Source organism: Denticeps clupeoides, chromosome 11, assembly GCF_900700375.1.
Source record: "Denticeps clupeoides chromosome 11, fDenClu1.1, whole genome shotgun sequence".
Taxonomy (NCBI): Eukaryota; Metazoa; Chordata; class Actinopteri; order Clupeiformes; family Denticipitidae; genus Denticeps; species Denticeps clupeoides.
In genome coordinates, this window is record NC_041717.1 from 15,792,081 (window position 1) to 15,913,976 (window position 121,896).

At 42.6% G+C, this 121,896-nt stretch overlaps 11 protein-coding genes and 1 long non-coding RNA gene across 28 annotated transcripts; 3 read left to right on the forward strand and 9 right to left on the reverse strand.

The window, feature by feature from the left end:
* Positions 1–9,152: 9,152 nt before the first annotated feature.
* fhip2b (FHF complex subunit HOOK interacting protein 2B) lies at positions 9,153–19,027 on the reverse strand. Its single transcript, XM_028995874.1, has 17 exons — positions 18,774–19,027; positions 18,206–18,284; positions 17,931–18,106; positions 17,658–17,762; positions 17,105–17,224; positions 16,878–16,964; positions 16,304–16,500; positions 15,547–15,664; positions 13,509–13,585; positions 12,736–12,928; positions 12,063–12,244; positions 11,834–11,959; positions 11,023–11,113; positions 10,701–10,841; positions 10,485–10,625; positions 10,118–10,218; positions 9,153–9,971 (listed from the first exon to the last, which is right to left on the reverse strand). The coding sequence occupies exons 1-17, from the start codon at positions 18,822–18,824 to the stop codon at positions 9,869–9,871; spliced, it is 2,088 nt and encodes a 695-aa protein (XP_028851707.1). The 5' UTR covers positions 18,825–19,027; the 3' UTR covers positions 9,153–9,868.
* Positions 19,028–20,136: 1,109 nt separating this feature from the next.
* Positions 20,137–32,314, reverse strand: LOC114799500 (actin filament-associated protein 1-like 2). 3 transcript variants are annotated; one of them, XM_028996204.1, is made up of 16 exons: positions 32,205–32,314; positions 28,672–28,806; positions 28,342–28,419; positions 28,003–28,073; positions 26,712–26,817; positions 26,395–26,609; positions 25,403–25,579; positions 24,981–25,070; positions 24,725–24,797; positions 24,100–24,314; positions 23,905–23,993; positions 22,811–22,928; positions 22,102–22,174; positions 21,840–22,006; positions 21,328–21,438; positions 20,137–20,953 (listed from the first exon to the last, which is right to left on the reverse strand). In XM_028996204.1, the coding sequence occupies exons 1-16, from the start codon at positions 32,218–32,220 to the stop codon at positions 20,927–20,929; spliced, it is 1,761 nt and encodes a 586-aa protein (XP_028852037.1). In that variant the 5' UTR covers positions 32,221–32,314; the 3' UTR covers positions 20,137–20,926. The 3 variants fall into 3 exon arrangements, with proteins under 3 accessions (XP_028852037.1, XP_028852036.1, XP_028852038.1); XM_028996203.1 differs by having other exon boundaries at positions 21,840–22,015; XM_028996205.1 differs by lacking the exon at positions 32,205–32,314 and adding an exon at positions 29,631–29,795 and having other exon boundaries at positions 21,840–22,015.
* A 1,080-nt stretch (positions 32,315–33,394) lies between these two features.
* Positions 33,395–35,067, forward strand: LOC114799861 (uncharacterized). The gene is made up of 3 exons (XR_003751283.1): positions 33,395–34,204; positions 34,369–34,474; positions 34,566–35,067. It is a non-coding gene; the product is annotated as an uncharacterized LOC114799861 (long non-coding RNA).
* Positions 35,068–35,076: 9 nt separating this feature from the next.
* On the reverse strand, positions 35,077–36,706 carry mymk (myomaker, myoblast fusion factor). The gene is made up of 5 exons (XM_028996765.1): positions 36,572–36,706; positions 36,277–36,391; positions 36,008–36,156; positions 35,302–35,418; positions 35,077–35,223 (listed from the first exon to the last, which is right to left on the reverse strand). Exons 1-5 carry the CDS (start codon positions 36,704–36,706, stop codon positions 35,077–35,079), a joined length of 663 nt encoding a protein of 220 aa, XP_028852598.1.
* A 5,692-nt stretch (positions 36,707–42,398) lies between these two features.
* LOC114799538 (dematin-like) lies at positions 42,399–60,639 on the reverse strand. Of its 8 annotated transcripts, none has more exons than XM_028996276.1 (16): positions 60,398–60,639; positions 50,879–50,930; positions 50,546–50,626; positions 50,049–50,195; positions 49,675–49,719; positions 49,455–49,596; positions 49,316–49,360; positions 49,060–49,209; positions 48,726–48,862; positions 47,834–47,939; positions 47,628–47,677; positions 47,164–47,212; positions 46,658–46,665; positions 46,489–46,554; positions 46,034–46,114; positions 42,399–44,216 (listed from the first exon to the last, which is right to left on the reverse strand). In XM_028996276.1, the coding sequence occupies exons 2-16, from the start codon at positions 50,891–50,893 to the stop codon at positions 44,103–44,105; spliced, it is 1,236 nt and encodes a 411-aa protein (XP_028852109.1). In that variant the 5' UTR covers positions 50,894–50,930; positions 60,398–60,639; the 3' UTR covers positions 42,399–44,102. The 8 variants fall into 8 exon arrangements, with proteins under 8 accessions (XP_028852109.1, XP_028852112.1, XP_028852105.1 ...); XM_028996279.1 differs by having other exon boundaries at positions 42,399–44,083; positions 50,546–50,629; positions 60,398–60,622; XM_028996272.1 differs by having other exon boundaries at positions 50,546–50,629; positions 60,398–60,621.
* Positions 60,640–61,927: 1,288 nt separating this feature from the next.
* On the reverse strand, positions 61,928–65,467 carry rsph14 (radial spoke head 14 homolog). 2 transcript variants are annotated; one of them, XM_028996808.1, is made up of 7 exons: positions 65,416–65,467; positions 64,591–64,802; positions 64,413–64,515; positions 64,151–64,269; positions 63,843–64,068; positions 63,111–63,247; positions 61,928–62,184 (listed from the first exon to the last, which is right to left on the reverse strand). In XM_028996808.1, exons 2-7 carry the CDS (start codon positions 64,787–64,789, stop codon positions 61,946–61,948), a joined length of 1,023 nt encoding a protein of 340 aa, XP_028852641.1. In that variant the 5' UTR covers positions 64,790–64,802; positions 65,416–65,467; the 3' UTR covers positions 61,928–61,945. The 2 variants fall into 2 exon arrangements, with proteins under 2 accessions (XP_028852641.1, XP_028852640.1); XM_028996807.1 differs by lacking the exon at positions 65,416–65,467 and having other exon boundaries at positions 64,591–64,979.
* A 146-nt stretch (positions 65,468–65,613) lies between these two features.
* LOC114799803 (dual specificity protein phosphatase 26-like) lies at positions 65,614–68,013 on the reverse strand. The gene is made up of 3 exons (XM_028996679.1): positions 67,758–68,013; positions 67,016–67,227; positions 65,614–66,049 (listed from the first exon to the last, which is right to left on the reverse strand). The coding sequence occupies exons 1-3, from the start codon at positions 67,928–67,930 to the stop codon at positions 65,835–65,837; spliced, it is 600 nt and encodes a 199-aa protein (XP_028852512.1). The 5' UTR covers positions 67,931–68,013; the 3' UTR covers positions 65,614–65,834.
* A 1,793-nt stretch (positions 68,014–69,806) lies between these two features.
* On the reverse strand, positions 69,807–76,114 carry bag4 (BCL2 associated athanogene 4). Of its 2 annotated transcripts, none has more exons than XM_028996667.1 (5): positions 75,704–76,114; positions 74,919–75,044; positions 74,594–74,776; positions 70,525–70,776; positions 69,807–70,436 (listed from the first exon to the last, which is right to left on the reverse strand). In XM_028996667.1, exons 1-5 carry the CDS (start codon positions 75,794–75,796, stop codon positions 70,005–70,007), a joined length of 1,086 nt encoding a protein of 361 aa, XP_028852500.1. In that variant the 5' UTR covers positions 75,797–76,114; the 3' UTR covers positions 69,807–70,004. The 2 variants fall into 2 exon arrangements, with proteins under 2 accessions (XP_028852500.1, XP_028852499.1); XM_028996666.1 differs by having other exon boundaries at positions 74,594–74,785; positions 75,704–76,112.
* A 208-nt stretch (positions 76,115–76,322) lies between these two features.
* On the forward strand, positions 76,323–78,639 carry lsm1 (LSM1, U6 small nuclear RNA associated). Its single transcript, XM_028996770.1, has 4 exons — positions 76,323–76,431; positions 77,370–77,438; positions 77,873–77,988; positions 78,082–78,639. Exons 1-4 carry the CDS (start codon positions 76,386–76,388, stop codon positions 78,250–78,252), a joined length of 402 nt encoding a protein of 133 aa, XP_028852603.1. The 5' UTR covers positions 76,323–76,385; the 3' UTR covers positions 78,253–78,639.
* Positions 78,640–79,561: 922 nt separating this feature from the next.
* Positions 79,562–82,394, forward strand: star (steroidogenic acute regulatory protein). Its single transcript, XM_028996025.1, has 7 exons — positions 79,562–79,679; positions 80,093–80,200; positions 80,512–80,639; positions 81,343–81,501; positions 81,612–81,796; positions 81,888–81,981; positions 82,113–82,394. The coding sequence occupies exons 1-7, from the start codon at positions 79,616–79,618 to the stop codon at positions 82,230–82,232; spliced, it is 858 nt and encodes a 285-aa protein (XP_028851858.1). The 5' UTR covers positions 79,562–79,615; the 3' UTR covers positions 82,233–82,394.
* A 752-nt stretch (positions 82,395–83,146) lies between these two features.
* pold2 (polymerase (DNA directed), delta 2, regulatory subunit) lies at positions 83,147–87,793 on the reverse strand. Its single transcript, XM_028996239.1, has 11 exons — positions 87,686–87,793; positions 86,851–87,073; positions 86,636–86,757; positions 85,844–85,967; positions 85,536–85,650; positions 85,188–85,383; positions 84,428–84,508; positions 84,166–84,323; positions 83,801–83,928; positions 83,589–83,690; positions 83,147–83,469 (listed from the first exon to the last, which is right to left on the reverse strand). The coding sequence occupies exons 2-11, from the start codon at positions 87,065–87,067 to the stop codon at positions 83,309–83,311; spliced, it is 1,404 nt and encodes a 467-aa protein (XP_028852072.1). The 5' UTR covers positions 87,068–87,073; positions 87,686–87,793; the 3' UTR covers positions 83,147–83,308.
* Positions 87,794–88,447: 654 nt separating this feature from the next.
* Positions 88,448–118,128, reverse strand: kank1a (KN motif and ankyrin repeat domains 1a). Of its 6 annotated transcripts, none has more exons than XM_028996523.1 (12): positions 117,896–118,128; positions 102,697–102,816; positions 94,855–97,464; positions 93,358–93,477; positions 92,249–92,357; positions 91,954–92,169; positions 91,772–91,859; positions 90,465–90,684; positions 90,181–90,323; positions 89,885–90,085; positions 89,611–89,709; positions 88,448–89,374 (listed from the first exon to the last, which is right to left on the reverse strand). In XM_028996523.1, the coding sequence occupies exons 2-12, from the start codon at positions 102,731–102,733 to the stop codon at positions 89,312–89,314; spliced, it is 3,906 nt and encodes a 1,301-aa protein (XP_028852356.1). In that variant the 5' UTR covers positions 102,734–102,816; positions 117,896–118,128; the 3' UTR covers positions 88,448–89,311. The 6 variants fall into 6 exon arrangements, with proteins under 6 accessions (XP_028852356.1, XP_028852354.1, XP_028852353.1 ...); XM_028996521.1 differs by lacking the exons at positions 102,697–102,816; positions 117,896–118,128 and adding exons at positions 104,119–104,175; positions 104,711–104,826 and having other exon boundaries at positions 94,870–97,464; XM_028996520.1 differs by lacking the exons at positions 102,697–102,816; positions 117,896–118,128 and adding exons at positions 104,119–104,175; positions 104,711–104,826.
* Positions 118,129–121,896: the final 3,768 nt, after the last annotated feature.

The window sequence follows — 121,896 nt, forward strand, 5'->3', positions numbered from 1 at the left end:
GGGTCTTTTCTTTTTTTGCCTCTATCATGGCATCCTTACAACCTATTACTGTGCACTTCGAGTTGATATTGCAGCGTTTCTAGTTCCTTGGTCGTGTCATGTCCACTTTCAATAAAAATAAGATTTTGATTGAAAACAAATTAATGTGAAGAAATGAAAGTTATGCATAGCAAATGGGTTGCAGAGATTTTTCCTGAAGTTTTCGTGCTAACCAGACAGCAGCTGCCATCGTACAAACCTTATAACTACATAAGCATGGATTGTATGTATTAAGATGTATTAAGTTGTTAATTCATTTCCATGATGATTCTCTGTTAAGATAATCTAACAGGCTTAGGAAGAGGGTGCAAATATGTTTAAAAAAGGATCATCAATGTCTTTTACTTGCTAAACGAATAATAAGTAGCCCGATTCATATTGTGCTGTCTGTGTAACCTTTGTTACATGCAGACATTTCCAGGCATTTGGAGAAAAAAATTCTAATTATCAGACCATGCCTAATCCACCTGGCAGAAAAAAAGGGAATTCATATTAATGTGATAAACTGGCAAAATGACAATATCTCTGTTAAACGACTTTCTTATTTTGGCACTGTTTGTCATTTTGGGTGAAAGCTTTTATTTTGAAAGTGTGTTTCCTAGAGAGAGCAGAGCCTCGTTCTGGTTGGATCTCCGTCTGTTCTGCTATGGTCAGGCTAGTCTTGACCTACATTTCAGCTCCCACTTGGCCCAGTGGAGTCAGATCAGATTGTTTATGTTTCCTCTCTCTGCTCTGGTGACTGATCCCTTCGTCTTTCCACTCATCTCACCACTTTCTGCAGCAACCAGCTCCACCACAGTGTCTCCTTTTGCATTGTGTTCATTTAATGGTGCTTCCTCTGCCCTGACGTGGCAGATATTTTTATCCCTTGCTTGGTTTGAGAGCTTTTATAATAAAAAATCAATTTTATAATCAATAATGTATATTATCTATCTTTTTACAATCATCTGCTGGCAGAGCATGGAATAAAGAAAAAGTCAAAAACAAAGAGCAAGGTGCTGACAGATGAGGCGTTTGATTTTTAAATTGTGTTTATTGTTTAAATTTACAAGATCTGCTTTTGACAGCCTGGTCCCAAAAGACCACAGTGTATGTCGAAAAAAAAGTGACAATCTCTTCACTTTAACTTTAACTTTAACTTCATGGCTGCCCACTGCTCACCAAGGGTGATGGTTAAAAGCTGAGGACACATTTAATTTTGACACCGTGTACTGAGCTTGCTGTACTTCACAATGACAATCACTTCACTTTCAAAGTGGGGATTGAACCTGTGATTTTGGGGTAGTCTGGTTCACAGTGTTACCCACTAGGCCACTACCACCCCAAAATTATACATGCATAACATAACAGGAAATAAATTCAGACCCAGTTACAAATCGTGGTCTCTCTGCAGATGCCTACTCTGTAGTGCATGTGGATTGGAAGAATGTACATGAAGTATTTGTCTGCTCCAAAATGGATTTCTCAGTTCTGCTGGCAGCTGCATCGATGGACCCGCTGACTGCCTGCATGTTTGAGATTCCAGCCCAGCCTCCTCCGTCAGCCTGCAGCTGGATTTCAGCCACTTCGCCCCTTCGCAAAGTCTGTCTCTTCTACCTCTGTGTTCTTTAATCAGAACCACGTGTCCCCCGCAGCAGAAACACTCAGGAATTTGTGTGGACAAACCTGATGGTCATACAGAAAGGAGCTTTATATGGCGCATAAGTCTGATGACGCCATGCAGTACACTGTGTTCTAATCTGTTTAATCCTTTCCTTCACCATCTTTTATTACAACATCTTTAAATGTTCAGATTGTTGGTTAGATATTCTACTTTCATCATCCATAAATAACAAGTTTAACATCTCTGCATCTATTTCTTACATCTCGTTCCACTATGATGATGCATGGTGCACATTTGTGTAATGAGCCAAATGTATTCTGTTTCTGCCCAGTAGTTATCCTTGTGTATTTCTGTATCTATGTAGATGTTTGCTCACATTGGCTTGTCTGTTGTGCATTGTTGAAGTCAAGTTGTCCGATTGAGTCCTCTTCCTTGGCATGCAACGATCTATGACAGTGACACACTCACTTATGAACCAGAAGAACACAGTCATTGTGTCCCTGAGCAAGTCACTCAACCCTCCATCCAGGTAACTACTGATTGCAAGTCACCCTTGGTTAAGGGCAACTGCTTAATGCCATAAATGTAAAAAAAAAAAAAAAACTGCCCGTGTGAAAACAAGTCCAAACATGGACGCAAGCGTGGTAGTAGCCCAGTGGGTAACACACTCGCCTATGAACCAGAAGACCCGGGTTCGAATCCCACTTACTACCATTGTGTCCCTGAGCAAGACACTTAACCCTAAGTTGCTCCAGGGGGGACTGTCCTTGTAACTACTGATTGTAAGTCGCTCTGAATAAGGGCGTCTGATAAATGCTGTAAATGTAAATGTAAATGTGTTGCACCAACACCTTGGTCTACAAGCAAACCTTGTGTGGTGTATGCTCTTTTCTAAAGGATTTTGAAACATGCTCATCCATTCTCATCCCTTGTTGTGCCAGTCTTTTCACAATGCCATCTGTCAGCTGAGCTGGATGGTCTGGCAACAAACCAGAGAACCAGGTGCCACATGCTCCACGACTGTCTCTTTGGGTGTCATTTGTCATGTGCTATTTTGTCATTTGTTATTTTTGAGATCTTGATGGATATTACATTACATTGCAAGGTTTAAAGGAGATCTTAATGAATGAGGCATCTCAAATTTGAATTTAGATTCAAATTCACTCTGAATTTGAATCTAAATCTGAAAATATTCTGGCAGTCAAAATTCACCTTATAAACCAAATGGTTTTATGTTTGAAAACAGAACTGCTCCAATCATGTTCCAAGCTGAACAAAATTGAAGAAATGGTAGAAAGCACTGCAGAATACAACCCAGAGAAAAACCAGCCCACCACGTCCTCCTCACCTCACACACCAGCATTCGCCAAGAATCCAGCCCCCGCAACACCCCCACTCAGGCCAGCCAACACAAACCGGGATTGGGAAGACAGAGAAAAATCCCAGGAGAGAGGCGGGAGATGGACGGTTATGATGGGCACAAAGCCCATGGTTCCACCCAATTAAAAACAATCATACTTTTTAGTATAGTCAAGTTTTGGCTATTGGCTATTAAATCCAAAGCCATCAGTGAACAGTGATGTTCTAATTCTAGAATTCAGCTGCTGGGGCTGCTGAACATTAAACATCAGATGGAAGTTGGTTCCAAAGCGGCATCTCATGTCATATAAATTCCATTATTAAAGGCATTTAAAATTATATGAACCGATGAGACTAAATATGATATGATCCTAAAATATAAAAAATAAATAAATAAAAGAAATTAGAAAAGAAAATTCATCAATGAATTGAAGGTAAAGCAGCATTGTGCAATGATTCTTTACTACCTCCTAAAATCTGAGCTGGGGAGAACATACAGAACACAGAGAGAATAATACAGCTTTTCACAACGGAACTCCCAGCCATGTCATTCATCCATCCTATTACCGATGACTCAGATCTGGGTCTCTTTACAAAAAAAAAAAAAAAAAGACACAGCTATTAATAAACCCTGCTGTTGCTGGACAGATTGAACACACAAAACATGGTACAGGATGATGTGAGAGTGTAATTATCTTGTATTGCAAGTTTAGGTTTATGTTTGCATTTATACTAAATGACTATACTACTAATGCTAAAATGCAGCACTGGACTGTTCTATACACACACACACAACACTTTCCTGGTTTTTGCCTACCTTGAGGTCAATATTCACATGTAGGGACTCATCCACTCATAACACACACTCACATAACATGGACTCTGTGCCCGCGGGGGATGGGAGAGCTTGTCGAGTAACGGGTGTGTGTGTGTACTGTGCAGGCCTATGTTTGAAACAGTGTCGTGAGTTTGGGTGGTTTTGAATTTCAACTGACCTTAAATCAAGGCAAAAAGAGAAAGCATGACTTTTTATTTGATATCCAATCAATGAGCATAATTCTAGTAATTTCTGATTAACTAACATTAACTTACAGTGCTTTAAGTGCTGGATGGGCAGATGCAAGGTTTTACTGTCACCGCTGTGAATGCTACCCTGTGTAGGTTGCTGTCTGGAGTTTCTTACCAAGGGTCATAGGTCAGCAGTGATTAACATCCAGCCGAGTTTTTTGCCCCATCAGTCATTAGGCTACATTAATCTCTGTCTCAGTTTTTATGGGGCCCTAAGCAGAATTTGATTTGGATCCCCCTGCCTCCAGCTAAACCCAATACACACCACCCACAATATTAACTACAAATTGTCCCATCTGGATGGTTTTTACATTGTACTAGCACTGACCGATTATGGGAAAAAAACATAATCACTATTATTGGGGTCAGTTTTAAAAATCTGGATATTTAACAATTACCCTATGATTGTGGAATATGCATTTACTGCACTAGAAATTCAAATCAAACAATAATAATAAACAATAAGTTGTGTAGAATTTGAGTAAGGTTGGTCAAAATGAATGATGGCTGAATACTGAATTCATTGTAATGAATCTGTTCAGAAACTTGTTGAAAATGCCTATAAAATGTTTGCTTATATGTTGGGCCAACTCTAACCACATCTAGCCTGATAACAGTTCAAGCAGTTCATCTGGTTGGCTGACACAACTTTGCTAGTCTAGATTCAAATTCAAATTTTATTTGTCACATACACAGTCATACACCGTATGATATGTAGTGAAATGCTTTAGCGACTGCTATAGACCACAGTATTGCAAATATTGCAAGTATACAGTGAACAATGTGTAGATCAGATGATTGAGTCCCAGTGAACCAGAACTGACTACTTCATTGATGTTAACATGAATGCACATTCTTAGTCACACTGTATAAGGGCATCTGCAAATGCCATAATTGAAATGAAAATGTAAGTAAGTAAAGTGAAGTGTGTATCTGTGTTGCCCAACCAACTGTGTTTCACCACATTATTCCCCTTCCTCTTCTCCTGCCTCAGCCACAGCTTCTCTGAGTAACTGAGATCACATCCTGGATATTGAATGAATAAATCATCCAACCCACCCCCACCATTCCTCCCCACAGGCGCTGCTCTGTGTCATGAAGAGGGGGTGGGCTCTCAGTGTGCGTTTCGGTCTCTAAGTGACTCTTCATTGAAGAATGTGTCTCAAGTTGTGTCTCGAGCACAACAATAAAGATCAACTGAAGCAATGAGGCATGATAAGAATTATAAATGCAACCACTGTTGTTATACCAAATGAAGTAGATGAGGTAGGCTCTGGTTACCCCTTTAACATATCAGTATAATAAGTCACAAAAAAATCCTTAAAAATTTAAATATGTTCTTCATGCAACCTGGTAGTCTTTTGCTGCCTAAATTATTGAATTAGTTAGTGTAAGTATTCTCTAAAGAGGAAAGACTTAAGATGTCGTTTGAAAATACTCAGCGAAGTTAATTCCACCACCTAGAGGCTAAGATAGAGAAGAGTCTAGACGAGCGTCTTCCTCGTGGCTTCAGCGGTGGAGGGACCAGGAGAGCAGTACTGGAGGGTCGGAGAGTGCGAGGTGCAGTGCGAGGTGTAATAAGGGCTGTGAGGTAGGATGGTGAAACCCCATGTTTGGCTCTGTAGACCAGCATCAGTATTTTGAATCTGATGCGGGCAGCTACTGGCTACGTAGCAGTGGGGTGGTGTGGGAGAATTTGGGAAGGTTGAAGGTTGCTGCTGCATTTTGTATTAGTTGTAGAGGCCGGACCTGTTAGAAGGGAGCTACAGTAATCCAGTTGTGAGAACTGAACAAGTATCTGGGTGGCCTGTGTTGATAGATATAGACGGATATGTCTGATATTGTAGAGAAGGAATCTACATGAACATGAAAGATTGGCGATGTGATTCGAGAAGGAGAGTTGGTTGTCTATAGTTACTCCAAGGTTAGATCTGTGAGTTGTCCAGGTAGATGGCAAAATTCTGATAAGGTTAAGAATCTGCTGGAATGAATATTAGTTCGGTTTTCTTGGGATTGAGATTTAGATGAAGGGCTGCCATGCTGCCATCCAAGATGAAATGTCAGTTAGACCTGCAGAGATCTTGGAGGAAACATCTTTTAGGAAAAGAGAAGATGAGTTGTGTGTTGTCAGCATAGCAGTTGTAGGATAACCCATGTGAGGAAATGACCTCACCAAGGGATCTTGTGTAGAGGGAGAAAAGGAGAGAATCTGTATCTGTAAGATTCATACTCTATCCAATGAGGGTTAGAATATCACTAAAAGGCTGAGGAGCTCACCTCATCATATCCAGTTTATGAATAGTCATAGGGAAGATATTGTCGTGGGTATGGGAGAAGGAGAGTAACACAATGCATTGAGAACTTCTGTTATTTCTTCACATTCTGCTTTTTTTAAGGCATTAACAAGATATTTTACTCCTTGTAAACGCAATAAGTGTAACTAGAGATTCAGTTTATAAATGATGTCATACATTTACATTTACAGCATTTATCAGACGCCCTTATCCAGAGCGACTTACAATCAGTAGTTACAGGGACAGTCTCCCTGGAGCAATTTAGGGTTAAGTGTCTTGCTCAGGGACACAATGGTAGTAAGTGGGATTTGAACCTGGGTCTTCTGGTTCATAGGCGAGTATGTTACCCTCTAGGCTACTACCGCCATTTCTTTCATTCATTTGTTTAAGGAATACTACAATTAGACCAAACAATAAGTATAAAAAATTGTCTATAAAATGAAATAGAATAACCCTAAAGGACGCACTTGGTGCCGTCTTAGGCCTGTGTAAATTGTATTGTAGTCAAGCTGTAGTTGTGAAAGTGAAGTGATTGTCATTGTGAAACACTGCAGCACAGCACATGTTGACACAACGAAATGTGTCCTCTGCTTTTAACCATCAACTTTGGTGAGCAGTGGGCAGCCATGACAGGTGCCCGGGGAGCAGTGTGTGGGGACGGTGCTTTGCACAGTGGCACCTCAGTGGCACCTAGGCAGATCTGTATTCCAACCAGCAACCTTCTGATTACGGGGTTCCTCAACCGCTAGGCCACCACTGCCCCAGTAGCTATGTATATTACTTTTCATGGTGCTTCATGGTCTTGAGAACTACAACACTACGGGTAAATGGGGAGGTTTGTGTCCTTAAGGGCATCCTATGTCTACAAAATGATGGGTATGAGCGAAACCTAAGGTCTTGTGACGCTGCAGCACACATTGACAGATTGTAAGGTTATGCACCTAAATCGTACCTGGAACACCTGGATGGGAGTGAGTGGCACAGTTGGGATTGGTCAAAATGTATATACAAGAATAGACCATGTACCTTAAAAAAACAATAAAGGACAAAACCTTGTGAATATCAAACATGTAAATAACAGCATTGTGTCATATATGGAAATACACAATAATCAAATGGTTTGTCACAGGACGTCCAGCAGGAGAAGCACAGGAATATGTAAGGAAACCGACTGAACCACTGACCGCTTCCTAAAAACTGGTCCATCACAGTTGGACTCAACAGCAGTAGTTTGGGATAGAGCAGGACGGTTAAGCCTCAAAATTGTTCTCAGGGTGAATCCCAGCACTAACATTTAACATCTGGTGGTAATATGCTGGAAAAATTCCAGGTGTTTACTCCAGTTCTCCACAGACAGAGTGTGTGCTGCAGAGAACATACAGCTGGTACCGATGTGTGTGTGTGTGAATGAGATTAAAAAAAAAAAAAAAACACTGTTTAAAAGAGAGTGAAGACATATACTATTTAATGTCTGTATCTATGGTGACTGAGCTGGGAAGCCAAAGCTGCTGGAGTGTTTCTCATAACAGTGGTGATAAGTGGTGTGTGTGTGTGTGTGTGTGTGCATGTGCACAAAGGCTAATTTGCTGAAGTGGAGCAGTAAATCTTCTTCTGTCTTCCCCAGTAGTGCTGGAATAAAGTCAAATAACCAGTGCTGTCAGAAGGGGTGTATCTGCATAAGATCAATGGGAGTGACACACACACACACACACACACTCAGGGAAGCCATAAAGCCGGGGGGATGTGCAGGCGAGAGGCATCCTCACCTTACCCCACAGGGGCAATGTCTAATGGTTTCCAAATCTCTCCATATCTTCCACTCCAAGGAATTCAGAACACACCCACGCCCACACAAATGAGAGAAGAATTCACAGCATTAGTATCCAGTGCGAAATGTTTCCCAACCATCAGATTAGAGATTATTCCCCCCCAACAGACAATAGTGTATACATTCTGTATATTGAAACATTCTCATGCACAGCACCTTCTGAAGAGATGGTGAACACCATATGGACGCTACCATATTTCTATGAATCGTGAAGCAGAGCGAAGCTAGTCAGAGGCTGAGATTTCCAACACGTCTTTGCAGCGTGAACTGCAGACAGGAAGTTGATTGTGCATGTTTGATTTGTTCATGCATGAATACACTTGTTATATGTACATATTATAGATTTGCGCATATGTATGTTTATACATATGAATTCATAAAGCTGCTTATTACAGATAGGTGGACAACGTTCATGTAAACTACATTTGGAATTCAGTGTCCCCATTCTACCGAATCCATGAAATCTTGCATCATTTATACCTCTCTACCTGCAAACCACTTCATATCAGTAGCACATATTTCAAATGCAAACTCATTTATTGTAAGAGAATTCAAGAATTTCAGAGTAATGTCTGCCTGTGAAAACTGGGTACTGCTATGATTAGGAGTTTTTATGACTAGATCAGCTTCTTGTGATAAAGTTTATATTCATATTGTGGGTGGTAGTCGCCTAGTGGGTAACACACTCACCAATGAAGCAGAACACCCAAATCCCAATTACTATCAGTGCGTATCTGAGCAAGACACTTAACCCCAAGTGTCTCCAGGGGTACTGTACCTGTAACTACAGATTGTAAGGGGTCTGAGAAATGCCATAAATGGAAATATTATTTGGTATCAGTATAATGTAGTGTATGTGATTAATTAAAACATAAATTATATTTTGTTATCCAAATTATAACCAAAAGATCATGCCTCATATGGCACTCCTCAGGAGAAGAGATTACAAGGACAATCAAAGGTCAGTTCTCTGTAGCAATGTAGAATTTAATGTGCAAAAAGCCAAGATGATCAGCATGAGTGACAAAATATCCCAAACTCGTTGATACAATCACATCACATGTGCACACACACCTCTTAACACACCAGCAGTTACAACTGCATGAGATCACAATGATTTCCTGTCATAATACATTCATTATAAATAACCATGAGCTTTTATACATACTAAAATAAATACAACAGAGACTCCATTCAAACAAATGTATACATACATGTATGCAAACACACCATATATGACACAGTGATTATATAGAATATGTGAGTAGATAAAATGACCATTGGTGGGCTTTAATAACTAGTCACAAACTACGATGACTTCTCTAGTCTTTAAGTTCATCAAGCCCTCAGCAGCAATTAAAATATTTAACAATAGAAAGTTCTGATTGAATAAAAGCAGGATTAAAAAAAAAAAAAAAAAAAAAAAGGAATAATAAAAATACATTTCGATATATTGTATCTTAAGGCTTTAGGTGGTCATCAGTTTATTACTTAAGAAGGCGTGTGCCTTTAACCTGAGTATCACTGGGCTGGGACCAGCATCTATCGGTTTTTATTCCTAAGAATCTGATCAATGGTCTATTTATGAAATCTGGAAAAGGTAACGTTTAAAACCACTAGATTGCACCGGCAAACATGGCGAAACTTTTAAAGCCATAACACGCATAAACAACGCTGTCACTGCGCCTCCGTGGGAAGCTTGATGAAAGCAATGGCTGCCAGCTCCTTACAGAACTCCTCCAGAACAATCACACCTCTTAACAAGGTCACATGATCCACCCTGACAAACAAAACAGACAATAAAAAAAATCAGGTTTTCTCTTTTTCAATTTTCTATAGCAAGCATTTTTGTCTGTAAAGAATACAAATCAAGTGATGGCAATAACCAGCACTACATTCTGTCAGTGGAATCAAAGTATTTCTTACAAAGTCTCATCCTCCTGCCCCATCAGCTGCTTTCTGATGTGGACAAGTTTGTTAGAGATGTTTGGTATATGCTCAATTCTCTGCATCAGCTCCCCTATTACCTACAAGAAGAGAACACACACATTTACAGTAACTAAATGCTTCTGAGTACAAAGATTCTTTTATAGAGATTTCTACATACAACTACACTCAAACATCAAATGAAGAGAAAGTAATTAGACAAATGATTGGTTCTCATGCACATCCTCTAAACAGGCTCATGCCACATCTAGCTCTAAAGGAAAAGTATGCGAGTGCAGCACCTGGTCTTATATTTCACTGTATTAGGAACTGTGCATGACATGTAAGAGTAAGAGCGACCTCTTACCCGCACCAGGGCGGAGAATAGGGAACGCCCTCCGGGTGACAGGCTAAGGAACGGGTCCAGCAGGTACTCATGCAGGTGAGGATGGGGGAACAGCGATATCCTGGACAGCACCGAGGTCACCTGCAGGTTCAGCTCATATGGCTGAGAGAGTAGAGAAGAGCATAACCATCAGAGAAAACATGTGATGTTTGTGAATGTGAAAAGAAGCCAGTCTACCTGCTCCAGGATTCGGCCTAGCCTGTTGAAGAGTACATGCAGGAAGTGACCTTCGTAGAATTCTGCTGAAGGCTGCATGTCGGAGTGGAGGATGTTTTCTGGCCAGCCCCAGTCGATACACAGAGCAGATGTCTCTTTAAACTGAACAGAGATCAGCAAAGAAACTTTCATCCGTACTACATACATGCTTCACACATCAAAAATCTAAAAAAAAAAAAAAAAAAAAAAAAAAAAAAAAATGAAACAATGAGATTTGACATTCAATTAAAAGCACATTAGATGAATAAAAAGAAACATTTATATATTAAAAACTGGTGCTTACCATTTTGTATGCATCATGGACATAAGTGTCATATCCTGTACCAGGGACATGCTGTGATGTTTTGGCTTCTTGAGGAACCAAACACAGGAAACTGCTCAAACAAAAACAAAACAAAAATGACCGTTCAACCATCAGTGACCTTGTCCTCTGGTAACTGAAACCTAATCAGTTCATTCATGAACGTTTGTACCAAAGCTGTAGAAATTTCCTCAAGGCCTTTTGGGATCACTTGAATGCAGGGCTCTGCAGGTTTCAATAAATAAAACTTTTGACCTTTTAAAGACCAACTCCAAAACCCTTGGACAGCATGTTAGCTCATTTTAAACCAGGGGTGTCAAACTCACAGCAGCAGGCCAAATCCCGCAAGGCCACTTTATATAGATCTATTATTAAGGCTCGGCAATATGAAGTGATGACACAAACTACAGATGCCATAATGCAGTGCTGTGGCGAACGCGATCTTTAAAGTGCAGCTGAATCTGTACAGAATCAGTTTCCACGTGGATGGAAATCACCGTGCAAACTCAGTGCGTAGGGTGTTCAGTTTGTCAGTAATATGAACAGTGCATTATGGGATCTGTAGTTTGTGTCAGCACTTCATATTGCCGAGGCTTAATAATAGATCTATATAGTGCTTCCAATCGCCAGACCATAATAATAGATCTATATAAAGTGATTTTGTGGGATGTGGCCCGAGGCAGTACTCACTAAACTTGCACTTAAAGGAACATGATTGAAGTGTTCAAGAACATTTAAGGCTTTTTTTTTGAGACTCAGGCAAGGGGTGGGGTCAGGACTGGGATCAGGTTACCTGTTTACAGATTCAGCTTGTGGCATATTTACAGGAGGGCAGGGCCTAGAGGAAAGTGGCTCTACACCTCCAAATTCGCTTTCAGAGAACAATGCATCTGAAAAAAATGGATCTTCCTCCAATTCTCTGTAAAACCAAAAAAATTAAATAAGTTCAGCACATTCTATATCTTTTGTGTCCTGTTTATAACAAGTCTATGAATAAAGTGATAGAGAAAAAAATGACTCACTCTGACTCCTCTGGAACATCAGATTCTGCAGCCCCGCCTTGCCTCTCTTCCATTGAAACACCAGAAGACATGGGTGTGGCATAGCAGCGCCTCTCAAGGTTTCGGAGGGCCAGATTTGACAAGATTCTCTTATCAGGCTTTTGCAAGAGCTCCTCAAATAAGCGTAAGGTTGCAATGCTGATCTGAAACAGAGACAGAATAAAAAGCATCATCAACTGGCTGATTCTATTTGAACCTGGTTACAAGTAGTAATGTGTGCTACATATGTAGAGATGTATACAATTTACATAATGACAATATATGCTATTGACACTGTTCCATTCTTAAATTTACACCATATACCTCAACAGAGGTGTGTACTTCCAAGTCCGTTGTAACACATTTTCCCATCCAGGATACATTTACATTTACAGCATTTATCAGACGCCCTTATCCAGAGCAACTTACAGTCAGTAGTTACAGGGACAGTCTCCCTGGAGCAACTTAAGGTTAAGTGTCTTGCTCAGGGACACGATGGTAGTAAGTGGGATTTGAACCCGGGTCTTCTGGTTCACAGGCGAGTGTCTTACCCACTAGGCTACTACCACCTTGTACACTTATGCATAACTATTTTGCCATACAAACATACAAGGAGTTCAAATAATACAAATGCAGCCAAGCAGGCATTCATTACCTCATCTGATATGTGGTCACAATTCTGTATGAGGCTGTAGCGCAGTGTGTGAGTGTGATTGTCTGAGCGCTGCTCAGGCTCTGTGTCATCTCCTAACAGGAACAGAATCAGCTCTCCCAGCAGCGCTGAAGAGTGTGTATGACGGGCAATGCAGCTTAATAATGTAGTGTGAACCAGAACCCCAGCCTCTGACCTGCCAAAAGACATCATACAGACATTTACATTTACAGCATTTATCAGACTCCCTTATCCAGAGTGACTTACAATCAGTAGTTACAGGGACAGTCCCCCTGGAGCAACTTAAGGTTAAGTGTCTTGCTCAGGGACACAATGGTAGTAAGTGGGATTTGAACCTGGGTCTTCTGGTTCACAGGCGAGTGTGTTACCCACTAGGCTTCTACCACCCTACAGACACGTAAAAAGTGTGCATCTGTTCATAAGGCTGAAAATGTACAGTTGAGCTTCAGCATACATTGGAAACCTATACATTCAGGAAGATGGACATATGAAAATTACTAAGCAATTTTCAAAAAGGACTTAGATAGACTAAAATATGCATACTGTTATATACTATGATGCTGCAACAGTCACTGCATACTGTATAATTAGATGGTGAAGGGGAAAATATAAATGCACTTATCTAAAATGCGACTACACAGAATATTTGCATATTTTCATGGAGATGCATGACATCCACATAAGCACATAGGAAAACATATCTAGACACATTTTAATTAACACTTCTTACACACTGAGCAGCCTACTGAACTCACATCTGCAGCAGCTGTGGCTGCACGACCCCAGTGAGCCACTGATTATGTAAACTCCTGGCCATCTGTGCAGAAAGGACCTGTATATTTAAAATAGTTTAAAGTTAACAAGGAATAAATGATATTATAATTTGTATAATAAAAATAACAACACAAACAGTTCATGTTATACTCTGCTCAAAACAATAAAGGGAACACAATGAATGAAATATTCTTATTGAATACTTTGTTCTTTACATAGTTGAATGTGCCAAGATTAAAATCCCACAAACTCCTGGACAGTCTGTGGTGCAACATGGTGTTGATGGATGGAACAAGACATGATGTCCCAGATGTGCTCAAATGGACTCAGGTCTGGGGAACGGGCGGGCCAGTCCACCTGCTTTCATCTGTTAAGAGCACAGGGTGCCAGTGGAGAACTCGCAAATTTTGTCCTCTGGCAAATGCCAAATGACAACCACCAACTTCACAGGTTTGATTAATCCAGAATGCAGTCTTCATCATCGGCTGTAGACACCCCCACTTAACACCTCATCCACACACCCTACTCACTGCTACCCATCCCAAACCACAACATCCAGTACGGGCTCCAGCCAGTCCCTCTCAACCACCCAGGTCAGGAGGGAACGGAGGATTAAAGCCAAAAAGGCAGCAGGTCCAGATCAACTGTGTGGGGTGATGGAACAATTTTCAACCTGAGCCTGAAGCTGGGGAGAGTTTCACAGCTCTGGAAAACCTCTTGTGTGGTATCAATAGCAAAGATTCCACAACCCAAGGACCTCAACAACTACAGATTGGTGGCTGACATCCCACCTAATGAAGACCCTAGAGCGGCAGGTCCTGGCTCAGGTTCGGCCCCTGGTCAGCTCATAACTAGGCCCACTTCAGTTTACCTAGCAGCCTGGCACTGGTGTGGTTTGTTCCCTCTCTCACCTGAAGACCACTGGGTGCACTGTGAGAATCATGTTCTTTTATTTCTCCAGTGACTTCAAAACCTTCTTTCCAGCATTCCTGTGGGACAAGCTGGAGTACACAGGAGTGAATAATCACCTGAACTACCTCACCAACCTTCACAATCCACAGTGCAGACTTCACTCACAACTCCACCAAACTGCTTCCTGCATCCTTTAGCTCTCTAAAGACTCAGCAATTGTCGACCTCATCACAGGAGCTGGTGGCACAAACATCCCCCACTAAAACCACTGAAAATCCAGGGTATGGACATTGAGGCTGTGTGCTACAGGTACCTTGGTATTCATCTATAATATAACTGGGACTCACAACTCTCTCTACAGAAAAGGGCAGAGCAGGGTGTTTCTGTACCAGGTCTTTTGAAGTGAAGGGCTCACTCTTGAAGACCTTTTATGACTGTGGTGGCCTCAGCCATTTGATGTGGTCTACTGGGGAGGTGGCATGTCTGCTGGGGACAGAAGGAGACTGAACAGGCTGATCTGGAGGGCCAGCTCTGTTCTAGGATGCCCTCTGGACCCAGTGTGAGTGACAAGAGAATGGAGGCTAAGCTGACATCCTTGCTGGACAACGTCTCCCAACCCATGCAGGACACCATGACAGCACTGAGCAGCTTCTTCAGTGGCAGGCTGTGGCACCCACAATCTTTCCTGCCAAACGCTGTCAACAGCCTTTACAACAGCTGAGCACACATACATAGACTAACACACACACACATCCAATACATCACTTCTGTTTTTCTTATGTGTGGTATGTGCATATCTATCCACTCTGTACACTAACTTATATTCACCAATATGTTTTTATGAATATACTGACATTTTTAAAACTCACATCCACTGTTTTTTGTATATTGAACTTTTTATATTGCACAGTCTGCACAGTCTTTTTTTTTGCTGCCCTTACCTTGTACTGACTGTGACAATCATTTCACCTAAAAAAAATTAAATATCCCACTTGTGGGACTAATAAAGGATAATCTTATCTTATCTCTTAAAAGGTATGCAGTTGTACAGAACATAACTTCACATGTTAGTGTGAATTTTATCCAGTCGATACAGAGCTGACTTACGATAGGTGCGTGTGTAATCAAGTGATCACAGAAATCCAGCCAGCAGAAGAAGCGGGTCACATGACCACTATCAGGTGAAGAAGGGCTCTCTTCTGTCCTCTGGTGGTTGAACAGATCCCTGAAAAATCAGAGAGAACAACAGACCTAAAGTGTAAAGTGATTGTGCTGCATTTTACCCGAGGAGGTACCTTGGCATTCGGGATTTGAATCCGCTAGAGATGTGTCAGTCATGAACAAAACGGCTCTTGGAGCCGGCTCTCCAAAGTCAACGTTAAGATCCAGCCTCTGCCCGTGTGCTGATGTCAGAGAGCAGTTTTTTTTCCCCAAATTGCATGGGATTGGTCAACTATGCAATGCATGTCTGTACATCAGTGCAGGGAGAAGAAAAATAAAAATATTGGATCTTTTGAGATGGTTTTGTTTTTGTACCTTAAAATGTAGTATTCTTTACCATGTTATACGCTATATAATTAACACAAATTTGATAATGTAATATTTGTATGTTAGTCATTCATTTCAATTAGAATTTTACATTATTTAAGCACCAAAAAAAATCTGAAGAGCCGGAATTGGGAGCCAAAGGAGTCAGCTCTTTTAACTGAGCCGAGCTATGAGAGCTGGGATTCTTAAAAGAGGCGGAATTCCAATCACTAGGACCCGCTTCCCTTTTGAGACCGTTTCCTCACCCCTGCTTTGGTTCTCGCAACACGCCCTGGCCCACCCGCTCAGACTCCCACATCCTCGCATATCCACACACCTCCACTGCACAGCCTGCTGCATCTGTAAGTCTGAAGGGTCCAGTGTGCAGGGGATGAGTTTGTAGAGGTCACACAGTCTCTGAGACAACAGCTGGCATAGTGGAGATGTTTCCAACAGCAGCCGTCCAGTGTCCTCCGGAGCTCCTGAAACCAACAGCACCAGGCTCTCCATAGCATGCTGCACCACGCGACTTTTCTAGGAGTCAATCATAAATAAATACGTCTATCAGTGGTGGACAGTAATGAAGTAAAGCTAATTCCTTACTTCACTTTAACCACTTTTATTGAAAAATCCATCATTTCAAATATTTTGCTTCATCTTCACTATGGGTCAATATTTTGCTGCAATACACTATGCAAAATCTTTTTAATTATGATCGAATTTTGCAGCAAGAAATATAAAATGCAGGAATATAGACACATATACAGCAGTGTGTGTTAAAGCAGGCTAGGTTGAGGGCACTCTCTCTCGCTCTCTCTCGCTTCCAGTAACCCTGCCCTTGTCCTCCCTCTCTCACTACCACATCTGCATATTAAGAAGAGGCACACAGCACACAGCAGATCTCATCTCACCGTGCTTTGAGTGAGCTTCGTAAGTGTTTGAATAAAGCCACGTTCCCCTTCACAGTTGGGGCCGGGTGTTGCAGCCCTGGGTTCTTTCTGAGAAAACAGGGACAGAAAAATAATACATTATTATACAGTATTATTCCTACTTGAATGCAGACCAGGTGACAAGCTTAACAGTATGTGACCTATGACCTTCCTCATGATTGTGCAAGTTTAATGAGAGTTCTCATCACCTCCAAAATGAAGCTCAAAATATTTGGGTCCTTCTTCACTCTGGAGCAGACGACAAACATGAAGTGAGCCTCCTCCTTCTCTGTCTGAGAACTGGGGAGTCCACATAGAGCGATCAGCTTCTGCAGAGGAGAAAAACAGCCTGCTATCACGAATGCGTGAATGTGACAAAGAGGGCAAATGGCATAGGGCACTGGGTGGGAGATGGGTGACACGCTGTTTTGACCACTCCCTTGTTTTTACACAATTTTAAATTCTAGTTTATGACCTTAGAGGGGAGAAACTTTTGCTTTTATGGTAGTTTTGGACTATAAATTTAGGTGCGTAAATTCGACCCAGCTCTCCATTGTCTCAGTTTTGTGTCATTGTCTCGAAAAAAAAAAAAAAACCCTGTACATAACATATTCCTCACAAAACCACACACAGTCTTCATTCACACTGGTCCCACTGGTCCAACACCAGTTCCTCAACTTCCTGTGTTGAGTGACACAGTGACAAAAAAAAAAAAAAAAAAATATATATATATATATATATATAATTCCCACTAAAACTCACCTGCACTGGTCGATATACATTGATGATGTGGAGAAGGGGTTTCTGCACCTGAGACAGGACTTTAGTGAAGAAAACCAGCACCTGCTGTATCATGCCGGGTGGATACTGCACAGAATACAACAAACAGGTGAGATTTTTGCCTGAGGGCACTGCATCTCGAGCAAAAGGTCTGCATTTACACTGCCTGGTCCTGCCCGTCGCCACATATTATCACACCGTTAGGCCTCCGCAAGACGCGGTGCTACAGTAATCATAGGCAAAAGCAAGCGTTACCTCGGCTTTACCCAGGGTGCACAGCGTCTCCATCACTTTGTGCTGCAGCAGGTACTCCATGCATGGTCCCGTGTCCTCCTGCTGCAGCTGCTGCTGCTGCTCCTCATACACCAGGATGTCCAGCATCTGTTTCAGCCTCCAGGGGATGTCGGTGTCCTTCACCGGCCGGTACTCATCTGCACATAGTCACATGGAACAATCGTCACATGGAACGCGCCGCCACCGTGACGTAGGTGTGAGGCGTGCGCTCGTTGCCACCGCACGAGTTGCCTTACCTGTAGTCTCTATGTAGTAGTTGGTTATCCCCTTCCAGTGGTCGACAAAGGAGTCCAATAAATTTATTTCCGGCTCTCTCTGAGATAGAATGAGACACGTCAAAAACGATTTTAAAGTCCTTTTTCTAATTAAAACCTTGCTTCAGACTATAGCTACTTTTGCAGCTCAGCAGAATAAAAGAGCTGGACTTTTAAAAATCAACAGGCAGAGGAATTTGAGGTGTTTTTATAGGTGTTTTTATGGGCGGCTCGGTTATCGGATCTGCCTCAGGAATGCTGCAGGAAGTCAACAACCGAGCCACAGGTCCTGCAGAACCGTGGCCATTTACGAAACAAATGCCATTATAGGAACACGGTCGCGGATCGAAGGCCGTGACGAAGTTTCGACAGATATAATATATTTGTCGGCGTGCATGCGGACAAACTCGACCGCGTTGGCACCGGAAACAAAATTCGTCAGGTCTCACGTTCCCAAGTCTCGTATGTTCGGAAAACAGCGGCCGCCTCGGGCAGAAAGCGTCCAGAAAGGCCGCAAAACAAACTTCAGCCGGCGACCAGTCGCACCCACCGTCTCCAGCGCCTGCTGCAGCAGGGCCGTCAGCTTCCCCAGCACCTCCATGTCCGCCGCCGCCGCCGTCCTACAGCGCCGCTTTTCGGACCGAGCCCATGGTTTATTCCAGAATTCCCGGGGGATTGACCGGCTACGCGCTCAAGACACGAAATTGTCACGAAGCGAACCGAACTGCGCTGTTTCGCGTGTCAAATTGAGGCGAATCGCGAACCCCGCGCATGCGCGGAACTCTTCCTTCGGCCCAGAGCAGGGATAGGTGAAGGAACTATGGGACGCCTTTTGGGTCATTAGGCCCCGACGCTCTGGATAAACATTCCCTGTTCAAATCTACTTTCGCATGTCTTAATATATTCGCTAATAACTCACATTTTGCATGAAACCGCTAAATTAGTTACAGTACAGGCCAAAAACACATTTGATGTTTTTTCTTTATTTTCATGACCATTTACGTTGGTAGATTCTCACTGAAGGCATCAAAACTATGAATGAACACATGTGGAGTTATGTACTTAACAAAAAATTGGAGACCTGGTCTCCACAGTCACCGGACCTGAACCCAGTCCAGATGGTTTGGGGTGAGCTGGACCGCAGAGTGAAGGCAAAGGGGCCAACAAGTGCTAAACACCTCTGGGAACTCCTTCAAGACTGTTGGAAAAGCATTTCAGGTGACGACCTCTTGAAGCTCATCGAGAGAATGCCAAGAGTGTGCAAAGCAGTAATCAGAGCAAAGAAACTAGAATATAAAACATGTTTTCAGTTATTTCACCTTTTTTATTAAGTACATAACTCCACATGTGTAAATCTACAAATGTAAATGGTCATGAAAATAAAGAAAACACACTGAATGAGAAGGTGTATCCAAACTTTTGGCCTGTACTGTATGTGTATTAATGTTTTTCATCAAAGTAAAAAACTTCCATAAGAGCTACAGACCACGAACGGATTAAAAACCTTGAAAAAGTATTTCATGTTACAGACTAGGCTTACCAGGTAAACTCATAAATGCAGCCCAATGAATTTACTGCATGTATCCTTATTTATTATCCTTCCACCAAATTAGCATGTATTTTATCATCTTTTTACTGCTTTTGACATCTTTGACTGTAGAAATAGGTGGTGCCTGGTCGATAATCTAGGTCTATTCAATACTAATACATAAAAGAAAAGGTAAATACACTGCCCTGCCAAAACAAAGGTCATGAATTCTAATATTTAAATGTTTTATTGTTGAATAAGAACAGATGATCCTTTATCAGTGGAAAATTGACTATGTGTATTTGGATGTTAAGAATTCTCACTGTACTCCGCAGGCTCAAAATGGTCAAAATTGGTCCTAATGGGAAAAAAATGAGAAAACACATTTACATTTATGGCGTTTTATCAGATGCCGTTATCCAGAGTGTAGTTACAGTAGTCTCAGTAGTCTCCAGTCCCCCCCTGGAGACACTCAGGGTTAAGTGTCTTAATCAGGGACACAATGGTAGTAAGTGGGGTTTGAACCTGGGTGTTTTGGTTTGTATTTTGTAGGCTAATACAACACAATGACATTGGAATTGTTTTAATGTACCAAAAACAACTTTCACCACAGACATTTACAGCATTATACTTTGTATTAGCCAAACCAAATAATATATTCATATATTTTTTTTCCTTTAGGATGCAGCAAATATGCTGCTCAAACCACAGTAGCATAGCATCTCAATGGCATACCACACAGGAGTTAACAAATAAAAATAGATAAAATTAACAGTATGTGCATGGTGTTGTTAAAAATATAAAAAAGTGAAATAATCAGAGCAGAACTAAAGAATGTTTAACAATTACCTGAATTGCATAAAAGAGTTCATATTTGGTGTAAAGTCCAATTTCATTTGTAAATTGTGACAAAATTATGGTCTTTAGGAATAAACTGGAATATTTGGTTAACCTTTGAAATATGTGAAAATATGTGAAAAAATGCTATGTCAAAACAACACGTTTTGACATTTTCCAGCTAAAACAAGATGTGTCAAAAATGCAAAATAAAAGAGAAAACTATAGAAAGTACCAACATAAAAAGACATACAAATCAACACTCATGCCAAAAACAAGCCTGCGTTCCAGTACAGTGTTGCTGCTGGGAAGGCTGTGATGATCTGTGGTCAAACTGGTTAAACTGTGGCTTTGGCTTCCCACTCCTACAGACAAAGTAAATGTGGTGTATATTATACTGGAATTATCTTACACACATCGACCATCAATTATACAACGTACAAAATATGGCTTACAAATACAATATGAAAATTCAGATGAATTCATATAGCACAATATTGTGATAAACCATATACAGTGCATTGCTTATCAAATTCCATTTGGTTAGTCTGTATTCGTTGACTGAAAGGATGCACGTGTGTATGTGTACATACACTAGAAAATGTGGACCCAATGAAAAAATATACTACTGGCCCCCTCCCCAAGCAAAACCACCAAGTAACCTTGTCAATAGCACATTGGATCAAAACATCTCTTTAAAATCAATGTGTGTGTGTGTTTGCCTTCTGGGGTCCAGTACCTTTCTCCTCTGGAAAACATTGCCATTTTGAATGAAGAGAAAAGAATGGCCACGCTTCAGACTGTTTTTAGCAGATGCTGTTCTCCTTAGCAGTGGGCTGAGGAAACTTCCCTGTGTGAACGACAAAGACCACATTACATTTTACAGATTGTGTGTGTGTGTTTGTGTATGTCTGCATGCATCAAAACACTTATTATGCATGTGAAAATATTATGTTCATTATATCTCATATTTATATTTCTGCAGCTGTATTTAGTAGAATCCCAGCAATCTGCATTTTTAATTAATTATAGTTCTCCAAGGCGCAGAACATTATCTCTGCTCTCTAAAGCCTTACTGGAGAATTGCAACTGCTCAGAAAAAAGTGCCACTCAGATTAGTCTTTATCATTGAGTTACACAATTAACCAAAGCAGAAGTCATAAATGGCATATGTGTAACTTTAAGCTTAACAGTTTGCTCCACTCAGATATGGAGCATGTAAATTCACCCCATGTTTTTGTGCAAGCAGACCTGTGCTCTCTCTGTGCAGAAGGACAGTGATTGTCTGAAGGATGTGCGTTTGGACTGCTTCCCAGCAGTGATGAGGTTGACCTCTGACCCGGCACGAAATGGAATGTGTCTCTTGCCTGTCAGATTCAGCTTCTGCACCCCGCGCTCCAGCTCATGCTCTCTCTGCCCTGCCAGACCAAAAAAAAAACACAGAAAGTTGGATGTACTAATATACTCCTTCCTTCACATCCATCTTCACATGCACATCCAGCTCAAGACTCACTGTGACTCCTGAAGATCTCGGTATTGCTGTAGCTGGTCAAGTCCCCATTCTCAATGCCATGTGATTTCTGAAACTGAAAACACACCTGACCTCAGCCAACTAAAGATAAATACAACCAGTTTGGGTATGTGTGTGTATGCATGTGGTATGCAAGGGTGATAGTAGCCTAGTGGGTAACACACTTGCCTATGAACCAGAAGACCCAGGTTCAAATCCCACTTACTACCATTGTGTCCCTGAGCAAGACACTTAACCCTAAATTGCTCCAGGGGGGGGACTGTCCATGTAACTACTAATTATAAGTCGTGTCCTCTGCTTATAACCCATCACCCTTGGTGAGCAGTGGGCAGCCATGACAGGCGCCCGGGGAGCAGTGTGTGGGGATGGTGCTTTGCTCAGTGGTACCTTGGCAGACCGGGATTCGAACCGGCAACTTTAGGATTACGGGGCCGATTAATGAATAATCTGTTACATTATCTGTTACATTATGTTACATATATGAATATGTTACATTATTCATATCAGCATCAACATTAATGAAATTTATGTAAATACTGTCTTGTAAAATGTAATGTGGACAATAGAGATTTTTTGTATTCTGTCACATGTATTCCACATATATCTACTCCTCAGCTGCTAGAAACAATAATAGTAGTGGGATAACAATGAGCATCCACGTCTTCCATACCATTGTACCATGTGATCTTACCATGTTCTCCAGCATTGAAGAGTTACAGTAGATGGGCTGAGCCTGGACCGGTCTGAGCTGCTGGAAGGGGTCGTCCATGTACATGTTGGCGGTGGGAAACTGGCGGATATTAAGTCCACTACAGGAAAATTGAAAAAGAGGCTAAATAAATGGCTGTGTGTGCACCACCTCTGTTTAAAAACAAAACACCTTTTGGTAAAGTGACTTCTTCTCACTCTTTATTCAGAGAAAAACAATTTAGCAAAGAGGCACGCCAAAATTATTGGCAACCTTGTCACAGAATCGCAACTGGGTTCCACGCTGTGGACAAGGAGCAAGCAAAGGAACAAAAAAGCATGCCCCTGAACATGCTGCACCAGCCCAAAACCACGCTGACTGGTCCTTGAGTGTCCCCTTGTCCAGCCAGGAGAAGTATGGGTTAGCAGGCTAATCGCCGAGCAGAGCCGTACGGGCCTTGTGTCTGAGGTCCTCACACAGAGGCTAGATAAGATGATCCTTTATTAGTCCCACAAGTGGGAAATTTACATTGTCACGGCAGGAAGTGGACAAAAGACAATAGCACAGACACATGTCGACTGTAAAAATAAAAAAAATGTCAGTATACACAAGATGTATTTGTAAGATTTTACATATGTACAGATTGGGTAGATATAGACATATTGCACTTAACAGAAAGAGACAAGACGGGAGACGGAGAAAAAAGCTGGAGCCCCACCCTGCTGTCTAGGTGGGCTGCTGTCTTGCTGTGTCCAGATCCGACCTCCCTGCACGAAGCATAGAGGCACCTGCTCTACTACCTCCCCTGACTTACAGTTGCAAGCCATCCATCATGACTTCCAGGCATGGACTGGTAGGCTTGAGATAATGTGGACCCTTTATATGTGTTTTTTTCCCTCACTCCTCTGTCTTCTTTGGCCAATGTTACACTAACTTTTTAGTTCTTGTGTTCCCTGTTTGTCTGCCCATAAAGAACATCATGTTTCACAAATGTCATGCTCCTGTGCCTGCTCCTTCATCAAAAGTTCTTGTCACTTATTGAATTTGGTCACCTTCAAAAGGTATGTCTGAATTTATGCGTGTGTGTGCATGTGTACCTGAGCTTGTAAAGGTCTGTTGACTGATGCTGATGACTCCCATCCAGCAGGAGCTGCATCCAGTCTTCTTTATCATCAGGGCTACTCGCCTTTATGCACAAAACACACGCAAACACACATTCGTATTTAGAGCTCCACTTCCTGCAGGGAGGAGTCACCAGTAGCAAACCTGCAGCCCTGGAGCTGCCTCCTCACCTCCAGAACCGCCACCTGGTTTCCGTGCTGTAGCAGACAGATGCGGTGGCAGGATGCAGAGTCAGGCGCAGACTGCACGTCACAGCCTTGCAACTGGACGCTGTACTGGGGGGCATCAGCACACCCCTCCTCCCGGAACATCTGCAGAACTCCGTCCTCAACCTGGCACCAGAGACTCTGCCACTGGCAGTTCATCATGACGTCAAGAAAGCCAGCTGGTAACACACACAGCAAACTGCCTCTGTTTGTTTCATGGTAAACAGTTCATGAAAAAGTTGCGCTAGTACTCAACCCCAATAGCTAAAACTGACACCATAAGTAGTTCCTCAATGGTAATTCAGGAAAGTTTTCTTGTTCCCTGAATTTTGGTAAACTACTCAATTTGAAGAAAGTCCTACAAATCTAGGTGCTGATAATCTAACAAATCCAGATTTTTACAAACAAAAACACAATATATTATGTAACTCAATTTATGTAACTAAAATTACTTCACTAAAAAATGTATGTAAACACAAATTTCTTAATGTTGATGATGAATAGCAATAGATATTCTTGTTTTTTTCTATTTTAAAATTGGCCTGGTAAAAATGGTACATTATTGACTCGTGTGTGTGTGTTCATTCACCTTTATTCTTTCTCTCCTCAGTAGACGGTGAACACAGCTGCTCATCTGAGTGAGAGAACAAGTCTGAACTGGACTACGTGATGAAGAGAGAAAGATGCAGAATTTGAATTGCAGAATTTAAAATATGTACAGTACAGTACCAAATTATTAAAGGTTTTACATATTGCATATTTCCAACATTAACTTAGCTAAATTCTTTCTATTAACCCAATTCTGCGACCAGCAGTTTAATAAGTCTGTACAGAATATCAGTTACCCTGCAAGAGTCCTGTCTCTCTGACTTCGGTACAAAAGAGCTGTGAGAATCTGGCTCAGTGTAGCTCAGTCCACTCACTTCTTCTATTGCCTACACACAACAAAGACACACACATAACACACAGCAGCTTGTCAGACTTTAATGTATGCCAGGTATACCACACTTAAATACGTTTTAACGTTGGTAACAAATGATTTCACCATACTGTAATGAAAGTCATCAAGGTTGGTGCATAATCAGATCTCAGGGTCTCTCGATATATGACACCGAGCAACAGCAATGTCCACCTTTTCCATAATGGTTCAGTGCATAAAGTTAGATTATAAAACTATTATGTTCATGCCCATATTCCTGCCTGTATTTTGACTAACATGCACTGCTCATGCAGTTTAATATGGCATAAAGAAAAAAAAACTTCAAACCTTCCTCCACTCCTCTGCTTGCTGGCAGCTCTGAAAGCCCATGGTGATGGAGTCAGACCAGGTCACTACCTTCAGCTCATGCTGCATCTTGTTGTTGGCTTTGGACCGGTAGACCAGCTGGCAGGCTCTCAAATCCAGTTCCAACAGGGGCCGCAGGTCCTTAGCACACTTATAGCACTGAATCATGAGAGCAATTACAATTGAAGCATGAAAACATGGAAGGGTTACAGTAGAAATTGTTATATTAATGTTATATATAAATGTTTAGGCATCAGATCTGACTGGTGAAATCTGATTGTCAATGGTCATCACTGTGAGTGCAGTGATAACTCTCTCTATTCATCTGGATAATTGAAACCTGGTCTACTTATCTTAACCTTACCTGCAGGCTTTCAGCATTATTTGAGATACAGACCACTACAACTTGTACGGGGTCACGGAAAAAAATAGTGATGTCTGGCAAGACAGGAAAAAGTCATGGTTTCTTAATAAGAAACCAAGTCATGGTTTCTTAATAAGAAACCAAGTCATGGTTTCTTAATATAGAAGCGGCTGAGGGAGCTCATATAACCAGAAGAATAAAATATCAAATATCATCATTATTTATCATATTATTTATTATTGACTGTCATCCACATCTCAGCAGAGGAGAAATCTGCCCTTCTAAGCAGTCACATCACATTTATGTAGTCAAAAAGGGAAGGGAAGGGAAGTCCTGGCTAATCTGGTACATCAGCATCAACATGAATATAATTTTTCTGAAAGTATTCATGTATAATAATAATTATTATTTTAATTATAATATAGTAATAATCATTTTTGTATTCTTTGGATATATTCCTTTACATGTAACATCTGGAGGTAAACCCCTACACTTGGCTGTTTATTAGTCCAGTCAGTATCATGGAATATCTTTCATCCACAGTGTCAACCATCATTTCAGGCAACTGATTTTTTGGTCACAATGAAACTTTAAGAAGCTATCTACTCACCAGCAGGAGGTTGTGTCTGATTATGAATAGCTGTCGCGTCCATTGGCCAAGCCACTTCTTCCTCCACAGGTAGGCTGTGATCCTTGACTCGGGGGTGTGGCGTAGGCAGGGCTGGGAGGAGCTCCACTGAATGTAGTGAGCTCTGTCCTTCACCAGGTCACCCTCTTCATCCTCACCATATGACTCGTAATGGCTGCTGTCTGAGTCTAACTTTTCTACATGTACACATACGCACACTTTGTTCTTAATTAGAGAAAAAAATTTGCAAACTTCTTCTTAATCAGTTACATAAGACACATCAATTAATTAATATGCACCTGTGCTCTGACTGGCTGGAACAAAGGGTTCAGCTTCTTCATAGCAGTCCTCCTCATCTTCCTCCACACCCACAGGAGGGAGAGCTGGCACTACTGGGCTTACGATCTGAGGAGAAAGAGAAGGGGCAGAGAAGGTGCTGACAACTGCAGGCCTGATTGTTCATCGGTGATACTGACGTGAGCACCTCTTCAAAATACATTAAGTATCACAAGGTGAGTACTTAAGCTTTTGAGACATCAGTGAATGTGGTACAGAGATCATAGTGTACCTATCGTTATGTATTGAAAGTCCAGTTTATGTCATGAAGTGAAGATTAGAAGAGTGCATTTCTCACTCAGTCAGCTGTGGACTTCCAATTTAGACTTTCAATCTGGCAACAAAATATGTAAATTTATGTATGTTGACATAACATGACAGCTGTGTCAACATATCTGCCAGTGCAAGTGCTCAGGCGGTTGAATTATGAATCACTTATTCAATGAGGTCGCAGCAGAACCAGAAGACAACGAACAATCTTGTCTAGAATTAATGTACTATTAATGTCTCTGAATCATCTAACAATATTTATTCGATGGAAACTGTCCAGGAAAACAAAAGTTTTCAAACAAGAGTCATGGGAAGGTAGCCTCCCATGATGATGGACTGTAGTGGCCTTAGTAAAGTCCTTGTGTTGTTAACTTTCTAGAAACAAAATGGCCTTGGGCATTTGGAGGTCTGCCTGTAAATTACCACTCAGGCTCAGAGTGAGTGGTCTTCCATAAAGACCAGATTTTAGTGGTGGGGCTGATGAGGGTTGTATTATTTTGTTTCATGACATTCTGTTATTTCAAATATTTCATTCATTACAGATAATCACTAATCAATCACTTCACTTTGACTTTTTAAAGGATCTCTGCTTAAAAAAAAAAAGAAAAAGCTGAAAAATCTCTCTTTTTGGCAGGGGTTTGCCAGTGACCTCACCTTCCCAAGGGGCCTTTACTCTTGCTGCCCCACATCCTGCCTTCTGAGTGAATGCTCTATCTCTGGCATCACGCTGCCTCCATCACGTACACATCCGTAATTATCCTATCAACGTCCAGAGCCCAACATGTGGGTGCCCCCTCACATAAACAGAGTGCTTCCTCTAACACACCGCCCCCTCACTCCCACCATGCACTGTGGCAATTGACCCTAAGGGTCAAATTTTACAATAAGTCAGTTAACATAACTTTTTTTTTTTTAGCTTTGGTAATCATGATTCCATAAGTAGCTTTATGAGTTGCATCATAGGGAATGAAAATAAACACTCACCCCCTCCACCAAATCCATACAGGACAGAAAGTCCTCAAATGATTCCACTTTAGCTCCAGACTGCAGAAGATCTTCAAATAAATGAACAATTTGATGTTAGCACACTGATATTTTAAAATAAACATTAATACATGTTTATTTGAGTGGTAATAGCCTAGTTACTACCATTGTGTTACTGAGCAAGACACTGCTCCAGGGTGACTTTCCCTGTAACTGCGGATTGTAAGTCACTCCGGATATATGCCATAAATGTAAATGTAAATGCACAAAAGTGTTACACAGTTCGAGTGTGGCTTTAAGGATACTTCTGTCCAGTAAACAGCAGCTATGCATTTTTACCTGCATCCTCATTTTCCCTGAGATCTGCACCAGGAGCTCCAGATGGACAGTTCATGATCATGTACTCAGCATCTTCAACTACGAGGGGAAGAATACATTTAAATCAAGGCTTCTACAAAACAGAATACTTATATGACCATTATAGCAGTGGCTATAAACTGAGCTCATTTTACGACACAGAGGAAAACTCATCTACTGGCTTGGAACATCTTGCTACTACAACTGTGTCCCTGATCAACGCCCTGCTGCAGGGTCCGAAATTTTCATGTCAAGGGAGCTTTAAGAACATAACAGGCTGCCTGTGATTGGCTCTTGAGCTGCTGCATTCACCTGAGGACTCCCTGTCCTGCAGTCTGGACAGCAGCTCTGAGATGGACTTTTTCTGCGCCTGCGCAATGTAGCTGAGGTTCTCGCTGTCCAGAACCAACAGGAACCCACGCAGATCCAAGATGAGGCGAGTCAGCACTGCACACAAAAACAAGTGGTCAAGGAAGAGCGACAGAACTGTGACTCAAATGCTGGGAATGTTCTTGTAATAACATGAACTGTTACGGACAGAATTGATTTGGTAGTGGTGCGAGGAGATAAGATAAGTGTTGTCCAACTCAGCTAACACAAACGAGCCAGAAAACATTCAACATACTGTACGAGAATAGAAATATGTGCTTTAAAACGATCATTTCCTGGACTGAAACAAAATGTATGAAGATTATAAGCTGTATTTTTAATACACATTCAACCACATTATTTAACCTATTACAATGTACAGCTCACTGTGCAAAAAATGTGAATATCACTCATTGTTTAGGAACATAAACTATATTTACTTACTGAGAGCAGAAAATCTGGCGTTTATAATTCTATTTGTACACTGATAAAAAATGTACACATTAACAAGTCAATGTCGGCCACTTTTTATGAGGGGCAAAATGCCTGCTTATATGGTTGAGGCAGATCCCTAAGACAGTCACAATAGCCTGAAGTCTGAGCTTATTTTTTTATTCAGAAGACCATACCAGCTTGGGAGAGTGAAAGTTGACCTAATATGTTGGGCACAAGTGGTGGAACCACCTAAACAGAGGCCCACTGTCCCACCTGTACCGAATCCCCATTAAAACTCTGACAGTGGGTCAAGCACCTCTTTCCACGCACATTTGACCCTCTGTGTGTGGTGCCCTCTCAGATCCCACACGGCCCGATCCATAATTCATACAGCCAGAACACAGAAACAACAACGGCTGGTATGTCCTGACATTTCTGCCAAATTCCTTTATATCTCCCACACCCACCTCGGCTTCTCTCTCCCGTTCTTCCGCTTGTACGATCCACAGACCTGTACACCAGCAGGGCATTTGGTAAATCTACAGCATGGCCAAGGTGAATAATCTGTAATCAGCTCTAATCTAATAATAAGATCTGAATACAAAGCCTCTCTGAAATTTGGACAGAAGGTACATCAGAGGTATCATGTTCAGGGTTCAGAAGGAACGGACACTACTGAAATTTTGAAATGTAGGAAGTGCTAATGAACAATGAACAGAGGGTAGGCTGGTGTGACTTTTTAAACAGGGACCTTCAGCTCGGATAACAGATCATTAAATAAACACCCTCCTGACAAGCAGATCAATGACTGAGGCTAAAACCTCATGCAGTGAGCTTTCATCCCAAAACAAAAGTTTTTTTATTATCATAAAATACGAAAAAACACAATTTCCTTTCTCCCCTTGGAACTGAAAATTACTGAATAACTTGGATACGCATTTGTGGTTACACTGCAATAGATCCTGTGTCACAAATTTAAGAGATTTAATGCAGCTGTAAATATGAAACATTACAGGTGTCTACGTAGCTGCTTAGTTTGAATCGTATGTTTTCTGGCTGCATAGCATAGTATTAAATGATTCAATTCAAGATTCAAGGTCAGAATTTATGTCGATTAAATAACATGTTACCAGCTCTGTATTAATTACATGCAACTGGTGGTTTTTTTGGTTAAATGAAGATGCACATGTGGTTAAAAACCCTTTAGGGAAAAGTTGCAATATACTTGATATGTGGCATGGGACCATCACCTGACATCTTTAAATAAGGTCACATTAAAGGCCAGCTCCACCCACATAATCTCCAAGAGGACATCATCTCCGCCTGCTCATTTCCTCTCTCCTGGGAAAACTCATTTTTGATGCATCTTCCTGCGAAGACCTCTACCATTAGGTAGGAGTTCAGAAGATCTCAGTCATGATGCTCTGCGTATCTTTATCGCGCCATCTCTCCGTCAACTGTGAAAGTCCAGTTATTACTGGAACTTCTTCAAGGACCTGATTAGAGCGGCATTTCCTTGGCCTGTGACAAACACCCCTCTGATCTGCCCTTCGTTTGTGGCTCTCCGATGCAGATAGATCAGGAATGTCTGAACACGGCCTCGCTGGCCGGCCTCACGAGGATTCTTCAATTTCTCATTTCCTTCTGAAAGTCCAAGACTGCAGAAGTCTGGTGACGGCGAGACCACCAGCGCACGCTCCATCCGGGAAAATAATTTACCAGCCCAAAGCACAAGGAGACCAGGCTCCACTGATCCTGCAATCACGCGGAGAAATCAAACACCCGAATGAGATTCAGATCGACTCTCGGGATCGTTTCAAAGCAAACCACAGAAGGACCATTCATGCGAGCGCAAAGAGCCTCTCCTGTCTGATGCATTATGCAGCTTTCAGACCCTCCGCGCCACGCTCAGCACCGAAACCAATGCATATGCAACATTTCACGAATGCTTCTGACACCCACCGCCCTGTTTTCCTGAAGCGGGATGCACACAAATCCTGCTGTGAACGAAGGCCACAGCCGCTCACGCCGAGGATCATGGGAAGGCCCATAAAAGTGCTTTAAGTTTCGGGTAACGTCCTGGCCCACCAGATGATCCTCATTATGCTGAATTAGTGTTATTACATAGACCCTCTCTCCATCGTCTCATGTAAATTCCTGTACGCATGTCACTAAAGTTGCGGCCCCTGCACCCTTTCCATTTCATCTATCAACAAAATATGATAAAAACGCAAACGTGAGCAACTAAATTACAAATGCACACATGTTCACTTAAAAAAAAAGATCTTTAGAATATTGACCCGTCCTCCACACTGGATTCGAAAGGTAGTTGTGAAAGTCATTACGCCGCATACGAATGATCGTTACCATTACAGAGACGGAGCAGCACAGGAAGACCAGGGAGCCAGAAGGAAAGAGGGAGCTGCTGGGTCAGAAGATGGAAGGATTTTTCTGTCCCGCCATTTAGATTTACATTCACGTTATTTACCAGACGCCCTTATCCAGAGTGACTTACAGTCAGTAGTGACAGGGACAGTCCCCCCCCCTGGAGACGCTCAGGGTTAAGCTTCTTGCTCAGGGACACGATGGTAGTAAGTGGGGTTCGAACCTGGGTCTTCTGGTTCGTTACCCCACTGGGTTACTACCCACCCCACTGTGCCACCGACACCGACGTTTGGGTTTCGGCGAGAGGTAAAAGCGCCACAATTCCACGCTGGACGTGCGAACTCTTCGAATTGCGTCGAGGACTTAAGTTCAAGCCCTCGCAGGAACGTAAAGTTCTCGCCGCTTTAGTCCGCCAGCATGTTTTCAATGAAAACGACTCTACGCGCAACATCTGCAAACATCTGCTTACGTATGGAGCTAATATTATGACAAAACTATTTGAATGTGACCGGAAAAAGAGCCAAGGAACAAACAAAAGATCAAGTCTTTTTTTTTTCTTTTTTTTTTTTTACCGCGTGAAGACTACAGGAACGACAGGAACGGTGACGGGGACGTCACCTGCGCGATGAAGCGGAGCGGCCGCGGCAGCAACTCACCTCTCTGTCTGTCCATCGGGGTCCGAGCTCAGAGCCTCATCGCCGCCTGGCTGCTGCCTGCGTGCCGCCGCGTCTCCGGTGAACGCCAAGTCGGGCTCTCCGGCTCGTCTCCGGCTCTGGCCGCCAGGTGGCGCTGCGGCGCTTCACGCCCCGTTCGCCCCGTCAAGGCCTCTGAGTCGCAGAGATGTGACATGTCGTCGTAAATGTCTTACAAACTGTCATCAGCTCCTCGGCCTGGCGGTTAAGAAAGCGAGCCCGTAATCAGAAGGTTGCCGGTTCGAATCCTGATCCGCCAAGGTGACACCGAGGTGCCACCGAGGCCCCACACCCTGCTCCCCGGGCGCCTGTCACGGCTGCCCACGGCTCACCAAGGGTGATGGTTAAAAGCAGAGGGCGCATTTCGTTGTGTCACCGTGTGCTGCGCTGCAGTGTCTCACAATGACAATCACTTCACTTTCAATGTCCCCCCAAAATTTACACTTACAAAAAAAAAAAGTGAAGTGATTGTCACATGTGATACACAGCAGCACAGCACACGATGCACACAGTGAAATTTGTCCTCTGCATTTAACCCATCACCCTGAGTGAGCAGTGGGCAGCCATGACAGGCACCCGGGGAGCAGTGTGTGGAGACGGTGCTTTGCTCAGTGGCACCTCAGTGGCACCTTGGCGGATTGGGAATCGAACCTGCAACCTTCTGATTACAGGACCGCTTCCTTAACCGCTAGGCCACCACTGCCCCATTTACAGCATTTATCAGATGCCCTTGTTCGAAGCGACTTACAATCAGTAGTTACAGGGACAGTCCCCCCCCCCTGGAGCAACATAGGGTTAAGTGTCTTGCTCATAATAGCAAAATAGCTACAGGCGGTGCTTTTGACGCAAAAACGCGGCAACTATTTCTTTTCCACTGTCCTTTAGCGTGCCCTTAAAAATATTTTAGGCTGTCAGCAGTGGGAAACAGTAAAAAAAAAAACAATGTTATTGCCATTTCATTTAAAAGTATTGAGTATTCATCTTCTGATGCAGGTGCCTGTGTTGTGGAGGCAACAAGTCCACTAATGCTGCGTATTCAATGAATTTTTACGAACGTGTAGCCTGTATCAATATGCCATGAGGCTTTTCCGATGCCTCATGGTTTTGGCATGCCAGGGATTAAAACTGGTTATTTTCAGTGTTCCATTCTTCCCATTTAATTAATAATTACCAGGGTGGTAGTAGCCCGGTGGGTAAGATCGCCAATGAACCAGAAGACCCTGGTTCAAACCTAGTTAAGACACTTAATCACAATTGCTAATAACATCCAAAATTTTGGTTTGTTTTTTGGTTACAATTTTTTTAAATCATTGTTTTAATACACACCTTACTTACTAATCCTAAAGCAGAGAATCATATGAGTGCAAGAGTTAATAATATGGAAATATTTACTATGAAATGTGTTTTAAAGCTAAATGAAATTAATATAATTTTTTATTTTTTGGATACACCCGTATGGTTCTCACTCGTTGATGTATAAATCCACCAGACCATGAAATTAAATATTTATTGGAGGCTTGTCAATTCCGTGCTTGTGGTCAGTTGATATCATTTTGGGAATCATTTTTGTGATAGGCAGCTTTACAACAAGTCCAACGTTGATTTTCATGCTCAGTCAGTGAGCAGGTTAGAGTGAATTTCAGCCTTTTTCCTGCTGTGTCCAGCGTTGCTTCAGGTTGAACCCAGCGGTGATGTGTGTGATGTGGACAGACGGAGGGAGTCCAGAAGTGCTCTACGCCGCTTTAATAAATGTGTCCGGGTACCGTTTTCAGCGGCGATGGGGAGAGGAGCCAGGAGAGGCCGCGGCCACCAGATTCCTCCCCAGACAAAAGCACCTTTCTCTGGGTGCAGAACTTGCTGCCCTGGCCTCCAGTCAAGAGGTCCTTTGTGGACTCGTGGAGTTAAGTTAAGAACCACTGGACTCTGGTATGCAGGCAACGAGGAAATGTTCCTGAGATGACAAGGTAGGCTACACACAGATGGCCTTCACAGACAATGCTTTTATGTATCGATTCCATAAAAAAAAAAGACACACACGATGGATATTAAATATTAGACACGTTGCAATAAATACATTTACATAAGAGTCTTGACAGTTGTGCTTTTTAAAACATTTTGAACACGACAGACGTTCTGGACACAGCTCGACTGCAGCACTCTAATGTCTGATGGAGCGGATGACATATTCTGCACCCTGTGCCACATTGGTCCATGTGTCTCCCAGCAGTCTCTGGGTAAGGATCTAAGCTTGACCAGACCACACAGATGCATATTAGGGTTCTTCGACCTCGAATCCAAATCCAGGCCTTGTTTTTGTCCTCCCAGGTCGTTACCGATTCTGATTGGCCCCCAAGACTTTAGGAACGCTGGAAATTCAGCAGTGCCCAGACCTCTGGGGCCTTGTGGGTTGAAGAACCCTGTTTTATACCGTAGTAGACTGAGGTTGGTGCAAAGGAAGCCCAGGTTTGCCCATCCACGTCCAGGCCTTTTTGGAGGGGGATTTCCAGAAGGTCTTCTTAACTTTGTCTTTTTGGTTGGTCTCTCCCGATTTTGCAGCTGCTGGCTGAGGGACCTTTGTGGGGGGAAAAGAAACATTTAACAGAATGAAGACAGCTATTAATATAGGTCTGTTTGAATATTTCTGGACAATTTTGTCCCATGCCACCCCCGAACAACTGTCTACCCCAAGCAACTGTCCTCTAGGTGGACCTCTGTGGACCCCAGATGGTGTTGGAGTGAGCTGCATTGCCTTGTTTAGGCATACGGGATCTTGGCTCTGTTGGAACCAGATTTTGAGGATCACCTCTACAATCTTGACTAAATATGAAGGGGGTCGTCATACACAGCAACAGAGGGTGTAGCAGTTGAGCTTGGCAGCGTTGCGGCCCGTCCCCGAATAGCGATTCTTCTTGGGCAGCAGCAGCACAAAGGACACCGCCAGCGACAGGTGGTAGAAACTGTGCACGTAGGCATAGTCCCACTCCTGGGAAAGCACGGGGAGATTCAGCAGATAAAGGACAGCTTCAGGAAAAATGCTTGAGGGAAACGCGTGAAGGAATACCTCAAAGTAGAAGCGCAGCATCAGAGCCAGCGCCCCGAAGCAGCATCCTGGCCCCACTTGTTGAGTGTAGACACTCTTTTCTGGATAAAGTCCCTTCTTTTCTTTCATCTTCTGCAGCTGGGCACATTGGTCACACATATTCATGGAATAGTTATGGATGCACTGAAGTTAGTACATTTAATACACATTTTAAACACAAACATTTGTAATTTATACCCCAATTATTTTGGGGTATAAACTGACCTGTTTAGTGTCTTTAGTATCAATAAATTATCTATTATTATGCTAATATTTGTGCCATTGTGCACAATCGTAGGGTATGGTTAGGGGTAGTAGTGGCCACCGTTGAACCAGAAGACCACAAAGTCACAGGTTCAAACCCCACTTACTACTGAGCAAGACTCTTAACCCTGAGTGTCTCCAGGGGGGGACTGTCCCTGTAACTACTTGATAAGGGTGACTGATAAATCCACATAAGATGGTGGATCAATCTTTACACACAATGTACAACACAACTGTTTAAGGGTCACCATGTACAATGGAGACAATGGCCTTGATGTAACACTTTGTTTTTCTCTACTTGCGCCCTTCAGAATTTTATTCATGTTTATATTTGTTTACAGTTGCATCAATATAGCATGAGGTTTGGTGAGCTTTTGCCCAAAATGTTTTCTTATCCTTCACAGTGTCATGTGACGGTACTCACCCATTTCACAGTGATCATCAACACCGCTGTTCCTATAGGTCCTGAGTAAATGCCGTACCCCCAGCGGTCCTGGTAGATCCTCACCGCGGTGGTTAGCACACCAAACATGTTTAACGTCGAGCGCTTAGGCTCATCAAAGTCCCCAAGGGCTGCCAAACAGACATAAAATGTCAAAAATGTCTCCATTTACAATGTTACGGACGTTGAATATTTTCTTGTAGACGTCATCAGTGACGTTGTGAACGTTGTGAACAGTGTCATACACTCACCTAATAACGTGACCCACATGGAGATTGCTGTGCCGTAGATGCTGAAGTACTCTAGAATCTCATACTTCATGAAGCAAATAATGGAGAGTCCTGGTCCATCACATGCATGATAGATCTATAGAAAATGATCAAATAAATGTAACAAATGGAATACATCGTTTTCAACGTTTTATGTGTGTGATGAGCATGAAGTGTTAATTGTTGTGGGTTTTATTATATAGACAAGAGATAGAATACATAAATAGAATACACAACATTTGTAAAGGATGACGGATAGCAGAGGAAAAACGCTTACCACCGTGAAGAACATGGTGAAGAAGTAGACCATGGCCTCCATGTGAAATCCCCTTTTGGTGGCCACGCTGGCCGCAGGAAGGAAGACCAGGCTGCTGATCGTGGGCAGGAGCATCTTGGCGATAAAAGCCCCCATTTTGACCTCTGCGGGACAGGAGAAGTTGTTGCTCGGATCTGGGCGGTCTGAGTACTGAGGACCGTGGGTAGAGGAGAGCGATGGTGCAAGTTTGTTCCTTTGGTGCACAGCTGTTCCTCAAGGGTCTTTAAAGTTTAAATGTCCACCAGCAGCAGCAGTGGAGCCCACATTTGCTGTGTCAACAAGACAGCTGGTGGCAGCGCAGGAGGGGGACACTTTCAACATTCTACCTCCACAACATGGCAACCATTTATGGTGAATTGCAAATGACGTTTTGCACATTCAACTGCAAGAGCATGATCTTTGTAAGAGCTCCTTCTAACCGTAGAATTTTATATTTGATTTAAACATGTGGCCCGCTGAAGTTCTGCAGGCTTTTTTTCTGCAGGCACGTTAAACAAGGGTTTGAAATCGTTCCCAAAAAGACTAATAAAGCCCACTTAGGGGTTTGCTAAATGTATGTTTTGCCATGACGTATGTGTGCTTTGACAGGGAAGGGATACTAAAATCCCCATGCTGGGGGGGGGGGTTCATAAGTGGATGTCGGGCTGCAGTTGCCCCCTCTTCCCAGCTGTTGCACCTGCCTCAGGGCCACTCCAAAAAACACAAAGGCCCCAGTGTGGTGCGAGCCAGTCTGCCACACGCCTGGCATTCCCGGCGTGGCTCTGTAACACGATCACTTAAGACAGCATGCAAAACGCTCCTAGACTCGGGTTTTAGCTATTTTACTTTTGCTTTCGAAAAAACACCCCCTCCCTGGCCCAACTCCCTATGCTGGGAGACGCTGAAATGCATTTCTGTCTGAGACGAAAAATGCCAAATAATTTCACTGCTGACCAGCAGGGATGTAGCGTTAAGGTCACAATGCAAAAATGTCATACAAAGTCACGTAACAATTTCTTTCGGATTGTCCTTCATCCAAATCAATAAACATAATGGCTATTAAATATACATCTCCTACAGGCCTGCTAATTTGACCATATATGTTACAATTAATTGAGCTACAATTATATGAATTTTTCATAAAGTTTTATACAGAGTAGATAATTTAATAAAATGCTGAGTGACATCTGGAGAGCTGTGAATAGCATGGGAGTGGGTGAGGGTGTGGCTGCATCAGGGGTGGTGCCTTGCAATGTGACTCTGACTGTACATCTGTTGCCAGTTTTGCATTTGCAAGGCTCTGCTCATCATTCAGACGTATTTGAGTAATGTGAGGATCAGTTATAGTTAGTTAGTCATTTATAAAGTATAAACTGTAATATCCACTTATTTGTTCTGAATATATTAATATTCTTCTGAATATTATTTTGTGGAAGCTACGTCTGATCACAAGTGTACTTTCTATAGTAAAGTGAAAGTGTATTTAAAATATCTAGAATAAAGTAAAAAAATAGCTGAATGAAATTTTCTGATTTACTAATATAGTTTCACAGCCATGTAAACTTTTAGTTTTCAGTTTCCACATGCATTTCAACATTTTTTTTTTCTTAATATATTGCTTTTTTACAGTTGTGAACTGTATTGGAACTAATGCGGTGTCATGTAATAAACTGCTGTTTATATTTATAGCAATGTGTGTAGTATTCAGTATCACTTGAATAGTAAATATTGAATATTAACGCAAAAATCTGTTTAATTTGTATACATTTGGAAATTTCACAGAGAAATTAGTTTATGACACAGGCTCTCTCGCACCCAAACGGGACGTCATCAACAGGAAGCCGGTAGCTGAACGTTATCAGCAATAACGCAACTTCGCTCCCCTGGCACAACTTTATGATAAAAGGCTGCTTAAAAGAGAGTTTCCAGAGAAAAAAAAATCGCGGAAGATTAGAGATTGTTTTGTAAGGAAGTGGTAAGTTATGCAGTGTCAGGCCTTACCCCCCCCCCCCCCCATTTCTTCATTGTTCCACAAAATGTGAAATCCATATGATTAATTTGTACACAATTCTTATTCCAGGACATTTGTATTCACTCATTGTGCCTTCATTGAACTATTTCCTGGTAGCTTTCTTGCGTACATGTGAGCATAATCATAAATAAAACACAGGCGCATTAATGCTGTTAATTTACTTTAATTCCTTGCATATTCAATCAATTGCAGTAATTTATGTGCTAATATTGACAAACTTGTTTCTTTTTTACATGAACACAATAATTTTCTAAATTTGTGCTCTGTGTTTGAGCCATCACCAGCCATGAAAAAATTCAAACCTGCAACCTTCCATTTAAGAGTCTGCTTCTGATTGTCATAGTGAAACACAGCACAGCACATGGTGCACACAATGAAATGTGTCCCCTGCTTTTTGGAGCTTGGTGAGCAGTGGGCAACCATGAAAGGTGCTCGGGAAGCAGTGTGTGGGGATGAATCTCAGTGGCACCGTGGCGGTCCGGGATTCGAACCCACAACCTTCTGATTACTTCCTTACCCACAAAGCCACCACTGGCACCACCTGCAGGGGCATCTGAAAAGGTTCACTGCATGTTTGGCCTCGCCCTAACCCTGTGTATTGTCCTACAGACGACTACGTGCACATATCCAGCAATCCCCGTGACCTGCACTGCACCACATCTGATGGTCTGTTGATGGTGCACCACATCTTGTGATGAGACATCGTGCAAGTACAGCAACTACAGAGGGGTGTGTGTTGACGGCAAATGTGAGGTATGATCAAATACACACACGTAATGCTTAAAAGCTTCTTCCATTTTTACTGTTTGAAGGGATTTGTGGACGTGAGTGTGAAATTAATCATTTTTTGTGGAATTACAACAGATTTGAAATAATTGAAATGATCTTAAGTAGTGAAGATCAACCACATGCACTTGTTTGATCCATGCTTGTGCTCCTTTTCTGGTTTAAGTGTTTGTTTGTTATCACTGTGCAGCCAATTGGAATGCGACAGAGTCATATTTTCACCCAACATATTGGATAAGTGTGGAGTTTGCCAGGGGGATGGCAGCAGCTGCAGCAGACATTACCATCGCGGTGGTCCCACCCTGGGTATGGTCCCACCCTGGGCAAGGGCTAACAGAGCATCTTGGGCACAATGAAGTCATCCCAATGTAGAAGTAGATCTATCCTATGCCCTAGCTCTAATTTAAGTATTTAAACGTTTAAACTCTGTTTAATTGCTTTTATTAAGGTTATTCCTTTATCACCCAAATCCCTGAGGGTTCGTGGGACATTCAGATTATCGAAAGAAAAAAGTCTACAGATATGCTTAGTGAATGACCATCCAATGCAACTATAAGTATCTTTCAACCATTCAAGCAATACATTTGGCTATTAACCAATGATTCAGTTGGTTGCATGGCGATTAGCAATGTGGCCTCACACCTCCAAGGTTGTCAGTTTGAATCCTGACTCGGATCATGTGCTTTCACCATGTAGCGTGGGTTTCATGTCTTTCGGTTTCCACCAGCCTCCCAAAGACATGAGCAGTAGGTGAATTGTCCGTAGGTGTGAGTGAATAGTGTTTGTGCAACACCCTGTGCCCAATTTTCCAGAATGGACTCTGGCAGGTCTAAGAAGTGCTGGAAAGTCAGTGAGTGAGTGAGCAATTATAATTGTAAATGTAAATGTACTTGCTACATATGATAATTATCATATGTAGCAAGTACATTTACATTTACATTTACATTTACGGCATTTATCAGATGCCCTTATCCAGAGCGACTTACAATCAGTAGTTACAGGGACAGTCCCCCCCCTGGAGCACCTTAGGGTTAAGTTTTTGCACAGGGACACAATGGTAGTAAGCGAGATTTGAACCTGGGTCTTCTGGTTCATAGGTGAGTGTGTTACCCACTAGGCTGCTACCACCAGATCCACGTAACTCTATGAGTTACCTTGAAGAATGCAGGTACTACTACTGAAAAAGCACCACATTAGTCAAGCCAGGAGATTATCACAGACTGAACCACAAACTCAGAAGCATATCATTGTTATTGTTATTGTTACATGACAAGCACACATTTACGTCTGCTCTTGTTTGTCACATCATAAAGGTTAATTGATGAAGATATTCCATCAAAAGTTTTGTTGACGAAAGCAACACTATCATGGTCAGCATATAACAAATTGTTCAAGCTTCAGTGGTTCATGAGAGGTCATTTTTATTGTGTTTAATAATTTTGCACCCTGAAGTGCATCCAGTTTCATTTAGATTCTGCTTACCAAGGAGGTTTATCTGGTTACAGTAGTCAAACACCTGATTTTGTGGTGTTGGGCCCATTTACCCATAAAGCTGCTGCTGTGAGGACAATTAAAGCAAAACAGAATGGGTTTTGTTGCTTGGTCCCCATCAGGGAATTTTTTTCATTCTGGAAATGCCTAGCACACTGCATATGAAGTCTTTTTTTCAGTAGTGGTAAATGCTGGTCCCGTCTACCTCAAATAATAGTGGAAGTGTCTCCATTTCTCTTTTATTGTGTTTACAGTTTGGAAACTTACAGTATGATGTACAGTACGTGTATGGTTAATTTGTGAAAAGTTTCAGTACAAAAATACACACCCAAGCATGAAGTATTAACAACAAGGTGAAAAAAAGAATACATTTATTAATACATTTTAAATAAAGTGAATCAATTAGATAACAATAAATAAATAAGGTAGACAATGACACATGTAATACTGATTCTTAATTTATCTGTAGGCATGTACATGTAAACCTAATAAAATATTGTGTATTTATTCTGCCAGCATGAAATTATAGCTGGTCGCTTTGCCATTAGTAACAGTGACAAGATGAATGGACGACATGACCCACAAAGAGAGCATTTAATTATGAGGAAGATTTTCTAATCTGACATTCTGAATGATACTGTACAATGGAGAATGGAACGTGACTCACAGTTCCCCTTACAGAACCGAGCTGAGCCCCCACATGGTTGCTTGGGTGGTCGCTGTGCATAAAAAAACATCCCCAAGGATGCCTCAATGTGCAAATTTGAATGTTATTGTGTGGCAGTTTACATAAAATTCTGAGTCACACATATATATTAGTTATATATTATATATAACTAATGTGCTTCAAGCATGCAACCAAGTCAGAAAATAATAAAATAAAAGGGTGTTGTGTGTACTGAGATTCAATTTTCTGATGCTGTCACCTATTTTGGGCTTGTTTTTTGTCTTCGGCGAGATCTGGTAACACAGAGACTTGCTAGACTGCTCCATTGTTTATATCTCAATGCTGATCACCTGGAGGCCACAGCCTGCTCTTCGTGGAATTTTGAAGGCAGCAGGCTCCACACATGGTTAAATGACAGCTAATTACAGCCAAAAGCAGATGCAGGGCCTATCTGTGATAGCCTCTTCATTTGATTTGCTTCATCCCTTATATTTCTACCAGAGCACATTAGAAACAATTTTTAAAAACATAAAATGATTATTTCCATTGGGTTATACACAAACAAATCCACAACGTGGACTATAACACCACATCCTTGCACATTGTTGTTGTTGATTTTTCCTACATCGTACTTGAGAGACACCATCTACTGGAATCAAATTCCTTGTATGTGCTTGCACTTACTTGGCCAATGAATATGATTCTGATTCTGATTTTAGCTGCTATTTAAAAGTGTTTTCCTCCTTTGTGAAAAAAATGGATAGGTTGGACCGTGAAGGTTGAATCGCTCTTACAGAAAGCCACAGAAAAGGATTGCGACAACAAACATATAATTAGCTAAATCAATATTCTTTATTTCTTTTTCGCCAACAGTCACAAAAAAAAAAGAATATGTTGATGTGATACTGAATATGATGAAGAGATCCCATATTGAAAAGTATAAAATCATTAACAACAACAAAAAAGATTTGCACAATTGCTGTCTCATGATAAGGTTAAATTAAATGCAAAAAACAACATGATTGAGACATGATTGTTCAGTGGGACAGCAGGAGGTCACATGTGTTATGTGTTTCCTTACTGTTCCAAAATTCTTTAATCATTTGCATGAAACATTTTTTCGTCCGGGATGCTCAGCATGGTGCTTGGCATTAGGAGTGCATTTTAAAGTGTGCATTTGTGTACTGCCATTGTATCTCTGCCATGGATATAATCCAGAATCAATAACCAGGGAACCCTGTTCTGACACCAGTACAGTAAGTGCAGCAGTCATTCATTCATACCAAATGTGACCATCTTTGATAACAGTGTTTTGTGAGTAGTGTTTGTGCAAGTAGTGTTTTGTGCAAGTCTCTGTGTGTTTGTGTGTTTATCTGTAGCTTTTCTAGGGCCATGAAATCCAGCTCATTGGGTGTATGATGGTACCATTACATTCAGGTGACCCTACATAGTTGCCTTGGAAGGGCTCTGCTTTAATGGCAATAACACCGGCTAAATTAAAACACATTCACAAACATTTCACCAAGTTTATCAAAAAATTAATATAATTTAGAAGAAAGTGCTGCTGCAAACATGCCCAAGTGTCATTAATTTAGGCTCTACCTGCCACTCATCTGTTAATCATCTGTTAAAAAAATACAATCTAAAACCATATATATATAATATATATATATATATATGTTGCTATTGTTGTTTTTTTATTTGAAATTAATAAATGATGCCACAGTCTAAATAAAGATTAAAACTTAAAATATAAAACATCAGCTGCACATCATTTGGTCACAGGAAGAACACAAGCAGTATGTCTATAAGAAAACATTGCCAGGGTCATATCTATTCAATACGTCTTTGGGAGAAAAACAATTCAAATCAGCTAATGAATGAAGTGTTTAGATTCTGTCTTTATATACAGGAAGCAGTGACCAGGGTTTTAAATTGAAACCAAGGGAAATATGCATTAGCACCTCAATGGGATTGTCAGTCAGCATCATCAGTGCCACAGCATCACTATAACCTTCACTTCATAAAATGTTATCTAAGGCCGTTGTGGCAACAGCCGCTATGGCATTCGCATCTTGCGTGTAATCTGTGCAGGAAGCTATACTTATTAAGACCAAACCACTTCAGGATCTCCTCACTGTGGAACTTCTCGGGGTAGGCAGTGATCAGTGAGCTCAGTTGCTGGTTTGGCCTTCACATTGTAATGTGTGCTAATCAGAGCAGCTCTTCACTCCAACACCTTATCCTGTGGTCGCTACCAAACCTGAGCCTGTACATCATCTCATTTAGCTCATAGCATAACTGATGCAAAGTGAGCAAAATGGACAATTTCAAGACTGACAAAAGTGTTAAGTGCCTGATTTCTCCCCCCCGAATTGGATCAGATAAAGGACTTGTAAAGGGCTTCTTCTTTTGTTGGACACGAGGTGGTGCCACACATTCACCCTAAAGCGTGACTGCTCTGGTTGCTCTGTCCATCTGATTTTCCGTGAAGGTAGTGCCAAGGCATCTCTTGCTCCTGTGAAGGTGGGAATGCATTAGAACAGGCAAGCTTTCTTCTTGAGTTCATTTCGCTTCCACAGCGTAAGCCGATTAAATTCCGCAACGGTCATTCCAAACAGGTTCTGGAAATCCTCTGGTGCCAGGTGCCTCTGTGGAAAGTCAATCAAAATCACATTCAGAACCCAGTTAACATAACTGCATTGTCATGGCCACAGACGGACTTAAAAAAATCTCAGATAATTCAGCCTGTAAGGTAGCCAACTGTTATCACATCGTGAATCCTTGTCACCCATTGGGTTCTGAACCCACCCAGCCTATGATGTATTGTACAGTCAGGTCACGATTTATACTCTTAATACAAACAAACGTTGATCATGAACAAAAAACTTTTCACAAAGTTTTATTATGGCATATACTCCTTCTTTGCCATAAAAATGAACTTGATCCCCAAAAACCCATTTCCACTGCATTTCAGTCCTGCCTCCAAAGGTTCTGCTGAGATCATTTCAGTGATCCTCTCGTTAACACAAGTGAAAGTGTTGAGGAGCACAAGGCTGTAGATCATTCTGTCATGCTGATTGAGTTAGAATAGCAGACTGGATGCTTTAAAAGGAGGGTGATGCTTGGAATCTCTGTTAACCATGGGTACCTTCAAGGAAACACGTGCAGTCATCATTGGGTTGCATAAAAAAAACTCTACCATGAGTCCTGCCTTGTGCAAACAGTAAAGCATCCTGAGACCATTTATGTGTGGGGCTGCTTCTCATCCAAGGGAGTGGGCTCACTCACAATTTTGCCTAAAACACAGCCATGAATAAAGAATGGTACCAAAACATCCTCCGACATCAACTTCGCCCAACCATCCAAGAACAGTTTGGAGAAGTACATTACCTTTTTCACTATGATGGAGCACTGTGCGATAAGGTCAAAGTGAGAAATAAGTGGCTCGGGGACCAAAACATTGAAATTTTGGGTCCATGTCAAGGAAACTCCCCGGACCTCAATAGAATTGAGAGCTTATGGTCAATCCTCAAGAGGCGGGTGGACAAACAAAACCCCTCAAATTCTGAGCACTGATTATGAAGGAATGGGTTGCCATCAGTCAGGATTTGGCTCAGAAGTTGATGGTTAGCATGCCACTGAGTGCCACTGAGCAAAGCACTTCTGCCTGGGCACCTGTCAAGGCTGCCCACTGCTCACTAAAGGTGATGGTTAAATGCAGAGGACACATTTCATTTGGTGCACTGTGTGCTGTGCCGCAGTGTTTCACAATGACAATGACTTCACTTTCAGAATTTTCAGAATTCAGAATTGTATTTAAAAATAAATACGATTCTGAATTCTGAATGGTTAAATGCAGAGGACATATTTCGTTATGTGCACTGTGTGCTGTGCTTTCACAATGACAATGTCAGGATTGCCTGCAGCTGGGCTCCACACCGGAAGCCAATCCTGACGCCCCATAAATGCCGGAAGTTTCTGCCCGTTCGGGGTCGCTGGCATTTTCGTGAACTCGCTGCACGAACTTGACCTAGTTTTGTTTTATGTGTTTTGAGTTCTGGCAATCGCCACACGCCTACGGGTTTGTTTCAGTTCGTTATTTAAGTTAAATCGTTTTCGGCCACCGCGCCGCTGATTATTTGTATTTCTTTATTGTTTATTTGTTAATAAAAACCCCTTCCCAACATGTCAGACCTCTGCGCTTCCTTCCCCCGTAAGTCCGTAGTCGTGACAGACAATGACTTCACTTTCACTTAATTATACTTCAATACACCACAGAAACAACTGACAAAAAGATCTAAAACCTCGAAGCAGCAAACTTTGTGAAAAACAGTATTTGTGTCATTCTTAAAACTTTTCGCCACGACTATGAATGAGTTCAAAGCACATTAATGTGTGTAAGGTATGAGGTTTTAGTCTAAATTCAATGTATAAGCAGATTAAAGTCATATAAACAAATCTTCACCTCCAGCCTGGTTCTGTCAACTCCTGGAGGCAGTTGGCTTTTTCCTCGGTGTGTCACCATCAGCATTTCATATGGATAAATCTCAAAGGATGAAAACATACATATTTATTACATTGAGATTGAGTGCTACCTTCTAAGTGCCATGGTTGCAGTGACTTCAATTGGAAAATGGCTGACAAATGCATTGCTTAAAAAACGCAGGTTCCAGAGACTCCTGGACTCCTGAATTGAGTGACACTCATGCCTGACACTCACTGACAAGCTCTTTCAGCACCAACGGTATGTGATGTACAGATACTGCAGGTCTGTCATTCTAGCTGAGGTCAGACTCATGATGAAAAGCATCATGTAGCTACACACACACATGCACACTCATTCACACACTTAGGGGCAATCTACTTTGATGAAGCAATGCAAATTTCCCAACTGTGGGATCTTATCTTTTCTTGTCTAACCTTCTGTTCCAGCATGCTGGGCAGGGAGGTTCCTCGATCCATCCTGCCTTGCTCTGCCTCGCCATTCTGCAGTCACACACAAACCATCAGGGACACTGACAGCACAAGGGCCTGCATCTGCAGCCAGAGCCAGCGAGATAGGAAACAATTCACAAGGAAGCAATCTTACCTGAATCCCTACCCAACAGAGACAAAGGGAGAAACAAAAGACAACAAATGAATTACTAGTTTGTAATAAATAACAAGTGGCAAATCAATGTACCACGACACTTCACACAGCTGAACTACTTTCTAACTGCAAAAGAATGGTTCCGTCTTGACCTCAACCCCATTAAAACTAAGAACTCTCCCCTGGAATTTAACATTCCTTGATATTCTATGAACAGTGGAGAAGACGAATGCAGGTCAAACTCGGCCGATCACTTTGTATAGATCTGTTGTTTGAAAAAACTATTTCGATCTGCTTCACAACCCATTTGCCGTCGACGTGGGAACTGCTCCTGAATTCAGCTGCGGTTTAAAGATCGTTTTCGGCAAGGCAACTGAAGATATGTAGCTTGTGTGTTGTCAGCGCTTCGCGTCGCTGGGCCATAATTGTGAATCTGTATTCAGCGATCTCACGGGATGTGGCCTATGGACCACGAGTTTGACACTCCTGTGATATGATATACTTACCCTGGCCACTCTTATCACTGCAGACCAAGGAGAACTCTGCAGACTGGAGCTGGGAGGAGAAAGCAGCCAATCAAAACTTCAGTCCTATGCCAGTTATATAAACATGATTAAAAGAAAACACCATAGGACAGAATCAGATCAATAATCAGAGGTTACACACTCACTGGTGAACCAGAAGACCGCAAAGTCACAGGTTCAAACCCCTCTTACTACCATTGTGTCCCTGAACAAGACACTTAACCCTGAGTGTCTCCAGAGGGGGACTGTCCCTGTAACTACTGACTGTATAAGGGCGTCTGATAAATGCTGTAAAATGTAAATGAAAACAGAGATCCATATATTGTCTTGTGTTTCTAGCTATACGGGTATGAAGATCATATATTGATTACATAGCACTGAAGTATGTGCCTCTGGACAGGAGCATCTGCTAAATGCTCTAATTGTAAATGTGTTCCTTCTCTCACCCGAGTGAGGCCTGTTCTGTTTGCCATGAAGGAGCTGGATTTCGATGATACTATAAAACAGACAAAAAAATAATTTACAGTCCTGTCAGAAATGCATGCCAAAGCCATCCTTAAAACAGCATACAAACTCAAATATACAATTCTAACTCAATTATCAATCGATTATTAATTTCCAAACATTCTCTCTCTCTCACACACACACACACCGAAATGCACTGGAGTTCTGTCGGGAAGAGAGCGTGTTTTCTTGCGCCCTGGCACTGGCTTCTCGGTTTCTTCCCTCAGGATTAACTTCCCCAGATTAGACTGAACCTGACAGACCGAGACAATAAACTCTTAATGGAAATTGACCAGATCTGCTCATGTTGATGAGCTTTTTTTCATTTGCATTGCCATGTAACTGTAGATATCAATGCCATCAAGGTGTAATTCAACATAGTACAACTTGGTAAAGTGGGGTTTAAAATGAGTTTGGCAAAAACAAGGTATTAATAGCACTGTCATAAGCATATTCAGTCATGCATTACGGTATAAAACATATAGTTATTTGTTCAGAATAATTTTAAAATATTTTTTACAGCATAAGTAGAACCCATGTATAATTTCGCAACAGGCATGTCATTTAAGTATTCACTTTCCATATTTTGTTATGATACAGCCTTATTCCAAAATGGATAAAATTATTTTCCCCTTCAGAATTCTACACACAACACCCCATAATGACAACGTGAAAACTTTTTATTTTTTAAAAACTTTTTTCACAATGACATTATGGGGGAATTTTGAGAAAATATTTTTTTATCCATTTTGTAATATAGCTGTAACATAACAAAATGTGGAAAAAGTGATGCGCTGTGAATACATTCTGGATGCAATGTGTGCATTTGAGTGTGATAAGCAAATTATTATTTTTTTTTATCACAGCACAAGAATTGTCTTATTAAACAATGGTCTGAATACTAACCTGTTATTTTTTTACAAAAACGTTTTTTTGTATTCTGAATGCGTATATGTTAAACCATTGCATGTATTTAATTACATCTCCAGCCGGTGTGAGATGGTGGTATCATGCAGAGTGACTGTGCAATGGCGAGTTACTTTATTGAGCTGCTCCTTTTGCATCTGCCTCAACCTCCACATGTCAGCTGACACATCACAGTCGTAATCCTCATCTTCCTCATCCTCCTCTTCTTCTGTCTGTTTCTGAGAAAGTGCCTTCCTCCGCCATTCAGCCTCTGTGAGAAAGTGTATGTTACAACTAAAAGTAATAATTAAAACCATGTACAGTACTGTTCAAAAGTTTCAAGCTGTAGTGTTGCTTCCCCAACGGCAATGGAAATGTCAATAAATCAATCTGATTTGATATCTAGATATCTGCTACAAGAATTGGGGGTTGTGCTGATTATAGGAAAACAGAACTGCAGACTCATACCCATGACAGCAAGTGAAGGTGGGCAGGGCCAGTGGTCCGTTTCAATCTTCGATGGCTGGCTGGGGTCAGGAGGCTGAGCGGCAGGGAACTTTGAAGATTCAATAATCATGTCCTCTATGTGCTTGCCATGTGGGATATGTGCGGATGAATCTAAACATCGACAGGAGACAGGCGTCTGGACAATGATTCCACTCTTAAATGAACAAAGTACACAAACACCTCTACCTTCGAACATGAAAGAGGCATCAGGTCCTACCTTGTTTGTAAATGGGGGGCTTTTTATACAGATTGGTGCCGTTGTCTGTGGTGAAAAAAAGAAAAATGTTAAAAATGGTTGAGGTCAAGCTGACATCCAGTGTAAGTGAGAGATGGATGAGCCGTGTATGCTTTCTCACTTGGCCTGTGGAAGTGCTGCTGGTGGAGGGGTCGTGGACATGTTCCACTCTTGCTGGTTTTACTGGTTTGGATGGTGGACGCAGGGGATGACGTGCCCGAGGATCGCTGCTCCAGCCAGTCCCTGGTCTCCTGGGACAGATTCTAGGCAGAGTGGCACATTCAAGATCAGATCAAGATCAGGAAAAATGCGTGCTGAGACACAACATACCACAAACTGACCTCAGGGGATGGAGGAGGAGAGACTAAGCGAGGAGACATGGACCGCTGGATAAAGAAAGGAGAGAAAGTTTTCAGGAAAAATTTTCTGGAATGAAAAAAGTCATGTTTTTTCTGACAGAGAGGTGTGAACGCCTGTTTTTTCACAGTAGGATAATGTGCCACACTGCTAAAATGGTACATGAATGGTTTGAGGAACACAACTTGGAGTTCAGTTGTTAACTTGGCCTCCAAATTGTCCAGGTCTATAAACATATATATCTGTGTGTGTGTATGTGTGTATAGGGCAGACATGCCATATGAAAGATATGTTAGCTGTAAGGTAAGTAATATGGTACTCTGTGTATATATGAGTGTGAAGTAGTTTAACTACTTACCTCCTGGCTCTGCAGCAGCTCCAGTGGTGTGTAGCTAAAATGAGGTTCATAAATCATCAGGTCTGGTCGCTCAATGTCCAGGATGGCTTTATCTCTGGGAATGGCAGCCAGGTCCTTATAGCCAATGACCTGATTGTCCATTTTAGCCTAAAGAAAGATTGTGATTGTGATTGTCATCATATTTTCCTCAGACTCAAGCGTGCTGAAGACAATAAAATAAGCAAGCCTTTGATCAAATGTTGAAGTAACCAATCATATCAACTTTTTTGCCAGCGAATGAATCTCGTACAGTGCTGTCAGACTGCAAATGTTTTTACATTTTAATCCAAGACCTACTGACCTACTGATAAAAAATAAGATTCTATAATGTAAATAAAATTGTTTCCAAAACTGTCACCGCTGTCTCATAGATATCTGAAGAAATATATATCTGAATGCAGCTAATAGTGAAGTAAATGAGGTTTCTGATCGACACCTGCTGTGTATTTTTTACTCACCATGATGGTAACAGCAGGTGCTCCTTTAACACCAGGACCCTGAAGGGAGCAAACGCTGCCGGGGGACGTGAGGGCTGGCTGCTGCTAGTCAAAAACAGAGAGGTTAAGCACACATGGGTGATCAGGTGCTTCCACTAAGGGGAATCTATAGGGCTGTAAACAGAAGTAAGTAGAAGTCAGGATTGTAATGCTTCATCGGGAGAACTTGGGAGGAATATTTTCTAACTTTGTCAACTGCCCTACAATATTTCAAGCAATAAAGAACTCACAAATAGATAAACAGGCCACCTGTTTTACTGATTGTTTTTTTGATTGGTTGACTGATTGACTTACCTTTGACATCATCATGGCTAGTTTGCAATGATGCCCCGTCAGAGACGTCACACTGAAAGATAATAATAAAGAATTAGTAAAATGTAAGCATTTCATTTAAAAGTGTGGTTGGTACATGGGTGGGGGGAAGGGGGTTGTGGGACAAGGTTGCAATTAACATGCTGACATTAAATCATTATTTTAAAATTTTAAAACTGGTTCCATGTAATATGCATTAATGACTCCTTTGGTGGTGGTGTGTGGATTTTTTATTCTCAATTGTTGCATTAATACGGGCAAGTAGCTCAAAGGGCAGTGGTGGCATAGTGGGTAAGGAAGTGGACCAATAATCAGATGGTTGCCGCCAAGGTGCCACTGAGGTGCCATTGAGCAAAGCACCGTCCCCACACACTGCTCCCCGGGCGCCTGTCATGGCTGCCCACTGCCATATTTTATTATCTTGCCTAAGATCAGATCAATCTGCCAAGCTGTGCTGCCAAATCTTCAACTTCTGGTCTTTATGCCAACTATAGTATATTTTTTGGAACTACTGCAAATCAGAAACCAAAAACAAAAGAGAATCTGGATCACAAGCACATATGCTTTGCAGGGTCGGATAAATAAGCATGGATTTGTACTTGATCATTAAAGGCAAATACACAATAAATTTACAATGAAATCTATATTTTTCTTTCAGCTGAGACATTTCAGAAGATGACTGTGAATGTGTAGAGTAACGTCACTGGAAAACAGCCACAGCATTGCTCAGATAGTCATGAACTGCCAGTCATGAGACTGCCAATAGTGACAGTAAACAGTGTAAGAGAATGCAATGTCATCCTGGCTTTCTGTCCAATCTCCTCTCACTCGGAACTGAAATTGAAGCTGCCATCTTGGAGATTCCAGGTGAGCAAATCAGAAAATCTGAAGTGAAGCATATTTAATGTGTTGCAGTCTAGAATAAATGTTTCCAATCTATTTCACCCTGCAGTTGCCCCTGGTGTATTGATCCTTCTATTGGTTCTTTATCACACCTTTGACCCAAACTTTGTGGTTCCTAACAGCAAACGTTTCATAAACCGGAATGTTGTTGATAAGGTAAGGTAAGGTATATTTCCATATTTGGAACTAATATATTTATTTTCAATATATTTCCATATATGGAAAATAATCTTCAAATAGCTGTCCACCGATGAGAATGCTTCAACCTTATTAAAGAGCATGAACTACTTAAACTAATCTCGCCGTCAAATCAATGTACTTGCACTTTGGATCCGATTCCAACAAGGTTCCTTAAACAAGTAGCACCCAATATTATAAATTCTATCCTCAAAATTATTCAATTATTAACATAGCACCAGCCATGTACCACGTTTGTTCAAGGTAGCAGTCATTAGACCCTTGATTAAAAAGCTTGATCTTGATCGCAGTCAGCTTTCAAATTATAGACCGATATCCAAAATCATAGTAATCATAGTAATTTTTTATATCAAAAATCATAGTAAAGTACAGTTTGGTGTTCCACAAGGTTCTGTCCTAGGTCCATTACTTTTTTCCCTATACATGTTACCTTTAGGTGATGTCATCCGCTAACACAGTATTAGCTTTCATTGCTACGCTGGCGAAACACAGCTGTATCTGTCAGCAATGCCAGATCAGAGGCAGCAGCTGAACAAAATAGAGAATTGTCTAAAGGACATTAGACAGTGGATGCTCACCAACTTTCTCCTGTTAAACCCTGACAAGACAGAAGCTCTCGTACTTGGGCCTCAAGCAGCCAGGCATAAGTTGTCTGACTACACCATTACCCTGGATTGCCTTTCTATTTCACCAAGTATTGAAGTAAAGGATCTAGGTGTCATCAGTTTATCACACAGTCTTCCTGTTAAACACAGACAGTGTTAAATTCACCCTAGTTAGGCTGTCCTAGTTAGGGTACCGGGTTACTGTAGCACCAATATACCACTATTACCACATATTTCAGTATCGGTCGTACAGTGCAACCGTCTGTCGCTGCTTCTGTTTGTTTTCTCAGAGACACGGAATCAAGCGCCCAGACTACTGGCAGACCCCAGTGAGGAGACCAGCAAATAAATCCTGGTTCCTGACAACTGCTAAACGAGGACTTAGCATGAAACGAACCAGAGGGTCACCACAGCCACCGTAACAACTACAGCTTCAGGGATCTTCAAATGGACCAGTAACACCATAATGGACATGTAATATAGACCATGACACTGGACTACACTCTGGACTTCTCCAACCCTACTTATTAGACAAATCATCACAAACCCTGCACTGACACCATTTGCAGGTTCACTCTACCCTGGAAGGGGGTCCCTCTCTGTATCACTCCTTCCCAACATTTCTTCCTTTCTTTTTTCTCTCTCCTAGAGTTTTTCCTTGTGTGCAGAATGATCAAGTGTGCGGGTGTCAACTGTAGGGCTTGTCAAAGACATACTGTATGTGATTTTGGGTTAAAGGTAATGTTCAGTTATTTACAGCAGGATTAATATGTGAATTTGCATCCTGGTACCATTTATTGTTACTATGTCAATGCTTGTAATTTACCAGCTTTTACCGCCACCTACTGGCAGGATGTATTAACGCTGGCACCTGTAGCATAATTTGTTTATGTATTAGTTGATATAGTGCGTTAAGTTTTACTTACTACTGTTAATGCTAATACACATTGTTAGTCTGCACAAACACACCCACACCCTTGCTAGATCACACACAGTTGTCCTGCTGTATCGAGTGACGTGGGATCTGTTAGCACAATAAAACCACTGAACTTTGAATCCTGGTCTGAATGGAGTTCTGGCCGACACTCCAGCAAGTGAGAGTGGTAACATAGCTACCAGTGGCATATTCTCAGCGGTCCCCCCACTGGAAATTGAATCAATTATGTTAATCAAAGTATAAATGACTCAATCCTGACATAAAGCAAAATAGCTGTGTGCATGCGCACATTTGAATAGGGTGATAGCAGCCTAGTGGGCAACAGAACATTACTGTCCCTGTACATTACTCTCCTTCTGATTCTACGTCGTTCTGGATAAGGGCGTCTGATAAATTCCATGAATGTTAATGTTCATGAATAATGTAGCGGGCTTTTGCTGAACCAGGAGGTAGAAACACACGGCCCTCATCCTGGTTGGAATAAGAGCTTTTTATTTGTACAAGCTGGCAGGCAGAGTCAACAGTACAACACACCCACCTTTACTTATTGACTAATGAGAATGTGTAACTGTGTACCCCCAAATAACACACATTCAACAATTTACATCCAACCCTCTCGTTTCCCTGCACATTTCCTTTCCCTCTTAGTCTAGCGCTTGTAACGTGTGCAAAGCACGCTCGTACAGTCAGTTGTAAATGAGATCATGCTTGATCATGGCTCGGGTTTTGTCACGCCTCACTCTTAAGGACCATTTACAGCTCAAATTTTAAGACATGCACAAAATATGCTAATTATTGCTATTTCTATCATGATGTGAATAATGTGCAAAGCTGATCACCGAGATTGAGCTGACTGAGCTGTGGACTAGAGTGAGACAATGTCTGTTAACTGAACTTACAATCACTCTGTTACACAAGCTAGACCTCTGGTTACATGCCACTTGTATGTGTGTATTCGTGTGTGTATGTGTGTGTGTGTGAATGTGTGGGAAGACTATTGTGGTCAGTGGGGACACTTCTTTCTGTCTAGAACATACACATTGTGTATTTATATCAACCACAAGTTTCTGAATTACTTTGTGTGTGTGTGTGTGTGTTTGTAGAGTACTGATTTACTGGCTGCATTCAGATGGTGGGTGTGTGTGCCTGTGTTTGTTGCATTCTGCTGACACTGTTGGCCCCTCCTGAATCGGGAGGCTCTGTTGTTTACGGGGCCATTTATTCTCCTCCTGCTCTCTGCTCTATTGTGTGTGGAGGTAGGGGGCTGCAAATGTTGAACCATCACCCTGCTGCCCCAATGCGGCTTCCGTAGTGAGGCCGTAATCCGTAAAAGCTCGTCCACGATAAAACAGCTCCTGCCTGCTGCCTGTGTGCGGGCTGTGTACAGGGGGTACAACACACATCTGTTACAAAACACAGCATGTTACCATGACAACAATGGCTCCCTGAGATCTTGTGAGAGGACAGAAAGTGAATCAATCACTCGCGTGTACAGTCAGATGCCCAAGGTTAGCAATCCCGATGACTTTAGCCCATTGTGATCAGGACAACACATGATATAGTATACACCCATCCATCCACAGGCTAATGGGGAGGTGACACCCCTTCATTAGCACAGAGCTCAGTGCATTTCCTTCAAAAGTTTAACTATTAAGGTATTAAGGTGTCATTTCAACTCAGTGATTATTTGATTGTTTTGCTCAAAGTGTTTTAATGCATTGATGCATAAAATCTTCTCTGTTATGTGGTGTGGAATAATCAATAATGTTCATTCCACCACCTAGAAGCCACGTAGAAGAGTCTCTCGCTTTGGGAAATGGCGGGATTGGATGAGCAGTGCCGGAGGATCTGAAGGAGGCATGAAGCATAGATGCTCGGTGGTGGGTGGGCGCCGGTCCATTTTTGGCTCTGTGAGAAAGCATCTGTATTTTGAGTGTGATGCAGGAAGCTAGTGGAGGGAGAGTAGCAGGGTTGGGGTAACAACGTTACATAATACAATTACAGCTAAAATATATTTGTAATTTGTTATGTTAATGTTGGAAAATTTAGTTACATATTGTGTGCAAAACCTTGCCGATATGTTCAGATTTTGACTGTCAGCACACAGCCTTTTCTTTCCTGATATTCAAAGTCCATATGTCTTACTGTATATTCAATGCGAGGCTTTACTGAAGAAGGAGCGTCATTTCCAAATGATGCACAAACGCTACGAGACCCAAGGGAATGGCAGATGACATTGACACCTGTGAGTGTTTCTCTCCAGTGTTTATGCATTGAATGATCTGATGGACGTGGTACAGTTTTGTCTGTTTTTCAGAATGGTTTTTGGAGATAAGAGTGCCAAAGAAGAGCTGCTGACCATTTTACAATTTAAAAAATGCACCAGAGGTGGAGATATTTTCCACACTTTAATGGAGTTTGTTAATCAGAGCCAGTTGTTGCCCTGTAAGATAATTAGTTGCACAAGTTGCTGCCTAATGTCACGACTACGGACTTACGAGGGAAGGAAGCGCAGAGGTCTGACATGCTGGGAAGGGGATTTATTATAACAAACAATAAATACAAAGAAACAATGGCGCGGTGGCCAAAAACGGGAAATAAAAGGGAACAACACAAACGAACGTAAACAAGCCCGTAGGCGTGTGGCGATTGCCAGAACTGAAATTACGAACACCTACACGGTTACAATGTCAAGTTCACAAAAATGCCGGAGATCTAGAAGGGGCGGAAACATCCGGCATTTATGGGGCGTCAGGATTGGAGTCAGGTGTGGAGCCCAGCTGCAGGCAATCCTGACAGCTAACATGAAAGATCGCCTGAAACGTGAACATGAACAGCTACAGAACAACCTTTTGGGATGCAATGTTTTTAAATCCCTTGTCAAATTCTGAGAAGGTGTTCCGATTTTCCTTATAACGTAAATAGTTGAGCTGCCCTGATGCTGAAGTTCTGCCTGCACGTGAGGAAAGTTCCAGCGCTCCGGGTCACAGCGTTGCAGCCTCCAAACTTGACAGTAGTTGTAGTTGCTTTTAAATGCCTTCACAAAATTGGCCGTGATGATTATACGCTTATTCTTACCCTGCAGCTCCAAATTAAACACAGTGAGAAGTTTAGAAGATCTATCATGAAAGCATCAAGCCTATTGCCAGCTACCTGTGATTTTCCACTCCGCTGAGAATGAGATTGTCACACTGCAAAATGACACTGAAATGTTCTCCAGGGCAACAACTGGCATGAATGCAGATTTCTGGAGCCTACTGCTGAAACAAAAGTATCCCAACCTCAGAAAGTGTGCCGTGTGCCGTGAACTGAGCATCGGGCCAATATAAAGAAAAGAGATGGCAGAAAGAGAAAAAAATATTATAAAGATACATTGAACTTTGACCTTTGTGTGCTGAGATGCATTGTTGCACCACCAATAGAAACAAAGCATTGAAACATTGACGCATTGTAATTGAAATAGTTACAATATTATTGAATTTGAAATAAGGTAACTTGTAATTGTAAGGATTACATTTCCAGTAACACTGGAGAGTAGGCAGGAGAATGTGGACCTTTGTTCTCTGGTCTTAAGATGACAAATGGACTGTGTGGTGAGAAATGGGTGGACTTTTCTAATTCTTACAAAGATAAATAGACATGAATGAGAAAAATGTACAATATAGGAAGAAAGGGAGAGCTGAGAGTTCACGGTTGCCCCAAGGCTGCTATCAGCGATCGAAGGAGAGCACAGAAGTGAAGCCGAATATTAACATGTACAGTGGTTTCAGCTGTTAAAGACACTGTATAGTTTTGGAGTGTGTAGATACTTATTTATGATTCAAAAAGAGCTTCTTCAGCCTTCCCTCTTCTAGACAACATACATTACACTGCCTACATGTTACACGCAACTTACGTAGCACAACTGTGTTCTGAGCATCAATCAACAAGGCCACCGAGGGTCTTCTAGAAGCTTCGTGTTTATGAAAGAGGACTGAGACGTGAGCCCCCTGACCTCTATCTCTTGCTGCAGAGAGCCATCAGAAACACGCTTATCTCCCCACAGACGTGTGTGCGCGTGCACACAAGCCACACCCCCGAAGAGCGCTGTCACTATCAACGAGGCTACTCACATCAAGCCAAACACAAAAGCAGCATTTAATACGCCACATATACACATGCAAACACACACACACACACACAATGACACGCACATACGTACACAGCCAGGATAACACACACAGACAGATAAATGTCACGCTCAGCAGAATGAATGTTTGTGAACACAGCTCTGATGTTTCCAGAAGCGCTTCGCTCCACCAGTGCTGTTTGACCTGTGATGCTGGTTAAAGCTTCTGAGCTCATGCTTTACCCTCCCATTTCTCTGTTTCTCTCTCTCTCTCTCTCTCTCTCTCTGGCATTTGATCATTCACTAGTGGCTATTTAAATCCCACCAGCCTCTCGATTCTCTTTCTATGCGCTCAATCACCGCTTCTCTCTACGGCATGAGGAACTTGGTGACTGCTTTTTTTTTAAAATACAGTGAAATGTAGTCATGTTACAGTGGCACCTGGCAGTGGGCGGGATAAATTAGTCAGAAGGGGAACGTTTCCACCTCCAAGCTGATGCATTTGGGAGCAGAAATATGATCAAGCGTATGGACCGGAGTGTCTGGCAAAGGCTAAATTGTGATCAAAGCATCTCCAAAACTGCAGCTCTTGTGGGATGTTCCCAGCCTTCTTGTGGCAGGATCTACCAAAAGTGGCAAGAACACTTTTGAAAGGGCCAAGGCTCAATTTTGCCACCTACAACTGGTATGGAAGCATCAGAACTGGACCACCTAGAATGTTTTCTTTGACATCATGTGGATGGCCAGGTGTGTGTCTCTCCCTAACCTGAGGAATATTCATTTGGTTATTTGGTTAAAAACCTAAACTAAGGCAAACAGTACCTAGTGGGTTCACCGAGTTACTTGGTTAAAAGCCCAAAAGCACATATGAAGGAGCCACAAATTCTTAAAAGACGGACACAAACAGAGCAATGGTACAAGCAGGCGTTCTCCTCAGGCCTTGAGAACACAATAAATCACAATATATTTTCAATAAGCAACATGAAAGCCCTGTTCAACTCTGATCAACTACTAGACAGATAATGAATGACATGTCTAATAATAAACCAGTGTCAGAAACTCTTCGCAATAACGTTTAGCACCGTTATTTTGGCAAATCATGTCCAAAACTGGCTTGGAAAATAAAAGTAAATTGTAGAGGTAACGTAGAGGAGTGGTTTTTAATAGCAGAAAGTACATAATTGAATGAAACCTTCTTTTCACACCAGCATGAGTCACTGGCAGCAGAAGGTTTGAGAGCTCCAGCCATAGAGAACATGATTGTTGGGCTCCAATCCTCAGCGATAAACTTGTTAAATTCAGGCTGGATTAATGCCATCATTCAAGCACGGCAGGTTCTAGAAATGACTAAATATTATGTAAAGGCAGTGAAAAACTGGCGGCCTGAAACAGAACCCTCAATCTCATTACCATGACAACTGCAAGAAAAAAAACCATGTTCGTCTGCAGCCAGTGTGTGTGGCCGGTTACACAGTTACATGCTTTTGAATTTAGACAAATTTCAGTACCGAAACAAAACGGGGCTCACGTTTGACCAGTGAGAAAGAAGATTGCTTGATTTTTCCAACACAGGGGACATTTTAATTTGTGTGCCACAAAAAAACAATATAGGCCGACGGAACCATCAACAATGAACTATTTTATCTATAGGGTGTAACAATTTCATTGTTTCATTTTTCTAGTCATTACAGCTCTACAATCAAAACAAGCAAATAAGTAATATGTCAATCGGAACACATATTATGCATGATGCATGAAGTTTAATAATGGCCATATTGTTTGGTGGTACATTGTTTGGATTTAAATTTCTTTTAAATGTTCACATTAGCAAAGATTTTTATTGTGGCCGATTGTAGGATGGATTATCGTTATTCCTTAGGCTAGCAAGACAGCGAATTTTAATACTGATAAAAAAAAAAACAATAATAAATGGATATATAAGCATATATAAGTTATGAAGGAGGCAAGTGGTGGATCATGAAGGAGCTGCTGCTCAACAGATGGCCGACCGCTTTAAAGCAGCTTCGCACATCTGACATGTCAGCACAACAGCAGGATGATGCCCGGATCAGAGATCCGACGCGTCTCCCGGAGATTCGGAACCGCGCTCCACACCGCAGGGGGCCGGACAGGCCAGGCAGGCCGGGCAGGCCGGGCCGGCTGGGGATAAACCATCCAGAGCATGTCCATCACCAGCAGGTCCAGAGACCAAGATACCCACCCACCCCCCAACCCCGGTTAATCCCAGCAGCACGTCAGATTACAGCATGGCAATTTGAGATTAAGCTCCCAACATCCCTGGCTGGTGGCACCAGTGACAGCGGCTTGGTGGCGGGGAAGAGGGGTGAAGTACCGCAGCGTGCGGTAAAGAGCTAAAAATAACCTCCACACGTCCATCCTGCACTATGAGCACACACGATCACGCACAGACACGCACAGCACGATGCCGTTGCGTTACATGCAGGAGGATGCGGGAAAAGAGGCGTCAAAATGGATCGCATCCTCCATCATCATCATCATCATCATCCCAAATTCTCTCAACACGGAGCCGAAATTGCGCACAAACGGGACAGGGCGGAGGAACACGCGGCTTGAAACGATGTCATTAATATTTTTTATAACGAAAGACTTTTGACGCGCCGAAAATCACGAATAACGTGATCTGTCGGTTTCGGGGGAAAAAACACCCGAGAGGCAGCGAGAAAATACCAGAGTACCAACCAAACGGAGCGGCGTGAAAAACGTCCCACCTTCCACCTGAACCGGTCCGCCCTGCTGCGCCTGTCGCATCCCTCGGCACCAAAGTCCGGTCTCGTTTCGGGCTGTTGACGCGCCGCGCGTCCCCGCCGCTCCGCTTATCTGCGCCTCCGAGCGGCTGCGGGAGCCGATAAGCGTCCCGAGGCTCAGGCCGCTGCAGGCAGGAGGCAGGAGGCTCTTCCTCCGGAACTGTGACATCAAATCTGGGCCGCACCGTGTCACCAGGAGCGGAATATTCCCTCTCTCTCTCTCTCTCTCTCTCTCTCTCTCTTCATAATAATCATAATAATAAGAAATAAATAAACAATTATAATGATCACCATCGGCGCCCTTTAATCTGAAATTCAATTTCGAGGACACCTGATAATCGCATATATACAGTTTGACCAACCAAGCCAATCTTGTCCCTTAAATATCTAACTACAACCGCAACCACAACAGTTCAGTTAATTATAATCATAACAACAATTATAACTAGAAGCCAAAATTCCAGGGGAAATTTTGATGGGTCTGTCCGGGCATTGGTCACAGCTGTCGGCATGGAATTTGTAAAATGGGGCTTCTTTACTGTGGTACTGCAGTATCACTTCAAAGAAGTTTTATTTTACAAATCCGCTGTTTCTTTACGTTTGACGGTCTTCGCGTGGCGGTCTTTAACGTAAGACATGTTCTTTTTTGCCATTCATAGCACAATAATAAATGGTCTGTCTTTCTGACAGACCCAATTATTGAAGAAACTGTGAAAATGCAAAAATATGCATTAAGGTAACCGGGTTGGCCAGATATTGATATCCTTATTTTCATGAAACACTGACATGATGTGTATAGAGAAGGAGACTCCTTTTATCCAGCTGTTCTCTGAGCAGCAATACATCTTTTTTTAAAGTGAAGTGATTGTCATTGTGAAACACTACTCCGTGACACAACTAAACGTGTCCTCTGCATTTAACCCATCACCCTTGGTGAGCAGTGGGCAGCCATGACAGTGTGTGGGGACGGTGCTTTGCTCAGTGGCACCTCAGTGGCACATTGGCGGATCGGGATTCAAACCAGCAACCTTCTGATTACGGGGCTGTTCCTTAACCGCTAGCCCACCACTGGCCACCACAAAGGTCTACATCTGTAACCTCCAGTTCTTCTAGAACATCTCGAGTATGAAGCTTTTTACTAAAAACCAAAAGAATTTGTTGCCACTTTCATCTAAAATATTTCCACTTATTAGTGTATTTTACACTTTTATATTGTCCCTGTGTGGTTTCTGTTGGTAAGATGAAAAAACTTTAATTAGTTTTACTTCTGCCAAGAACTTTTGCGCAGTACTGAATATTTTTATTGAGTATACACACACCTAGGGCTATGGCCTTGCTTTTATTGTAGGTAGGGCTCATAAAGAAAGTTAATTTGTGAAAATATAGTTTTGGAATAGTTCTTCATTTATTTTTTTATTCGTTTCAATAAATAGATAAACTTATAGCACTATTGGAACACACTTAAAAAACTGAATTATTTTTCTTTTGGTAATATCTGAATCTGAATGTCCATCAGGGAGTCCATGAGATGACGCTGATGGCGGTGGCTGCAGCGCGCTGTATGACCGAATGCGGGTGTCCAAGGCACGATTCCAGCAGGGGGATGTGCTCGAGCAGCCGCTGCCGCCCGCTGGGCACCTCTGCCAGGGCGGTGAGGGCACGCAGAGCGTTGCCACACAAAGCCCAGTCCTCGCTCTGCACCAGCCTCAGCAGTGGGCATATGGCGCCGGCCTGCAGGACCTGGTGTTTTCCTGGATGTGAATGAGAACATGAAAAACAAACTACTCACATGACAGGTTCACGTAAAAAAAATTTTGGTTGACTTTTGGGTGAAATCTTTACAATAGGTAAAAAGACTGAGGATTGTAGAGACTACTCCTGCCTTTTGTTTTAACCAATGAAATACGAGAAGCACCGAACACGTCAATACATGCTGTAGAGACACACCAGCTTCCCATCAAGGTTACATTCGCTCTCGCTCTTACACAAAACTTCATCATCATGAGCACGGCATTTAGAAAAGGGATCTACTACTACACTACTACTATACTGCAATAAGTATAATCACAAGCAGTGATTTAATGTAACCCTCTTCTTCTTTGAGGTGAGGTGTTTCACTACCTCCAAATATGTAAGCTCCAACGACACCATATTTGACTGTCTAATCATGCAGCGGTGGGCCACGCCTCCAAACTCCGGTCCACAGCAAAGCACTATGGGAGCCCTGTTTATGCACTAAACCATATGTGGTGTGTTGCACCTCAGGACAGCCAGTGATCCATGACAACACTGCTCCTGGTGAAAGGGTTTTCTCGCAACCAAAATGTATTTTCACCCGGCTCATGCCCTCACACCCCTCAATTTATAATATAATATAATAATATATAATAATTATAATAATAATAAAAAATAATCTGAGATTATCTTCCAGCAGACAGGAAACACTGGAGTGAAGTCTGAGTGATATCCCAAGGTAGGACCTAGTGGGTAACACACTCGCCTATGAACCAGAAGACCCAGGTTCAAATCCCACTTACTACCATTCTGTCCCTGAGCAAGACACTTAACCCTAAATTGCTCCAGGGGGGGACTGTCCCTGTAACTACTGATTGTAAGTCGCTTTGAATAAGGGCATCTGATAAATGCCATAAATGTAAATGTAATGTAAATGTAGGACCTTTAGTGGTGACAGCAGTGTACGTAATGGCCGCTGTGGCGTTGGAAATGACCCCAGGGTCGCTGTCGGAAAGTGAGGAGACCAGGAGAGGTACAACGTTCTCCTCACACATGTAAACCTTGCCCTGTAGGGGAACACTGCAGAGGGGAGAGGAGAAGGTTCGTCAGGGCTGTGACAGGAGAGGAGACCAACTTAATCCACATTCAAAAACAGTTGAGCAGAACAACAGTTCATACAAAATACCATGACAACGACGGCAGGTCAAGCTAACAAAACGACGACCGCCTGTCAAACGTGCAGGAAATACATCCGCAGAAAAGAAATGCTGATCTTGTACTCGTCGTGTGGAGATAATTCAATGGATTTTTCAAAATACCGATTTGTTTGTGTATTTAGTGTTTCCACTTTAATCGAGAGACCCGCTTGGATATTCTTGGTAATGGTTACAGGCTGGGATTAAGTTTGGGTCAGGTATTACTAACCACACAGTAAAAAGTGAACACCGGTTAAACTTAAGAAAAAAAATGGAGGTAATTTCAGCATTGAAGTATTGTAAATAAAACCAATCAAACCTGCTGTAACCGGGTCTATTTACGTCAATGTTAAAATATTACATGTGAAAGATTATGTACATTTTTTTTATTTAGGCAGTGTTCACTTTTTACAGTATAAAACCACGTACTAATAATGTATCTCTGACCTTTAGAGCAAATCATTTTAATGTCACCTGACCTCATGCCAACCATGGCGGCCGTGGCAGCACGACGAATGTCAGGGGAGGGGTCCGACAGTTGCTGGCACAGGACAGGCAGTCCTCCACTGAGCAGGCCAGGCAGCGCGTCCACCCACACGCAGCTAGTCAACGTGTTCAACATGAGGACACGGATGTCCTCGCGCTCTCCCACCACCTGCTGGACCAACCGGGGGACGACACCCTGAGCCACCAAATAAGCTGCGCCTGCAGAGAGAAAGGAGAGAAGGCTGGTGAGTAGGGAGGGAATTCCACCCGGACAGTTCATGTCACAACGTTCCGAGCTCACCGGTGGGAAACTCGGCGATTGTCTTCAGCACCCGGTGTGTGTTTTTACGACAGGCGTCCACTGGGTGGTCCAGCAGAGCAACCAGAGGGCCCAAAACATTGCTGCTCAGGAACGCCTCTCTGTGCACCCACCACGTCACGCCATATACAGTTAAATACCCCACATGTCCCAGATACCGTCACAATGAATCAAACACTCATACAAGACATAAAACAGAACAAAGTAATATATAAAGTAAAAAAAAAAAAAAAAAACAGCTCACCTGCCCACATTTTGTGAAGCCAACAGGTAAAAAACCTCTGTGGTCTTGACTCTCACTACAGAATCTGTGTCCTTTAGCAAGTCCTTTAATACGTCCACGAAGCCTGAATACAAGAAAAGTGAGCGTTCGGGCACCGCATACACTGATGCTAGAGTCTATGTAATCGACAGTCGTTCACCGGTCTGAACGGCTTCGTAGACGCGCCCTGGTTCGTGAACCAGGTCGCAGAGGGTTGCCAGTGCCTGCTGGCGGATCAGCAGCTGCGGGCCCTGCAGCTCCATCTTCAGCTGCGGGAGGGCGCGGTTCCCGTACGCCACCGGGGCCTTGGCGGGGTCGATCACCGGCGATGACCCCTCAGGCGTCCGTGTGCCGGCCATCCTCACTGGGACACTGGGCATTTTTTATTTTTTTTATTCAGGGATTCTCACTTGAAGCAATCGTCCTACTGTTTATCACGGACAAATACTAAAATGCATTTACATTTACATTTACAGCATTTATCAGACGCCCTTATCCAGAGCGACTTACAATCAGTAGTTACAGGGACAGTCTCCCTTGAGCAATTTAGGGTTACGTGTCTTGCTCAGGGACACAATGGTAGTAAGTAGGATTCGAACCCGGGTCTTCTGGTTCACAGGCGAGTGTGTTACCCACTAGGCTACTACCACCCTACAAAAAGCAGTATTGTAGTCGATATCTGCATCAAATACCACATCATTTACTGCGTTTAGAAGACACCCTCACACAGAGCGTCTTGCAGAGAGACACTCAGGGTTTGAACCTGTGACCTTGTGGTCTTCTGGTCACCCACTGGGCTGCGATCACCCAAACATGCCCGGCCCAACATTTTACAGACTGGTCCCGGAACATCTCACTACTCCCATCATGGCGTCATTTCCACCTAATCTCCGTTTTTTATTTATTTTTTTTTTTTAATTTTATATCAACCTTAACACACGACAGCAAAGTAAACGTATCGTTTAAAAACATCTTGCACACGGACCGTAAAACTGCGGATCTGGGAATCCAGGTCGGGATCGTCGCATCGGTCGGTTTCGGCGCGTTTCGATAAACTGGCGCAAACTCCGCGGCAACAGCGTCAGGATCGGGGGCGGATACGCAATTTGCGTGAGTCGTTTTTAAAACGGCTCAATCAAACCCGGCGAGCATGTGTATCAGCATATAATTTATGATTCAGGTGTTTCAAGGTGCATCGCATTTAATTAGGAACTTTTCAGACACTAAAACACTAAAACACTGAATTACCAGGGTAAAAAAAAATGACAGGCACATTTAACATGTCACTTCATGTGCAGCGGCCTTTGACATTTTCTAGTGCAGGTTTCATCAACTCCGCATCTCACATCACAATCCAGGCCTTGTTTTCAGCTGATACTGGTTCAGCAGGACCCGGGTCCTGCTCTAGGGTCTGCTTGCCCCAGGACTGTGCTTGCCATGAAGCCGGACGTGAAGATCAATCAGCTGACGCAGGAAGCCACGATTAGGGATGATGCCCCTGCCCTCCTTGACTGTGGTGATGGCCTCCACCAGGTTCATGTGCTGTTTGAGCATCAGGTACGCCAGCACCACGGTGGCCGAGCGGCTCACACCCACGTGGCAGTGCACCAGCACCTTACCTAAACCAAACACAGAAATACTGGGCCACCTGGCTACAACAAATGCAACCACGCGGACAGTTCTCAGTCCAGCTCTATGTATATACAATACAGGCCAAAAGTTTGGACACCTTCTCATTCAACATGTTTTCTTTATTTTCATGACCATTTACATTGGTAGATTCTCACTGAAGGCATCAAAACTACGAATGAACACATGTGGAGTTATGTACTTAACAAAAAGTGGAGACCTGGCCTCCACAGTCACCGGACCTGAACCCAATCCAGATGGTTTGGGGTGAGCTGGACCGCAGAGTGAAGGCAAAGGGGCCAACAAGTGCTAAACACCTCTGGGAACTCCTTCAAGACTGTTGGAAACCCATTTCAGGTGACGACCTCTTGAAGCTCATCGAGAGAATGCCAAGAGTGTGCAAAGCAGTAATCAGAGCAAAGAAACTAGAATATAAAACATGTTTTCAGTTATTTCACGTTTTTTCGTTAAGGACATATCTACCAATAGACAAAAGGTAGACAGAATCTATCAATGTAAATGGTCATGAAAATAAAGAAAACACATTGAATGAGAAGGTGTGTCCAAACTTTTGGCCTGTACTGTATGTGATGCCAGCATATGAAAGTCTCAAACGGGAAGGCAAATCTGCTAAGTCAGGTCCAGGAGCCCATCCACAGCTCATTTTCATACAGATAAAGAACCAGCAGAGGTTTAATGATTTGGGATGAATTCGCTTAACAAGAGGTCAACAAAACCGTGAACACACCAAATGTTCAATTTAATGAAATACTTTTCTTTTGGGGTATAATTTCCAGTGGAGTCTGCTGATCATGTACATTTGCTTCTGGGTACTTACTCAAAGTATCTGTAAGTATTTATTCAATGTTTCTAAATATAAGTAGATATTTTAGGGCTAATACATTTATTAACAGAGAGCAGATAGAGTAACAATATGGCCTAATAATCCCCTTTACCTCCACTGGCCAAGGCTTTGTGTATGAAGTCTGCTGCGCTGGTGAAGTTGGCGCTCATGTCGTAAGTGGGCGAGTCATGGGCTGCGATGCCCAGGTAGGTGATGTTCATGCCCTTGTAGAAATCGGCCCCACCGCGGAGCGAGCTGTGAGCGCAGTTTACAATGTGTGTGAATCCGTGGGTCGACAGCTGGCTACGATTCTCTGCACTGTCACTGAAACAGAAGGAAAGAGGTGGACGTAATGATCTTTTAATGCTCACCCGGTTTTCTTTTCAGGTGCTACTTTGTTTTGGGGCAGTGGTGGCCTAGCGGGGCTGGAAATGGACCCGTAATCAGAAGGTTGCCGGTTCGAATCCCGATCCGCCAAGGTGCCCCTGAGGTTCCACTGAGCAAAGCACCGTCCCCACACACTGCTCCCCGGGCGCCTGTCATGGCTGCCCACTGCTCACTCAGGGTGATGGGTTAAATGCAGTGGACACATTTCGTTGTGTCACCGTGTGCTGTGCTGCAGTGTATCGAAAACACTTCACTTAAAGAACCAGTAAATGTAATTATTTGTCCTCCTTTCCATGGCAGATTGAGATGAAGTTTTATATTACAGTATATAAATATAGACATTACTCCAATGCTGCAACAGCAAAAAAATGCATGGATTGAGAACAGGAATTTTTTGTGACATTGTGTGACATGTTTAAGATATGTGATCCCAGTTCTCTCTGTTTATCTATAAATCAGGCACTTACTAGTCTCCTATGTATAGCCTTGGCCAGACCTCATCAGCATGACTGACGATCACTTTCCCTGTGTAGAGCAGACGCTCCAATTCCATCACAGCCAGGCCAGGGGAGCTGAAGTCAATCTCGGGAGGGCAGGAATGCAGTCTGTCACTTTGCCAAAGAAAATGTCTCAAAGCCATGAGCACAAGAAGCCTGTCGGCCAGCAATGCTTTCACGCGTGGCACTGAAATGATTCAAGTGACAGGAGCTGTGCTGCCGAGACCGTCAGAGGGTCACAGTTATTTTCAGATTTGGGGCGTGGCAGGAACCAGACTGTGGATCAGTTACTAAATCTCCTGGCTAAATGCAGTGTGCATTCATGCATTTCCCCATTTAATCTGAACAAATCTCTCATTGGTCATTGGTATCAGGGTGGTCGTAGCCTAGTGGGTAACACACTCGCCTATGAACCAGAAGACCCAGGTTCAAATCCCACTTACTACCATTGTGTCCCTGAGCAAGTCACTTAACCCTAAGTTGCTCCAGGGGGACTGTCCCCTGAAACTACTGATTGTAAGTCACTCTGGATAAGGGCGTCTGATGAATTCTGTAAATGTAAATGGTATTAATGTGTTCTTTCATTCCAGCATTTTTAAAAATTGGTTTGCTTTTTAATTTAACCTGCCTAATTTATTCTCATGGGTAAATGTAGTTTTTTTGCTTTACTGTAATGCTACAGAAGGTTTATTTACATTACATAAATACTAAAATACTAGGTATGACAGATTAAAATTTGAGACAGTGTTTTCTTTTTTCAGTGTGTGGATGACCATCAGTACATGAGGTCTAACTTCAAGTTTGAGTCTGGGTTGAGGAGCATGAGGTTAGAAAAGCAGTCTCACAAAGGCAATAAAAATGACCACAATGAGGTTCCAGAAATTCCCTCAAGTTCAGTACTTTGACTGTGCTTAGTTGTGTCATTCAAAAGTGGAAAAGTGAAGTGATTGTGAAACACTGCAGCACAGCACACGATGACACAACAAAATGTGTCCTTTGCTTTTAACCACCAGTGGGCAGCCATGACAGGCGCCCGGGGTGCAGTGTGTGGGGACGGTGCTTTGCTCTGTGCACCTTGGGATTCCAACCGGCAACCTTCTGATTAAAGGGCCGCTTCCCTAACCGCTAGGCCACCACTGTCCCCGGTCAGCAGTCAGAAAGGAAACAGATGTTATTAAGCTAAAAAATTATTAAGCTAATAAATTGAGTTCTGCTACTGGGATAAACCCACGCATACAACGTCTCTCCACACAGCACTGAAGTGAAAGAGCTCCCTCGTGTGCTCAGAACATGCACTGTAACTCAAAACAAGCATGGGCGAGGGTGTGTGAGCCTTCACACCTTTATTGTACACCTTTCAATAACCCAAGTATATTGGTGGACGCAGCATACTTTTGATATGCCTTTACAAAAGATGACAGAAGATAGATAATATGAGGTTACACCAAATAGAACATTAACGCATTAAATATGAAAGAGCACCTCTTGACCTTATTTCACAAACCTATGAAAAATTTATTCCACAAATAATTAATGAAAGGTGTGCTTGAGACTTGAAACCAGCCTGTTAGGTAACACTTACCTTGTGAGCAATATTAAAAGATGTCTGTGGGACAGCTGACACGTGATTTAAAGATAGAAATGATTGTCGTGAGAATGCATTGTGTACCTCGGATGGTTTCTGTCAGGCCCTGGTGACCCCGCGCAATAAATTCGAAATCACATTAATCCAGTGGTGGTCCGAATCCCCACACACTGCTCCTTGGGCACCTTTCATGGCTGCCCACCGCTCAGCAAGGGTGATGGTTAAAACAATGACAATCACTTCAGCGTAGATAACCGTGCACTTCAGACTGGAAACCAGATGAATATCTAACAAAGCAAAACATTCATAGTGGGAGAAATAAATGCAGTTGCTCAGTAGTTGGATGTGGCTTTGTGACCTGTCAGTTCAGCCTATAACTCTTCAGTCGGTTCTAGTTCAAGACAAGCAATTTCAGTAGTGAAGATGTCTCTGCACACAATTGTAAACATTTTTTATTCAGTCATTTCATATTTAGAATGCAGGCATAGATTATAATAGAATTAAGCAGATTTTTTTGGTGAATGGATCAGTCAGACATAGGGGGTGATTGGAACAATTCATTATGTGAACAGTTTAAACAAATTTTAGGAAAAAAACAAACAAAAAAAAAAAAGTGTCCATTGGCCCCTTGATCAGAATGCTTTCCTTTCTAGACTGTCCAAGATGCCTTGGATCCTCTGCACTGCCTCCTTACGGGCCTGTCGGACCTCTTCCTGCCCATTGGTCTCCACAGAGTCCAGTTCCAGGAGCTCTTTGGTCAGAAGTTCCTCCAGGCATCGGTAGCTTTTGTCTGTTTTTTTGCCCACAAATTCATCCACGTCTTCCTGCAGCAGCTCCACACGGGTCAGGACCTGATATACCCGTGCCAGGCCACTCAGCTGAGTTGAGGCCAATGGGGTAGGGGCTGTAGCACTTGGGCCTTCTCCTTTCGCCCCACCTGCCTTGTAAATCTGAGGAGGTGCGCTGAAGTCTGCCCCCTTCATGGTGGCGCTGTTAGAGGTGCCTGTTTGCGGTTTGGGCCCTGTTGGAAGTGGGCGTGGGTGAGATTGTCCTGGTTGATGATCCTAAGGGACAGAAACAAAAAGAACGATCAGGACAAAAACCAACCTACAAGTCACTGATCTGGCAATGGAGGTCTGTCAAAAGACTCACCTTGGGCTCATAAGGGGGTGGTGCAGGACCCTGCCAGGGTGGAGGATGGGGAGGTCTCACATGGTTGCCATATTGAGTGTGCGATGACTGGCTACTCGGTTGCCATTGCTGGTGAGGAGGACCATAACCAGGGTGGGGCCAGGCCTCAGTTGGATGTCGTGAGGACTGCTGTGTTGGGTAGGGAGCATTGGGGGGCAGTGTGGGACCCCCCTCTCCATAATGCTGGTAAGAAGGTGGAGGGTAGCCTGGACCCTGTACAGATAAAATGACCAAGAATAATCAGACCGCCAACCCCCATTCTCGCAAGAGCACATTGCCGTATATGGCAAGCCATGAGGAGCTCCTTCATTCAAATAGCATAAAATGCTACTACATTCTATTTCATTATTTTTAGGGCTGCAACAACAAATCGATAAAAATCGATTACTAAAAGAGTTGGCAACAAATTTCCTAATCGATTCGTTGTGTCGCGAGATGCGGAGACATTTGATTATTAAAAAAAAAACAAAAAAAAAAACAATAATTTATTTGAGCGCAGAGTGGAGTGAACACACTCAGTCTCTCTCGCACACAGATGCTAGCTGAATTTGGCACCTCAGACAGCACGGACAAAAAAAAAAAAAAAAAACGAGCGGAGGTAGAGGAAAGATACATGACTGAGGCAGAGAAATCTGTGCGAAAATATGCAAAAGCGACATGGCACGGGAGCAGCACGGCAATGATCCAGCACCTGAAACGCAAACATGTTGGAGTGTTTGAGGAGGAAGAAGGGAATTCAGCAGCAAGGGAAGTCACTGCAGATTCCAACTTTTGTTCCCATTTGAAGTGAGGAACGTAATGTCCCAGGTGCTGGTGTTTAACTCACCGTGGAGGAGAACTATATGGGGACTTACAGCACCACCTACAGGTGTGGAGGGGGGATGAAACAGCGTTCGGACTGTTCTCTGCGTCTCCGCGTGGACGATGGAGGGTGGTAGTAGCCTAGTGGGTAACACACTCGCCTATTGTGTCCCTGAGCAAGACACTTAACCCTTAGTTGCTCCAGGGGGACTGTCCCTGTAACTACTGATTGTAAGTCGCTCTGGATAAGGGCGTCTGATAAATGCTGTAAATGTAAATGTCACCCAGCTTGACAAGTTAGCGTTAGCTCGTTAATAACAGTAGTAAAGCAGGGGTGCTATAGTTACTTTGCATTAAAAGACTAAAGACATGTTTTTATTCACTAGCTTTTTTTGGACCATTCATTTTTCAATCTGTTGTCATGTATAGCTACACTGCAAAAAAAGCTTTTCTTACCTAGTAATTTTGTCTCGTTTCCAGTCCATATATCTAAAAAATCTTAAATCAAGATTACTAGACAAGAAAAATGGCATGAGAAAATTAAGTGATGCTTAAAACTTCTGTTTGAGATTATATCTCATTAAGATTAGTTTTCTTACCCCATTGGCAGATAATTTTGCTTGTTTTAAGCAATCACTTAATTTTGAGATGTTTTTTCAGAAAACAAGACAATTTCTTTTGCTATTTCATGTGTCTAGTAAATGTATCTTGATTTAAGATTTAGATATTTGGACTGAAAACAGGACAAAACTACTAAGTTTGCAGTGTGTGTGTGTGTGTGTGTCAGTATGAGAGTTTGTGAGTGTGTGCTTCAGCGAGTGTGTGCATCTGCAGTGTAGTGTAGAGAACAAGTTCTGACATTCAAACAAATCCTGTTAAATTTTCTGATTTGTATTTTTTTTTTTATAAATTATTTATCGTTCTGGCAACTCAGGTGGCACTTTATTAAAAAAAAAAAAAAAAAGTATATTTGGCAGATGTAAAGCATACATGTTTATGTTTTTTGTGTTAGTCCATTTTTATTTTATTCTATTATTATTATAACAGCTCAAGGAGCAACATGTTTGTGCACTTTCTAAAGATTTTGGTTCTGTTTTTGAATAAAGGGTTGGAAATTAATGCTTGTTTTTTTGTTTATCCGATTCTACGATTACTAAAAAAAAAAATACAAATAAAAATAAAATTAATTGATTGATTATTAAAATAATTGTTAGTTGCAGCCCTAATTATTTTATTCATTTAATTCATTCAAACCAGCATTAGGGGAAAACTGCAGGCTGACTGATTTTCCCTCAGTTGAGGAATGCAATATAAAAATAAAAAAATAGCAGTTTTGTCTAAAAATTATTGCATAAAATGGCAGTTTTTTTCCCCCCAACATGTAGTAATTGTATATTAAATGACAAAATTATTAGCTTTTATCATCCAAGCAAGTTAATTCATTTACATGTTCATAGTCCTCTGAAGTGTTCTGAAAAATTTTGCTACCGTGTATAATAGTAGATGATATAGAAATGTACATGCTGTTAAATTTCTTTAATCTTAATCCCACTTCTGGGATTAATAAAGGATCATCTAATTTTATCAGATAATACACCAATGCAGTATTATCTGCAGAACATTCGGCAAATGAGACTTGATTTGGACATCTGTCCCAAACATAAATCTAAAAATGGTTACATGTCTTCTTTCACATAAAGATACAGATAACTAGTAAGCAGCAATTTTTGTTATCTGTTTATTTCCGCAAATGTAAAATACTTTATGTGACATTAGCAAACACTTCCTATGTGCTATGTTACTGTGGTAAGTATTAGGGCCTGAATCACATACATTGGAGGCGAATGTGTTGAAATTAGTGGTGGGCCGTTATCTGCGTTAACGTGAGACTCTTATTGGGCGCTAAAAAAAATATTGCCGTTAATCTATTCACAAAGTTGGGTTGGGAGCTGGGTCTATACTACGCAAGCTATTGTGCCGGAGTTAAATGGTTAAGCTAGATTTATAAGTATATTTCTTCTTTCTTGTGTCTTTTAGTTTCTTATTTCCTAAAGACTTTCATTTTGTTTTTGAGACCCGGTTCAGGTCTCTTGGACACATGGCGTGAGTTGTTAGAGGTGCGTGGGGTTTGTGAGCAAAAGGTTATTTCTTTCATTTTAATTTATGTACATATTAGGAATATTTTGCATGTGTGTTATTTTGTGAATATTTTTTTTTATGTTCTTTTAATACTGTATATTGTAGAGAGAGGTGCAGAAAGACGCGATGTGTGACGCGATGTTCTGATGCGACCTTGCTTTTTGTACAGGTATGCAGTATTGTAAATTGTGAATGCTTTATGTTAATGTTCAGTTCTCTTGGACACATGGCGTGAGTAGAGAGGTGTAGAAAGAGGCGATGTTCTGACGCGACCTTGCTTTTTGTACAGAATACACTTTGCACAGAAAATCTCTTGGGTGTCAGCTTATCATTTGTGGTTCAAGAAACGAAATCAAAAAGTTACACAACGCAGAAGAAGAACCGCTACACTATGATGACTTTCACCTTGATATTTTAGCGCGGATGTATACCTAGCTGAATTGCACTGTAGGGGGCGAGAACGAGTCTTCGAACTGTGAAATTACCACATCAAACCTGACGTGGTAACATGGATGCAGCTACTTAACTGAATAAACAGTTGGTAAACACAAGTACATCTTATTGAACATCATTTATTTTCATCACCAATTATCATAGTAGAACAGCTTTCTCAAGCAGTTTGTGATGCATTTTGGAAACAGGAGATGAGCCCCTGATCTAATGCACCACCTGGCTTGAGAAACCCGTTCTCAAAGACTTACTTTTAGTCATTATTTGGGTAGCACACATATTCTGAATGCCTTCGGCAGAATTCAAATGAGCCAAGATTAAAATCTAGATTAATTCCAAGATTACAGTGATATTAATCTAGATTAAGAAAATTAATCTATGACCACCTCTAGTTGAAATATATATATATATATATATATATATATATATATATATATATATATATATTCTCGTGTTTTTTTTCCAATCGTGTACTTTATTGAAACCCCCAACTGACAAGCATCATCAGAATGCTAGGTCTTGAATGAGGTGGCTCATAAATGGTAAAAAATACTGATCAATTGTAGACATTTGTAGATCATCATATGAATTTTACTCCCCAGCCTTACGCAAGAATAAATACACAGAAAGGGTCACTCACCCCTTGGCAAGACTGTGCAGGATAGGGTGGTGGGTTTGTTGCCCCTGTGCTGTGCTCAGGACAGCCTTGATTGTGGTACTGGGGTTGCCTGGGCGTCATCTGATCAGTGCAGTAATAAGGACTGGATGGATGCACCATGCCTGCTGCATACTGTGCTGGGCTGTAGACACCGTTGGGAAATGCCTGCATGGGCTGAGGAAAGTACAATGAACAAAGATCCACGAGTGCAGCAAGAAAAAGCCAGAAATCAAGATTCAAATGTGCTTTATTGCCGGTTAAGATCATGTTCTCCAACCAGACAAGACATGAGAGGTAGACAGGCTACCTGCGGACTGTATGGCAGCTGTCCGTTGACCTCCGTTGCCGGGGGGTACATGTTCCCATAAGGCCCTGTTGCAGGAGACTGGGGATACCAATAATTTGATGCATATCCAGGATACTGCACAGAGTCCTGATCAACCAAAAGGAAATAAATCTTGTGGGTTCCAGCTCCACTATTATGTACAATACAGGCAAAAAGTTTGGACACACCTTCTCATTCAATGTGTTTTCTTTATTTTCATGGCCATTTACATTGGTAGATTCTCACTGAAGGCATCAAAACTCCACATGTGTTCATTCATAGTTATGTACTTAACAAAAAGTGAAGACCTGACCTCCACAGTCACCGGACCTGAACCCAATCGAGATGGTTTGGGGTGAGCTGGACCGCAGAGTGAAGGCAAAGGGGCCAACAAGTGCTAAACACCTCTGGGAACTCCTTCAAGACTGTTGGAGAAGCATTTCAGGTGACGACCTCTTGAAGCTCATCGAGAGAATGCCAAGAGTGTGCAAAGCAGAAATCAGAGCAAAGAAACTAGAATATAAAACATGTTTTCAGTTATTTCACCTTTTTTGTTAAGTACAGTATTAAGAACATTCATAGTTTTGATGCCTTCAGTGAGAATCTACCAACGTAAATTGTCATGAAAGTGTGTCCAACCTTTTGGCCTGTACTGTACGTAATTACCATAAAAATAAAATGTCACCGTTATGTTAATCTGGCATCTAGAACGCAGACATAATCTACACCGAGAGAACGTGTTCAGCTGCGGCTGCTTGTCTAGTTACCATTGCGCCGTTCCAGTTGTTGTTTTCCGGGCTGTAGGTGGAGGGCCAGGCCTGGTGCTGGGCCGGCTTGCTGTTGGGCTGCGTTTGGTTCATGACCCGAGCGGCGTCTCCTCCACTGGCGCAGGAATGGCTTCAGTCAGGCTGCCGTGCGACTGCGGGGTTTCGGTCTCCTTTTTCGTCCGCTTTCAGGCTCTTTCATCACTTGACGGCGACGAGGTCGGTAAAAATATACATGCTTTCAACTCTCCATCACTTCTTTCCGACGACGACTTTACATAACCGACCCCATGCGCGCCATTTCCTCAGCCGTAGCGACGAAAAGCCGATCAGCTGAGGTCCTGCACCCGGATACGTGACCTCACCACACCACCGCCAGCGAGGCTCCCGGCACCGGATGGAAACGGGCGGCCAAATCTCGCGAGAGCAAGCATAGGATTATTTATCGACGTACCAATTATTTTTTTTTGCCCAAAGGACAAGCGAGCGGAACACTCAGACAATGTGTCCTCTATTCGGTGTATTCGGAGAAATTATTGCAAAGCAAAAAAAGAAAAAAGTCGCGTGTAATCAGCAGGCCAATCAGCCGGCAGGACGTTGCGACGCTCTTTTCGACGTCACTTCCTCTTTCGACGTAGCGCCACAATGCTCGATACGTTGCTGGAAGGCTGCAGATGTTGCGAGAATGAATTATATGCCGGGAACTGCTAGTTTGTTGGAGGACATCGACAGTAAGTGGTCCTAATTTATCACTGAAGTCAGAAGTGGAAGCACTATAGCCACAACAACAACAAAAAATAACTAAAACCCAAACGCTACATCTAAAACGTGTTGTGCTTTCGGGTCAGACTCACACCCCTCTGAAGGGCGAAAAATATCTACTGGTTTTATTTCTTTTTTTGTTAATTTTGCAAATTTATAGTACGAGTACTATTATGTATTAATAATTCAAATTTATATAATCATAGGCATTGCCACGTATTCTTCGTCTTTATGAGTGTTGATAGTCAGGTTTTTATGTTGTAAACGTACATAAATCTACATGTTTAAATAGCTTATCTGTTGGATGATACTGAGACGTGTGTTGATGATGAATTTTGTGTGTGTATATACAGTACCAAAAGTTTGGACACATTCTTATTCAATGTGTTTTCTTTATTTTCATGGCCATTTACATTGGTAGATAATCACTGAAGGCATAAAATGAACACGTGGAGTTATGTACTTAGCAAAAAAACGTGAAATAACTGAAAACATGTTTTATACTCTAGTTTCTTTGTTCTGATTACTGCTTTGCACACTCTTGGCATTCTCTTGATGAGCTTCAAGAGGTCGTCACCTAAAATGATTTTCCAACAGTCTTGAAGGAGTTCCCAGAGGTTTTTAGCACTTTTTGGCCCCTTTGCCTTCACTCTGCGGTCCAGCTCACCCCAAACCATCTGGATTGGGTTCAGGTCCAGTGACTGTGGAGACCAGGTCTCCAATTTTTGTTAAGTACATAACTCCACATGTGTTCATTCATAGTTTTGATGCCTTCAGTGAGAATTGACCAACGTAAATGGTCATGAAAATAAAGACAACACATTGAATGAGAAGGTGTCCAAACTTTTGACCTGTACTGAATATATATATTAAACAAAACTTAAAACATATGTTCTCTAATCTCCAGAGAAACACCTTGTTCTGCTCCGTGATGGAAGAACACTAATCGGGATACTCAGAAGTATAGACCAGTTTGGTATGTTGTCCACATCTGTGAATCCATTCACATTTAAAAGAAAGGGCATGAGCTCTTTAACATGCAATTTAAACACTTGTGCCACCTTGCATATCAATTAATAGCATAATCTATTGAAAGACCCAATGATAATAATTACATCTGCAGTCATAAAAAGATGCCACGAGTTTAAGAACTGGAAGAATTTATCTACGGTCGGGCAAGTCTGTAATCTGTTGTGTTCTCAGATTTCATAAAAAAAATAGGCAGCATTTGAGATTAAGGGCTCCTGTGTAAACTTCAATTATCTTAGACTACCTTTTCCCCCCTTAGAGCGAAATATTTTTGGAGGTGGTACTCAACAAAACCTCTTAGAAGCACTGCTTTAAGATAATGTGACCAGATTGCATGGATAAGTGTAGTACATAACCGTATTTTTTTTTTTTTACTCCCAGCCAATTTAGTTTTGCATCAAACTGTTGAACGGATTCACGTTGGAAAGAAGTTTGGGGACATTCCCAGAGGAATCTTCATCGTCAGAGGAGAGAATGTTGTTTTGCTTGGGGAAGTGGTGAGTGCATTTAGCTGTAAACCCGTGCTCACATTTCCATACATTGCAGTCAAAGCATAATTAGACTCAGACGGTTTCATTGATGTTCACCAGGATCTGGATAAGGAATATGATCAGATATTGCAGCGTGTGTCCATAGAGCAGATCCTGGAAGAGCAGCGACTGGAGCAACAGGCGAAGCAAGAGTCTGAAAGGCTCAAACTCCAGGCTGTCAAGGAGCGGGGCCTGTCCATGCCCAAAGCAGACGCCCTGGATGATTTCTAAGGCCACCTCAGTCCTGCTTTAAAATCCTGAATTGTTGAATTTAAGGACTATCTTCTTTTGTATGAAATGGTCGTGTTTAAAGCGCATGTGAACCTGTGACTGATTGCTCAACCAACCTAAGGCCTGTGTTCTGAAATGGATTTTACCGGGTGCATCTACTTCCCCTCACCCATTTTTGGTTGGAAGCAATCAAGTATTATACTGTATTATAGACTTTAGTTTTGTATTTTATTGGGAGAATTATGTAATATGGAGAGCGGACAAAAAAATTGTCCTTGTGCATATATGCTTTTAATGAATCAACCGAAAGGAATTCCTTTTCATATGAATGAAACATTGACTGTATCTGAAAATGTCCTGTTTGATTAAAACAGTTTTATACAAGTAGATTTTATAATGTTTCGTTTGTGTCTTATTTTTGGACAATTGACAATGTTCAAAATTAATGTTCCAGTGAAACTGACACTGTTTGAAATGGAACATATACTATCTGGATTAATTTTACTATTTAGTGAGCTCTGGGAATACCACAATTCATAAACATTCCTCTGGTATCAGTAAATGTTTTATGGATCAATTATTCTTATCAGGTACATACTGATGAATCTTGCTGATTATTGCTTTTAAACTAATTTACTGAAAATGTATGCAAGAACAACGCACATTTTCCACTGCAGCGTACTGTGCCAACTCTTACTGGTAATAAATTGCTGACAGTTACTTGAAATTATACCCTGTCACCTTGGAACGGTGCAGACCAGCAGTGACCCGGAGAGTTCTGGAATAACTGAGCGCTGGCGTGAGGACCACACAGTGTCGGGGAAGGACATGGCCGCACAGGGACACACTGCCTTGGCAACTTGTCATTTAAGTGTTCTTGAAAACACTGCGCCCCGGTGACCACAGCCACTAAATCAACATTTTCCCAAGATTAGTGATGATGCTGTAGCCAGAGGCAGCAAGGTTGTACAAATCTGCGCTTTAGCAGTCCGCCGTTTTCCCGCTCTCTTAATCCTGCCGTACGTTTGCGTGAGAATATCCTCACCGTCACACCGATGAGCTCAGTGGGTCGGCACCAGCGGACCGTTGACTGGCTGTGCAGGGAGCCCGTACTGGCACTGGACGTTATCTGCACTGTGTTTGCGAGAGACAGCTCGCTGTGTACGTGGTACAGCCTTGATCCCCCTGCAGGAGGAGGTGGCTGGATGATGAGAGTTGCGTTGCCTTATCTGCAAGGTGACAGCGATGCGGCCTTGCCCCAGGCTTATAAAGCTTCAAGCGTCTGGCACCCGCAGCAGGATCCAGCGACGTACCGCCGAGTGTTACATCACAGTCACTATCAAAAGCTTCAGCGTGCTCTAAAATGTTGCCTGCCACGTTCAAACTGTGTGCTGGAATTTCGTACCGGCATATGCGGAACATGACAGGTGAGTCTGGGCCATCGAGGGCATCTTCTCTTGTGATTTACGAGCTAGAACGTAGAAACATGAGTTTCTTTTTAGCGTTTTATTTACATGATCCTATGGGTAACATGCAGATGTTAACATGAATGCAGTAGGTCATTTATCTGATCATACTCATACAAGGGGATCGTTTCTAGGGTATAAACAAGAACAGCAGGACAATATTACTGTCTGTGTCTAATCTCACATTAGTGTTTGGTTGTGTTATTATTACTGGTAATTATATAGCAATGGCATAACATGGATAACTGTACTTTGAGTTTGGGTTTAACATATTATGTTTTAATATTCTATGGGTGAATAATCTGAATGAATGAATAAAAAAATGTAAAACATATGTAAATTTAATTGGTTTGCATTTGTGTGTGTGTCTGCAGGATTGAGGAAGAATGCAGTGATGGCTCTGTACCATGAACTGAACAAATTATCAGCGCCTTCCCCTAGCAGCTGGATTAGACAGGTTCGCCGGAGGAGTTCAGTGTGGAGTAAGTTAGATGCATCTAACAGTTGTACATATTAAGAATATAAATATACAGTATATATTACACAAGTTTTGTGTGCACAGATGCAGCTGTAGGTCACGGTCAATAATAAATAATATTCACATTAGTAATTTAACCAGGTTGCGGCTGAAATTGAAAAAGTAATTTAAAAAAAATTAAAAAATGATACACAGGCATTTTGTACATACATGTTTTCTGAACACATCACTAGTATTTGAACCAAAGCCCGGTGACCTGCATTACAAAACATTACATTGCACAAAAATCCAAGCATTTGTGGTTCGTACGAACAGGCAACAGGACCGCTGAGGAGCCCTGCAGTGAGATGGACATGGCCTATGTGAAACAAGGACAGGAGGCTCTGAGCAAAGCCATAAGCATACTGAGCGAGCAGGATGGATGGCAGACAGAGATAGAGATGGTATGCAAGAAAATCCATTCTAAAATGCTTAGACACAAATTCTCTCTTGTTCTCTTGTTTCTCTGTTAGTTGCCAACCTACTGCATGTTGCACATTTATTTCCTGTTTTTATGGAATATACACTACCAGTCAAAAAACACACATACTCATTTATGGTTATTGCATTTTTTCATATTCGAGAAATAAAATATTGAAGACACAGACTATGAAATAACATGTAAAAAGTAAAAAAAAAGTAAAAAAAAAAAAAGTAGGGAGCTTCTGCTGTGATGGCAGTATTTCACACTCTGCTTTTCTCAACCACCTACACTTTCTACCGGTTTCCAACTGTCCTGAATGTTTATGCTGAATGATAATAACTTTATTATCATTCACTCATGTTAATGAGCATGTCATGAAGCGGCTTTTGATGACAAATCAGCCATGAAAAAGAGGCGACCTCTGAAAAAATCAAACATACTTCACTTTCTCCAGATACAAAAATACTAAATACGTTTCTTGCATTGAATTGTTCAAAATGGCTCCATATAACAACCAAAGAGTATGTGTGACCAAACGTTTGACTGGTAAATGTATTTATTTTTATTACTTTTACAGTGCACCATTGCAAGTCCTCCTGTAGAATTAGGCATCGGTTTAAGCAGCTGCCTTTTTCCTGAGGATCTGTTAGACAACGGAGATAAATTGTGTGATGCTCCTACAGGCTAATGGCGACAAGGTGTTGAGTAAGGTGCTTCCAGATGTCGGGAAAGTGTTCAAGCTGGAGGTGCTCCTTGGCCAGCAGACAGAGCAGTTGTATGATGAGCTGGTCAACAACATGGAGCAGATGGGCGACTGGAACCCCAACGTCAAAGAGGTCAAGGTGAGGTGCTGTGATGCAGTAGATGCTCTTGTTTGTGCAGTGCGGTCTAACCACCTTCATCAGGATGGCAGGTTGTGATTTCATCATCTTTCTGTATTAATTCTAATCAGATCCTGCAGAAAATTGGCAAAGACACTATGGTGACTCATGAGGTTGCTGCTGAAACCCCTGGCAATGTGGTAGGGGTTCGAGACTTTGTGAGTGTGCGCTGCGCCAAGCGCAAGGGCTCAACCTGCTTCCTGGCAGGGATGTCTACCCAGCACGCTGCCATGCCAGAGCAGAAGGGTATAGTGAGGTGGGACAACAGATGAAAGTATTGCACACATATTTCCCCATTGAGCAAAACCATGAGTCCCTTTGAACTTTCTGTGTGCCACCTTCCCCAGGGCAGAGAATGGGCCAACCTGCATTGTCATGCGGCCGAGTCTGGAAGACCCAAACGTGACCAAGTTCACCTGGTTATTGAGTATAGACCTCAAGGTCTGTATAGATGTCAATGATGTTTAGATTAATGGAGCGTTGGTCATTGCTGCACTTTACCCCTCTGAACCCTGCTGTCAAAATTCTTCTGTTCTCTGTTCATTGTAAATGATGGTGGTGCACTTACACAGGGATGGATCCCCAAGACCATCATCAACAGGGTGCTGTCACAGACCCAGGTGGACTTTGCCAAGCATCTGAGGAGAAGGCTGGCAACCAGCAGCAATGCGGAACTTGCCCTCGCCTGCTGACCTCAAAGCTGCTCTCTGACCTTTGGTAACAATTGGAGCCAGTCAGCCAGGCCTGTTCATCCAAGCCATCTAATACGTACTCTGAAAACATCTTCATTCTCCATCGTTTGAATATCATAGCCTAACTGTTCCTTCCAAACACACACAGTCCTGCATATTTGTCCAAACCCTGTCAGATCATGCTGAAAAGAAAATGGATTGTATTTATTGTACATTAATATAATACTTACCCTGTATATGGTCACAATTAATAATAAAAGTAACAGACTATCAGAATTGTATTATTGTGTTCATTTCACTGTTACTAGAACTTAAAAGTGTTTCTATAGTAGGTCAGTAATTATTATGTTGCTGGACCTAAATATTCTACGATTCTGACATTCATCGACATGTAGTCTTCATTTACATTTACAGCATTTATCAGACGCCCTTATCCAGAGCGATTTACAATCAGTAGTTACAGGGACAGCAACTTAGGGTTAAGTGTCTTGCTCAGGGACACAATGGTAGTAAGTGGGGTTTGAACCTGGGTCTTCTGGTTCATAGGCGAGTGTGTTACCCACTAGGCTACTACCACCATCTTCAGTTTTGAGATTTGTATATTTTGTCAGATGGATGTAGTTTCCACTTCAATCAAATAGGCTAATAATATCTCAAATGAATATATTTCATGGGCCTTTTGAGGATTTGGGGGATGCATTATTGAACAAATCAATGACTCAATGATTCAAACCACTTCAGTCAGCTAAACAAAATGAATCAAATGATTAAAAAAATGATTTTTGCACATCACTTCTGTATGATATAAAACAAACCACACACATTGTAGTTAGTGGTTAAGTAGGATAAAGCTCATGGAATGATTTTATTGTGGCCCACATAAAACAGAGGCTAAAAACACATTTCACACAATGTATAGCAACAATGGATAAAGCAGTCCTTTATTGATGATGTAAGTCACAGGCAGCACAAACCATTCCCCTGTCCACCAGCTTCAGCTGATTTTCTGACACTGAAACACACACACAGCCCATTGATACAGAGGACGCTGTCACCCGTGTATTTGCAAGGCATGTTCAGTTGCTGACATTCATCTCAGTTTCCTCATTGTCTTCAGTAGAAAAGGAGGAGAAACGGATTTGTTCACATTCCAGGGTGCGGAGGTTGATCAAGCAGGCCGTCTGTGTGCTGCTGAATTCAGGGATGGTCACAAGAAGGACATCCTGACCTTCAGGCCCTACAGGCAAAATGGTTCTGTAAACATCTTCTGAGTGAAAGGCTGTTTTATGGTTTTATCCAAACTACATGTTCCAGATTATTTGGAATTGGGGTTGTAAATAACCACCAGAGACTCACCAGTGATTCGCTTTGACTGGTAACAAGGTGCATTCCCACTGAAGTACACATGGGGGCAGACATCCACAATAAATGGGTCACTCTGGTAAAAAGGGTAACAGCCTGAGAGAAGGGGGTGAGAAGAGAAGACACGACGGTCAAGGTGTTTTTTTGTTTTGTTTTTTTTTTGGTGGACATGACGCAGGCTGTGTGTATGCGCGTGTTATTTTTACCCAGCGTGTCTGGTGCGGTGGGGGCCAAGTGACGCTGGCGTAGGGTCCTCTCAAGCACCTCTAGGTGATCATCCATGCTGCTGTACTTCACAATGTCACAAATGTTCTGACCTGATGTGCCCAGGAACCTGCAGTGAGGAAAACTTTACAGTCAATCCCAAATGATTAATTACACCACTATGTGAAAATATTCAATACATAAGCATCCAAAATAAATACACATTTCCATGTGGAGGTAAGATTTTCACTCTGGACTCCATGGCACCCTTCTCACATCGGATGGAAAATTGAATATGTATTTGTACATGAGCTCAAAATGGTTTCTTTCTCTCCTTTTACAGAAGCCGGATGTAGGCTTTACTGACCGAACTCCGTCCACACACGCCTGATAGGGGTTGGTGACCAGCTGCAGGGTAGGGTATGGGTTGGACAAAGGGAACATGCAACGATGCAGGGGCTGCTGGGGCAATGTGTAATTGGTGGGGTCGTACTGGCCCGGCATTACGTCCACAGGGACAGAGGCCTACAGGAGACAAAAAAAAAAAAAAAAAAAAAAAACACAGACGCACAATTGTTTAAGAAATATGGCCTTTCGTAACACCATAATAAACGGAAAATTATTCTTACCACCAGCTGCACCAGCAGCTCATCCAGCAGCCTGACTGCTTCCACGCTGCCAGCCTGAGTCTTCTTAGTCAGGTACTTGGCCTAAAGTCGTACAGTGTTATAGGGGTTGTGCTGCACCGTCTTCTGCTAACATACATCTCGATGTAGCATCACCATGACACTAAAAAGGTAATATATGAATGTACAATAACAGTCAAAAAGTCTGGAATCGACTTACTTTGAGGCCTTTAAAAAAATTCTGTGGCAGAAGTGTGTTTGATTAATTTGTTTCTTTTAACTTCATGGCTGCTTTGTTCACGTAATCATCAAAGCTGCTACATGAGATGCTCATTAAAAAGAGTGACTGATAAAGTGTTCAGCATAAACCTTCCCTGTTGTCTAAAGTGGGGCAGAGAAGCCATGAGCGTGAAATGCTGCCATAACAGCAAAAGCTCCCCGCTTTGGCAAGAAGAAAATGTTCAATTTCTTGCCTTGCTTGCTGTTTGTTTATTTCATAACCTCAGATGGGTTATTTCATAGTCCTGTGTCTTAAGATTTGTTTTATAATGAAGAAAAAATGCAGGTGCATCCAAACTTTGGAGTGATGTATATACCTAAACGTTATAGTTTACTTTTAATATTTTAATACTGATATAAATCAGTATCAATACTGATTAATACTGATATATCAGTATTAAAATGCATATTTCAGGAGACTGTTTTCAGAAATGCCCCAACCCATCTCAACACTGGAACCCAGTACAATTCAGTCCCCCCTCACCTTGTTGGAGTCCTTGTTCTGCGTATTACGGCTCAGAAGGTTTCCAGCCAGTAAAATTCGGGAAATTGATGCCATACTGCTCTGTTCCCCCTGATCCCCCAGGTGGCCTGTTACCATGTCAACCAGCAACTGTAGCCCCAGCATGCTGTCTGCACTGGTGCCACCCAAACTAAACCCAGAAGCGAGCAGCACAAACCTGTCAGCGGAAAATAGACAAAGATGGGGAAGGTTGTTTTTTCCTTCCCACAGGCTGAGGCCTTAACTACAACCAAGACATTCTGCCTGTGCTCAATCTCTCAGAACTAATGGAATTTAAGGACCCAGATAAGGACACACACTGAGATTTACCTGTTGGACTCAAGTCTCTGTCTGGGTGGCTGCTCAGGTAAGTCTGACAGACAGAAATCCTCAACGGTGAACTTGCCATCATTCCTCTCTGCTCCCTTAACAGCAATCACAGTGCCTGTACAGACAATTTTACACACACAAACACAAAAAAAAAAACTAAAGGACTTATTCCAAGGTGCAATGCACATGTAAGGATAATTGACACTTTAAATCTATTATTGTGTTGCATTATTTGCACCGTTCGGTTCCATGTATAGCAGACCTCCATCCATTTAGCAAAATCTGTATGATGCAGTAACACACCCTACCTGTAACAAACATGGCTGTGTCAATGCTTCCTTCCAGTCTGATTCGCTGCAGCTCATCCTCCAGTATGAGTTCGTCTGATTGGCTGATGTATTTTGCCCGAGGTGGCTGTGGCAATAGGTTATGCTGAAGAGAAAAACTAATTATTTAAATTTTGAAAAACTGTGAACAGCAGAGGAAGAAATCTTATGTCTTATGAAGAAATCTTATGTCTGCTTCCTTCCTGTCCATTTATATATATATATATACACACACACACACACACACACACACACACACACACACACAACTCATTAAAAGACGCCAACGGGACTAAATGGATTAAGGGTATAAGAAATTAGAAAGGTGAAATTGATTTTCAATAAGAATATTCATATAAAGAAGCCGACGTGTAGGGCTTTGTATTGGCAAGGATGCCACGATACAATATGTAACACGATATGATTAAATCATCGCCTGACATTGCTGCCCACTGCTCACCAAGGGTGATGGTTGAAAGCAGAGGACACATTTTGTTGCGTCACTGTGTGCTGTGTATCACTTCACTTTCACTTCATCTTCCACAGTTTCGAAGATGCTGTGCATGACTTGTTAGTCACGTTAATAATTCAGCCAAAACAACATAACTCAGAACTAAATTTTGGAATCAATATGTACACAAAAACATAGATATTTGATGTCCCTGTATTGATATCACCACAATATTTTGCTGTATTGATATTTTCTAACACCCCTACTGCACTGGGTGGAAAATATGTAGACACTTTTAATATCAAGTTGAGGAACTGACCAACCTCTTCACTGATCTCTCTCAGGATGGATGGCTGAAGCTCCATGTGTTTGAAAACTGTCCCAACGATGACACACTGCTCTCCTATCTTCAGGTCACCCAGCTTCCTGATGGGTATCGGGCCACCTGCAAACCCGCAACAGGCTCAGAACATGGCCCAGCCCAGAACTGTCCTCACCGAGACTGGATGGAGAAAAGCGTGAGGTTAACGTTCCTCACCCCACATCTTCTGGGCCCTCTGTTCCAGGACGCCCCTCATCTGGATGAGGCGCGCGGCGTAGATATGGGCATACTGACGGTTGAAGCTGCGCTCGCCCAGCTGGAAGCGGTCACAGCATGACGTGTAGGAGAGCGTCTCCCGCTCAAACACTGGCTCGGCCGGGCCCGGTGGCCCCAGCAGGGTCGACTCCTTCTGCACAACGGTGTCCGAAAACATGGCAACCTGAGACCACACCGCATTTACCGAATTTATCAGACGCCCTTATCCAGAGAAACCTACAATCAGTAGTTACAGGGAGAGCAAGTGTCTTGCTCAGGGTGGTAGTAAGCGGGATTTGAACCTGGGTCTTCTGGTTCATACGAGAGTGTGTTACCCACTAGGCTACTACCACCATAGGTCACGTTCACACACACAATCACATGAACTTGCAGCATGTTATCCAACATTTCCTTCTCCCTCTCCATCAGGCCTCAGAGCATCTAACCTCGCACAATGCGCTGCAAATCAGCAGTGTGTGTGGCAAGACAGGCCTCTTCCTGTGACATAGATCATTAGATCCTACATTAGAACAGGACACACACAAGTGTTTTAAACACCAATGAGCAAGTTTAATCGGGGATTCTTGCTTTAAGTAAGACGACACACACGTGTGTTCAAATCAGATGAGTCAACGGACAATAAGACAGAACAACGTGTTAAATTAATACCATGACACCGTGTCATTTCCACTTGTTGAAATAATGGAGGATTCAACCAATTAAGACCCCGATTTATAAAACCCGAGAGGCGCGTAGACAGGCAAGGAAAAAGACCATATTCTGCGTTTATCATCACCGTCGCCTCGTCGTTTCGCACGAACGCCAGAAAGCCCTTCTTTCTGTAGAGAAACGCCGGAGTCGAGACGCGCCAGCGTCTCCCGCGGAATTCCAGCTGACCTTTCAACTCGTGTGCAGATCTCGCGAGAATAAAAACGTTTGCTCCGAACCAAGCGCGAAATGGCATAATTTCTGCCCTTCTGGGGGAGACTAAGATTGTATAACATCGCTGAAAACTTCAGCAGTTCATTCAGACTATATTTGTTCTAATAAAAAGCCTATAATAGCTCAGAATGTGTATTTAGCCACGTGGGAGGCATTGATGGCAGTAGCCCGCGGCCATTTTAGTGAGGTCAAAGGAAATATTTGATGCAATATTATTCACAATTAGTAATGCTCTAAAACACTTTTAGTTCATGAAATGTATGTCACGATAACTTGATATGTTATAATTAGCATTAGAGGTGTTAGAAAATATCGATACACCAATAAACCACGATATTTTATGTAGTGATATTATATCGTTACAGGGACATCAGATATTGATATTTCTTGTATACAGATTTACTCCAAAATTCAGTTTTGAGTTAAGATGTTTTGGCTGAATTATTTATTGGCTGGTAGGTGGCTGTTAAATCAGTGCAGCTCTGAAGTTCGTAGAAAACTTCTCAGTGAAAGAAATACAGTATGGCCAGTGTGTGATTTAATACACTCTGTTTATGCAAGTGATTCTCTTGACAAGCATAAAACATACAAAAGAAAATGAAGGAACCAGACAAAATGAAGCTTAAACTGCCTTTTATTAAGTAACATACATTGGAGAAACACATATGACATAACAAGGCGGGTTAAAACGACCAAACACCACCAGAGGGCGCCACAGCGCAGAGCTACAAAGGCAGACTCGGCAGAGAATGAACGAAGGGAGAGGGGATGTGTGTAGTTCTGTTGAAATATACAACTTTATGGCAAGTTAAAAGCAGCTTTTAATAGTTCAGTTAATTAAAACAAGCAGAGACTGTTCACATCCAATACCCGATTTCACTACTCTGACATTATATACAGTGAAAATTCATTAACGTTAAATTGATAAATATATAAACTTCATGTACTAATAGGATAAGATAAATCCAAAATAAAGATTTTTTAAATAGATACAAATGTATAAAAGAGCTTAACCAATCTTGATATTATATGGATAATCTGAATTTTTTTCTGTAATTAATCCCAGTTCACTCAGATACTGGGATTTGATATGAGGTGTTTAAATAATAAAAAAGGGAATGGGGCAGTAGTTTACATAGAAAACAATATTTACTCTAGTTCAGGCAACATGGCTGCATGTGGGTGTCCTTTAAACTTCCTCTGGTGATGAGATCTGTGTCCTCTGCAGAATCTATTAGCAAAAATGTTTTAAATGAAATTAATGAGGCATCTCAGGCATCCGAATACATTCAGCCTGGGTCGAGATTAAATTTATCCCCAGCATTGCCCTGCAAAGTCGAGATTGGAAATGTTGGGTTGAGAGCAGGCACTTGAGTCAACTAGCCTGGACCTCTGCTGATCCAGAAGAGCTTTGGGTTACAGTGAACCTGAATAAATAGCAGCATGGGGAGGGGTTTTTGGATTATAAAGATGAGGCGCTCTAGTCGAACATGCCCTTCCTGGTGGGACTGGGCGAGGTCTTCCGGGTCAGCCTTGGTGTTCCCTGTGAGAAGACAACAGCTTCGTTTTTTTCTCTATACTGATCCAACCAGTAGTTCCTAGTCTAAACCAGGTGATTAGTTTAATTAGCACAGCTGGAATTAACCACATGCGGAACATGTAACCTCATGGTACAACTTTTGATCTTAAAATTTGATATGGACTGTCTGGACAGGTAATGGGCTGGTGTGTGAGATGGACATGCAGCATTACAGAGGTTGTGGTGAGTGGGGTACACACCGGTGACTGAGCTTTGGAGAAGTTGACGTGAGCATACAACAGCACTGCAATGTCCTTGTGTCCTGCTTCCAGAGCAATGGACAAGGCATTGCTCTCATCCTACACACACACACACACACACACACACACACACACACACACACACACAACAAAAAACAGATGCAAACAGAGTGACAGTGAGCATCCTGTTAGCCACTCAGCTCATTCGGTTTGTTAAGCTTTTTTAAAGAAAAGTGGAATAAAAAAAATTAGCTGGAAGTGGGTAGGAACTCACGCTGTCGCTCAGCGTGGCATCACAGCCCGGCTGTGCCAGCAGCAGTTTGACAATCTCCACATGGCCATGTTCACTGGCACACATAAGCGCCGTGGACCCCTCATCATCCTGGATGTTCACGTCGGCGCCGCAGGCCAGGAGAGCCTTCACCATGTCCATCCTACCATGGCTCACAGCCAACATGAGACCTGTCTGGCCAGCCTGACCAACACAATTAAACAGATTTTTTTTCTTCTCCCCTAAAATCATGCATGGAAAAACCCAAATGTGATGTTCCCAGTGGGACAGAGTCTGACCTGGCTGGCTTTGGCATTGACATCCCCCTTGCTGAAGAGCTCCTCCACCACCCTCATGTCTGTGGGTGTCTCCACAGCTGCCAGGGCAGCGAGCATGATGGGAGTATACCCTGCCTTATTCTGTTGATTGACGTTGCAGACGTCTGTCCAAACAAAAACGTCAATTTGAGACAGGGTCACAGTGTCCTGTGTGACACTGTGCAGGCAATGAAGACACCCCAACCCCTAATAAAACTTAATAAAATTAGTTTAAAAAATTTGAATAATAACAGTTTTCTGGTTACCTGCATCCAGCAACTTCTTGACAATGTCAAAGTTAGAGTGGGACACACTGTAATGCAGGGCTGTGTTGCCATTGCCATCAGCCATGTTGGCGATATGCCGCTGAACAGTGGGGCACACAGCCCGGAATGCATTCAGGTAATCCTCCACCATGTTCGGCAATGCAGACTTCTGACTGGACACACGGAACCACTCTTGCTGGACAGAGTTCAGGCATGCTCTCTGAAGGAGACAACAGCAGTCACTTTAGTACATGGCACTAAAACTGTAATTCAGAAAGTGAAATAGTGAAAGTGGTTGTTTTTGTCATTGTGATACATAGAATTGTATAGCACAAGGTGCACACAATGAAAAAGGGACCTCAGTGGCACCTTAGTGATTCAGGATTTGAACTCACAATTCTTTGATTATGAGACCACTTCCCTAACCGCTATCACTGCCCAGACAAGGATGAGTTGGGGAAAGTTCTAATTAATCAAAAAAAAGTTTACTGATGCTTGGGCTATCTACTACTGCTGCTACTTATACTACTCAAAATAATAGCATTATAATAGTGTTACAGTAATGTTACTAACTGCACACTCAGAAGACAAGGAACAAATGACATGAAGACTTCACATTTGGGCAGGATTTGGTTTAAAGAGAGGGATGAACATTTTGTGGGAGTTCCAAAGTCTTGGTGTCAAAATAATAAATACCCTACCACCCCTGGTGGACTTTGGTATTGAGCATGGTACGAAACCTGATGAAAGAAGGCAGAATTAAAGCCTAATATTCAATTTGAATATTCAACAAATGTAGTCAATGGTAAACAACACAGAATGATATATGATAGGGTGGATAAATAACATAGATTTTAAGAAAACTTTTCATTATTAATCTGACACATACAAGCAGTGAGCACATGTGGCCAAATGGAAGCATTTAAATAGTGAAGATCAGAGGCCCAACAACTGAGCCTTGAGGAACTCTTTGCCAAATAGTAGCATTTTATATTAGTATTTAGTACATTATTATATTTTTTATTTAATTGAGATGAAGTAGCAGAAGAATACTGACAGCCTGTCACCAGCAAGAGTTTAAATTTGAAATTTGCTATTACTGAACCATATTCTAGAATCCAAAGCCATGGATTTTCTTTGGCCATGATTTTGAAAAATGTACTCATGTACTCCAAGTTATTACCCAATTTGATTTTTATGTGCTGTTTTTACTGGTCAGGGATACAAGAGATACAGACAGTCAGGGCGGGCGACACGAGAGCCAGATAAAACCACAACTTCTAAGAATGTTTTTCTATATGTCTCACCACTTCTTTGTTCGAAAGACTCTTGGGTTCATTAAGGTGGGTCTTCAACACGTTGCATGCAGACAACATCTTGTCACTCAACTCACATCTGAGAGAAGGAAGGGCAAAATGTCAAGAGGTCATTCTAGGACTGCCTAGTCTGGCATGAATCACTGTTGAAGATGGTGGTTGCCTTTTCTCACCTCTGTTGGGTGTCCAGCTTCTCCAGGCCAGCCTGTTCAGCACACCTCCCAACATCCACTATTCCCTCATTACAATTCTCTTCTGACCTCTTGTCTTCCACCTTCTCAGACACATCCTTCACATGCTTCATCTCCTCATCTTCATCCTCTTCATCCTCTGACCCTGAGGAGCTGCTCTCCTCGGAGCTGGAGTCATCACTCGATGTTGTTTCATACCTGTGGACATCCATGAGAACAGTCTGTACACTCTGAGAACTGAGAAACTACAAGCATCAGGCAAATTCCCAAAACTCACCCTCCATTCACACCTACAAATTGTAGGTTCTTTTTAGTGGTGCTGGAACCCTGGCGGCCATCTTTCTTTTTCATGATGGATTTCAGAGTGCTGTGACTGCAAGCCTGGCCTTAAAAGAAACGAGGAAGGGGAAAAAAGAATTAATGAATAAATAATACACATACACTTGTCAGTCATAACTTTACAACTGCTGACAAAACTAATTGTCTTGTTACAAGTTTAAAAAAGTAATTGCAAACAAGTGAATATTTTGTTCAAGAAGTTGAAGTGTTGACAAGCAGAAATACTTTAAGACTGCACCAAAAGTCACACAATGAATGAAACATAATGTTAGGGCTGATTCCATTAAGCATATAAGCACAGCATTTAATTTGTTTTAACTATCAATTTTGATGCATCGCAACTACTGATGTTATGATTTTCTGGAAGAAACTTTGTTAACATCCATTTGAGCTTTTAAAAACATCCACAACAGTGCATAATGCATCATATCCCAACAGAGCCAATAGTTTTTTTTTCTCCTGCAGAGGTTCTTTATTCCCTTTTACAGTGCCATAAACTCAAACCTCAAGAGCTGCGCTCAACCTCACAGACATCCCAAACATCTTAAGTACAGGCTTCATCCACCCAAATACCAGTAGAGCCACCACCTCTCTACTGGGACTGCAGACTGCCAGGACATGCCTTATACAGTGCGGGGGTGGAAGGGGGATGGGGGTGGGGGGGTCCTCTCTTTTCACTTTCCCTCCATCTTTCACATTCTTTCCCTCTGTCTGCCTTTCACAAGAGGGTCATGTTCAGCAAAGTGGTGATTAAGATACGCAGCGTTATTTTGACAGGTGAGAATGTTAGGTTACAAACCAGGTAATTATGAATATATGAAGGTACAGGCCACCAACAGCAGAACCCTCTGGAACTATGGGCATGTGTGTGTCCATGTGTCATAATGTGAAAATAGCACACAGGTTCAAATATTGCCTTGTCAGTATTTCAATGCATACAATGCATAATAGCTAATTAATCACAATAACACCAACATGGCCTTTCTCTCCAGTGAAGGGGGAAGGGGGAAAACAGGTTGGCCTCTTGGCCTTTAGTCGTGTGGTTACCGTGCAGGGCAGAGGTCATGTGTTGGTCCATCTGGGTCTTCTGCTCATCTTGATTTGACAACACAGTCTCCAAGTGGATGCTCATCAACTGAGAAGTGACCCCACCAGCACTCTGTTCTTCTGATGGCAAAAAAGAAAAAGTTCACTCCCCTACCCAATCACAGACAAGGTTCCTGCAGAGTTATGTGTTTATGACTGCAAAAAGTTGGCAACAAAGCTGTGTGGATCTCTCAGCATCTATCATGCAAACATCATCAATTCTCAATTTGCCCTGATTGCACAAGCATGTCTGGGTCGGTCACATCGGGGTTTGTTCCAGGCATCAGAATGAACGCATAAGACATGTCAATACATGCTGTGAGAAAAAAACATTCCTCTTTTATTTTTAAATATGAAATACATAGCACCTCTTACAGCAAATGATCCAATAATATACATCTAATTGTCTACAGCATATTTTATGAATTGGAGCTACTCAAATATTTACTTTACAACAGGGGAGGAGAAATTTGATGGACATGTAGAGGTCCAGAAAAATGGAAAATGACTGAAATTTACATGCAAATAAACACCACAAGCAAAATCCCCTTAAGCAAAACAGGATTTCTGAGATTTTGTTCCTCTCATTGTCATGAAAGTAAGCCTCAAAAATCAGCCTGGGCGGAAATACTCAGGCCTTGGCAGTGCTACAGCTGCCAGAGGCATTTGACGTCCCATGTTAACATTTGGCTTTTCGCAACAGCATAGTTCCTTATTTTAAAACCAGAGATCCTGCCATAAACATATGGTAGTGCCTCCAACAATTTAATCTAAATCCAGGTTTTTAATTTAACTCAACCTGAAGACTCTGTGTGTTAACATTATAAAACAAAAATATGTTGACTCTCATACTACTGCTGGCAATGTTGTTAATATTTCTATTACATAGAAAAAGATATGCCATCACTTATGCTTTAGCTCTGTGTTTTTGGAACTAATGCATGCCTCAGTGGATCAGTGCAGGGCGTTGCATAATGAAAATGACCCATGAATCAGCACCAGCACACACACACAAAGAAGCACCAGCAGCCATTTAGCGCAAGCTGCTGCTCCCCAAAACAAATGACCTCACTGTTGGTTTATGTCCAAAGCCCTGATGAATTTTCTGGGGTCAGAGATAACCTTGCCCTGTCAGATCCTATCAGGCATACATTCTCACTTTTCTCATACACACAGATTCTCACAGTCACATTTTACAAAGCTTTGCAGGGACCCAAACTTGCTGGCCTCTGTGGACACATGGGTCCTCATTGTAAAATAAATAGTAAAGCGCTCAAAATAACAATATAATGGAGAATGTCTTTTCAGATTGCAATTTAAACCGAACCCTTTGCCCGCAATCAACTAGACATTAAGATACTTGATTAATCATAGGCAATATTCTGCTCAGAATGGATTCTAATGAGCCACAATCAAACATTAAAAAAAACATTCAACAACTTAATCGAAAATTCTTACTTGCTTGGGTATTACCATTGGGATGAATCTTCACATGGTCAATGTTTCGGAGCTCCTCAATACTACCGTACTTCATGACAGAGTTAATGGAGGTAAGGGTGTTGACCAGCTGACTGTTAATGGAGCCGAACTGTGAGTGGGGTTGACCAAACGCATCGGCCAGCTCACTATAGTTCTCAGCCAAAAGCATCTGTTGTTCCTGGAGTAGCTTCTGCACACGTTCGATGTAATGGTCCAGCCCAACAGCAGAGCCTGATTGGCCTGTTGGAGTTTGAGGTGCTATGGTTGCAGCATCCCCAGTTGGGAGGCTCTGGGTCTGGGTGAGATTCAAAGGATGCAAATTGGAAGGGCCACAGGCAATGTTTCTTGTCTTCAGACCCACCAGGAAGTTCTCGTGAATGCTAGCATGACCAATTCCACTGTCTATGGTTTTTGCTGTACATGACTTGTCGACTCTGACCTCCTGTAAAGCTGCAGTTCCTACACCAATGGATCGTGTTTTAACTACTGCCTGCATGTCTTTCACCAGTCCATCTCCCACAGCGACCGTCCTTGTTTCAGTCACGACTGTAGCGGTGGACTTTTCTTCAGTGGTGACTTTCGTGTTGAAACAAGAGTCAACTAGAACAGACTTCTCAGTATTTGTGGATTTGTCTGTATGAGTAAACTGTGAGGCGGTCACAGACTCCATAACCCTCAGGTCAGTTGTGCTTACTATGTCTGTGATTGTACCGAGTGTCACAAGTTCTGTCACAGGACTTACAGTAACATCAACAGAGCAATCCCCACACCCAATAGACCTCCACTCTTTGTCCTGTTCTTTTTTGCAGAGTCCCAGACTCTCCACTGTCTCTTCTGTGTTGATGCCCATTTCACACACATTCGGTTCCCCCCCAACATTCTGGTTTAACATGACTACGTGTCTACCAACACACCGGTCCTTAACATCCACTCGTTCTTGTACCACCCAGCGCTCCATTGGAAACTCTGGACCCACTGCGACATGCCACAATTCCGGATGACAGGAAATACCCACAGTTTGTGTTGAAAGGTTATGGTTTGTGCTGGCATCATTGAATTCTTTATGGTTACCAACCCCGAGGCTTTGCAGTGAGACTTTGGCCTCCACTGAAGTACTGTACATTTCAGGCCTCGCCATGCAGCCTTTGTCAACCTTCTTCCTGTTGCCGGCTGCCTGCAGCTCTAGCTTGAGTTTGCCCATCTCCATTTCATGAGTGGTTTCTTTCAGCTGCACCTCCAGTCGGTAGATCTTCTCCTTCAACGCCTCAATTGTCTGGTGCTGCATCTCGATCTCTGCCTCTGCCTCTGTTGTCATGCCCAGCATGGCTTCAGTCACTCCCACTACTGCACTTCGCATTTCTCGCTCCGTTCCCACAGATATATCCCTGGTACCCTCCTTCGATCGTCTGTATATGACAATGTCGTTCATGTTCTCATCAGTACCAACCGCTACCGACTTCTGCTCTCGACCACACTGTCTTTGCAGAAGGTTCTCCTCGCCACAGTTGTGGATGCTCTTCTCCAGGGCCTGCATGTCAGCAGTGAACTGACTGAACTCCTGAAGCCTATCAGAGCTCTCTGCTACCTTGCTGTCCAACTCATTGATGTGCAGCTCCGAGCCTTTCAGCTGTGCCAGACTGTCATACTGCTCAGCACTGCCCACGCTATACGAGCGCTTCCGGAAAACTCCGGAGCCTGGACACTGACCACTGAGCTTCTGGTTCTTGATCTGTGAAGTGAGCTGCCTCTTTTCTTCCTGAAGGACAGAGATCTTGACCTGCAGGATGGGGATGTTCTTCACCTGCTCCTCCAGCTCCTTTAGCCGCTTGAGGGCGACTACCATCTGCTCACGGATCTGCTGCAAATGCAAAGGGCTGACATTTGTAACTGGCGTGGTCATCCCTGAGCTCAGTGGACTGTGGCGAATGGAGCTCCCCATAGATGATGTGAAGTAGGGGTTGTACTCATTATTTGTAGGATGCCCATTGTGGAAAAGTAGCTGGGAACTGGACGAAACCTGACTAGGTGCTACAGAGCCCCCAAAGGAAGAAGCAAGGGAGCTGTTAGAGCCCATGCCTCCAAAACTGGCCAACCTCCGGCGAGGAGGCTCAGTAGCAGGGGGATGCAGCAGCAGCCGCTCTTGCTCTAGACGTCTTCGGGTCTCCATCAGTGTCTTCTCCACGTGGAGGTTGTGTTGAGGGATCCGGGGGGAAGGAGGAGGAAGCTGCTTGGCTTCAAGGACACTCAGGTAGGCAGGTTGGGACTCATGTGCCAAAGCTGGCGCTGATCTGGTAGGATGGGCTGAAGGGACCAGTGGATTTCTAGGTGTAAGAAAGACTGGCGACTGCTTGCTCTCATCGCTGGTGGAGGAGGACAGCGAGTCGGTGGATGCCCACTCGACTTGGCCACCACTGCTGGAGCTGCGGGGGACAGCTGAAGGCCTCGCCACTTTGGGCTTCCTCTGGATATTCAGCTTCTTGATAGTGTTTCCTCTCTCTATGTCATCAACATACTTGAGGAAGTCCAGGTCTAGTTGGAAACCATAAGGTGTCTCCAGGTAATATGAGTCCTTCTCATCTTCATCCTTTTCTGCAGGACAAAAAAACAACAACAGTAAAATAATTAAAGAATAGATGGTTTGATTTCTGTCTGAAAGGTAAGGCAGATTTGACATAAATACACTTTCTAATGGTTGAAGATTTATGCTCAAGGCAGTGACCGTCTAATATGCTACAAACTTATTTTGGGTTATTTATCATTATTATTATTATACACAGTCAAGGTTATGGTCATGAACTTATTTACATGTCATACTGAAAAGTAAAGATGCCTATAGATGCCACATAGAGTCACAACATTAAGAACAACTTCAATATATTTGTGGTTATCCTAAATATGTTATTATAATGTGCTTAGAACATGTTTCGCATAAGAGTCCCAGATGGAGCAAAAAAAGTACTAAGAATACATTCAACAAGGTAAACACAAATTACATACAATGCTCAGTAAAATATAGCACAGTACAGAATAGCCCGCGTCTTCCGGAAACACAGCATGGTTTGTAGATGATTAGGGACCCAGGCACACGAAATGGAGAAGAACTGAGATCACAACTCCTGTTTTCAGAGCAGATTTACTGCAGAGCTGGCGGCCTACCGTCCACAAGAGAAAAACAGAGGTGGGGGTAGGGGCCAACGCGCACAGTGCAAATATTTTCCTGTGACCGAGAGGAAATTAATTCCACAAACAGAACTGGCTAACATTAATGTTTTTCACTCAGCTGAATAGATAAAGGATTTGTCGCAAAAACTAAAAAAGAAAAAAAAAAAAAAAATTGATTTCTGTACAACACGCTGCCTGTGTCACGGTCCAAATTCCATACCAAAAGACAGAATAGCCTTCCCGTCTGTTGCTCTCTAGGAGCTCAGCAACTTTCCAGATCATTAAGAGGCTACAGAGAACATTAGGTCTACATCAGCAAACACAAGACAAGTCCCTGCTGTGAGCGAGTGTGATTCTTCTGAACAACTACCCAAACTAAGTTCTGCAGAAAAAAAGAAGAAGAGAAAAGCATAGATAAATCTTTCTATACACAATGCTGACTTACCCAAGTCAAACAGCAGTCCTCAGTGTGTGTGTGTGTGTTTGTGTGGTGTACGGGCTGCAGTCAGCTTTCTGTAATAAGAACAAGCTGCACCGTGGCTCCCTGCTCACTCAGTTCCCCCTCAATCTTCGCTCCATAAGGGGAAAAAAATTCCACTATTGGTGTAAACTTAGCCAAGCTCAACTCTGTCTGCCATAGGCTGACTGCCTCCTCCAATCGGATGCACACATTCGCTGAGGTTCTTCACTCCTTCAAACAAGGCTGCTCTTCTCTTAAACCTGCAATTACCACACGTAGCCCTTTTGCCTCTGAAACGACCTTTAGTCACCCAGTTTCATCTGAAAAGTATCTTTTCACAATGGACCAATGGAGATAACATAAGACCACCCACAAAACAGCCTTCAATTTATTTAAACACTCTGTAGGTAAACACAGCAGTATTACTGCATACAATGAAATAATTATTGTACAGTCTGGCAACCTCGCGCTATACATGTCGCAGCCTTTTATCTTTATCGACAATCACACATTTGTTGAAGCTGAAGGGCATTGTACACGCGGCTTAGTGAGAGAAGGACAGAGATGTCGCCACAAGCTAAAACACAGTCCCTGGTACGAGGCACCAAACATGGCCACATGAGTGCCATGAATACTGGGGAGGTTCACAGAGATCCAATTATAATCGAAAAGTCACAATGTGAATCAGGCACAACAGAGGTCAGCATCTCTGAACCCCTCTTTAAGAAAATAAAAGCCCATTCACAACACATACAACACACGACAAAAATAGAGTCTAGATTACAATGAGATATCACCCTCACCATGGCAATTTCTGCTGGGTTGAACGAGGAGAGAAAGTCCTGATGACTGAGTCAAAAAGGTGTACTGCTGTTTGCTAAAGCCACCGAGGGCTGGCACCTTTAAACTGTCCAGATCGGCCAATGCGATCTGATGGGATTTACGAAACTTGTGCGAGGCGGAGAGATAGGGACGTCAATGTCATCACAGGCTGTATGAGAGCAAAGTGCATCTTAGCAACAGGGGTCTGCGTGGCCCTTTACTTGTGAGCGTGCATGAGATCACAGCACATTATCAAAAAGGTTGAAGATTAAACTATTATAACACGACATGTAGCGATCACTCTTAACCAGAACAATTTACAAAATTGCTAGTTACTGTCTAGCTTTGGTAGTAAGCGGGGTTTGAGCTGGGCTAAGTTGCTACCTCTGGATTTAAATGGGATCGACTAATTTATTGTGAAGGTTCACATTATAATGTAAATCATAGAGATTTCAAACCAGACAATCTGGAGGAGTTACTATAAAATGATGGGAAAAATTTATTTAAATGACAAGAAAATATTATCTTAACCAGTTAATATTCTAGACTATGCACAGAACCCACTGGATTTCCAGAAACAAACTCGGAACCAACATCCTAAAAGGCCACTAACCTTTCCCTAAATCCAAGCCCCCATGTCATTTTAACTGTCTGTGCATCTTTCCTTGTTAATGTATATTTAGACTGTACGTCACCTTGAATGTTTGCAATGAAAATAAGGCAGCAGACAGACATGTTTGGCTTTGATACAGACTCATGGTGGGAAATTAAGAGCCCACAGGCCAAATAATTATTCTTTAAAAAAAAAAAAAAAAGGGTTGTACAAATTCTGAATGTGAATGCACGCACATAACTGTGTCTTGTTGACACTAAATAAGATGGCATATAAAATCTACTTATGCATGTCTTTGAGTTACAAAATGCAAGGTATGTGGGGGTTCAATATCACAATCACAGTCCCAGTCCATGCATAGAGCCTCTAACAACATGAGTGGCTTGTTCCTTGGCAAAAGCAGACCAAGCCTTCATGGTCTGGACAATGAAAACACAAAACCTGATGCAAAAAAAAAACACTGGTAAACACTGGTCTGGGCAGAATGCACACTTTATTTTTTGTTAGGGAAAGGTGACAATCTGGGCTTCAATTCACATAACACTGTCTTGATGCTTTTTCCACTCTATGATCTTAAATGGCATGCTGCTCCCCCTCTGCCAAATACTGCTCTACCCATGTAATTACTTCCAGCTTGGATCTGCCATAAAATGCTCATTTAAAGCTGGTGTTTCTACTGTATGAGAGCAATTAATGAGTTCGGCTCAATTACTTGTTTTTAGCTATGAGCCACACAGGCTTGAGAATTTTATGCATTTTACACCAGCTATATAATGTCACAGAAAAGCATGATATGGACCCTTTATCAGTCAACAAGTGAAGTCACACTGTCATTCCATAAAGAATCAGCTGTCTGAGCTGAAACATTTGAGGAAAAAAAAAAAAACACACCAAACACACACACACACACACACACACACAATGGATAATGAAAAAGAAAATGAGTCTACTGGAAGCGTATGTAATGGTACCAGTAACAGAACATTCCTGTCCTGGGCTATCAGAAAAGAGGATCATTCAGCCCTTTGGCCCGGCTCTGAAAAATATAACGGGACATTTTGTAACTTTCTAGTGCAGAACCAAGCCGTGGTGCAGTTAAAAGGTGACCCTGGCTGAGTAAGGGAGCACACACACGCACACTCACAGTCAACAGAGGCTTTTCCCCCCACACACTGTTGGTATTTCCTGACCCGACCCAGTAAAAAAACAACGTCAGATGAGCGATGCTTAATTATTCTTCCTCCCTGGTCACCTGGGTGCCAGAGTGACACAAACCAACGGACAATAAATCCACACAGCAGCAAACAAGGAGCATTTATGCAGCAAGACGTAGTTGGGGGAGGATATAGCCTCAAACTGCTTGCGCACAGTCTTGGCACGTCTCACCAGCAACAACATGGACTAGCCCAAACCTCCCTTGGGACCAGACAACCAGAAAAGAATTTGTGCTTCCAGGGAATACTGCAGTGAAGATTTACAGTTTGTGCAGAAAAAGGAACATCACATGAGCCCTGCAAGAACCGAATAGTGAATCAAACACAGAAAACAGGTGGATCTACATGGCTGGATGGGAAATGCATACTAATGCCCCACTGACTGATATTAAGAAAGATTTTCAATATACAATTGCTGTTACAAAATATCTGTGTTGAAGGGGAACTTACATCTGAGCCTCAGAAACTAAAAAAGGGCTGTATTAGGGTCATGATTCTGTGGTCAGTATACCACATATCTTTATATTGGCCACAAGGTCCACAACTATGAGTAGAAATAAATCTGTCTGTATCCTATGCACACATTTTAGAATATAGTGATGAATATTGATGTCTTAAATTAATACTGATGTCAAAAAATATAGAATGTTTAAGGGGTGGTCACTCCTACTATAGCCTACTGGCCCTAAATAGATAATAGGTGTGGTTTTATATAGTTGGGATGACAATTCTGCAATAAGTAACTAAGGAGTAGCATTCTAGCAGTCAGTATTACACACTGACTTGGGAGTAAAGTACCATTTTAGCGCAGAATTGTGTCTTTCCATTGTACCGCCTCACCGGCCTGGATCCTCTTTAGCCTGGACCAGCCATGCATAATGTGCCAAATTAGCAAAATATTAGCCGGTTTAGTCTATTAGATGGTTAAATTTCAGGACAGAGCAGTGAAGACGGTCAATCAGTCGGAATGTCAGAAATTAGTATATTGATCCAAAACAATACTTTTGATGGCCTTTTCAGGAAAATTGCATGGAGCACCGTGTGTGTCCATTTATATATATAAAATATCAAGCAGGAAAATAAGTACATGACTGGGAATCTGCAGTATAAAAAAATCTCACATACTCAAGGCAAAAGTAAGGAATGAGGGCCGCCTACAGGTGTGAATGTCTAAACCACAAGCTCATACTTCGCATCAGGCTGAGAAAAGACAGACACACACACATAACTGGACTACATTTTTTAAAACATCATTGTGGCATTTATAGCTAAATTATGGAGGAGTCAAAAAAAAAAAAGAAAAGAAAAGAAAAGAAATTAGCCATTATTTCTGGCCGTAGCGTCTGGATTACCAGAATCAAAGTGACAAGGCACATGGTACATGCAAATGAGCATGCAAATCATGGCTCTTAAAAGGGACTAAAGCAAGCCAGCAAAGCATCTTCATTTATCTTTGTTGCATGGTTCCATTCGGTGCCATTTTTACATACGACAGACATCGATAACAAGCTGCAAAAATAGCACAGATGATTATGATGATGAGGTTTTACCTGCTGCATTGCCGTTAACGTGCGCGGTCTGAGCCATGGCTGGAGCTGCTCAAAGTCAGTTGCTCAGCATTTAATGGGGTCATGCAAATGCCATGCATCAGATCCAGCTTACCATGCAACCTGCAGACACACAGAGAACACAAACAAATCATTACACATTAATAAGAAACTTCACATCACAGCAAATCACCACTCCGTGTGAGAAGAACCTGCAGCGGCCGTCTGTCTGTTTTAAGACCTGTGGACCTACAAGTGCTTTGGGATTTTGACTGAAGATCACAAAACACTTCTGACCTTTAGTCAAGTCAATGTTTCCCTTGTTGGCGTAGGAGCAACCATGCAGCCGTGTGGCATGGACTCAACATCTCTGATCAGAGGTATGGACTGTGACGTGTCAGACGGCTTCTCCTTTTGGGAAGCGTCCCCTTGTGTTATTTGTGTGCTTTGGAAGGGGACACCAGTCGGCTATGAGCTGATGTTAAAATTAGCGACTGATGCTGCACAGGAGCTCAGAAACCCGACGGGGTTAAAATTAGCTGGCTCCAGGACTTCAATTCTATCTGTGATGAGCACATACTGAGCAGGAAGAAGACCCGGTCCAATCTGCCATCTGCGAAGAGTGTCTGCTGAAGGAACGTGACCCTTGTCCACTCTCACCACTGACAGTTTGCTTCTGAAGCTGACCTTGTTTAAAAGTTGGACAAAACACACATGTGGAGGCCAGACAGCGCTGGGACCAGAGATTCCAGCAAGAAAAGGGGTGGGAGAAGCGGCTCAAATACTCACCAACTTGTAAAAACTGCATCCAGCTGAAGTGACCGATGCACACAGGCACAGGCAGTTTGAAACGTGGATGAGCCTCGTATTTGTGAATTGAACAATAAATTAATACATTGCACCTGATTGACTAAGGAATGATGAATACTAAATAAAGGAGTTGTGGATTGTGAAAAAAAAAAAACTCATTCAGGCTTTTATCTCATGCATGGCCGACACCCGACATAGCACCAAAAGAACACCACAACTGTACTTAAGATTGTACATTACTTTTTTCTTATTATTTAACTGATTTCTTAAAGGAACTTATTTTTTTGCATTTATTTGATCCTTTTCCTTTATGCCATTTTTGTTATATATAATTTATACAGTGCAAACATGCACAATCCGGCCCCAAACAGTCAACCCCCTCATGTTAAAGACAGTATTAAGTACTAACTTGAGTGACGTGAGTACTGAACATACAAAATATTAATATTCACCTAGAGATGGCACTGTTGGTGAATAACGCATGGACAACATACAAAACACACACACACACACACACACACACACCTCAGCTCTCCACAAATAGAAGCTGCCCAAGCAGTCAGGCCTGCGCATGCCGTAGACGAGCCTCAGACACACACTCAGCACACGACTGACCGCTGATCTCACAGCTCCACAGATCATCTGCCTCCATTGTCTGGCTGTCACACACACCTGTGGGGAGCAGGTGAACAGCCTTAACACTGCTGCTGAACCCAGAACCACTCAAGCTCATACGGTCACAGTAATGGTATAGCGGCTACACTGTGAAATCCACATATGCCACATTGGGACTGAAATGTTTTTTAAACTTGCATTGGACTTTATAAAGAAGAAAACAGAGTGATATGATAAAGTGTGAGAGTCTTTCAAACAAATTGTGTGGTATCACACAAACTGTGACAAAGCGATACTGCAGTATACAACTTATTGCCAACAAGTATAACCAAATATGCTATAATGAATGAATAAACAGTGTGCAGACAAAATTTTTATTTATTTATTTTTTTTTTTTACATGCTGCCATATCTGAACCAATATTAATGTTCAGAGCTGTGCGGACACAGTGACAAACTGGTGTCTAAAAATCTAAAGAACAAAAATCCAACCAACAACGAAATAAAACATCGATGTGGCGTGGACGTTTATACGGGTTTAACAATTCAGCTCTGCAGCAACAGTCAAGTAAAAGCCCACCCAGTGCTCTTACCTTTCTCTTTCATTCTCAACTGTCTCATCTGCTGCCATTTACAGCAGCAGCAGCAGCAGCGTCTGACCAGAAACAGCCCTGCTGCGCTAAATCCTGCCTCCGGCCTCCACACGGGCCCGAGGTGTGGGTTACTGCTAAGATTAGACAACGGTCCTCATAAGACAGCTAGACACTGCAGCGCACGATTGGCGGTGTCCCTGCTCGGCGGCGTCCCTGCTCGGCCCCTAAATTGGGCTTTCAGGTGGAGTTGGTCGGCCCTTGGTGTCGGGGCCACGCCCACATCAGACCTCATGCCACGCCTCGGGACCAGCGCTCACAGGGCAGGTTGATGTTCAACTGCTTACCGCCACTACCTGCAGCCCGACAAAGATTCAGTTAAATCCGGCCACGGCCGAGCGCAAGGACACCCCCACTGAATGCTTCGGGGCGACAAATTACCTCGGCACTCCCCAGACGACCTTGGTAGCAGCAGGCCAGACGTTAATATCTGTATATTATTACTTTTGTGACCTACTGAAGAGAATCATGAGTCCTATGATTGGCTGAAAAGGCTCTGTGTGTGTGTGTGTGTGTGTGTGTGTGTTGGGCAGCACCAACCTAATCCTGCTCAATGTACGCAAATCATTAGCCGGCCTAATTTCTTGCTTTGTGGGTGTGCAATTCCTTTTTGCGCCAGATAACGTGGTGGAGCGCTGCGGACATGTGGGCGCTCTTATCCATGAAAACGCGCCTCCACTGCCAGGAGGGGAAGGTGGGGAGGTGGAGGCAGTCCGTCACCTGACAGGCAGCTGCATGCCGCAGGCCAAATGCCACAGAAACCTGCAGGCAGCAGCCAGTTCATTCAGGAGAGGAGAAGGGTGGAGTAAACACGCACAGGCCTGGTAAATGTATGGTTCTGAGAAACGAGAGGGACGCAAGCATTTTCAGCATCCCCTCCAGGGCGACCAGTGGTGGGTCACATGTTCTACAGGACTAAAACAAAAAAAAAAAAACAATACTTACTGTCTCACTGTCGGATGTTAGAAATCTTGTGTTTTATTTGTTGGAAATGTCAATAAAAAAAATTTCAATCCAAAAAAAAAAAATCAGTCTGAAAACCGTGAGCTTTGTGACTGACCCTAAATACTTAAAAAAATAATTAAGAGTGATTTAAAAAGACACACTGTTTCTTTTTCCACAAATACTATAATAAAATTAAAATAATTAAAATGTTAAATAAAACACTAAAAGATGTCATTGACCTTACCACAAAGTGTGTGTTTTTAAATAAATGACAAATTAACAACTTGACCCAGATTACCATTTCAGGGGCTTCTTATACCCCACCCCCTACCCAACGCTGGCTCCACAAATCCGATTTTAGAAGGGCGGTTTATCTGCTGAAACCTTGACAGAGTGTCCAGCAGGTCACTGTCCACCACTCACAAAGACCCAGCCGGGTTGTCAAGAGTTCACTTTCAGGAAGTTCCAGGATAATCAGTGAATCCCAAACCAAGCAACTATCACAGACGGCAGAAACACACAGCCTCTCTTTATCTATCGTTACCTCCTTGCTGAGACGTGCTGGTCAGGCGAATTGTCTCAGAACTCTTAACTGGGGGATAAAAACATCACTGCCCTCTAGTGGATACAGTACAAATTTTATAATATCAAAAAAGAATAATAATTCATCTGAGGCAGAACAGTCCTGTCTATACAAAGGCCATAAGAACAGTAATACCCAGAGGTCAAAGGTTGTGCAATCAGGAATAATGTTCCTCAAGTCAACAGCATAAAAAAATTTATTTCCCATATTACTGACCATATTCAGTCCAACATTTGGCATCAGATATAAGGTCAAGCTGGAGTTCAACGCCATTGTTCCCTGACTCCATCTCCCTCGCCCACCCCCACCCGTCACCGCCGCTGTTTGACTGCACTTCTACAGCAGCAAGCTGCAGCCATATTTGTTTAGCGCTTGAGAGAGAGGAGGCGGGCACGGTGAGGGGCGCACAGAGTTGTCACAAACACACACAGGTCATTGTTTTTTCATGAAGCATTGACACAAACCCTCAATACTTCACACACGCCCTAAGCCCCAATTCAGACTGTGGGAAAGAACCCAAAAAAAAAAAAAAAAGTCTTACATTATGCACAATAAAGGCAGGTATACAGCTAAAAACAAACAAACAAAAAAATTACAGCTTACGGCGCAGCTCATTTTTAATTCAGTCCTTGGCAACATTGTTAAATGGCTCTTACAGCACAAAAGCAGTTAAGGTCCCGGTGGTGTTCTGCTCCATGTATTTGCTCTGTTTCCGTGACCTTTCCAGTGGAACCAGTCCAGCAGCCAAACACATTCCCCTTTTCAATCCCTGCTCCAGCAAGGAGAGCTTCCAGTCCGGATTCATTCAATCGCGCAATTCTCTGAAACACTAAATTAAAGAGATTCAGCATCAAAGGGCAGGAAACGGGCCAGAGAGGGCTTTACACTCACTTCGACCAACCCAACCTCCGTATCAAAGAGCTCATCTTCAGCCATTTACCCCCTTGCAAACAAAAACCCTGATCAGTTCAGTTCAGGAGCAGACAAGGACTTCCTTCCGACCGGTCTAAAACGGCAACCCGCAAACAGGTTGAGAAATTCCATGGCTTGTCAGTCTTAATTAGAGGTCCCAATCCAAGCAATGGCTTTGTTTGGCCTCGGCTCCTGATCAACAGGGTTCATAATGGTGTTAATGAGAGAGGGTCCCGTTCTCACAGGATTATGGGCAAACCTTCCCACCCGGAACCCCGCAGGAAGCCCCTGGCCCAGTAATGGCCTGTGAGGACGGGGGGTAAATGCATTTATATCTCACTCTGTCACTCACACACACACACACACATTACGCAGTGGAAACCGGAATCACAGTAGGTTATGCACTGATATCATAAAAATAACAATTATGCCAGCTGTAATAATAAATAACATAATTATGCAAGACATTTCACGTGAAGTACTCATTTAATAGTGCGGTGGGGTCTGGTGGTTAACAAAAGGACTCAAAATGGTTAGGTTCAAAGACGGTTGTGCGTGATCAATTTATTGATTTGAGCAAGAATGACCCATATGCTGCATGGGCAACATGTCAACGCTGAAAAGAGAAATGGGAATCATTCAACAGAAAGATCATATCTAGTAGGAACACCCAGCATAAGCATACATACAAGCCACCCGGGCATATTGACTGAACCTGTTATAACTGTTACCTGGGCTTTATTTTGTACCTTTCCTTTACTTATAACACAAAATGTCTGGTTCTTAGTCATAAATGGCCTTGAAATCAGTCTCTATTGGGCAGTTTTGAGATAAAAAGATACTTCCCCCACCAGATGTCATTAGCCACGCTGTTTTGCATAAGGTTGAGCATAAGCAGGTTTCCATGACGCCGCTCCTTTTGTTCCAACTCCTATTTCATATTCGAACGCTGATATTTATTCACCCCCCATCTGTTGACCGTCAGCCAGTGCAGCTGTTCAGCCCGAACTCTGCCCGTGGTGCAGCGGCATATCGGCCGGCTCATCTCACAGCCCGGCTCTGCTTTAATGAGATGACATCATGGTCAGGGATGATTAAGTGGCCTTGTTGTCATTCAACATGTTATCGCGGCGCTAATCAGGGCCAGTGTTATCAGCTAAAGAAAAAAAAAAGTCACCATGACCGACTTACAGAGACGCCCCCTTATCTACATTCAAACTAACCATCTGGGAAGAAGGGAGAAAATGCATGGGTTCTATACAACAAAGGACCACAAACAACCGGATCAATGCAAAACGCACCGACTAGCAGCCTACTGTGGGCATCAGACACTAGAAGATTCTTCCATCAGGCGTGTCCGCTATAGTTTGGATTGTATGTTCTGGGCTACTGTAGAAACATGGGAGGGTCGCCATAGATACAACCATTACCAGTTGTATCTTGCATAACAGAAGTTCACACCACTGTGCGCTGCCTAAAGTTGTCTCCTAGTACGTAACACACTCATTTATGAACAAGAAGTGACCGTGATTGTTTTGTCATTGTGATGCACAGCAAGCACACGGTGCACAGATGACTAATAACATTAAAAGTTCTTCTCAGAATTTACCAGAAACATCTAATTTGAGCCCGCCTCATAGCGGGCTGCACAGAACAGTAGTCACCAATGCTGAATACCGTTTGTGGCTTATTGACATTCCAGTACCAACCAGTACAAGTATCTATTTATTCCGGTTTTCAATACCCATCTTTACTCAAGATTGCAGCCTTTGTTTAAAAAAAAAAAAAAAAAAAAAAAAAAAACTACTTGGGCCTACAGTTAGTTTACGAAACACAGACCAACATTTATTTTTATTGGTTACTCTAACATAATGAAGATCTAATTAAAAAAAACAAGTCACTAATAACCCCACCTAAGTCACAGCTAAGAGATTTGAGCCTCTGATCCCAAGAGAACGAGCGCCTCCGAGAACAAAGACACATAATCCTGTTTAGCGCTTCCTCGTCAGGACTGGGCACTTTGCACCCTAATGCCTCTCTTCAAGCAGAGGACACAAGGAACATTACCTGAGCAACTCCAGGGAGGCAAGGAAAAGGAGAAATTAGGTTTTTTCATTTTTGCAATCACACACAGCCATTCTGGAAAAATTGTCAAAAAAAATTAAGCTTAGGTGCATCCCGTTTCTGCTGATAATCCTTGAGGTGTTTCTGCAGCCTAACTGGAGTCTACAGTTAGTCAAAGGAGTTGTCTGTAGACCTCGAGGCACAAATCTGGGGAAGGTTACAGAAAGAATTGGGCTGCTTTTGAAGGTCTCCACTGGCATCAATCATCTGTAAGTGGAAGAAGTTCAAAACCAACAAGACTCTTCCTAGAGGTGGCCGGCCACCTAAACTGAGCATTCAGGGGTAAAGGGCCTTAGTCCTGGAACTTGAGAGGTGCTGCAAAGAGGAATGGGCCAAACTGACCAAGGATAGGTGTGCCAAGCTTGAATACTTTCCGGATGCACTTTACAAGGAAACCGTGGAAGAATGAAAGAATCCATACAAAAATTGCACATAAACGTGCAGTACAACTATTACAACAATATTAATGGTTGTGCAATATATTTTTGTGAGTGAATGGTGTTTTCGCACCCTGACCTGCGCCCAGTGCCCGAGTTAAGGGGAGATGAGGAGGGATGTCATAAAAACAGTCAAAACTAAGGGTACTATTCATCCGGGGGGCGCCACAAATGAAGAAAAAAAACTTTTCTAAGAGACCAGAGCGGAGCATGCTTTATTTTTTGAGTTAGTCCTTTTTATTTTAGTTTATTATTATTATCAGAATCAGGAAACTTTAATCCAGAAGGAAATTGCTTATGCTCCAACTGCACAGAGGGGAATACATACAATGTACATACAACGTATGCACAAAATATACAAGTGCACAGAGAGACCGAGAGACAGATGTAAATTTATAAATATGTATAGATAAATGATGCTCACATGACGATAAATAAAAAATAAAATAAAAATAAGCACTAAAAATAAGTATGTAGTAATGGCTAAGGCATTGCACATTTTGTAAGAGTTAACAAGTTAAGAGTCTAGAGTTAAGAGTCTTAACAGTTCAAGAAGCAACAGGTTTGTGCACTTTTTAAAGATTTTAGTTCTGTTTTTGAACAAAGGGTTGGAAACGAATGCTTTTTCTTATTAAAATAATCATTAGTTCCAGCCCTAATCACAGTCTGTGTTTGCCTGAGAAACCAGTCCAAGTTACAGGGCTCTCAAGTTTTGAAGACAGGTAAGAGTGACATTTCACTAACCCCCCCAAACAAAAGAATAAAAAGAGTCACTGTCACTGTTTTTTTCAATGCATGACACTTGAGAGCCCTGGAGTTGAGAAACGTTGTTCCCTCAGTTAGGATGGAAATGAGCAGCGCTCATTGTTTTAAAATTAGCAGTATATGGTCAGGCTCCACCTTATATTAGACCTACTGCAGAATTTAGACTAATTTAGACTAAGTTCAAGACATAGATGTTCACTTTGGACTTTTGGTACCAAGCACTAAGGTCAGTGGCCCTGAGCCGTGCTGTATGGTCTATAATAACAGTTGGAATTGTCCATCAGTTGGAATTGTCATACAAGACATGAATACGAATACTGCTGGAGTGAACTACACCCAATTGTTTGTCTCACAGATGAAAAGACAGCAAAAGACACCGGGCACCTCGGCTGAAGCGACTCTGACAGCCATGACCAGTCCACTGGGGAGCCTGGAATAACACTAAACATCCTGCCAGCTCTTCTCTGGACCAGTGGCAAACACACACTGACACAGAGACAATGACTTCCACCTTCCCCTTTATACCTCTACCACCTGCTATGAGTGCCGGAAATTTTGCGCTGAAAGCGCATATTGAATTCCTCAATTCATTAATTAACACCCATTATGGGCATGCGCTACTATGCAGAACATTGCTTGGACGAAGAAGCCAAAAAAAAAAAAAAAAATCAGGGAAGTGAAATGATTCTGAAAAATCACAGTGACAGGATCCAAACGAGAGCCAGAGCTAAAGACACAGACACAAAGGGTCAGATTTCTGTCCATGGACTAAGCCTAGAGCTAGAGTAAAAGGTGAATGGAAATCTGACCCAAAGAGTCATGTCATAAACTAATTTCACACTAAATAACACACTGTGAGGAACTAGTTACACACGATTCTAAAATGAGATTTTCAAAAGACAGTCACAACTCACATAAACACATTAATAATTCATTAGGTATGTTGTTTACAATCGGTTTCTAGTAATTACTGAAAAGCACGAAATGAACAAATTACAATTACGTTGTGGCTCAGGCTGAGGGGGTCAAAAGGTTGCGAGGCTATGATAACAATTGCACTCCTGCCAGCAAATAAAGTAGAGTATTGTGCTGCATGAAACCCCATCCTCCATGCAGGAAGTATTCAGTTATAATAACCCTCCTCTGGGGAACAGACCCCGCCATTGTGACCTCCCGTCTCCATTCTCGCCAATCAGTAAGAATCCTGAACTCGATCCCCTCCCTCATGCCGTGAAATGGTTGCATTTAAAAAAAAAAAAAATTCTGAGTGAGACTAAAATTATGAAAATGAGGTGGTTAACACACTCGCCGATGAACCAGAAGGGTTCAGAAGGTTCAAATCCCACTTACTCCCATTGAGTCCCTGAGCAAGACACTTAACCCCGAGTGTCTCCGGGGGGGGACTGTCCCTGTAACTACTGATTGTAAGTCGCTCTGGATAAGGGCAAAGGCTTGAGGATGCGAGGACTCTGCATGCCAGCATTGTGGAAAGGACCGGGGAGGGATGCCAAATGCTTAAGCCATTACTCTTAATTAGGACATTTTTAAGCGGAATGAGAGAAGTCAGTCCGTTTTGATGCCAAACACAGCGTACACGGATCGCGGAGAGCAGCGCTCCCACTGTTCAGGCCAGGCGAGCAGCTGGGAATGAGTTCACTGGCGGAAAAGCAGGCTTAACCAATCCATTAGCGCTGATCAAATTAGCCAGCACCTTGTCCAGTAACAAGCGGAGAGATGTGCGGACCCAATACAATACAATGTCACATTTACAACGTATAGATCTCCATCTCATAAGAGCAAAAATGAGGAAGGAGTGTAGTGGCTCAGTTCAACCACTCTACACAAGATTAAGGAGTGGCGTTGAGGGGAGTCAAGATGGTTTTTGGCAAAGCTTTTTGGAGAGCTGCGGCTTCATCGATGTTGTCCTACCATGGCTGTACTCACAATCCATAAGTGCTGAGTCTAGATCTGGGTGACTGCTTCTGGGGCCCAATCTGGGACCCTGGGTGCACCATTAACTCCCAACGATCGACCAAGCATCTTTGGGAGGTGGCAGGAAACCAGAGAACCCGGAGGAAACCCCATGCAGACATGGCGAAAGTCTGCACACCCAGATTTGAACTGACGATCCTGGAGGTGGGAGGCCACAATTCCAACAGCCGCAGCACAATGTGGCCCTTATGCAAATCTACAATTCTTAATCCTGGGTCTGACAGCTCTTTTCAACACGACAACTTACATCAGTTATAATTCTTCATGATAAGCAGACTCAACATGTTTTTACAAGGAAAAGTAGCTAAAACATCTCCAAACTTTGAGCACGCAATTGTGATATCATGCCAAAACTCACTTCCTATATTGGTGCTTTGCCAGACGTTACGACAAATGTGTGCAGCAAGCGGTGTCCTGTGTAGTCCTGCTCTCGAATAATATAAATAAATAAATAAAAACACTGGCACATTTTCGGTAAATCCATTTGTTAACTTTCCACCATGATCGAAACAGGGGCTGATGTTTTATAGCACATCCACCAATTTGTGACCACATCACGCTGTGCATGACGAATCAGCCACATTGAGGTCTGGTTCAACATTAAAGCCCTTCTATAAGCTTGCTGGCTTCATTTGAGAAACCATCTAAAACCGTCAAAACTGTCTTTAATCCAAGTAAATCCAGCTGACAGCTGCACACTGAGGTTTCTTTTGGGAGCGTCTGAATCGGGCAGATTTTAACCAGCAAACAAGCGTCACGTGAAGTGTTAGGCTGATTATGATTATGGGAAAGGTTCTCTTTACACACAAAATCAGCGCGAAGAGTTCCAGACCTTCACGCAGGTGGCCACAGCTGTCTGACCCGTCAACCAGGGCTCGTATCAGGAGCATGCATGTGTGAACAGAAATAATACGTAACCCGAGCAGGCCAGTTTGGACTGGGAGACACTTCTGTCTGAAACACAACACCAGCAGTTCCTCAGTGAACCGCGCCTTTGATAAGAATAAAACACACAGTCATTCTGCACACAGGACCACAGACGAGAACAGGTACGTGAGAGACAGAAATCTTTCAAATATACCAGTATGGCCTTTAACTGCACAGCAGAATCTTCAGCACAGAAGTTTGAGAGCCATGAAAGCAAAAAAAAAAAACAAACTCCGACTTGTCTGGTCTGATCCTGCCCAAATGATCTATTCTGGAATGTCTGGCCTGCTCCACTTCTAATTCAGTCCCATTCATACCCTGTCAGAAAAGAAATGAATTTGACAAAGACTATTCAAGTCAAGGAGACCTGGAATCGGAAAAAGAAGAGAAAGGAACACACTTCATGTTTAGTCCCTCTACAAATCATTCGGCCACTTCTCTTCATCGTGAAGATCTAAACACCCCAATTACCACAGAGCCAGTCAAGCACGGTGCCCCCAACGTTCCCAGGGGACATCTTTTCACGGCGGAGCTCAAAAGCCGTTTATTTTCTGCTGATCTTCACACCGCCACTCATTGGCCATGGCCCCAGCAGGCCTTGTGTGAATGCTACGTCTGTCTCCATGCGAGTGGAGCATGTCTCGTTGGGAAGGACGGACCATCAAAGCACATGGCCCCTTTCTACTCGGTCATTAGGAGCCCTCGTGAAATGAATGAATGGGCCCAGAAGCAGGTTACATCTACAATGCAGGAATTTTTTTTATGACTACCAAGATATCTCAGCATTTAGAGACAGGCATCCAGGCAGTAGGATAAAGTTTTTACAACATAAAAATGCACAGATATCACAGCTTTAATTCAGTGGCAATCTCTATGTAGTTTAAACAAGAGGCAAAGACAATCCCCTGGAACACGTGGAAATGGGTGGGGCCAGCCAGCAGGGGTGCTAGACCTCCGTAATGACAAACACTGAAACATTTTAGGTCAATGATGCATCTGGAATGTTTAACATTTTATGTGTAGCGCTTCTTACTGTTACTGTTGACTTCACACTGACTTGAAATCATGAAAGAAAAAAAAAAAAAGAATGATAAGAATTTAAGAATGATATAAACTACGCAATCTCGGAATGTGTTTAGAGGCAGAGCAATTAACGTGGATCGTCCTTACTAAAATTGTGCACATTGTGATGTAAATTTTTCAAGCCAAATTAAAAATAATTGACATTAATACATAGTCTTGCTATTAGGCTTGCCAAATGTGAAATGGTGCATATCAGAATGTGATATGTATTGCAGCGTAAAGTATAAGCTTCTATTGGCCCAAGCGACTCTCCAACGATTTGTAGCCCGTCTAGTCTAAAATCAGTAAAAGCCGCTCCGTTCCAGCAGATGGTTGTGATGGTGTCCACTCATTAACCGCCTCCCGCTCGCACTTCAAAGGCCGTGAAACGGCAGGTTTCTGCTGCTGGACAAAAGGCTTTTCTGAGCACAAAGGCCACGAAGGCACAGTAGGTCGGGGCTGACGTCATCCCTGACGGACGCTGAGCCTCTGCTCTATACCGGTTATAAGCCATCAGTGGTGGGCAGGTTCACTTTCACCTGCTTACCCCGGCTGTGTCACCCTGCAGATGAACATTTTGGTTTGTTGGCCTTCTAAAGGTCACACACACACACACACACACACACACACGTCACGTGAGCATCTCATCAATAATGTACAATGACACACACTTCAGGAGCAACACCGCCACCTTCGATCATGCAAAAAACGAATAAAGAGAAAGTTCCTTGGCATAGAACACCCACATTTAACCACATTCCATGGGGATTTCGGAGGATTACGGCCGCTCGCTCGCCGCACAATGACAAGACATTCCTGCCGGAGCAGTGCTCTGAGTAGGGCCGGACGAAACCCAATACGCGGTGGAGAACGGCCACTCCTCCACTTCCTATTCTGGGACAGGTAGGGAGCAGCAGACAAAGAGGAGCGAACTCTCCAAGGCAGACAGGCTCCCTGACAAAGGCAGCGAAGCCCCGATGTTCACCTGGGGACCGCAGGTCCGTCCAAAATAGAGGCAACCTGATCCCCGCACTCCAACAAGCCCTGCTGTGATCCCGCACGCAGACTGGGGTAAAAATAAAAATGCCCAACGCTCTGTTTACCGTGAACTGGGGCCGCCTGATCATTCTTCAAAGTGTCATCTTCGCGAATACAGAGCTTCTCTGCTGTACATTAGTTCATTTATGCTTTCATTTGGGGTCCATACGATGATTAATAATCAATGTGAGCAATAACTAATATTTTGAGCTAAATGATATCTGCTGCTGCTGCTGCTGCAAAAAAAAAAAAACATTTAACGGCAAAATATAATGCTTTTAGGCACTTTACACCCCAAAAAAAGTTTATTTACAAGACATTAATCCATTTAGTTTCTATTCATGATATAATAATATATAGTTTATATTAAAATAATTAATTTTCTGTAGGTTCCGTTTGCAATGCACAAAGAGAGACATCATATATGATAGTTCATGGTCATTTTAACCAATATTTGACCAGTGATTTACCATAATAAGACACATTGAGCAAAGCAACAAACTAGCATTTCATAAATTGGTTGTTATGATGGCCTTCCACCGCGCTGCACTCCTGCTTACCGACTGTGTCCCTTCAAAACAAGTCCCACATACCCCCCCAACCTTCCTTTAATCTTTTTAATCTCACAAGCCGCGGTTTAACAAGATCTTTATAAGTCTTGCCAGAACTTTGATGGTCTAAATAATCACTTCCTGCTAATTTCACATACAGCGCCAGCGTGACTAGGGCTGGCGTCCCAAAGAGTTGGGATTCTGGCAGTTATCACCGGGACGTCCAGGCCGTCTGTGATCGTCTACGCCGCTCCTCACCGCCGCGCTTTTAATCTGCGGCTATTAACTCTGCAGGCAGTCAAACGAGGCCGATCAAAGCTCTCCCGTACTTATCTGCTGCGACTGGCGGCCAATAGCGGCCAATTAAAAGCCCCGTCTTTACAGGGCCATCGATTAACACACTTCTTCCTCCATCCCATCCAGTCATTTTTACTTTACAAGCGCTGTGGGGGTAGAGGTACTACAAAAAAAAAAAAAAAAAAAAAAAAAAAACATTTCAATCAACCTTGGAGTGTTTTCTCACCCGCCCCACTGATGTTAGACCAGTCCCAAATCCACGCCCCGCGGACGGTCACCTCTGTGCTCCGAGGATTACGGAGGGGCAGGGAGGGTGAGGGAAGATTAGATTTACAAACCGAGCAGCAAAGCGGAAGTAATTTCCTCAACGCGCGCACACACTCTCGCACACACACACACACACACGCAGAGGCGCGCGGGGCTTTTATGGCCGGAGAGAGCCGGTGGTGACGGCGGCCTTTGATCACATTTGGCCAGTCTCTTCTCGAGAAGGTGTAAATTGAGAAGCCGCCGGCCATATGTCCTCAGCGGCTCGGCTCAGACACACACAGGCCTCGCACTTCACTCTGAACCAGACGACCCCTGCTTCGCACCGGCCGGCACCCAGTCCGTCGATCACATGACTATCAGAATCCCGCTGACAACAGGAAGTTACTAATTAATGTTATGCCGGCTTTCACACTATTCTCTTCTCTTCTGGTCTCCGTTGGAATAGGCGGAAAGAGGAACTCTCCCATAAAGCCATTTTTAAAGATTAGAAAATGATGAAAGCGGACATGCCAGAGATCTGCTCCCAGGCCTCAGATGTTCCCCACTCCATCAAGGAGGATCTGCTGACAAAACCTTTCGCCGCGACATAATGAGGCTTTTGTCGGCGCCTTTCGAGCCAGAGTCGGTGCTTCCTACACGATCCCATGAGCATGTGCAGCATACCAGGGTAGAAAGGGCCGCACGGAGACGTCGTGAAGGCCAGGGGGACGTCTACTGGACCTCAAATTCTCAAACCGAGAGCAGCATCACTGCAAAAGCAATAAACCAGCAGGTGGGAACCTCTGCAGGAATGCCTCCGCCATAGGAAGAAAGGAAAACCAGGATGGCGCAATAGCAGTGTCCATATGTAAAATATATATATATCTTCATATATGTTGTATATATTCGTTACATGTCATTTTAAATGACTATCTTCACAACACTTTAGTCACATTTACGTTTAGCTTTTGGAACGAAGCAAATTAACTTTCCCCATCATATTGCAATATGTCAAGATGTATGAGTACATGGATATTTGTGAAAACGCCAAGTCACTTTTTTTTTTTTATTTCTTTATTTTTTAACAGGTGAATACACCGCCGTGTATCAAATAGCCACCGGCAACAGAACACCTTGTCGCTTCGTCAAGCCCCGTTATTTACGCCGCTTGTATATACACGGTGTATGAATAAAATCTGCGGGAATGTTTTTTTACTTTGTTCGGAGAAAAAAAAACCCAACTTACCCCGAACGGCGCCAAGCGTGCGTGTTTTTCGGTCCAGGGGGTTCGGTCCACTCGTCCTTTTTCTCCGCGAAAGGTCGCAGGTGCGCGTACTTCAGTTCGGCTCCGAGCACGACTTGCCTGCGGCCTTCGCTTACTTTACTGCCCTACTTCACTTCACGGCACGACGGAGCGCCGACTTCGCCCTGAGCCGCAGGTAACACGCCATGCAGAGAACCCTCGGGGGCGCGTCTACATCGGACTTTACGGTAAATGCTGCGCTCGTACCACCGTAAGTACGGCAAAGGCGAGAGCGGGAGAGGGTTAAGTCCGAAGGCGTGGCGTAGCTGCGCTGTCGTGGTTTACTTTAGGCGAAGTTTATCATTTGCAGAGACGAAGAGTGACACGTTACACATTTTTGACCACTTTTCTGGAAACTGCATGATTTGATCTGTCCAAAAGATAACTGATTAATCTTTCATCAAGACTGACGATACTCTACGTTTAGGTTTGGAGTAACAGCTCCACTGTTTACACCGAACCATGTAGACGAAATATATACACTTAGTGGATGTCATATGCATGGTGTTTGTGTCACTTCACTTCCTATTTATGGGACAGAGAGGCAATTGTATTGGGTTGATAGACACACCTCATTTTGTGTTTTCCATGTAATGGTCTCATGTCTGCCTTATATTGGGGCCAATACCAAGAGACAATCTTTCTCAATGTGGCATCAATTTCAACATTCTGGTTATAAAAAGCTGGTATTGTCAGTAAGCCATTACAAGCTCATCATTGAAACAGCCATGACTACACAATGTCACTTAACAGACCTGGCCATGGCGCGCCTTCAGGTCGGTGGCAGGCAGTCAGATGTTGCTTGTGAACTTGGTATGTCATCAGCAGACTTCACGACAGACCCAGGAGTGGAGCCCCACGAGTGACAGACTGCAATGATGACCAGAACCTAAGGACCTCTGCACTCAGACATTATTATGCAACTGCCACAGAGCTGCAGGCCCGTTTACGAGATGTGAGGGTTATTAGTGTTTCCAGACAAACCATTTGACTCCACCACTTTGGCTTGAATGCCAGATGACCATTGCAGGTGACACCACACCAAGACACCGACGTTAACGTTTGCATGGTCTTGCAGCACAAGACCATGTGACCTGGACAATGCGGTAGTGGTCTACCGTCCTGTCCACTGATGAGTGTCGCGTCAGCGTTGCTGGAGAAGGCGAGGTGGGCGATACACTGAGGTCAACATGGTCCCCAGGGTTTGCTTTGGTGGAGGAGGTGCAACAGTCTGGGCAGGCATCACCAGTGGGCACAAAACAGATTTGGTTATTGTACATGGCTCAGTCACTGCACGCTCTTACCTCAGAGACATCATAGAACCCATCATCATCCCCCAAATCCTGCCAGCACACCCCCAACTTTCTGTTCATGGATGATACCTGAGCACGTCTGGGACCGGTTGAAGCAGAGACTGAATGATTGTACCCCGCCCCCACGTGACCTGGCAGAACTGCGTGCAGCATTTGTGGAAGAGTGGAAGGCATTGCCTCAGAACAACATCATGAGGCTAGTGAGGAGCATGAGACTTCGCTGTTATTGCGGAAAAAGGTGGAAACACCCTCTACTGACGTTGTTGTTATTTGGGAATCCCTGTTATTGTCTAAATGTTTTGGGTAATAAATATTCAAGTAATGATAATGGTGTTTCTTCTCATGTATTATTAGTAATATCAAAGGGAACTTTTACTTATTTGATTAAAATTCATATAAGATATATATGATTGAGTTAAGATGAATTCAGCTATTTAATAAACACTGACCTCTAGTGGCTGACAAGGGTGATTTTTCTGTGTTTATTCAAATATGATAATTTGAGTTTTACATTAAAGGACTACACACTTAAAATTTCAGAAACCAAAATGCAAACCATTACCATATTTTATATGGGATTGTCCTGCTGTCAAAGATTATTGGGAAGAAGTTCACAATGTGTTACAAAATATTTTTGAATGTCAAATACTTTTGGATAGTAAGATAATATTTTTTGGAAATATTGATCAAGAATGGTAGAAATAAGATAAGTATCGAATGAATATATTACTGGTTGCTAGTAAAAAACAATTACCAAGAAATGGCTATCACAGGACAGGCCATCTTTAAGTACATTATAATGGACATTTATTAAATGGCGAAGGTTACGGCACATGTTAATCTGAAAGTGAAAAGGTTTACATTGTACTGGAGAAAATGGGTTGATATTTGTGGCCCATTAGGCCACATTTAGTTTTTTAGGTAGCAGAACAGATCACTCACTGTATGTATATAGTTCTGCAATTATAATTGTTCAAGTGTGAATGTATAATTTTTTGTTAAAAAAATTATCTAAAAAAAGAAAAAAGCTCACCACAGGGCACACACACGTATAGACATACACTTCACTCACACACTCACAATTACGGCCAATTTAGAGTTGACAGTTTGCCTCTAGACGGCGGGAGAAAACTGGAGAGCCCCAAGGAAACCCACAAGGGTAGGGCATGCAAGCGCCACACACGATTCGAGCCAGGATTCAAAATCACAGCCTTGAAGGTGTGAGGACACGGGTGATGAAGTACAGTGGAGATTCAGAGTATTTAGTTTAATGCCACATGGTGGCAGTACTGTACAAGCTTGGAGTGAGGGGGCACAGTGAAGTTCCACACTCACCATTCTCATCATTGCAATAGATTCACTATTGTTCCATGATGCTTCCTTTTATTTTATCTCCTGGGTAGGAGATAAAATATTTCAACACTACTAAAATAATGCTAAAATAGCTATGAGCTGCCTGTAAGCAGAAAGTGCTAAATTAAACCTGAGAAACTGCATATTTAATTAGATCTGTACTTACTTCCTAAACTGGTGTATATTAGTTACTAGATAAAAACTGAAATAACTTCTACTCATGTCATGATAACCTTTTGACATTTTCAGATCAATGTATGTGAAATGCATAGCTGAATCTTGGCACTGGGTTAAAAGCCAGAATCCTGCCTGGCTTAAAATTCCCACGCTGTGGGGTCACATGGAAAGCCCAGCCTTTTTGCGGGCTAAATATACATCTTCTTGGTTTGCAGTCATCACAGTTAGGAAGGAAATGTGGATCTACGTGCATCCCTTTGCATCTCCAACGTGTGGCTAAATATCCTTTCAGGAAATGTGACAGGGGAAGGAAGATGAATGGCTACTGAAGAAAATAGTATAGTTTAAATAGTTTTGTTAACAGAAACATATTGAGAGGCCGGTCTTGACCGCTGTAATGTTAGATGGACAGCCTTAGTAACACGCTGTCAATATTCCTATATAGTTTATATGCATTGTCAAGCCTGATTAGGATTAGGGGTTGGTGTTACAGATGCAAGCTATAAAGATAAGATCATCTGCTGATGGACATGTCTTTTTTTTTGTCCAGGGGGCAGGAGGATGATGCGGTTGAGAAAACCAGATGTCCAACGCTCATCCTAGAAAGAGTAATGTTCTCGGCCAGACTGGACGTGCTTTGCCCCCTCCAATCGTGCATCCTGCCGCTGCTCAGTGACCTAGGTGTTGGCGTGGTTTCTCAGCATTGTACTCGGCCCTCTGTGCACTTCCATGCGCTCCCCCCCGAGGTCAGGAAGTCCTGCCCCGCTTCCCACGCTGCTCTGAATGAGCACGGCTTTCCACCCTCCCAGTTCAGGAAGGCTGCCCCCGCGCCCCCCGCCCCGGCCTAACAATCCCTAGAGGCCGTTAATGCAGACAGCAGCACGTTCACCTCCTTACCTGTGTCAAGCCCAGGCTCTGAGGAACATCTCAAAAGGCAATATAACAAAAAGCCTAATATTCAGAATGCATACACTCACACACACATTCAATAGTAATCAATTAGCAATCAAATATAGCTTCTGTAACATTTTACAATGTGTGGACTGAATCTGGAACAGTAATTAAGTAAAGAAATGAAAATAATTGAAACTTTCCACATTC

Coding starts and splice junctions, on each gene's coding strand:
- fhip2b (XM_028995874.1), bottom strand. CDS start 18,824: ATGGAGGTGCTGGGGAAGCTGACGGCCCTGCTGCAGCAGGCGCTGGAG. Junction 11,114..11,833: donor CAAGCTGAATCTGTAAACAG/GTAACCTGATCC, acceptor TTGTTTGAGCAG/TTTCCTGTGTTTGGTTCCTC. Junction 9,972..10,117: donor GGGCAGGAGGATGAGACTTT/GTAAGAAATACT, acceptor TTTGTTTGTCAG/GGTGGATCATGTGACCTTGT.
- LOC114799500 (XM_028996203.1), bottom strand. Junction 25,071..25,402: donor AAGCAGAGGAGTGGAGGAAG/GTTTGAAGTTTT, acceptor TGTTGTGTGTAG/GCAATAGAAGAAGTGAGTGG. Junction 22,016..22,101: donor CGAGATCTTCAGGAGTCACA/GTGAGTCTTGAG, acceptor GTTTTTTTTTTG/GTCTGGCAGGGCAGAGAGAG.
- mymk (XM_028996765.1), bottom strand. CDS start 36,706: ATGGGGGCTTTTATCGCCAAGATGCTCCTGCCCACGATCAGCAGCCTG. Junction 36,392..36,571: donor TCACCATGTTCTTCACGGTG/GTAAGCGTTTTT, acceptor CATTTTCTATAG/ATCTATCATGCATGTGATGG. Junction 35,419..36,007: donor TGATGATCACTGTGAAATGG/GTGAGTACCGTC, acceptor CAATGTGCCCAG/CTGCAGAAGATGAAAGAAAA.
- LOC114799538 (XM_028996272.1), bottom strand. Junction 49,210..49,315: donor GCCCCCCATTTACAAACAAG/GTAGGACCTGAT, acceptor GTCGATGTTTAG/ATTCATCCGCACATATCCCA. Junction 48,863..49,059: donor ACCTTCACTTGCTGTCATGG/GTATGAGTCTGC, acceptor ACTTTCTCACAG/AGGCTGAATGGCGGAGGAAG.
- rsph14 (XM_028996807.1), bottom strand. CDS start 64,810: ATGCCCAGTGTCCCAGTGAGGATGGCCGGCACACGGACGCCTGAGGGG. Junction 64,069..64,150: donor AATCGCCGAGTTTCCCACCG/GTGAGCTCGGAA, acceptor TTCTCTCTGCAG/GCGCAGCTTATTTGGTGGCT. Junction 62,185..63,110: donor CACTGCTGTCACCACTAAAG/GTCCTACATTTA, acceptor ATTCACATCCAG/GAAAACACCAGGTCCTGCAG.
- LOC114799803 (XM_028996679.1), bottom strand. CDS start 67,930: ATGGCTTTGAGACATTTTCTTTGGCAAAGTGACAGACTGCATTCCTGC. Junction 67,228..67,757: donor AGGCTATACATAGGAGACTA/GTAAGTGCCTGA, acceptor CTTCTGTTTCAG/TGACAGTGCAGAGAATCGTA. Junction 66,050..67,015: donor CAAAGCCTTGGCCAGTGGAG/GTAAAGGGGATT, acceptor TGTTTGGTTTAG/GTAAGGTGCTGGTGCACTGC.
- bag4 (XM_028996666.1), bottom strand. CDS start 75,796: ATGAACCAAACGCAGCCCAACAGCAAGCCGGCCCAGCACCAGGCCTGG. Junction 70,777..74,593: donor CTGCACAGTCTTGCCAAGGG/GTGAGTGACCCT, acceptor TTATCTGTACAG/GGTCCAGGCTACCCTCCACC. Junction 70,437..70,524: donor CACCCCCTTATGAGCCCAAG/GTGAGTCTTTTG, acceptor TCTGTCCCTTAG/GATCATCAACCAGGACAATC.
- lsm1 (XM_028996770.1), top strand. CDS start 76,386: ATGAATTATATGCCGGGAACTGCTAGTTTGTTGGAGGACATCGACA. Junction 76,432..77,369: donor TTTGTTGGAGGACATCGACA/GTAAGTGGTCCT, acceptor TCTAATCTCCAG/AGAAACACCTTGTTCTGCTC. Junction 77,989..78,081: donor TTGTTTTGCTTGGGGAAGTG/GTGAGTGCATTT, acceptor GATGTTCACCAG/GATCTGGATAAGGAATATGA.
- star (XM_028996025.1), top strand. CDS start 79,616: ATGTTGCCTGCCACGTTCAAACTGTGTGCTGGAATTTCGTACCGGCAT. Junction 79,680..80,092: donor GCATATGCGGAACATGACAG/GTGAGTCTGGGC, acceptor GTGTGTCTGCAG/GATTGAGGAAGAATGCAGTG. Junction 80,201..80,511: donor CCGGAGGAGTTCAGTGTGGA/GTAAGTTAGATG, acceptor TCGTACGAACAG/GCAACAGGACCGCTGAGGAG.
- pold2 (XM_028996239.1), bottom strand. CDS start 87,067: ATGTTTTCGGACACCGTTGTGCAGAAGGAGTCGACCCTGCTGGGGCCA. Junction 86,758..86,850: donor GAGGGCCCAGAAGATGTGGG/GTGAGGAACGTT, acceptor GCGGGTTTGCAG/GTGGCCCGATACCCATCAGG. Junction 85,651..85,843: donor CACAGCCATGTTTGTTACAG/GTAGGGTGTGTT, acceptor TTGTCTGTACAG/GCACTGTGATTGCTGTTAAG.
- kank1a (XM_028996520.1), bottom strand. CDS start 104,738: ATGAGACAGTTGAGAATGAAAGAGAAAG. Junction 92,170..92,248: donor TTTGTAGGTGTGAATGGAGG/GTGAGTTTTGGG, acceptor GGATGTCCACAG/GTATGAAACAACATCGAGTG. Junction 90,685..91,771: donor GTCTTTCGAACAAAGAAGTG/GTGAGACATATA, acceptor TGTCTCCTTCAG/AGAGCATGCCTGAACTCTGT.